Genomic DNA, 144,179 nt, shown 5'->3' on the forward strand with positions numbered 1-144,179 from the left:
CATAGCTACTGTCACTGTGGTAATGTGGATAGTGTGGGAAGGCGTGTGTATCCCACCCAGATACCTCAGCTGGGTGAGATAACTAAAATCCGGAAAGCTGCAGTGGTCTCAGCAAAGTATAGGTTGCTGAGACAGTTTTGTATACATTTTCTTCTGGGCTGGATTTTACTTGGATTGGCGGATAGGTTTGGTAGTGGGATCTGCCAGTCCACACCCTTCAGGCACAGTTATTCCCTTTCACCTGAGGTGATCGCAGGTGAAGCCTTCTCTAATCAAGGAGGCATAAACCAACCCTCCGTGTGTTAGTCAGGGGGAAGGAAAGGCTGAGAGAGAAAGGCTGAGGAAGCCTGAGTTTGGGGGACCTAGTGACGCCTGCGGAGAGAGGGTCGCACGGCCAGAGTCAGGCGGACTTCTGGGCCACAATCCCCCAAAGGTACTGATGTTGTGGTATTTACAGCCTAGAGGCTGCTGGACTGTTTGGGCTGAGAAAGCCGCATCTGATCACGTGTGTGAACTGTGTTCTTTAGAGGTGAGTCAGGGAATGAATTATGTATTAGGTAGTGCCTAGACGGGAAGGAGTTATTTTGGTTGCTGTATTGTGCTAAAGTGCTAGAAAATGAAGCATTCTTTGGACTTCAATCCGGCTGTCTGCTTGAATTCTGTGATTGAGACCCCCTGAGAGAGAAAGCGATCCCTTACACTACTGTGAAGGGGCACATATCTGGGCATATCTACTGTGAAGGGGGCGCCTATCTGGGTATAACTGCTGTGAAGGGGGAATCTCTGGGCATAACTACTGTGAAATGGGCACAGATCTAGGCATAACTGCTGTGAAGGGGGCATCTCTGGGCATAACTACTGTGAAATGGGCACAGATCTTGGCATAACTGCTGGGGCGCAGCGTTTGGACGTCAATCCGGTTGTCTGCTTGAATTCTGTGATTGAGACCCCCTGAGAGAGAGCGATTCCTTACACTACTGTGAAGGGGGCACATATCTGTCATAGCTACTGTGAAGAGGGAACATATTTGGGCATAACTGCTGTGAAGGGGGCACATATCTGGGCATAGCTACTGTGAAGGGGGCACATATCTGGGCATAACTGCTGTGAAGGGGGCATCCCTGGGCATAACTACTTTGAAATGGGCACAGATCTGAGCATAACTGCTGTGAAGGGGGCATCTCTGGGCATAACTGCTGAGGCGCATATCTGGGCATAATTTCTGTGAAGGGGGCACATCGGCATAAGTGCTGTGAAGGGGGCACATATCTGGGCATAACTGCTGTGAAGTGGGCATCTCTGGGCATAACTACTGTGAAGGTGGCACATCTGAGCATAGTTACTGTGAAGGGGACACAGTGTGGGCATTACTCCTATGTGCAGGTACAAAGGGGGAATAATTACTATGTGGGGGCATTAAGGGGACTGGTTGTGTAAAGTTATGCTTTGTGCAGAATTAGAGGCGTGACCTAGTATGAAAAAAATCTATATACATATTGTAAACATATTGACCCATATTAACAAGATGTTTTTTATTTGCACGTATATGTTTATATTTGTATGTGTGGTTTGGGGGAGGGGGGCCCAGGTACATTCCTTGCACAGGGGCCCTCTGCTGTCTGTGTCCGCCCCTGATAGGAGCATACTGTAAATAGCCACAGCTAGAGGGAGCACACTGAATACATTCCCCACTAGAGGAAGCACACTGTATACATCCACCACTAGAGGAAGAACACTGTATACATCCACCACTAGAGGGAGAACACTGTATACATCCACCACTAGAGGGAGAACACTGTATACATCCACCACTAGAGGGAGAACACTGTATACATCCACCACTAGAGGAAGAACACTGTATACATCCACCACTAGAGGAAGCACACTGTATACATCCACCACTAGAGGAAGCACACTGTATGCATCCACCACTAGAGGAAGCACACTGTATGCATCCACCACTAGAGGAAGCACACTGTATGCATCCACCACTAGAGGAAGCACACTGTATGCATCCACCACTAGAGGAAGCACACTGTATGCATCCACCACTAGAGGAAGCACACTGTATGCATCCACCACTAGAGGAAGCACACTGTATGCATCCACCACTAGAGGAAGCACACTGTATGCATCCACCACTAGAGGAAGCACACTGTATGCATCCACCACTAGAGGGAGAACACTGTATGCATCCACCACTAGAGGGAGAACACTGTATGCATCCACCACTAGAGGGAGAACACTGTATGCATCCACCACTAGAGGGAGAACACTGTATGCATCCACCACTAGAGGGAGAACACTGTATGCATCCACCACTAGAGGGAGAACACTGTATGCATCCACCACTAGAGGGAGAACACTGTATGCATCCACCACTAGAGGGAGAACACTGTATACATCCACCACTAGAGGGAGAACACTGTATACATCCACCACTAGAGGGAGAACACTGTATACATCAACCACTAGAGGGAGAACACTGTATACATTAGGGTGTTTCATTTTTCCAAAGATGTGATTTTCATATGACTTTGCTTACGCCCGAGTCTCAGTGATGTAAAAGATATATATGCCAAATTTCAAGAAGATTGGATAATATTTAGGGGTTGCACACATTGATCATTTTTATTACTACTCTCACTCCTGTACCTAGGAGGTTGGTCTAAAAACGACTTCAGTTTCAGGATCCTAGGGGCTCTGCATCAAGCAAGGTGGATAGCAAAGGCAATATATGCACTTAAAATTGTCCTCTTCACTAAACAGTTGAATATTCCTCAACGAGAATTGAAAGGAATGAAACGGGTTGAACATTTTGTCAACCTCATATATGTTCGCTTTTCGCACAAGGAAATTGTAAGTCGATGGGCTCCAAAGAATGATTTGGCTATGCTATGGCTTCTGAGCACTTACCCAGATGCAGATGTAAAAAAAAAGTACTCTCACAGTTGCTAAGAGACACCTTTGGTACCTGTCAGAAAAAAACGTAGGATTGGCTTTTTTGGACAAATGTATTACTCAGGCTGTTAAGGAAAATATGACTAAAAATTTTGAAACCAAACCTGCAAAGAAAAAGGAAATGAAACGATTAGAGGGTAAAAACCTAGTTTTTGAAGGAAAACACCTGAGCCATTTTGTTACTAATAAAAATAAAGACGTTCTTTGAATTGTTTGGGATCCACGACGTGACAGAATACTGCAGTGATTCTCTAAGAAGCCATGTGAACGCTCTTAAGGTGGTCAATGATACCGCAGAAAGAGGAATTGCTCTGATAAAAAAGTTTAACGAATCGGTCAGGGACAAACAACAAAAACAATTCTTGTTGAGGGTAGTCGAGCATCACAGAAAAGTCGTCACCAAGCTAACAAAAGAAGGGATTGCATCGTTCAAAGTTGATTAATATAACACATGTTTTGCCTATCATATTAACTATTAATCTTAGTGTCTAGTTTTAATATTATTTTAAGTTTGTGATTTCTAGTTTTCCCAATAAAAGTAATTTACATTGAAAAATAAATTTTTGCCTACTTTTACAAAACTGATCAAAGTGTGCAACCTCAAAATATTATCCAATCTTCTTGAAATTTGGCATATATATTTTTTTACATCACTGAAACTCGGGGCATAAGCAAAGTCTACAAAAAGATTTATGTTTTTTTTTTTCCATTACAAAATGAAACACTCTAGTATACATCCACCACTAGAGGAAGCACACTGTATACATCCACCACTAGAGGGAGAACACTTTGTGCACAGATCGTCTTGTGCGAGTATAATAATGAAAACATGACATGAAAAAGGCACCTAGGTACAGTGATGGATTCTGATCCATCAAATGAATGATTGACTAGACAGCCACAGTAAGAAGCGCCATGATATTAGGGAATGTGAGGACAGGTTGTAATTTGTAGCAAGAAGAAAAATGATTGTTCCACCACAAGGAGCAACACAGTAACAATGCAGTTACATGACAAGAATCTGCATAACTAATCATATGCTATATAGTTGCAAGTCCAATTTATGTATGAGATAACCAAGATTGTCTATAAAATGATGGTAGTCTCACGTTCGAGGCTCTAGTGGATGGTGAGATATGGAGTCTGAAAGTCAAAAGTTCAAACATTGTTACCTTTTGCTCGTCATTGTATATTGGAGGTTAATTCAGGTTAGTGTTGCTGCAAATAACACAAGACTTGCTTTGTCTCTCATCTATGACGTTACACTTTGTTTATGCACATAAATTACTGTTCTAAAATCCGAAGCTGAACTTAGCTTATATTTATATGTGCATAAACGAAGTGTAACGTCATAGACGCAAGATGAAGCAAGTCTTGCATTATTTGCCACAGGTTTTGCTATACATTTTAGCACACTACAGAGTAGATATTGTAAAGGAAGTTTGCAAATAAACCAATTCACTCAAGCCTACTCCTCAACATTGAAATTGCAGCACTAAGAATGAAAAGTCGTGGAATTATGGAAATCACTGGATTGATAGATATGTTAATGATCGATATTTCAATTTATTCAGTATTGAATATGAGCACTAGTGATCGAGCATGCTCGGCCGAACACCTGTTCGGCTCGAGCATCTCGATGCTCTGCATATGGCGGTACTCGTCCGAGTACCGCATGTGCTCGAGTCTCCTCCCTGCGCGTTTCTTGCCGGCTACGCAGCCAATAAACTGTCACGGCTGAGGATGGGAAAAACCCTCAGCCGTGCGCTGCCAAGAGATGTTAGTCGCTGCTCGGCCAGGACAACAGAATAAGGGAGCAGGTCACCTCCTAACGCATCCCTAATCTGACCCTGACTCCTAGCTGCATGAGCCGACCTTGATGGTAGGAGGGCTCATGCTCCGGAACCTCGGATCCCTACTGACCCTCCGCAGATCCCTGAACTAGGAGCTGGGTAGACCACCTGTTCCTCCTGGATGCGGAGAAACAGGAGTCTAAACTGGCCGAGCTGCAAGGGGATATAAAGATAAACAGACTATGGATATGGCAGGAGAGTGAAAGACTTCCACCCCTACCTGCCACAGACACACTGACTGGATCCCTGGACACAAGTGCTGAAGTCCACACACAGACAAAAGGACACAGCACACATAAACACACAGGAAGCCAGAACCATAGCTGCACTAATAACAGACACCACATAAACTTAACATCACATCACATAACAACATTTACTTATGACCACAAGGGTGGCCCTCACCGGCAGATGGTATAAGGGACCAGGAGGGTGCCTCCAGCTTACAAAGAAGGCTGGAGTACCCCTCAGACATCAGGTCTCAACTGAGGCTAAATAGCCCAAAGTGGCCACACCCACACAGACACACCCAGTGTTCACACACGGAAGGGAATTAACCCTTCTCAGACCAGGGATGGGAAGACAGCCACTTAAAGGAGAAAGTGCACACATAACTAAAACCCTGTGCACACCAGACATACAAAAGACACACCTAACAAAGATAGGTTGCCAGGTGCAACCGCATGCAGATTGCAGCAAGCTGCCAAGCACAAACATGTTGCCAGCGGCAACCACATGTGAGGCAACAATCCAGCCGCCCTCACCATGTGATTGACAAAAACCAAAACCGCAGGCAACCGCATGCGGATCAGGAGTCACGACCATAACCATGGTCGTGACATAAACCTGCAGGTAAGTACTAGGGCAGTACTTACCTGCATGTTTATTTCACGACTGGCATTACAGCGATTGGCTGGCCGGAATGCGTCATCGGGTGCTATATAGCACCCAATGACGCATGTTCGGCTCATTTGTAGTCAGGGAGAGCTGAGAATAGGAGAGGACAGAGAGTGTAGGGAGTGTAATTGAATATTTTTTTGGTACCAAAACGTTTCAGAGACCCAAAAGTCCTTGTAAGGACTATTGTGTGTGACAGTAGCAATATATGTTTGTAGCGCAACCTGCAATAAATAGCTCAGTGTTAGGGAGAGCTGTGCATAGGAAGGGACAGACAGTGTAAGGAGTGTAATAGGAAGATTTTTATACCAAAAACTTTTCAGAGACCCAAAAGTCCTTTTAAGGACTATTGTGTGTGACAGCAGCAATATATATTTTTAGCGCATCCTGCGCTAAATACCGTGTAATAGGCCGCTGCGGACAGTTAAATTATTCGCGCCACATCTGTGTAAAGTGTGCGCATCCCTAAAATATCTGTGACATACATTGTACTTTTTCCGTAGATGGTTTCCGCTTCTGACAGTGACCTTACCAGGGCCACATCTGCAGTGTAATGTGTGCGCTTCAAAAATGTATCTGTGACATACAATGTAATTTTTAAGTAGACGGTGTCTGCTTCTGACAGTGACCTTACCAGGGCCACAGCTGCAGTGTAATGTATGCGCTTCAAAAATGTATCTGTGACATACAGTGTACTTTGTCAGCTTTGAAACCATACTCCCCCCGGAACCCATAGACTTTGGTTTCCCGAAAGCAGCTCGGTGGGTCATGGGAATAACGCCGCCGGATCACCGATCGTCATCGTTTATGGTCGGAACTACGACGGTATCTGATCGTCTTCGAACTTCCGACTTTCGTTTTTGATTAGTGAAAACATTATTGGCAAATGCTTTCGCTTTGGTTCGTCTTGCACTGGTCCAAGAATTTCACCTCTAGTGGCGCAATACGGATGCCCCCAGCCGTCCCTCTTAATCATGGCCCTAGTTCCGAAAACCAACAAAATAGAACCAGAGTCCTATTCCATTATTCCTAGCTGAAGTATTCAGACTCGGTCTGCTTTGAACACCTTAAATTTTTTCAGTGGTCAGCTCAGCAACAGGCCCGCAACCATAATGTTTTAGAGGATCAGCTCAGCAACAGGCCCTCGAATATAATTTTTTAGAGCGTCAGATCACCTGCAGGCCCTCGCATATAATGTTTTACAGGTTCAGTTCACCTGCAGGCCCTCACCTAATTATATCTAATAGGTAATTTGCGCGCATGCTGCCCTGCTTGGATGTGGTAGCCGTAGCCGCTTCGCAGGCTCCCTCTCCGGAATCGAACACTGATTCCCCTCTACCCGTGGTTGACGCTGAAAATAACATCGAAAGTTGATAGGGCAGATATCCGAACTGATCGTCGCCATCACGGGGACGTGCAATCGGCCGCAGGTTATCTAGAGTCACCAAAGCGGCAGCTGGCCCTTGGTCCAAATGTTTTTGAGGGTCACCAGCAGGCCATCAATCATAATTTTTCAAGGCTGTGTATGATGCCCTCCTTTATGTGTAATAAAGGGTATATTGGAGTGCATAGGCTCTACTCTTTTGCATTGTACAACAATGTGAATGAGGCCCTCCTTTATGTGATATACAGGTTGTATCGGAGTGCCTCTTCCTTGTAATTTTTGGCAGCACTTGCACTTTGTATACAAGTAAATATACAGGAAAGAATGTTTCCTAACAAATCGATTTTATCTTCGGTTTTGTGTGTATTATTGTCAGTCTGTAAAAGTGGTGTACTACTCAGACAACATCGTTCCCAGCATCGACCTGGGAGTCCAAGATGCACTCAGACATCCTCCCCATGCTGTTCACGAACCATTTCGATGGTGTTTCCATCAATTTCTGACCTTTTCCCTATGAACCAGGCACCCTCCTCTCTTCAGAGCAGGGGGTGCCTGGTTTAATGCTCGGGTTCTCCCATTGACTTCCATTATACTCAGGTGTTCGGTAGAGCACCCGAACATCCCGATGTGTTCAGCCCGAGCACTATGGTGCTCGATCAAGACTAATTAGCACCATACAAAGAAATACACCCACTCCTGTGTATTGGCTTGATATCAAGGATGTTATTAATGGTTATATGAGGAATGTTCTGCCACACTGAAAGTACTGGGGCATGCAAATTATCATGTCCTACTTCTGGCAGCTACTTTGCAATTGCCATTCAATGATGTCGTAGAAGTGCTTGATGGGAGACGCTGCAGGCCATGGTATCATGTTTAGGCCTTGCAGACTGCTCATAGTAGTACAAGCAATAATTGACCTGGCGTTGTACTTGTAGTGTAGAAAAACCATCCCTGGGACACTGTGGATATGTTCCCTTGTGAAGGCCTCTCTATGGTGTTGCCCACGTGGTCTCCAAAGCAAACTCCGGCTGTCATTGCATCTGAGACAAAGCCGGGATCCATCGATAAAGAAGATAGACCTCCCTTGCCATCTTGGTGTGCACCACGATAGCCTTTGACAGCATTGGCATGAAGTCAATGGAACACTTGTAGATGTATGTCTGGCTCATAGCCCAGTGTTGTGCAAACACCTTCTGATAGTTTGTGTAGACACTGTTCACAGCCCTAGGCTTGGAATGTGATGTGCAATTTCATTTGCATTTCAGAATGCAGACCTGTTTTTGCCATGTGGGAAGATAAGAATCTACCAACAATGTTTTTCATGTACCTGAAATACCTAAATCCAGTTATTTCCCATTTAGAACATAAGGTTAGCCATTTGGACACCTTCCAATCGTTAGAAACTTCTGACTAGAATCATAAATCAGGATACCATTTTTACAACCAAAAAGGATAATTTGACAAGAACGTGCAGCAATGCACAAGCTGAAAATAAATCCTGCTGTTTTGCACAAACAATTGTGTGTGAATGAAGGCATTTGTATTTTGTCTGATGCTGGATTTTATGAAACTCTTTTTGTTGATCCAGCTTAGAGATGAGCACACCATTTTGTAGCAAGCCAGGCTCATTACTAACTTTCCATAATTTCATCCGGCATCCAAGCCCAAAGCTTTTCAAGTTTGTTTTGGACAAATCCTCTTAAATGGTGCACAGCACCATTTACTGCATGATGGGGGTGGGGGCACTAGGGAGGAAGAAGAAAGTTCATGAGGCCCTAAGAAGAAGTTGGGTGGGGGGCTTGCCCTGATTGGCTCATCCAGGCTGTCTGTTGGCCTGGAAGCCAAACAGTGCATGCTGTAGTAGGCAAGGAGGTGCCCTTGCAGAATGAGCAGAACATCATTCTTTCTTGGGCTGTGAATGAGGGTGCATGGGTCTATGCAATGTCTAACAGAAAAAGATCTTAGAGACAGTTTAGAGTCACAATCAAGATTCTATTTTAGTGTCAGGGAGAGTGATGGGAAAAGCTAGAAAGAAGAATAATTGTCTAGGATACGGAAATGCAAAGAAAGCGGTCAGGCAGGGAGTGAGAAGTGAGGAGCTGAGGCTGGGTGTGCCTGGCAGTGCCTTCTAGCTGCAATTACTGCCTCATAACACAGCTGCCAGCACATCAAAAGCAGCTACTTTTATTTATTTATTAATTTTTTTGCCATTTTAACAGAAATACATTTTTGTGTGTCTTACAAAACAAAGTGTCTTGAGTGATAATGTGAAATACTGTGCGTAATAAAGTGAAATCTGTGTCGGTGCATCTCCAGGCAATTAAAAAAAAATTGTTTGGGGGGGCATTGGGAAAATGGCATATACATGTGTCTTGCAATACAAAGGGTAGCAGTTTACATCTTTAAGTGATAATATATATATTTTTTTTTTTGGGGGGTGTTGGGAAAATAGCAATATGTGTGTCTTACAATATAAAGGGTAGCCGTTTATAATAGCCTGAGTAGAAATGTGAAATACTAGGACAAAATCCATGTCAGTGCACCTCCAGACAGTTAAATGTATAGTTTTTTTTAAATTTATGTTTGAGAAAATTGCATATACGTACAAATAGTACAAAGGTTAGCAGACAGTTTATATCTCTGAGTGATAACATGAAATACTAGTTCGACATCCATGTAGGTGCATCTCCAGGCAGTTCAATTTTATAATATTTTTTTGTTTAAAGGGGTTGTCCGGGTTCAGAGCTGAACCCAGACATACCCATGATTTCACCGAGGCAGCCACCCTGATGTTGGCATCAGAGCTGTGCGCTACGATTGGCCAGCGCTGCAGCAAGGGACAACCCTAATACAAAAACTCTGCCCCGTACAAAAGAGGGAGCTGCACACACCGGAGCCTATACCGGGCGAACGGAGCGGCGCCCAGACATACTAGTAAGTGCAGGGGGACCCCTGGGCGCCGCTCTGCCCACAGATATAGTTCGTTTTTAGTTTTTAAACTACTGAAAGGTCCTCTTTAAGCTAGAGGGAAAAAGGTGGAAAAAGTTCTAAAATGATTTATCTTTGTCTCATTTTTTTACATTACAGAAACCTGACATTTTAACAGGGGTGTGTAGACTTTTTATATCCACTTTATGTCTTACAATACAAAGGCTAGCAGTTTATACCAGTCTGAGCGATAACATAAAATACTAGGCTGAAATCCGTGTAGTTGTATCTTCAGACAGTTCAAATTTTTATTTTTTGTTTAAGTTTGGGAAAATTGCATATAAGTGTGTCTTACAATACAAAGGGTAGTGTTTTTATTTCTCTGAGTGATAATATGAAATACTAGGCAGAAATCTGAGTAGGTGCATCTCCAGACCGTGGAAGTTTTGGTGTGGTGGAGGGGGGAGGAATAATTGCATAGTAGGTTGACAACTTGTGTTTTACACTACAGAAAACTTTTTCTGAATCTGCATATTTTAACGCACAAAAGACATTAGGCCCAAATCTGTTAGTGGCGTTGATACTGCATTATTTCTAACATCAATTGTCAGTAGCAGTGTCTTCAGGGTGTTTGTGGAAACAGAAGGACATTGTATTATGCCTCTGTGTTTAAGTTCCAGAAAGCAGATTTTCAAACCGTTTGATACTTTGTGTGACTGTTTACAGTTAGACCCAAAAATGTCAGGAATATGAAAGGGTTCTAAATGAAAGATTCAGAGCCAGAATGTGGGTAGTAGCAGCACTAGCTATCTGAACAGAAGTAGTAGTAGTATTAGTAGGCGCAACATTATCATTGAGGAGAAAGAGGATGAGATTGTGGACTAGATGGGTCACTCCTACTCTTAGTCACAGCAGGATGACGTGGTGGGGTTTTCTTGCCACTTCTTAGCAAAAATGAAGGTGCCCCACTAGGAAGGTGCAGTGAAGACAGAGCGGACGCCACTGAAAGCCTTCTCTGGGGCTGCAAGGGGGAGTGAAACTAAATATATTATCCCCCAAAAAGAATTGTGCTGATCTGATACTGTGCCAGGGTGCCCCCCACAGTAATAGTGCTCCCAAAGTCCTAAGAATTGTAATAATTCTCTGCCAGAATGCACTTAGTAGTAATAGTGCGCCTATAGTGTCCCCAACAGTAATAATGTCCCACTGTGTCATGGAAATAATAATGCTCCCATAGTGCCCATACTAGTATTCATGTTCCCCATAGTCCCCTAGTAGTAATAAAGCTCACCATAATGCCCTGGTAGTAATAATTCTCTTTATGTGTGACAGTAGAAAAATGCCCCCTTATAATGTGCTCCAGTACAAAATATGCCCACTTATGATTTGTGCCAGTGCAAATAATATCCCTTATAATGTGCGCTAGTACACAAAGTACCCCTTTGTGTGGCAGTAAAAAAAATACCTCCTCTTAGTACCCCCAGTAGAGCTAATGTCCCCATAGTGCCTTCATGTGTGCCAATGCCACCTAATGTGTGCCAGTACAAAAAAAAACCTTTCTTTGTGCCCCAGTTGAGCTCAGGTGACCAAAGTGCCCCTATAATTTGTGCAGTATAAAATACTCCTATATAATGCCCCCATAGTGCTTCTTTCCCCCCACTTCTCCATAGTGCCCCCATAATGTGTGCCAGTATATAGGGCCCTCAGTAGATGACCCCATGTAAAGACAGAACTGTTTTAAAAATATTGGTAGGCCCACTACAGAGATTTCAAGAGTGGGCCCCCCTTAGTCCTTCCACACCGTACTTATTGCCCCCACGCAATAGTATGCCCTCTTAGTGCCATCACATTGTAGAATGCTCCCTTAGTGCCGCCACACAGTAGTTATGCTCCCTTAGTACCCCTTCAACTGTGAGTATGCCACTTGCTCTCTCACAGTAGATATGCCTCCTTAGTGCCCCCTCAAAGTAGGTATGCCTCCCTACTGCCCCTTCAACAATGGGTTGGCTCCCCTTTAGTGCCCCTTCACAGTAGGTATGACCCTTAAAGGAGTTCTCCGGAAATTAGGTAAATTTAAATACTTAAATATAATTTTATAAAAAATATATTCCCCACATACCTTTCATTAGATATAATGGCTCGTTTTGTCTAGGGAGCAATCGTTAGGGAGAATAAAATGGCCGCCTTCATATTAGTCCAAACCTGTCCTAACCACATAGGAGGACAAGTTACTTTACAACACTGAGCTAAAGAGCTGCCTAAACCTAAGGGTGTTGTCCTGGCAGTTCCCTGGTATTCACCTTTTGACCCCTATACAGGGTTCTGGACCTTGGCTGCTGACCCACAGGGGTCAGAGACATCGGTATGAACCTCCAAGGATTCAGGCAAAATCCATATCGTATACACTGCATGGCGAACCCTCTAGAAAAAAAAACAAAAAAAACCATTCACCGTTTTTTGCCTCCCAAAAAATGGTAGAAAAAGCGATCAAAAAGTCATGTGTACCCCAAAATGGTACCAATATAAACTACGGCTCGTCCTGCAGAAAACAAGCGCGGACCGCGGCATAGAAGGGGTTAATCCGCCGGCATTGGCTTTTACAGCGATGCCGGCGGATACAGCAGGGGGACGGCTACCACGGACTGCCGGGCCCCTGCAGTGATCGCGTGCGAACGCTCCGGTGCCCGCACGATCACCATGACATACTATTACGTCAAATTGCGGGAACTCAGTGGTTCCCATGACGAAACAGTACGTCAAAGGTCGGGAAGGGGTTAAATAATTTGAGGTGTGTACTTTCTAAAATGTGTGATTTCTGGGTGGTTTCTATTTTGTATGCCTCTCATTGTGACTTCACAACTGAATTTGTCCTTTAAAAATTTTAAAAATAGCTTCCAAAATCCAAAACTTTCAAACGTCCTAAAAAATAAAATGAAATTTACAAAATGATGCTAACATAAAGTAGACTATTTTATGAAGCATCACTATAGAGTAAAGAAATTCAAACTTAAGTAAATTGCAAATTTTCGTATCGACCCACAGAATACAATTATTATACAATATATACCATATGGAGAACCCCATAAAAAATAAAAAAAACGTTGACAGAATTTTTGCCCACCTCACCTCATAAAAATGGTATAAAAAGCAATTAAAAAGTCATGTACTCCAAAATAGTACAAAAAAACCTACTGCTTGTCGCTCAGAAAAATGATGCTGACATAAAGTAGACTATTTTATGAGGCATCACTATAGAGTAAAGAAATTCAAACTTAAGTAAATTGCAAATTTTCCCAAATTTTTTAAAAATTTGGGATTCTTTTTATACAAAAAGGAAAAACATATTGACTCAAATTCACCATTAACATGCAGTACCATGTGTCACGGAAAAACATTCTCAGAATGTCTTGGATAGGTAAAAGCTGTTCTTACCACATAAAGTGACAAATGTCAGATTTGAAAAATGGGGCTTTGACATTTGGTCCAAACTGGCTTTTGCTGGGAGGGGCTAAAAGACAAGTATTCTTTAAAAGAAAAAGTAAATAAATGGTACTCACCTGCTAATTCACCTGTCGCTCCAATTCCAATGCTCCAGCGTTTTTTTTGTTACTTTCTACTGGTATGTGTGACTGCTGAAGCCAATCACCGGCTTGACTGGCACATCTTCACAAGTAGAAGGAAATCAAAGCAAGAGCATTTTTTTTTTTTTTTTAAGAGGTTTAGAGTTGCCATATTTTTCTTCTTACTCTCAGAATACCTATTTAATGAGTTGCAGAGGCCAGAAACTTGTTTTTAAAAGCATAGGATGGTGACTTGTGGGAATGTCAAGTGTAGCTTGATAAAACAAGTGAAAAAAACTCAAGAATGTTTAAATTCTGTGTAATTTTTGAAGCCACATATGTTTAAAGGGGTTGGCTACTTCTTAACAATAGTTTCTAAATGCTCTTAAACTCAGCTCAGTGACTCAAGGCCTCAGGTCACAAGGCCTGACCATGGGCTATGTAAATAATGCTGAGCTAAGGCCAACCTGTCCATGGCAACTTGTAACCTGATTACCTTGTGTGCTTTGTAAAGGGTAATGCTTATTGGGACTCATTTATCAAAAAAGTCTTAAAGCAATGCTGTCTTTGTTGCCTAGATTCATACTGTGGGTTCAATATGTTTTGATGAAAATATGAACATAAACGTCTACATGGACATCTTTGAGCAATGCAATGAACAGTTATCTAATCAGGAATCTTCTAAATTAATCGAACTTGTTACGATGTTTTGCCGATTAAACTCAGAAGAATCGTTCAAAATGTCTCCCACCATTTTACATATCAAATTCATTGCACTAGTGAGGGAAACAGGACAGATGATGACGGAGGAACACATGACCCTGCGCAAGGCCCTGGCTAGTGGGCTTATCTATAATGTCTTGCAAACAGTATCAGGAGGTGTGATATTGGCTTGTATATTGTTACAGTGGAGGTTTATGGCCCCCGCTGCCTTGAGCCCATGGGGGCCAGCTTACTGTGTGTGAAGTAGGGCGATTGATTTTGAGGGTTGTTATACTACTTTATTTTATTGCTCTCTTTTTTGTTTCTATATAAACAATAATTGATTTGCTATTAAATATGAACAAATTTCTTGAAATTAATTTTGGGTCTGATTCTAATGAATCAGCTAGCTACCAGATTTGAATAAATACAACTTGAATCAAAAGTTCTCAGATTGCTCTGTAAAGTTATATATGAGGTCTCTTAGTAGTGTATCAACCCCTATCAAGATAGCATTAGCAATATCAAAGTGACATATAAGGCTACTTTCACACTTGCGGCAGTGTGATCCGGCAAGCAGTTCCGTCGTCGGGACTGCCTGCCGGATCCGCCGATCTGGATGTGACTGAAAGCATTTGTGAGACGCATCCGGATGCGGATCCGTCTCACAAATGCATTGCAAGAACGGATCCGTCTCTCCGCTTGTCATGTGGACAGACGGATCCGTCTTGTATCTTTTTTCACATTTTTAACGGTCTGTGAAAGGACGGATCCAGCATTCCGGTATTTTGAATGCCAGATCTAGCATTCCGGCAAGTCTTCCGTTTTTTGCCGGATGCTACGGTTTTCTCTTTTGCCTGATCAGTCAAAATGACTGAACTGAAGACATCCTGAACTGATTCAGAATGCATGGGGATATGCCTGATCAGCTATTTTCCGGTATAGAGCCCCTGTGACTGAACTCTATGCCGGAAAAGAAAAACGCTAGTGTGAAAGTACCCTAAGGCTATAGGTAAATACATGATAGCTAGTGGTAACAAACAGCCTGTTTAAAAACACACACTGTACTGTTGAAATGTTTTATGCATTTTAAAGTTTTAATTAAAAAAAAAAAAAAACTATCCCTTAATGAGGGCATATGGATAGTCCATTACAACTGTGATGCTTACAAAATCATAAGCCACATTAGAAGAAAAAAATAAGTAATGTAGCTTTAAATATTGATATGCAATGCAAGCAGCCCCAATGGATGTGAATGGTTTACACACAGTACACTTACTAAATTGACCCTTGTTCTATCCTTAGCTAAAACTTATCTATCAATTAATTAATTCAATCAATCAAACTACCTATGTCTGTCTCTATAAGACCCTGAACTCACTGTATTGTTTGTGTATCTACAAACCGGATTCCAAAAAAGTTGGGACACTATAAAAATCGTGAATAAAAACTGAATGCAATGATGTGGAGGTGCCAACTTCTAATATTTTATTCAGAATAGAACATAAATCACGTAACAAAAGTTTAAACTGAGAAAATGTACCATTTTAAGGGAAAAATATGTTGAATCAGAATTTCATAGTGTCAACAAATCCCCAAAAAGTTGGGACAAGGCCATTTTCACCACAGTGTGGCATCTCCCCTTCTTCTTACAACACTCAACAGACGTCTGGGGACCGAGGAGACCAGTTTCTCAAGTTTAGAAATAGGAATGCTCTCCCATTCTTGTCTAATACAGGCCTCTAACTGTTCAATCGTCTTGGGCCTTCTTTGTTGCACCTTCCTCTTTATGATGCGCCAAATGTTCTCTATAGGTGAAAGATCTGGACTGCAGACTGGCCATTTCAGTACCCGGATCCTTCTCCTACGCAGCCATGATGTTGTGATTGATGCAGAATGTGGTCTGGCATTATCTTGTTGAAAAATGCAGGGTCTTCCCTGAAAGAGATGACGTCTGGATGGGAGCATATGTTGTTCTAGAACCTGAATATATTTTTCTGCATTGATGGTGCCTTTCCAGACATGCAAGCTGCCCATGCCACACGCACTTATGCAACCCCATAACATCAGAGATGCAGGCTTCTGAACTGAGCGTTGATAACAACTTGGGTTGTCCTTGTCCTCTTTGGTCCGGATGACATGGCATCCCAGATTTCCAAAAAGTACTTCGAATCGTGACTCGTCTGACCACAGAACAGTCTTCCATTTTGCCACACTCCATTTTAAATGATCCCTGGCCCAGTGAAAACACCTGAGCTTGTGGATCTTGCTTAGAAATGGCTTCTTCTTTGCACTGTAGAGTTTCAGCTGGCAACGGCGGATGGCACGGTGGATTGTGTTCACTAACAATGGTTTCTGGAAGTATTCCTGAGCCCATTCTGTGATTTCCTTTACAGTAGCATTCCTGTTTGTGGTGCAGTGTCGTTTAAGGGCCCGGAGATCACGGGCATCCAGTATGGTTTTACGGCCTTGACCCTTACGCACAGAGATTGTTCCAGATTCTCTGAATCTTCGGATGATGTTATGCACAGTTGATGATGATAGATGCAAAGTCTTTGCAATTTTTCGCTGGGTAACACCTTTCTGATATTGCTCCACTATCTTTCTGCGCAACATTGTGGGAATTGGTGATCCTCTACCCATCTTGGCTTCTGAGAGACACTGCCACTCTGAGAAGCTCTTTTTATACCCAATCATGTTGCCAATTGACCTAATTAGTGTTAATTGGTCTTCCAGCTCTTCGTTATGCTCAAATTTTTTTGGGATTTGTTGACACCGTGAAAATTGGAATCAACGTATTTTTCCTTTAAAATGATATATTTACTCGGATTAAACGTTTGATCTGTCATCTACGTTCTATTACAAATAAAATATTGACATTTGCCATCTCCACATCATTGCATTCAGTTTTTATTCACAATTTGTTTAGTGTCCCAACTTTTTTGGAATCCGGTTTGTAAATATAATGGTCTTTCTTTACTTGGTCTGTGACAGAGATGTCCTGCCACATCAATGTAAAAGCTGAGAATACACATGGTGTCTCTGCTTAGGACCTTACATAGTGCCTATGACATATCTATATCCTCCCTCCTGAATGGCTAAGGCTGTCTGCAAGCCATTATAGGCAAGCCTGCCAGCTAGGGCCCCACCTGGGGTAAGTGACCCTTCATCTTCACTTCATCTTTCCTGCCCTGCTATGTTGACTACTATACTGATATGTAAAATGATGAATGTCATTTTAAGTGATTTCCACAAACTGAATCTCAAAAACTTTGGCTTTGTTTGGAAGCCAAATATTTTTTGAAATTCTAAACTAATTTGATTCTTTTAGAAATTATTCGCTTATGTCTATTTGCTATCCTAAGGACAAATTTGGCTTATTTCTCAAGTCAATAGTTGCTATTGTTTTTGTTTTATATGCATGTAGTGTACCTCCGGCTTTTAAAAGACGCAATAGAATTTATTTAACGTATATTGAATATGAGTGTCTATGTAATAAGCAAAAGGAGGCATCTGATAAGAGAAATTATCTTGTATAGTTTTTCTAATTATATGCTGCCAATATTATACTGTCAATGTGGTATATACAGTCAGGTCCATAAATATTGGGACATCGACACAATTCTAAATTTTTTGGCTTTATACACCACTACAATGTATTTGAAATGAAACAAACAAGATGTGCTTTAACTGCAGACTGTCATCTTTAATTTGAGGGTATTTACATCCAAATCAGGTGAATGGTGTAGGAATTACAACAGTTTGCATATGTGCCTCCAACTTGTTAAGGGACCAAAAGTAATGGGACATAATAATAATCATAAATCAAACTTTCACTTTTTAATACTTGGTTGCAAATCCTTTGCAGTCAATTACAGCCTGAAGTCTGGAACGCATAGACATCACCAGACGCTGGGTTTCATCCCTGGTAATGCTCTGCCAGGCCTCTACTGCAACTGTCTTCAGTTCCTGCTTGTTCTTGGGGCATTTTCCCTTCAGTTTTGTCTTCAGCAAGTGAAATGCATGCTAAATCGGATTCAGGTCAGGTGATTGACTTGGCCATTGCATAACATTCCACTTCTTTCCCTTAAACTCTTTGGTTGCTTTTGCAGTATGCTTTGGGTCATTGTCCATCTGCATTGTGAAGCGCCGTCCAATGAGTACTGAAGCATTTGGCTGAATATGAGCAGATAATATTGCCCGAAACACTTCAGAATTCATACTGCTGCCTTTCTCAGCAGTCACATCATCAATAAATACAAGAGAACCATTTCCATTGGCAGCCATACATGCCCACGCCATGACACTACCACCATCATGCTTCACTGATGAGGTGGTATGGTTAGGATCATGAGCAGTTCCTTTCCTTCTCCATACTCTTCTCTTTCCATCACTCTGGTACAAGTTGATCTTGGTCTCATCTGTCCATAGGATGTTGTTCCAGTACTGTGAAGACTTTTTTAGATGTTGTTTGGCAAACTCTAATCTGGCCTTCCTGTTTTTGAGGCTCACCAATGGGTTACATCTTGTGGTGAACCCTCTGTATTCACTCTGGTGAAGTCTTCTCTTGATTGTTGACTTTGACACACATACACCTACCTCCTGGAGAGTGTTCTTGATCTGGCCAACTGTTGTGAAGGGTGTTTTCTTCACCAGGGAAAGAATTCTTCAGTCATCCACCATAGTTGTTTTCCGTGGTCTTCCGGGTCTTTTGGTGTTGCTGAGCTCCTCACCGGTGCGTTCCTTCTTTTTAAGAATGTTCCAAACAGTTGTTTTGGCCACGCCTAATGTTTTTGCTATCTCTCTGATGGGTTTGTTGTGTTTTTTCAGCCTAATGATGGCTTGCTTCACTGATATTAACAGCTCTTTGGATCTCATCTTGAGAGCTGACAGCAACAGATTCCAAAGGCAAATAGCACACTTGAAATGAACTCTGGACCTTGCATCTGCTCATTGTAATTGGGATAATGAGGGAATAACACACACCTGGCCATGGAACAGCTGAGAAGCCAATTGTCCCATTAGTTTTGACCCCTTAACAAGCGGGAGGCACATATGCAAACTGATGTAATTCCTACACCGTTCACCTGATTTGGATGTAAATACCCTCAAATTAACCCCTTAAGGACCGGGCTCATTTTCACCTTAAGGACCAGGCCATTTTTTGCAAATCTGACCAGTGTCACTTTAAGTGCTCATAACTTTAAAACGCTTTGACTTACCCAGGCCGTTCTGAGATTGTTTTTTCGTCACATATTGTACTTCATGACACTGCTAAAATTGGGTCAAAAAAGTTAATTTTTTTGCATAAAAAAATACAATTTTTACCGTAAATTTTGAAAAATTAGCAAATTTCAAATTTTCAGTTTCTCTACCTCTGTAATACATAGTAATACCCCCAAAAATTGTGATGACTTTACATTCCCCATATGTCTACTTCATGTTTGTAGCATTTTGGGAATGATATTTTATTTTTTGGGGATGTTACAAGGCTTAGAAGTTTAGAAGCAAATTTTGAAATTTTCAGAAATCTTCAAAATCCCACTTTTTATGGACCAGTTCAGGTTTGAAGTCATATTGTGAGGCTTAGATAATAGAAACCTCCCTTCAAAACTGTTTTTTCAAACTTTATTAACCCTTTAGGTCTTCCACAAGAGTTAATGGCAGATGGAGAAACAATTTTGAAATTTATATTTTTTGGAAAATTTTCCAATATAATCCATTTTTTCCAGGAGCAAAACAAAGGTTAACTGCCAAACAACACTCAAAATGGGTTGCCCTGATTCTGTAGTTTGCAAAAACACCCCATATGTGGTCGTAAACTACTGTTTGGCCGAACGGTAGCACATAGAAGGAGGGGAACACCATATGGGTTTTGGAAGGCAGATTTGGCAGGACTGGTTTTGTTTATACCATGTCCCATTTGAAGCCCCCTGTTGCACCCCTAGAATAGAAATTTCAAAAAAGTGACTCCATCTAAGAAAGTACACCCCTCAAGGTATTCAAAACTGGGTTTACAAACTTTGTTAACCCTTTAGGTGTTCCACAAGAGTTAATGGCAGATGGAGAAACAATTTTGAAATTTCTATTTTTTGGAAAATTTTACAATATAATCAATTTTTTCCAGGAGTAAAACAAGGGTTAACTGCCAAACAAAACTCAAAATGGGTTGCCCTGATTCTGTAGTTTGCAAAAACACCCCATATGTGGTTGTAAACTACTGTTTGGCCGAACGGTAGCACATAGAAGGAGGGGAACACCATATGGGTTTTGGAAGGCAGATTTGGCAGGACTGGTTTTGTTTATACCATGTCCCATTTGAAGCCCCCTGTTGCACCCCTAGAATAGAAATTTCAAAAAAGTGACTCCATCTAAGAAAGTACACCCCTCAAGGTATTCAAAACTGGGTTTACAAACTTTGTTAACCCTTTAGGTGTTCCACAAGAGTTAATGGCAGATGGAGAAACAATTTAGAAATTTCTATTTTTTGGAAAATTTTCCAATATAATCAATTTTTTCCAGGAGTAAAACAAGGGTTAACTGCCAAACAAAACTCAAAATGGGTTGCCATGATTCTGTAGTTTGCAAAAACACCCCATATGTGGTCGTAAACTACTATTTGGCTAAACGGCAGGACATAGAAGAAGGGGAACGTCATATGGTTTTTGGAAGGCAGATTTTGCTGGACTGGTTTATTGACACCATGTACCCTTTCAAGCCCCCTGATGCACCCCTAGAGTAGAAACTCCATAAAAGTGACTCCATCTAGGAAACTACGGGATAAGGTGGTTGTTGTTTTGGGACTATTTTTGGGGTAAATTAGATTTTTGGTTGCTCTATATTACTCTTTTTTGAGGCAATGTAACAAAAAAAATTAATTCTAAAATTGTTTCTACATTCACTATTTGGTTTTGTGGAACACCTAAAGGGTTAACATAGTTTGTAAAGTAACTTTTGAATACCTTCAGGGGTGTAGTTTCTTAGATGGGGTCACTTTTTTGGAGTTTCTAGTCTAGGCTACATCAGGGGGGGCTTCTAATGGGACATGGTGTCAAAAAAAAAACTGTCCATCAAAATCTGCCTTCCAGAAACCATATGGAGTTCCCTTCGTTCTATGCCCTGCCGTGCGGCTATATAACAATTTACGACCACATATGGGGTGTTTCTGCAAACTACAGAATCGGGGCAATAAATATTTAGTTTTGTTTGGCTGTTAACCCTTGCTTTATTACCGGCAAAATGGATTCAAATTGAAATTTTGCCCAAAAATGGGTGTTTTGGCACAGTTTTTATTTTATATTTTTAACACCGTTCATCCGAGGCGTTTGGTCAAAAGTTATTTTTATAGCGACGACTTTTACGCACGCGACGATGCCCAATATGTATGGCTCTCAGTCTTTGGAGACACTAAGCAGGCATCCTAAAACTGCGGCCCTCCAGATATTGTAAAACTACAATTCCCACCATGCCCTGCTGATGGCTGTAGGTTGTCTGGGCATGCTGGGAGTTATAGTTTTACAACATCTGGAGGGCCGCAGTTTGAGGATGCCTGCTCTAAAACTAATATTTTTTGGGGAAAGAAAAATTGTTTCCGTGTCTCCAAAGTCTGAGAGCCATAGTGTTTTATGTTCTCTAGTGGACTGTTGAGGATTATAAAAATTTAGTACTCCATGGAAGTGTGATACTCCCTGAAGCAATTGATAATGCAGAGGCCCGGATGATCGGGGCAAGTGTCACATTGAGTAGTGGTGTCCTTCCGTATCCCCCTCTTGTGACACACTCTGCACTTTTTTTGGGTTCGTCCCTTCTTTCCAGTATGGGGGACCACACCTGGAAAGTGTTGGCCAGGGACGATCCGGGCACCTCCAATTCCCGAGGTACTCCGGCCTGCTCTTTCCCGGTCCGAAAAGATCAGGTCCTTGAGGACTGCCTCATAGAACTGGAGGAATGTCCCTGTGCTGCCAGCGCTTCGGGATAGTACAAAAGAGTTGTACATGGCAACCTGTACCAAGTAGACCGCAACTTTTTTGTACCATGCCCGGGTTTTGCGCATGGCATTATATGGCGTGAGGACTTGATCAGAGAGATCAACTCCTCCCATATACCGATTGTAGTCGACGATACAATCGGGCTTGAGGACCGTTGCCGCGGTACCTCGCACAGGGACAGGGGTGGTGCCGTTACCGTGGATTGTGGACAGCATAAGGACATCCCTCTTGTCCTTATACCTGACCAGCAACAGGTTTCCACTGGTAAGTGCACGGGTCTCACCCCTGGGGATAGGTACCTGGAGGGGGTAGGCAGGGAGGCCGCGTTGATTTTTCCGCACGGTCCCACAAGCGAACGTGGATCTGGCGGCAAGGGACCTGAACAAGGGAATGCTGGTATAAAAGTTATCCACGTACAAGTGGTAACCATTATCCAGCAGTGGGTACATAAGGTCCCACACGAGTTTCCCGCTAAAACCCAGAGTGGGGGGACATTCTGGGGGTTCAATACGGGAATCTCGCCCCTCGTACACACGAAATTTGTAAGTGTACCCTGAGGCACTCTCACAAATTTTGTATAGCTTCACGCCATACCTCGCCCGCTTTGTGGGAATATATTGGCGGAAACTGAGTCTCCCCTTGAACGCAACGAGAGACTCATCAACCGCGACCTCCCTTCCAGGTACGTAGGCCTGTTGAAATGTGTCCCCAAAGTGATCGATGACCGGCCGTATCTTATACAGCCGGTCATAGGCAGGATCACCTCGGGGTGGACATGCTGCATTATCGGAATAATGCAGACATTTCCGGATGGCCTCAAACCGGTGACGTATCATGACCATACTGTACAGTGGGGTCTGGTATAGGACGTCCCCACTCCAGTATTGCCTGACACTGGGTTTTTGGACTAGACCCATATGCAGCACGAGGCCCCAAAATGTCCTCATTTCGGCTGCACTGACCGGCGTCCAGCCACCGGGTCTAGCCAAAACTGAGCCTGGGTTTTGAGCGACGAACTGTTGGGCGTACAGATTCGTCTGCTCCACCATCAAATTCACCAGTGAGTTACTGAAAAAAAAACTAAAATAGTCTATTTCAGTAAACCCCACTGTGGGAATCTGGATTCCAGGATTGCCAGCAAAATCCGGAATCTCAGGCTCAAAGTCCACTGGGGGACACCAGCTAAGTTCATCGGCAGAGGGCTCCGGTGGACTTATTTGGTGGGCCGGGAAACCAGTACGAACCCCAGGGTGGCTCGTACTAGGGTGGGCCACAGGATCCCTAGCATGTGGGGCCCCTGGCTCCGCCTGGCGGCGTCTCCGCCGCCTTGGTGGCTCATCGTCATCAGATGATGATGAGGAGGATGCGGATGATAAAAGGAATGTGGGGTCATCCTCATCCTCACTGGGGCTCTCAGAGTCGGAGGCAATCTGGGCGTATGCCTCCTCGGCCGAGAACATCCGGCGGGCCATGGGTGTGTGTGCGTGTAGGTGTGCGTGTGTGGCAAACTTTATTATATGTGCGTGTGTGTGGGGGCAACGGGTGTTCGCGTAGTAAAAAGTCCAGGCAAAAAAATGGGCAAGTGTTAGGAAAAAAAAAAGTTAAAACTTGCTGATCAGCGGTACAACGCTGATCAGCGGTCGGTGGGGTGGTGGGGTGGTGGGGCGGGCGATGCGCTAACAGTGGACGGACGCTAAAAAGTGCCGGCCAGTCAGCGCACGCAGAAAAAAAAAGTGGTGGTGAGGGGGGGAGGCCGGTGGGGGGTGAGGGGGGGCTTTTGGGGGTGGGGGGGGGCTGGTGGGGGGGGCAAGTGGCAGGGGGGATCTGGGTTAGGGTTAGATGGAAGTTTGGAAGTTTGGAATAAAAGTACTTTTTTTTTTTCTAACTTACTTTTCCCTTCTTTCCCTGCCTAACGGTGCCTCTCCCTCACTGACCCTAACCTACCTGGGTGGCGATGGGTGCAGGAGGGTGATGGATTCCGATTAGGGGGACACAGGAGCTGGTGCTGGACGATGCTGCACGGTCAGGGTGCTGGACAGGAAGAGGAGGGGAGAGAGGAGCGCAGGAAGTTTGAATCTTGCGCCTCTCTCCCCTGCACCAATCAGCACCCTGGACAGCGGCATTCAGCACCAGGGCCAGCACCGCCTCTCCAAATCCTCGGACTGCGATAGGTGGTGTATAATTACGCCACCGATCGCAGTCTTTTTCCGGTTCATCGGGTCACAGGACACCCGAATGGACCGGAAACGCAGAAAACCGCAGGTCTGAATTGACCTGCGGTTTTCTGCGATCGCCGATACGGGGGGTCAAATGACCCCCCCCTGCATTGTTACGGGATGCCGGCTGAATGATTTCAGCCGAAATCCCGTTCCGATTAACCCCTGCGGCGCCGGAGTTCCGATTTTAAGTCAGGACGTACCGGTACGTCCTCGGTCCTTAAGGACTCGGGAAATAGGGCGTACCGGTACGTCCTAGGTCCTTAAGGGGTTAAAGCTGACAGTCTGCAGTTAAAGCACATCTTGTTTGTTTCATTTCAAATTCATTGTGGTGGTGTATAGAGCCAAAAATGTTAGAATTGTGTTGATGTCCCAATATTTATGGACCTGACTGCATGTTATCTTTGACTTACCAAAAAAGTTTTCACACAATCTTGTTGAATAAGAAAGGAATTCATGGTATGACATCCATTGCAGACCCCCTGAATCAAGGAGGCAGCTAGGGTTGTACCCAGGTATGAAATTAAAGTTGGCCCCAAAAATGGCTTCTAAGCCCCAGGTTTTCTTTGCTTCTCTTTACAGAGGATTGTCTGAGATAATTCAAAATCTCAGATAACCTCTAGAATAGCTGAAAAGGAACAACTGATACACACTTGCTTCTCTAGTGCAGTTCTCTGGGGCGCTGGTCTGGTCCTCCTTGTTTGGCTTATTTACCCACAGCAGTAGTGCCACTGCAGCTATCCACTGTCTTCAGCTGTCTGCAGCTGAATCCAGGTACATCACTGTACAGGTCACTGTGTCGTGACGTGCCAGGATATGGCACCTGACTTGGTAGTCCATGACAGTGACATGCACAGTGCCTGGATTCAGAAGGTCACCACTGCAGCTAATTACTGGAGAAACAGGGGAGTATCACTTATTTTTTATGATGATTATGTCATTGCGCCACTTGAGCCAGCCTCTGACAGGCTACAGGCACTAGGCCTGAAGCCTAACAGAGGAAATGGGGAAGGGAAACGGTGCTCCTCTGCCTCATCATCCAACTGTATTGCCGCCCTGTGGACAGCGATACAGCTCAATCTCTCATTTTCCTTCGCCCTGCTGCCGTGCTGCCTGAGGTGATCACCTCGCCTAGTTGGCAGTGCAGCCCTGGATGGATAGATAGATACGAGATAGATAGATGTAGATAGATAAATATTAGATAGATAGATAGATAGATATAGATGCCAAGTAGATAGATCTTCTGAGATTATTATTATTATTTTTTTTTTTTTGGGGGGGGGGGGTGTCATTCTTAATTGGTTGTTATGTATTGAATTTATCCACTAGATAATAAATGGTGATGTTTACATTCCTCTCTTTTAAAGGGGTTGTCCGGGTTCAGAGCTAAACCCAGACATACTAATAATTTCACCCAGGCAGCCCCCCCATTTCATGCTCCGATGTGCTCCAAGGGCAAGGGCTCTTTTATTTACAATAACACACTGCCGGGCGTCACCGTCTCACTGCTGGGCGGAAGCCTCCACCTGCCAGCCCTATGGAGAGCCTGGTTCATCACCGGAACTCCAGAAAATGCCTTTTCCCTGCGCGATTTAGTGCAGGGCAAAGGAGAGCATCGGAGCATTAACTGCTCCGATGCTCAAGTCAGGGGGCCTGCCTGGGTGAAAATGGGGATATGTCCGGGTTCAGCTCTGAACCCGGACAACCCCTTTAAGTCTCTCAGACTTCAGCTCAGAGAGTTGGCATACTAGGTCCTGATGCTGTCCAGCATCATGACATAGTTGGTGGCGGTTCTCAACGTGCCGATCTGCTGATGAGGCGTAAGTCTGATATGTCTAAAGATGCCTTAGCAGCAAACTCTTCGGCTACTGGGAGAAGTCATCATGAAGCTCTAGCCTACATGGACAGACTGAGTAAGGACAAATCCTATTCACAAGTAAAATGGTAACAGAGTTTAGCACAATGCAGAGTTCTAAGAAAAGCTACTCCAGAATTGTTATTTCATGGGGAATACAAGTACACCATCTGAAAATGTGAAAAGAACACTTGGCTGTCAAGCCGAGCTTGACAAAGTATAATGGTGCTTGAAAGTTTCTGAACCATTCAGAATTGTCTATATTTCTGCATAAATTTGACCTAAAACTACAACAGATTTTCACACAAGTCCTAAAAGTAGATAATTATAACCAAATCTACCAAGAGAGTTAAAAATATTAGAGTTGGTTATTTATTTATTGAGGAAAATGATCCAATATCACGTCTGTGAGTGGCAAAGGTATGTGAACCTTTAGACTTAGCAGATAATTTAAAGGTGCAGTGAGAATTTTCAATCACAGGAATGACTGGCAACCTGTTTAATTCAAAGAACAGGGATCTATCAAAGTCTGATCTTCACATTTGTGAAAGCGTATCATGCACAAGGGAGATTTATGAGGACCTCAGAGTTATTTATGCTCATCAGGCTGGAAAGGTTACAAAACCATCTCTATAGAGATTTCTAATTTGGACCAATTCACAGTCAGACAGACTGTGTACAAATGGAGGAAATTCAAGACTATTATTAGCCAACCCGAGAGTGGTTGACAACTAAGATCACGCCAAGACCAAGGTATGTAATAGTCTGTAAGGTCACAAAGGAATCCAAGGTAACCTCTAAGAAATTAACCTCATTTATGGATAGATGAGACCAAAATAGAACTTTTAAATGAGAAGTGTTATATTTGGAGAAAGGAAAACACTGCATTCCAGCATAAAAACCTCATCCCATCTGTGAAACACAGTGGTGGTAGAATCATGGTTTGGGCCTGTTTTGCTGCATCTGGGACAGGACAGCTTGCCATCATTAATGGAACAATGAATTGTGAATTATACTAGCAAATTCTAAAGGAAAATGTTAGAAAATCTGTCCGTGAGCTGAATCTCAAGAGAATATGAGTAATACAGCAAGACAATGACCCTAAGCACACAAGTCGTTCTACCAAAGAATAGTTAAAAAAAAGAATAAAGTTCAAGTTTTGGAATGGCCAAGTCAAAGTCCTGACCTTAATCCAATAGAAATGTTGTGTAAAATCTGAAGCGAGTAGTTCATGGGAGGAAACCCACCAACATAACAGAGTTGAAGCTGTTTTGCATGGAGAACTCCTGCTATTAGGAATTCTGTGAAAATCTAATGTAGATTTAAGTCAGATTTATGCACACATACTATATAGAAAATTCAGAACGGTTCACAAACTTTGAAGCACCACTGTATTAACCTGCTAGTAGTGCTTGGTCAATGATTGCACAACCAAGGTAGTGCACCCTTTATTTTGGGTTGTACGGCAGGGTATATGTTGAGGCCGGGTCATATTAATACTGAGTGGCATCTCTCCTTGATGTGATACAGGCTGCCACTCTGGCATTGTATCGTTTATACAGATGATGGATATCCGCCTGTGGTGTGTCATTATAAGCTCTATCAGCTTGGACCCATAGTTCAGCCAAGGTGGTTGTTGTCTGCTGTGCATGAGAGATCCTTCACTCCATCCAGTCACAGACACTCTCAATGAGGGAGAAATCTGGTGGTCAAGATATCCAAGGGAGCTGCTGGATACCTTGAAGAGCATGCTGTGCAGAGCAGGCAGCAAGACTGGTTGGTGAATTTTGTGGGGCATCATTACCTACCATGGCCATTCCCATCTACCATTCGTGGAGGGAACACTGACCAGCCTTTGGTATGTCCAGGACACAGTGGAATGAGTCCTACTGCCTTTTTTGACTGCTAGGAGACGTGGTGTTCCAACAAAATAACACCAGCACAATGTGCTCTTCAGGGTATCCACCAGCTTCCCTGGCCAGCTTGATCATCAGATCTGTCCCCCATTCTGGGACTGGAAAGGGGGCATGGATCTCCTTATACACAGCAGCCAAAAACCACCTTGGCTGGACTATGGGTCCCAGTTGAAAGAGCTTGGAATCACATACCACAGGAGGATATCCAACATCTGCATGACCATTACTATGCCAGATCTCAGCAAGGGGAGATCCTACCCAGTATTAACCCCTTAAGGACCCTGCCATTTTCCACCTTAAGGACCAGGCCATTTTTAGTGAATCTGACATGTGTCACTTTATGTGGTAATAACTTTAAAAGGCTTTTTCTCGTCACATATTGTACTTCAAGACAATGGAAAAATGGAGTAAAAAATGGAAAAATTTACAAATTTCTATTTCTCTACTTTTATAATAGATAGTAATACCTCCAAAAATAGTTAGTACATTACATTACCCATATGTCTACTTCATGTTTGGATCATTTTGAAAATTACATTTAATTTTTTGGGCATGTTAGAAGGCTTAGAAGTTTAGAAGTAAATCTTAAAATTTTAAGAACATTTCCAAACCCCAATTTTTTCATGACCAGTTCAGTTATGAAGCCATTTTCTGGGGCTTACATATTAGAAACCACCCATAAATCACCCCATTTTAGAAACTACAGCCCTCAAGCTATTCAAAACGGATTTTAAAAATTTGGTTAACCCTTTAGGTGCCCCACCAGAATTAAATGAAAACTTATGTATGGGCGCACAGCAGGCTTCAGAGTGGAAGGAGCACCATATGAATTTTGGAGAGTGGATTTACCTGGAATGGTAATTGAGAGCCATGTCGCATATGAAGTTACCCTGAGGTGGCCCTAGAGGAGAAAACAACAAAAAGTGACCGGAAACTACACCCCTCAAGGAATATTTCAAGGTGTCTAGTGATCCCTTTGACCCATTAGGGATTAGGAAACGCTTGGCTGTGAAAATGAAAAATTAAAAGTTTTTGGGCAGAAAAAGTTGCTTTACACCCACATTTTACACTTTCACAAGGGAAAACAGGACAAAATGCACCCCACATTTTGTTCCGCATTTCCCCCCCGAATACGCCAACACCTGATATGTGCTCAAAAAATGATGTATGGCCGCACAACAGGCTTCAGAATGGAAGGAGCACCATATGGCGGTTAGGAGAGAGGATTTAGCCCGAATACGCCAACACCCCATATGTGCTAAAAAAAATGATGTATGGGCGCATGGCAGGGTTCAAAAGAGAAGTAGAGCCATAGATTTTGCAGAATTGGCTTTTGGGAGCTATGTCGCATACGAAGACACCCTGAGGTACCCCTAAAGTGGAGACCCCCCCAAAAGTGACCCCATTCTGGAAACTACACCCCTCAAGGAACATTTCAAGACTTTGTCCTCAAAGGCCCAAATCTTTCACTTTCATAAGAGGGAACTGGAGAAAATGCAGTCCCTAATTTATTAACCATTTTCTCATGATTACAGCAATACCCCATATGTGCTTGTATACTGCTATGTGCTTGCGTACTACAGGGGTCAGAAGGAACGGAGCACAAAATGGCTTCTGGAAGGCAGATTTCTCCGGAATAATTGACAGGCACCATCTTGCAATTGAACACACCCTGAGGTGGCTATAGAGTGGAAACACCCAAAACGTCACAACATTCCGGAAACTAAAACTACACCCCTCAAGGAATATTTCAAGGTATGTAGTGAGCACTTTGACCCATCAGGCGTTTCACAGAATTAGGAAACGCTTGGCTGTGAAAAAAAAAAAAATTCTTTACACCCACATTTTTCACTTTCACAAGGGGTAACAGGACAAAATGCACCCCACATTTTGTTCCCCATTTCCCCCCAAACACTCCAACACCCGATATGTGCTCAAAGAATGATGTATGGCCGCACAACAGGCTTCAGAGTGGAAGGAGCACCATATGGTGGTTAGGAGAGAGGATTTCGCTGGAATGGTAATTGGGAGCTATGTTGCATATGAAGACAACCTTAGGTGGCCCTACAGTGGAAACAAAAAGTTACCCCATTCCGGAAACTACACTCAAGTAATATTTCAAGGTGTGTAGTGAGCACTTTGACCCCTCAGGCGTTTTACAGAATTAGGAAATGCTTGGCTTTGAAAATAAAAAAAATGACATTTTTTCCCCAGAAAAAGTTGCTTTACATCAACATTTTTGACTTTCACAAGGGGTAACAGGTCAAAATGCAACCGACATTTTGTTCATCATTTCCCCCAAATACGCCAAAACCCCATATGTCCTCAAAAAATTATTTATGGGTGCATGGCAGGGCTCTAGAGTCAAACAGCTAAATATGGATTTTGCTGACCTGAATTGGCAGACATGGATTTTAGGTGCCATGTTGCATTAAATAGGGTCTATGTGGGCTCACTCTGGGGGGCTGCCTCCTCTGCTACCCTGGGGCGCCTTCTAGAGGGTCCCTCATCAACGGATGATGATGAGGGGGTAGAGGAGTAGAGGAAAGTGGCATCCTCTTCTCCCTCACTGGCAAACTCCGTATTGGAGGCAAGCATGGCGTATAACTCTTCAGCTGAGTATACTCGTTGGGATGGACGGGGGTGTGACGTGTGAAATGTGGAAACCTTTATTTAGTGTGAGAAGTGTTTATGTTGTGTGTAGCGGCTTGAAGAAAATGTAGAATTAAATTTAGAAGAAAAGTTGTAATAAACAAAAAGTTTTCTGCACAAAAAAAGTCTTCTGTAGATAAAAAGTATTTTCTGCAGAAAAAAAAAACTTGCAGTGCAAACTGAGCAGACGCGATTAGTATTAGACACTACTGATCGGTGCTCAGTGATTGCAAAATGCACGTACGCTGATGGTGCTTTCTTGCAAAAAATCTAAACTGACACTAACTGAAATTGATATAATAAATATATAAGAAATTCCACGGCAGATCCAGGGAGTAAAATCAAAGTGATAGCTTTATTCACCAGACCGCGACGTTTCGGTCCACTTGCTGGGACCTTTCTCAAGCAGTGACAAATATACTGGTGCAGTGTGCATATTTATACAGGTTCACATAATCAATCATTAATTAATCAAATTAATCAAATAAAATACAGAAAGTGTAAAAATATCACGTTAACACACTATTTCCATAAATTGCAATGTGATTCAATAAGTGCATGCTAAAGTGACATCAGTGCATATAATAAAAAATTCTTTAAAAAATATTTCCTTCGTGAATTCATATATTCATAAATAATAAGCATGATTGTAATATAACTCACACATGTAATGATGAAGTTCAAATACCTTAGTGCAGGTGTATTAAATAAAAATAATGGGGAAGGAAGCCATTGAGAAAGCGGGGATGTGGTCCTCGTGGATACCGGTGTATCAATTTGCGTAATGCGCATGTCAAAACTATTCCAACTTCTGGATCTCCGCATCATGTGATCGCGGTCACGTGATTGGGAATCTACATCACATGGCACATGACCTCACTCGCGATCTCGAGAGTCTCCGCTGTTCGATACATGCTGCGTTCCAAAAGGAAAGAAGACATGAACCGCAAGCCTCACCATGGAAATCAAGGGGCCGGTCAAGTTCATACACATATTATCCAAGTGAGACGTGCACTCCAGCATTACGCAGCACCAAGCCAAGGAGAAAATCGGTAAAGGCTATGTGAAAACATGCTTGCATTTAAAAAAACATCGGGAATATCGTAGAGTCGACACAATATATAGTTACTATTAAATGTCCTCCTGACCCAAAGTCATATATACACTCATTATAATATTATAAAAGTAAAGATGGGCACTCTAATATCCGGAACCACCGGGTGATAAGTTTATTCTGATAACGTCAATTGTATATAATAACAATTACATAAAATATACACGATAAATGAAATCTCTAAAATAGGCCTGATACCGCTAAAATTAATCTAATTATCTAATATATATAAATAGCCGCTGTTGAAAAACGATTAAAAAATAGGATTAGTAGTCTGCTGCTGAAAAAACAACCTCTGATTGTAATAGTAGAGTACTTTGGATAAATATACAATAGGCGTCTGCCGATGTTACTCTTAGGTGATGTGTCTCGCAAGAAAAAGAAAAAAAATATAAATAAATCGTGACAAATCTTAGAAATATAATAAAATCCAGAAAAAATGTTGGTGATCACTTGAAATTGTGCACAAAAGGAAAAGTCAATTTGAACTGTGAAGTGTTACTGTGTATCAAGTAGGTAGTATTCAACGTGAATATAATAATGGTTCCACAACAACAGCAGATGCCTCTGAATGTCAGTGTTTGCTCCAATAGTAATCACCTTCCGCAATCAACCATCGATATGAGCAATAGTAGCTAGTATAGCAACAAGTGAGTATCAATATTTGCGCCAGGGGTAGTCACTTTCCACAATCCACCATAAATTTAAGCGATAATAGCTGTTTGTAATTGTACTCACACTTGATGCTGTAGTCCGGTCTATAGCGTGGCTGTAAAAAGCGGCTTGCCTCCTATGTGGAATAAAGAGGTGCCTCGCTGGTCTATCTAGACGCTGTGGTCCACTCTCAATGTTGGCCGCAGTTGTCCAGAGCCGTCCTGGTTCACAGCTTTCGCTCTGTTTGAATCGTGGGCAGAGTCTCAGTACATCTGCGATGGGCGTTTTCTCCTTACTCCGGACAGACTTGATGCTATAGTCCGGTCTGTAGCGTGGCTGAAAAAGCGGCTTACCTCCTATATGGAATAAAGAGGTGCCTCGCTGGTCTATCTAGACGCTAAGGTCCACTCTCAATGTTGGCCGCAGTTGTCCAGAGCCGTCCTGGTTCACAGCTTTCGCTCTGTTTGAATCGTAGGCAGAGTCTCAGTACATCTGCGATGGGCGTTTTCTCCTTACTCCGGACAGCTGATTTAATTATTCCAGCTGGTTTTCTGCTGTCCGTGAGTAACCAGACTGTGGCCAGTAAATCTGGTATTTTTCCAATGAAAGCGCTTTTGTCTAGATAACAATCATAGTATTGAAAATCTAGTTCTGCCGGTTTTCTGCCAGGGTTAGTATCCTATCCATCCACGCCAGACGCGTTTCGAAGGTTGGGCTACCTTCTTCCTCAGTGGCTTTGATAGGAACTACCTGGATATCCGGTTTTTATACCTCTGGCTATCAGGGGAGTGCTTCATTAACCCTGAGATGGATCATAAGTATCCGGTGATCTTTTAATCATGTAGCTCTTCTACTACAGTTCTTGTGCAGTTTTATAGTAGATATAACTATCAAAAAAGTTCTCAATGGACCCTAAGATAACTCTTGTAGGTCTAATACTCATATAATCACATAGTCTTTCATCACAGTTCCCATAAATTTTTATTGGTGCGGTTTTTTACTGCGTTTTTTACTGCGTTTTTTTGGGGTGCGGTTTTCTACTACTAATCTTCAAATATTCTTTTCTGACCGCATTTATCTCGCTTTATCGAAGTTGTTTGTAATAAATTATTTTTGTGAAGGCTTGTTCTTACATTAGTCCATTTTCCTTTTTACAATACAAAATCATTTAGCGGCTTCTAAATAATTATTAGTGAATTTTAGATTTATATATCAATGATCATGCACACAGGATCCGTGTCATAGTCCATCATAACACTCCCCAATATGGATTCACATATCAATTTTCCATATCTAGTCTAGTGGATTACTCATGATACGTGGTGCATCTCATAGGATATATATATATATATATAACATTACACAAATATTTAAATACAGTTTAATATTTTATTAAATACTATAAAATTATACGATATAGAATGTAAAAATTTAAAAGTTGTAGTTTAAAATTATATTCAAGAGAGAGACATTCATATAAATAGGTTAGAGGACTCCCTAAAAGGAATTTGTATAGGGTAATCTCAATTGAAGAACTAGATAAAATCTATTGATTCCATATAGTGAATTTTAAAATAAGTTCTAATCTCATGGTAGTTCAGGGAATAGTGGGTAATTTCATGGCAGGTGGGTACTCATGATGTGTTAGGGCTGGAAGCCTCCAGATCAGGGGGGGTCACAGTGCTGATAGTCAGCCAGACTGGTACCCCTCGTGTTCTGAGGGCATCCAACCACTTAGAGGAATCCGAAGATCTCGAGCTCGGCATTTAGTCCGGCCGGTGCCAAGCTGCCGAACTCGAAAATTCTTCTTGACTCAGTCCTAGACCCCCCCTGATCTGGAGGCTTCCAGCCCTAACACATCATGAGTACCCACCTGCCATGAAATTACCCACTATTCCCTGAACTACCATGAGATTAGAACTTATTTTAAAATTCACTATATGGAATCAATAGATTTTATCTAGTTCTTCAATTGAGATTACCCTATACAAATTCCTTTTAGGGAGTCCTCTAACCTATTTATATGAATGTCTCTCTCTTGAATATAATTTTAAACTACAACTTTTAAATTTTTACATTCTATATCGTATAATTTTATAGTATTTAATAAAATATTAAACTGTATTTAAATATTTGTGTAATGTTATATATATATATATATATCCTATGAGATGCACCACGTATCATGAGTAATCCACTAGACTAGATATGGAAAATTGATATGTGAATCCATATTGGGGAGTGTTATGATGGACTATGACACGGATCCTGTGTGCATGATCATTGATATATAAATCTAAAATTCACTAATAATTATTTAGAAGCCGCTAAATGATTTTGTATTGTAAAAAGGAAAATGGACTAATGTAAGAACAAGCCTTCACAAAAATAATTTATTACAAACAACTTCGATAAAGCGAGATAAATGCGGTCAGAAAAGAATATTTGAAGATTAGTAGTAGAAAACCGCACCCCAAAAAAACGCAGTAAAAAACGCAGTAAAAAACCGCACCAATAAAAATTTATGGGAACTGTGATGAAAGACTATGTGATTATATGAGTATTAGACCTACAAGAGTTATCTTAGGGTCCATTGAGAACTTTTTTGATAGTTATATCTACTATAAAACTGCACAAGAACTGTAGTAGAAGAGCTACATGATTAAAAGATCACCGGATACTTATGATCCATCTCAGGGTTAATGAAGCACTCCCCTGATAGCCAGAGGTATAAAAACCGGATATCCAGGTAGTTCCTATCAAAGCCACTGAGGAAGAAGGTAGCCCAACCTTCGAAACGCGTCTGGCGTGGATGGATAGGATACTAACCCTGGCAGAAAACCGGCAGAACTAGATTTTCAATACTATGATTGTTATCTAGACAAAAGCGCTTTCATTGGAAAAATACCAGATTTACTGGCCACAGTCTGGTTACTCACGGACAGCAGAAAACCAGCTGGAATAATTAAATCAGCTGTCCGGAGTAAGGAGAAAACGCCCATCGCAGATGTACTGAGACTCTGCCTACGATTCAAACAGAGCGAAAGCTATGAACCAGGACGGCTCTGGACAACTGCGGCCAACATTGAGAGTGGACCTTAGCGTCTAGATAGACCAGCGAGGCACCTCTTTATTCCATATAGGAGGTAAGCCGCTTTTTCAGCCACGCTACAGACCGGACTATAGCATCAAGTCTGTCCGGAGTAAGGAGAAAACGCCCATCGCAGATGTACTGAGACTCTGCCCACGATTCAAACAGAGCGAAAGCTGTGAACCAGGACGGCTCTGGACAACTGCGGCCAACATTGAGAGTGGACCACAGCGTCTAGATAGACCAGCGAGGCACCTCTTTATTCCACATAGGAGGCAAGCCGCTTTTTACAGCCACGCTATAGACCGGACTACAGCATCAAGTGTGAGTACAATTACAAACAGCTATTATCGCTTAAATTTATGGTGGATTGTGGAAAGTGACTACCCCTGGCGCAAATATTGATACTCACTTGTTGCTATACTAGCTACTATTGCTCATATCGATGGTTGATTGCGGAAGGTGATTACTATTGGAGCAAACACTGACATTCAGAGGCATCTGCTGTTGTTGTGGAACCATTATTATATTCACGTTGAATACTACCTACTTGATACACAGTAACACTTCACAGTTCAAATTGACTTTTCCTTTTGTGCACAATTTCAAGTGATCACCAACATTTTTTCTGGATTTTATTATATTTCTAAGATTTGTCACGATTTATTTATATTTTTTTTCTTTTTCTTGCGAGACACATCACCTAAGAGTAACATCGGCAGACGCCTATTGTATATTTATCCAAAGTACTCTACTATTACAATCAGAGGTTGTTTTTTCAGCAGCAGACTACTAATCCTATTTTTTAATCGTTTTTCAACAGCGGCTATTTATATATATTAGATAATTAGATTAATTTTAGCGGTATCAGGCCTATTTTAGAGATTTCATTTATCGTGTATATTTTATGTAATTGTTATTATATACAATTGACGTTATCAGAATAAACTTATCACCCGGTGGTTCCGGATATTAGAGTGCCCATCTTTACTTTTATAATATTATACGGTGCTTGGAGTGCGACATCAGATAGGTGCACCTGACCGTCCCAAATCAGGAGGCAGAGCCGTCCTATATTTTGACCTCATATATACACTCGCCTAAAGAATTATTAGGAACACCATACTAATACGGTGTTGGACCCCCTTTTGCCTTCAGAACTGCCTTAATTCTACGTGGCATTGATTCAACAAGGTGCTGATAGCATTCTTTAGAAATGTTGGCCCATATTGATAGGATAGCATCTTGCAGTTGATGGAGATTTGAGGGATGCACATCCAGGGCACGAAGCTCCCGTTCCACCACATCCCAAAGATGCTCTATTGGGTTGAGATCTGGTGACTGTGGGGGCCATTTTAGTACAGTGATCTCATTGTCATGTTCAAGAAACCAATTTGAAATGATTCGAGCTTTGTGACATGGTGCATTATCCTGCTGGAAGTAGCCATCAGAGGATGGATACATGTTCTCATTCTGTTTACGCCAAATTCGGACCATTTGAATGTCTCAACAGAAATTGAGACTCATCAGACCAGGCAACATTTTTCCAGTCTTCAACAGTCCAATTTTGGTGAGCTCGTGCAAATTGTAGCCTCTTTTTCCTATTTGTAGTGGAGATGAGTGGTACCCGGTGGGGTCTTCTGCTGTTGTAGCCCATCCGCCTCAAGGTTGTGTGTGTTGTGGCTTCACAAATGCTTTGCTGCATACCTCGGTTGTAACGAGTGGTTATTTCAGTCAACGTTGCTCTTCTATCAGCTTGAATCAGTCGGCCCATTCTCCTCTGACCTCTAGCATCCACAAGGCATTTTTGCCCACAGGACTGCCGCATACTGGATATTTTTCCCTTTTCACACCATTCTTTGTAAACCCTAGAAATGGTTGTGCGTGAAAATCCCAGTAACTGAGCAGATTGTGAAATTCTCAGACCGGCCCGTCTGGCACCAACAACCATGCCACGCTCAAAATTGCTTAAATCACCTTTCTTTCCCATTCTGACATTCAGTTTGGAGTTCAGGAGATTGTCTTGACCAGGACCACACCCCTAAATGCATTGAAGCAACTGCCATGTGATTGGTTGACTAGATAATTGCATTAATGAGAAATAGAACAGGTGTTCCTAATAATTCTTTAGGTGAGTGTATATTTGTATAATGTGGAAGTACCACCTGAATCGGGAGCCAAGAACCAACCACTGGTAACACTGTATATCCAACTTGGACATGCAGTGCATCTTCAGGGGTCTACTGAATCCCTAATAGATATAGAATGGAAACAAATAATAAATGTGATGGCAACCCTGTGCATGCATTCCTGAGCGCACCGTTAGTCACCAATAACACAAAGTCCTCTAATCATATGGAGACTCCAAATAATGTGTCATGTGGGCGTCACACACGGCAACATATTGGAAATCCACCTCTGCCACTGGGTGTCCATTCCTAGATCCCCAGTGTAGCAATGTAAGATCAAATCTCCCTGATTGCGAGGACATAGACTCAATTACTAAATATAATATTGGTCAGGACGTGTAACTACACTGGGCGAACCCCAGTTATCTGGCCGACGTTACAGTACATAAGTGACCAAAAGCAAAGTCGCTTCACATATTTTATCCCCCCAAGCCAGGTGCAACATCTTGGCCCGAGTCACAATCTCACCTGGTCAGTATGTGGAAAACAATTTTTTGTTATTTCAACAGAGAAACAATCATAATGAATATTCTATGTTATTTCAATAGGAGAACAAATAAAAGTGCATCGTTCTTTATATATTATGTGTAATCTTATATGGAGAATCAGTATCCAGTAGGACCAATACTATTTACAGATGCCCAACTGGGCAATAGAACCTGTCTTGACCCAGGTACAAATTAATACTTCACTTTTATTATAATGCGCTAAAAATTGAACTGTACTAAGCATATGTGCAATTATACTCTTTATTTGAAATAGGACAAGACCAAGAAATTATAAGTTAAAAACACAATGCACCTCTACACTGCAAGTGGCATACAGTGCACAATGAAGGTGTGAGAGATGTGCACTATCTCCCACCTTGAATGGTTATGCACAATTTGCTGCTTGTAATTCTACCAAAAGTTGACACTACCACAGCACCAAATGTGGCTCACTTGTAACAGGCAATATAGTTGTAATGACAACTTAATAAACTAGTAGGGGAGTAGTGATTACTCCCTCTACATACAAAGGAATTTGCTGATAAGAGGAAGCAGCAACGTGATGAACCGTTACAGCCAACTCAGTGGCCAGCAAAAAACGCCCTGTTGATTTAACAATAAGGCCGACACAACGCTATCAGCGTCTGGCCGCTAGGTGCTGATACAGTGGGGAGGCGCAGAGCAATTTAAAAACTACAGCTGTCCCCCGACATGTTTCGCCAGACTTCTGGCTTCTTCAGGGGCAATGGACAGCAATGAGTGGCCGCAGCCACCTGGAGGTTTAAATAGTGTATGTGTAGGTATTGACACAATGAACTGCCTTTCGAGATGCGCAGGACATGCGCAGCAGCTGTTTACTGGGGAGTCCTGTGGGCATGCGCGGGTCATTCCGTATGGTAGTAGTGGATGACGAGGCCATTTGGTGACGTAAGTAGGCGTCGGCCTCTATGGGACTGTTTTTGCCCTCTGCGCAGCCGCTGTGGATGTAATACGTCACCGCTGACGGAGTCAGTGAAGTGATGCTGCAGGCTCCCCACTGGCTGATTCCTAGTACACGGCTCTCATTGGTCCCGCTCCGGTCATGAGCGGCGTGCTGGATAGGCAGTTCATTGTGTCAATACCTACACATACACTATTTAAACCTCCAGGTGGCTGCGGCCACTCATTGCTGTCCATTGCCCCTGAAGAAGCCAGAAGTCTGGCGAAACATGTCGGGGGACAGCTGTAGTTTTTAAATTGCTCTGCGCCTCCCCACTGTATCAGCACCTAGCGGCCAGACGCTGATAGCGTTGTGTCGGCCTTATTGTTAAATCAACAGGGCGTTTTTTGCTGGCCACTGAGTTGGCTGTAACGGTTCATCACGTTGCTGCTTCCTCTTATCAGCAAATTCCTTTGTATGTAGAGGGAGTAATCACTACTCCCCTACTAGTTTATTAAGTTGTCATTACAACTATATTGCCTGTTACAAGTGAGCCACATTTGGTGCTGTGGTAGTGTCAACTTTTGGTAGAATTACAAGCAGCAAATTGTGCATAACCATTCAAGGTGGGAGATAGTGCACATCTCTCACACCTTCATTGTGCACTGTATGCCACTTGCAGTGTAGAGGTGCATTGTGTTTTTAACTTATAATTTCTTGGTCTTGTCCTATTTCAAATAAAGAGTATAATTGCACATATGCTTAGTACAGTTCAATTTTTAGCGCATTATAATAAAAGTGAAGTATTAATTTGTACCTGGGTCAAGACAGGTTCTATTGCCCAGTTGGGCATCTGTAAATAGTATAGTTAAATAACCTTACCCAGGTCTGTCCCAAATTAAAATATAATACAGTAGGACCAATAACTCGCCGCTTCCTCTTCCAGAATGGTCTTGTCTTCCCCACTTTCTGCAAGAAATAGAAAAATACGTTTATAAAATCACCTTATTAATCACAAGGAGCACCAATACATATCCAGGATCAGAAGTAAAGTCAACCCAACAAATGCCCATTTAGGAGAATAACCAAGGCTTGTAGTCTACGTTCAGCCCATTGGGCCTCAGTGTATCTAATTTAGAGATCCAATGGATCTCCCGTTTTTTCAAAAGAAGATTCCTGTTCCCACCCCTTCGAGGGGTAGGGACGTGATCAATTAACATGCATCTTAATTCTCCCTCCTTGTGTCCCAAATCCACAAAATACTTAGGTACTGGAAGGTCCATACGTTTTTTGCGGATAGTATATCTGTGCTGATGGATTCTGGTTTTAAAATCAAGGGACAATTTGCATGGACACCATAATACATACACTATGAATGTTGACTCACAAGTAAGGAAATGTTTAAGAAAATGTTTTTTCTGTGTATTAGGATGTAGAAAATAACTTCCTTTGTGTATATAATGGCAGTTCACACAATTTAAACACGGGAAGCATCCCACTTTCTGACTTCGTAGAAAACATTGTCCGCGTATCTTCTGCGGACCTATTTGTGTACCAATTTGACTTTAAATTTTTTTGCCCTTTTGTATGACATTAGGAGGAGGGAACTTAAACTCTTCTATATCCCCATGTCCACTCCTCAAAATGGGCCAATGTTTGGAAATGATCTGCTTAATATGTATACTATCTTCCGTGTACGTTGCTACCAACGTAATTCTGTTTTGTTAGTTTTTTGTCTACTTTTTTCTTTAGGAGCTCAGTGCGTGATTTACTCTGCGCTGCATTCAAGTGTTCCTTTAATAAGGGTGGAGGGAACCCTCTGTCTTTAAAGACTTGTGTCATTTTGTTTAGTGTGGCATCTAATTCTTGATCCTTGCTCACTATGCGTTTTGCAAGAAAGTATTGACTTAATGGCAATGATTTTACCATAGCTCTCGGGTGGGCACTGTTGTAACACAACAGTGTATTCATATCTGTTGGTTTTGAGTAGACATTAGTAGATAAAATGTTATCTGTCACTGTTATGTGAGTATCCAGAAAGTGAATTTACTCTCTTGAATAATCTAAAGTAAATTTAATGTCCATGTCAATTGTGTTCAGGAACTGGAAAAATTCAAGCAAATGGTCCTCTGTGCCAGTCCAAATTAAGAAGACATGATCTATGTATCGCCACCACCTCAAAACATGTCGAAAGTGGGGCGATACATAGATGAATGTCTCCTCAAGGAAGGAGACCGCCATGTTGGCATAAGTGGGGGCCACATTGGACCCCATGGCGGTCCCCTTCCGCTGTAAATAAAAACAATCCCCAAACAAAAAATAATTGCATGTCAAAACTGTGTGAAGTAAACACAAGATAGAATCCTGGGGACAGGGACAGAGGGATCTGGAACAGCTGCAAATGAAAAAAATAAATAAAAAATCTGTGCAGCTATTCTACAGATGTTCTACTTCTTTCTTCTTTTCAGCAGCAAAGAGGTTAAATTCGCAGTGGTGGTACACCACAAGTCCCAGCAAGCCACAGCAGCACAGAACCTCTCTGCATGCACTCACGAGCTAGAATGGCTGCATGCAGGGAAGTTCAGCCTCTTCCTATGCAGCTATAGCGCTGCCATTGGCTGGAGCGTTGTTCCAGCCAATCGCAGCGCTGGCAGGGGACCCAAAACACTGGTGTCCCCTGCCTCACCTCGGATGTGGCTGGTGTTGACCAGTTCAGCACTGGCCACTGACCTCCTCCTGACCCACCCCGCAGCTTCTGACAACTTCCTGCGCTGCGATGTGCCGGTCTCATTGATCGGCCAATCGCAGCGCTTGGAGCTGCAGGGGGCGGATCGGCACATGCTGCCCTTACCTGGCATGTCTGCCTGCCCGACCTTCCCCCAGACCTCATGAAGTACATGTCCAGATATGACGTACATGTACTGTACGTCATGGGTCCTTAAGGGGTTAATGCAACCCTACCTCAAAATACACCCTGCTACAGAACCCAAAATAAAGGGTGCACCATCTTGGTTGTGTGATCGTTGACCAAGCACCACTAGCAGTTTATTGTATGTCAGTCTCAGTCTTTCTCTCAGTTTTCGCTCTGTTTGCTTCAGTGTTTTCTGTGAATGTGTGGAGTTTTTTTAGTTTTTTTTACTGCATGTTTTTCACATGTGTCAAAAAACCCTGAAAACTGGACAAACAGCATTCCCGAGCAGTTAGGAATGGACTGTCCCAATGTGCGTAATTTTTTTTCACAGACCCATTGTCTTGAACGGGGATGTCCTGTGTGAAAAAGGCAAATTATAGAACATGCTGAATTTCTTTTTCATGTGTAGCAATCTTGTTTGAGAAAGAAACACTTGGGCATAAACCCATTGACTTTAATGGTCAGTTTTTAGTTCGGGTGTTTTCAGCTTTAAACATGGATGGGACTTGTGAGTGAAAAGCTCTAATGTGCATGAGCCCTTAAGCAGCCATATCAGGAGAGGTGACAGGTCCTCTAACTGTTGTGTTTTCTGTCTGTGACAGCATCTGATCAGCTTTTAGTTACTGCGATGGCTAACCTCCCTCACTCCAGCTGTGGTAAAACTATGACTCCCAAGATGTATACTTGCTTGGCTGTTCTCAGAACTCCATAGAAATGAATGGAGCATGCTGGGAGTCGTAGTCTCACCACAGCTGGGGTGCCGGAGGCAGTGGCGTAGTGTGTGTGTGTGTGTGGGGGGGAGGCGTTGCCCCAGGCGCAAAATTGCAGGGGGTGCCAGGCAGCAGAATTTTCAATGTGGGCCATGGGAGCTTATGTCTCCTGTCCCCTCCGTTCAGCCTCATAGGCTTCAGGCTAGTGACCTGAAGCCTATGAGGCAGTAGAGCGGTGCAGGAGATCGCGATTACCTCACCGTAACCTCCTGCGCTGGGTCTCGCGAGATGACGTGATGACGCGGCGCAGGAGGTCACGGTGATGTGTTCGTGACCACCTGCGCCGGGACGCTTGAAGACAGGCCAGAAGCGGTGACGGAGTAAGGAAGAGAGGTAAGTATTTATTTATTGATATAGAATAAGTATGGTTTTAGACAGGCACTCTATATCTGGAGTCGTGCAGAGGTAATAATTGCAATTTATTAATTAAAATTAAAATAGTCAATCAAGCATAAAATGTAAAACATGTACATAACAGATAAAATTCACCCCAGATAATGGGACTAAAAGAAAAATAGTTTACTGAATCTAGTATAGAAGGTATGATCAGTTATTGGTGCACGTGGCCGTATCTCATGGATGCGCCCTATCGCATGAGATTGGGCCTAGATCCAATATATAAAAGTATAGTCCATATCCAATCTTTGGACAACAAATAATGAAGGTCTTTATGCTTTCCACCAGTTAGCAGACAGTATGTAGCATCCCGTTAGTATCCACGTAGATGGAGGCGTGGTCACAAAGGACCAGCGTTACCAGAATACACTGGTATTATAGTAGAATTGCACTTTTGGGTGTGTATAAGTGGCTATTAGTTCCATTATTATTTTATACTTTGCAGCACATGTGACATACAGGCTTATTTGAAGGCTGTATGTCTAGTGTCAGAGATCATAAAAGGTTATATCAAAATTCAGTAAATGCATATCCAGAGGGATATAATCGTAGCTCGATTAATATTGCAGCATAGTGGATCGATTTATATTGTACTATAGTAGATGTAATCATTTGGGGTACTGAGGCCGCTGATGAAGGGTTTCAGCACAATAGTTTATATATATATATATATGTCCCATTCATAAAAAATAGTGGCGGACCAACACTTCCCAGCGCTTGCAATGGCGTCCCACTATGCACGGATGTTTTGGCCGCTATTACCTGACCCGGTGTCTGTGTACGTACAGTGAGGAGCTGTAAAGACTCGGCGTCCCACGTGTCGTGTAGTAAGTCTGTGGTGATGCTTGCACGGACTTCGGGCGGGCAGGTATTTGATTTAATGGAATCGCTTCCCCTTAGTTCTGCAGAACTGGTTCTTCTCAAGATGGGGTATGTAGCTACTTTGATACACCAGACGCGTTTCGAGGTCCGACTCTGACCTCTTCATCAGTGGTTACCTGCATGTCCCCAATGTGTTCTTTTTATACCCTTATCAGGCTGGACATAAAACCCGGAGTGGGCATTGACTCTATCTTTGGGAGCATTCATTAGCATTCCCAGTTCCATTCTGTGAGAGATTATTCAAAGTTAGATAAAGTGCGGCATTAGTGGGGTCATAAAGCGTTATTCCATTGGTGGGCTGGGTCCAGGACCTGTGATAAATATTGTTCCTCTCTTTAGGGGCATCCAGCATTCAAAGTTCCATCTTGTATAACATTTTTAAGATGAAATCAGTTGCGGTATTTGTGCGGTAATAAAAACATTTTTTGAGCGATAATTAAAAAAAATTTCATTAGTCAGATGTCTCCCTATATCTCGTTAGGCTATCTCATAGTGTATATTGTGGAGGCCAAGAGTAGGAGAGGTATATACATAGTGTGTGAAACAACGAAAAGTATACAAATGCTTTTTATTTTTTTTATATAGATGTAAAAGGTCTTTTGTAGAGGAGTTATAACCATGAGAGGGGTGGATGTCTGATTAATAACAAACATACATATCTAAATGGCGGGCGGGGGGGGGCGCACTTGGGCAGGTCAGCCTCTGTTGGTGGTGGACCTTGTCCCAGCCCTGCTACCACCACCATGCTTCACTGATGAGGTGGTATGGTTAGGATCATGAGCAGTTCCTTTCCTTCTCCATACTCTTCTCTTCCCATCACTCTGGTACAAGTTGATCTTGGTCTCATCTGTCCATAGGATGTTGTTCCAGAACTGTGAAGGCTTTTTTAGATGTCGTTTGGCAAACTCTAATCTGGCCTTCGTGTTTTTGAGGCTCACCAATGGTTTACATCTTGTGGTGAACCCTCTGTATTTGCTCTGGTGAAGTCTTCTCTTGATTGTTGACTTTGACACACATACACCTACCTCCTAGAGAGTGTTATTGATCTGGCCAACTGTTGTGAAGGGTGTTTTCTTCACCAGGGAAAGAATTCTTCAGTCATCCACCACAGTTGTTTTCCGTGGTCTTCCGGGTATTTTGGTGTTGCTGAGCTCACCGCTGCGTTCCTTCTTTTTAAGAATATTCCAAACAGTTGTTTTGGCCACGCCTAATGTTTTTGCTATCTCTCTGATGGGTTTGTTGTGTTTTTTCAGCCTAATGATGGCTTGCTTCACTGATAGTGACAGCTCTTTGGATCTCATCTTGAGAGTTGACAGCAACAGATTCCAAATGCAAATAGCAGACTTGAAATTAACTCTGGACCTTTTATCTGCTCATTGTAATTGGGAAAATGAGGGAATAACACACACCTGGCCATGGAACAGCTGAGAAGCCAATTGTCCCATTACTTTTGGTCCCTTAACAAGTGGGAGGCACATATGCAAACTGTTGTAATTCCTACACCGTTCACCGGATTTGGATGTAAATACCCTCAAATTAAAGCTGACAGTCTGCAGTTAAAGCACATCTAGTTTGTTTCATTTCAAATCCATTGTGGTGGTGTATAGAGCCAAAAATGTTAGAATTGTGTCCATGTCCCAATATTTATGGACCTGACTGTATCTAATGTCCATCCAAATATCTGTTTCACGGTAGGGTAGGGGGGAGGGTGGATATAGAATTTGGCCCACACCGCCTCAGCCCAGCCCCAGACTTCAGGTCACACTGTGCGTGTTCTGAATTCTTGGGCCTCACACCCATCTACTACATTATCTGTACACCGAGAGTTAGCACCGTGTTATCGGTGATGTTACATAGGACTGCAGGTGATATCTACTACATTATCTGTAAAAGGGGCGTGGCCACAGGTTGGGGGGGGGCAATACTTGTCTTGCCCCAGGTGCTGGCAAGCCATGCTACGCCACTGGCCGGAGGTTAGCCATCTCTGGCTTAGTATTATCCGGTACCTCTGCACTGTGATATTTTGCACCAGTATCAAACTGTTTTGATCTGACTATTTGATGGTATTGGCACTTGTATAGTGGTAGAATGGTCCCTGACTGAAATAGTGATGCCCGTCCATGACTGGGTGGTTAGATCTTTCTATGTTCCACTTTTGTGTTGATGATGTGGTTTACCTATTTAAAGGGGTATTCCATAAGGGCGGGTTTCACCTCTTAGACCTGGTCCTATCTCCAGAACGGAGGCCAGGAATGGGATGTGGCCGCGCACATCAACAGCACTTCTGAAAATGAGGGACTGAAGATAAACCAGACCATAGTCTCATTTTTAGAGCCAGTCCCGGCAAATTGGTGGTGTCCTGGGCTGAAAATAGGTGGGTCTTATGTAAGCCATGCCCATAGGTGGGTTCGGGCGTTTCCAGGGCGGTGAATGGAGAGAGCCACACATACCTAGAAGTCGGACCTGCACCTATCAGACATTTATGGAACATTTAATTTATGGTATATTTTGTAGATAAACGTCCCAGACAGGAATACCCCTTTAAACATGTGGTGAGGGGGTGTGACCAATTAAACCAAAGTCAGGCACCCAGTACATGGAGAACTCCCAAGTGCTCCTCTTTTGGAGGGACAGTCCCTCTTTTTGACCCAAGTACCTCTTTGTTGCTCCATAAATGTCCCTCTTTTTGATGTGAGGTAAAGATATTTGCATTACTACATTTACAATATTGTCTGGTTCCTCTCTGTATATTTGAGCTTGTCTCATATATTATTTCATTATTTGATGCAGTTGGGATTTTAGAAATTTCTATATTCAGATTATTTTTGGATCTTTCACACAATGAACCCTAAGGCCCCTTTCACACGAGCGAGTTTTCCGCGCGGGTGCAATGCGTGACGTGAACGCATAGCACCCGCACTGAATCCTGACCCATTCATTTCAATGGGGCTGTGTACATGAGCGTTGTTTTTCACACATCAGTTCTGCGTTGCGTGAAAATCGCAGCATGTTCTATATTCTGCGTTTTTCACGCATAGGCTCCATAGAAGAGAATGGGGCTGCGTGAAAAACGCATTGCATCCGCAAGCAAGTGCAGGTGTGATGCGTTTTTCACTTATGGTTGCTAAGGCCCCTTTCACACGGGCGAGTATTCCGCGCGGATGCGATGCGTGAGTTGAACGCATTGCACCCGCACTGAATCCTGACCCATTCATTTCTATGGGGCTGTTCACATGAGCGGTGACTTTCACGCATCACTTGTGCGTTGCGTTAAAATCGCAGCATGCTCTATATTCTGCGTTTTTCACGCAATGCAGGCCCCATGGAAGTGAATGGGGTTGCGTGAAAATCGCAAGCATCCGCAAGCAAGTGCGGATGCGGTGCGATTTTCACGCATGGTTGCTAGGTGACAGTCTATTCACTGTATTATTTTCCCTTATAACATGGTTATAAGGGAAAATAATAGCATTCTGAATGCAGAATGCTTAGTAGGTGATCAATTGAGGGTTCAAAAAATAAAATAAAATTAACTCACCTTCTCCTCTTGTTCGCGTAGCTCCTGGTCTCTTCTTTACTTCTCAAAAGATGAACTACCGGCTAGGACCTGTGGTGACGTCAGATCACATGCTCCATCACCACGGTGATGTGCCATGTGATTGGAGCATGTGATCTGACGTCACCAAAGGTCCTTCAGCCCACAGCTCATCATTAAAGAAGTAAAGAAGAGACCGGGAACTACGCGAACAAGCGGAGAAGGTGAGTTAATTTTTTTTATTTTTTTTTAACCCTCAATGATCACCTACTAAGCATTCTGTATTAAGAATGCTATTATTTTCCCTTATAACCATGTTATAAGGGAAAATAATAAAATCTACACAACACCTAACCCAAACCCGAACTTCTGTGAAGAAGTTCGGGTTTGGGTACCAAACATAAGTGATTTTTCTCACGCGAGTGCAAAACGCATTACAATGTTTTGCACTCGCGAGGAAAAATTGCGGGTGTTCCCGCAACGCACCCGCACATTTTCCCGCAACGCCCCTGTGAAAGAGGCCTAAGAGATGTTGTTTGTAAACCTTCAGTTTTTTATCACGCGCGTGAAAAACGCTTCAAAACGCATTGCACCCGCGCGGAAAAAACTGAACAACTGAACGCAATTGCAGACAAAACTGAATAGTGAATTGTCCACCTACTAAGCATTCTGTATTCAGAATGCTATTATTTCCCCTTATAACCATGTTATAAGGGAAAATAATAGTGAATAGACTGTCACCTTGCAACCATGCGTGAAAATCGCACCGCATCCGCACTTGCTTGCGATTTTCACTTCTATGGGGCCTGCGTTGCGTGATAAACGCACAATATAGAGCATGCTGCGATTTTCACGCAACGCACAAGTGATGCGTGAAAATCACTGCTCATGTGCACAGCCCCATAGAAATGAATGGGTCCAGATTCAGTGCGGGTGCAATGCATTCACCTCCCGTATTGCACCCGCGCGGAAATCTTGCCCGTGTGAACTCAGCCTAAGGCCCCTTTCACACGAGCGAGTTTTCAGCGCGGGTGCAATGCGTGACGTGAATGCACTGCACCCGCACTGAATCCTGACCCATTCATTTCAATAGGTCTGTGTACATGAGCGTTTTTTTTTTTCACGCATCAGTTCTGCGTTGTGTGAAAAACGCAGCATGTTCTATATTCTGCGTATTTCACGCAGCTCTGGCCCCACAGAAGTGAATGGGGCTTCAGTGAAAAACGTATTGCATCCGGAAGCAAGTGCGGGTGCGATGCATTTTTTACCGATGGTTGTTAGATGTTGTTTGTAAACCTTCCGTTTTTTATCACACGTGTGAAAAAACGCATCAAAACGCATTGCACCCGCGTGGAAAAAACTGAATGCAATCGCAGACAAAACTGACTGAACTTGCTTGCAAAATGGTGCGAGTTTCACTGAACGCATGAACGAATGGGGCCTAAGTGTCCCTCTTTGACCGTCCAAAAAGTTGGGATGTATGTAAATGACTGGAGTACAGGGGGTCAGTAATCTCTGGCACTCCAGCTGTTCCGAAACTACCACTCCCAGCATGCTCCACTGACTTACATGAGACTTCTAAGAACAGCTGAGCAAGCATGCATGCTGGGAGTTGTAGTTTCACTGGCCAGAGGTTGCCGATCCCTGGTGTACTGCATACTACACTGCCTCGAATGGTCCCAGTGACGACCGGCACAGCTGTCAGGTGACAAAGCTGTCACATGACCAGACCCGACCGCAAGTATGAACAAAGCCTTATTATTGTCACAGAGCTGCTTGTCCTGAACTGTGGGCAGGCGGGCACTAGGGAAAGTCCGACTAGTTTCCGTGTTTGTATGAACGGCTGACTCCAGTCAGTGTGGAGTTCCTGTTTCTCGTCAGACCGGGCGCAGGGGGCGGGGCCTGGGCAGCTCTCCGGTCACCGGTGTGCACACTAATACATGGCCGGTCACTTGGGTGAAAGAACTTGGTGATAGCAGGAGACATGGCTGAGCCTGACATCTCCCCGGACCCCGAGCACAATGTCCAGGAGGAAGCCATGCTGCTGCCGGCCGGTGAAGTGGACCCCAACTCGGAGCGATGCCAGACCCTGAGGAAGCTCAGCCAGGTCAGGCTGTACAAGAAGAGGTGGTTCATCCTGATGGTGGTGGCTTTACTCAACTCCTCCAACGCCATGGTAAGTGCTGAGGGCAGGGGGGCGCAGTCATTGCCCACTTGTCGCACACTTCTTCATACTGTAGCTCTGCAGCAGCTAGTGACTTAGATAGTAGAATGCTCTGCTACTACCTGGAAACCATCAGTAAGCAGATTCTGGTATTTTACTGTATGTCTACACCAGTCATTATCTCCTCTGTGGAGATTTATTAAACTGGTGTAAAGTAGAACTGGCTGAGTTGCCCATAGCAACCAATCAGATTCCACCTTTCGTTTTCCAAAGGAGCTGTCAAAAATGAAAAGTGTAATCTGGTTGGCTGCTATGAGCAACTAAGCCAGGTCTACTTTATACTAGTTTGATAAATCTCCACCATTACCTTTTCACTCCTGATGGGCGTTGCAAAAGAATCTGCCGCTTACACCTCCACATGACAGAGATTTGCCCAAGGAATAGCCACATTTAAAGGGAGAATAATCCGAGGTGGCGTCCTTCACACGTCTGTGATGACATCCATTAAGAATCCGTGTTTGGTCCGTGTGTCACTCATATTCCACCTATTGCGAAGCTGAAAATTTGTTTCCAGGAGAATCACCAGGACAAATCATGTATAACATTCGTGTTGTGTCCGCGGTTTTCACAGACCCATAGTCTATAAAGTTTGCCAGGGATCCGTAAAGTGATGGCTAACTACGACTCCCAGCATGCTCAATTCATTTCTTTGGAGTTCTGAGAACTGCCAAGCAAGGGGGCATCTTGGGAGTCGTAGTTTTGCCACAGCTGGAGGTGATCCATCACAGATTCCTCCACAGTCCATAGAAAACCACTGATGTGTCCGTACACACATTAAAGTCAATGGATACATGTGTTATCCGTGTAGACCAGGGATCAACAACCTCCGGCACTCCAGCTGTTCTGAAACTACAACTCCCAGAATCCTCCTGTTACTTCTGTGGGAGTTACAAGAACAAGCAAATAAGTTAGCATGCTGGGAGTTGTAGTTTCTCAGCGGCTGGAGTGCCGAAGGTTGCTGATCCCTGGTGTAGACCATGGACAGCACACGTCCATGATTCACTGATGTGCGAAAGAGGCCTAAGGGCCAGGTCACACGAAACATGAAATAAAAAAAACACGCTTAAAAAATCAGTGCATAGCGTGAAAAATAGTGTTCACTTCAATACAAAGCTTAATTTTCAGCGTGAGGTCTTTAAAGGGACACTGACAGGGCCAATAAGCATATTGAGGTATATATATGGCAGTACAGGTCTTATAATGGGTATTACAATCATCTAAGTATCCCCCCTGTCCACATTATACATACAGTAAACTTAAGTTTTATAACCTGCTCCAACGGTCTTCAATCTGCCCAAGGGGCGGCGTTTCACCTCTCTTGCGCCCAGCCAGCCTCCCCCAACTGCCGCTTTGAAGCGCTGCCCAGCTCATGAATATTCAGTTTGCTGGGCGGCTTCTGCGGTCCCCGCTCTGAAGCGCTGCGCTTAACAGTGCCCTGCGCATGCGCCGGATCTTGTGAAGTCCGGTACAGTAAGCGCCGCCCAGCTCATCAATATTCACTTCGCTGGGCGGCGCTTACTGTCCCCGACTTCACAAGATCCGGCGCATGCGCAGGGCACTGTTAAGCGCAGCGCTTCAGAGCGGGGACCGCAGAAGCCGCCCAGCAAACTGAATATTCATGAGCTGGGCGGCGCTTCAAAGCGGCAGTTGGGGGAGGCTGGCTGGGCGCAAGAGAGGTGAAACGCCGCCCCTTGGGCAGATTGAAGACCGTTGGAGCAGGTTATAAAACTTAAGTTTACTGTATGTATAATGTGGACAGGGGGGATACTTAGATGATTGTAATACCCATTATAAGACCTGTACTGCCATATATATACCTCAATATGCTTATTGGCCCTGTCAGTGTCCCTTTAAAGGACATTTGCGCAAAAAATGCGCTGAAAACGCACAAAAAGACACACAGGCTTTCATGGAGCTGTCTTTTTCTGCGTCCTATTCATTTCAATGAGAGATTTAGCGCTGATTCTGCCCCAGGATAGGGCACACTGCTTCCTATTGAAATGAAAGGGAGGCTGTTTTGAGGCGTTTTTGGAGCTGATTTTGAGGCGGAAACACTCCAAAATCAGAGGCAAAAAACTCAGTGTGATCCGGCCCTAAGTGTCATCAGTCACTTATGTATTTCTGCCATGTAGGTTTGAAATCTGCATTGGAAAATTCCTTCCCCATATGAACAGCAGCACAGTGAAAATAATGGGGGACGGATTTCGTAAACCATGTGAAAATTCCGCTGTGTGAATACACCCTTGTGTTTTTTGTTTTTGCTGTGATTTTAGAATTGCGAAAACTGCAAATACTGGCTATAAAGCCTAGCTATTGTTCTAGCAAAGATTCTGTCTGCTGTCTTTGTCCTGCGTGTTGGCACTTCCATAGGCACCCAGCACCCTGGTCATATAAGTTAGGCTCCTTTCACACGGGCGAGTTTTCCATGAGGTGAACGCATTGCACCCGCACTGAATCCGGACCCATTCACTCCAATGGGGCTGTGGAAATGAGCGGTGATTTTCACGCATCACTTGTGCGTTGTGTGAAAATCGCAGCATGCTCTATATTGTGCGTTTTACACACAACGCAGGCCCCATAGAAGTGAATGGGGATGCGTAAAAATTGCAAGCATGCGGATGCGGTGCGATTTTCACGCATGGTTGCTAGGAGATGATAGGGATGAAAGCAACCCTGGTCCCCATTAAAGTCTATTCCCTGTATTATTTTCCCTTATAACATGGTTATAAAAGAAAATAATAGCATTCTTAATACAGAATGCATAGTAAAACATCGCTGGAGGGGTTAAAAAATAATAATAATATCTTACTCACCTCATCCGCTTGATCGTGCAGCCGGCATGTCTCCTTTCTTCATCTTTCAGGACCTGCAAAAGGACCTTTGATGACCTAAGGTGAGCGCGGTGACGTCAGCGCAGGTCCTGCTGAATGAAGATAGAAGATTTCTATCTTCATTCAGCAGGACCTGCGCTGACGTGGTGAGCGCGATTACGTCCTCAAAGGTCCTTTTGCAGGTCCTGAAAGATGAAGAAAGAAGACTATGCCGGCTGCGCGATCAAGTGGATGAGGTGAGTAAATTTTTTTTTAATTTTAACCCCTCAATCGACATTTTAGTAAGCATTCTGTATGAAGAATGCTATTATTTTCCTTTATAATAACCATGTTATAAGGGAAAATAATAAAATCTACAGAACACCGAAACCAAACCGGAACTTCAGTGAAGAAGTCTGAGTTCGGGTCTGGGTACCACAGTCAGTTTTTTTTATCACGCGCGTGCAAAACGCATTGCACCCGCGCGATAAAAACTGAACATCGGAACGCAATCGCAGTCAAAACTGACTGCAATTGTGTACCTACTCGCGCGGGTTTCCCGCAATGCAGGCGCGACGCATCCGGAGCAAATCCGGGACGCCCGTGTGAAAGAGGCCTTATAAATGAATTGCTATCAGCCTTCATTGAAGGTTCAGATGGGTGTTCCCTCCTGCACAGTCTGACACTATCCAATCAGTGCAGCCAGTGTCAGTCTGTGCAGGTACACCCCCCCAACTGGTAACACCCATCAAGGTCTCTTCATACAGCTGATTGTATAGGCCGTCAGTATAAAACACTCGGAAAACCCCTTTAATACGTCGAGTGAAGATGAGGATCGTTACATGTGTTTAATGGGTTTTCCACGCCCTTTAATTAAAAAAATGTTAATTGACTTTTTCAGTGGCTTTTGTGTCATGATATCACGCGCAAGTTTAGATCTGCTACATCTGTATGTTCTGTACTAGGGAAGTGTCCTGGTTCTGCGACTCTTACTGTCGAGGTCAGCTGTAGAACAAAAAAAGGAAAAACGAAAATCTGTCTTCCGTGTAAATGAAAGTGAAAGAGCATGTTGTGCCTGCGCAAGTGAAAACTTGTCCCCAAGCCTGCTGCCGTGCTCGGATATGCCCAAACCTAACCTGCAGCTCCTAGCTGGCAATCACTACACCCCTTTTTTGGAAACTGGTGTAAAATGTCCGTTACAACTAAAAGTAGTCGCAATGGTATCTAAAAAGCCACAAAACCCAGTTCTGTGAGTCTTTAAAGCCAAATCCATGGCATAGGGGAATGCTAAATCTCCCCTTAAGGCTGATACACACAAACGTGTTTTCTTTCTGTGTCCGTTCCATTTTTTTTTTGCGGACCGCATGCGGAACCGTTCATTTCAGTGGGTCCGAAAAAAAAAAAAAAAAGTTACCACGTGTGCATTCCGTTTCCGTATGTCTGTTCCGCAAAAAAGTAGAACATGTCCTATTATTGTCCGCATTACGGACAAGGATAGGACTGTTCTATTAAGGGTCAGCTGTTCCGTACGGCACAATATGGAATGCACACGGACGTCATCCGTATTTTTTGCGGATGCGTGTTCTGTGGACTGCAAAATACATACAGTCATGTGCATGAGCCCTGAGTCTGTGTTCACATTGCAAAAAAAGCTGTGTATTTTACATAACATAATGCACACTCAAAACACCTCCAACAACTTCCTATTGAGTTCAATGGGAAAAACGCTTTGTAGAGCACAAGGGCCCTTTTTTATGCAGCTGATTTCGAAACGCTTAAAAAGTGAGAGCACACTGGGAATAAGTGGCGTGCCGCCTGTTTGGGGCAGGAAACGGTCGGATTGACAATAGGTCTAATCGGTGTGTGGATCAGCAGAAATCTAAGGGTCCTCCTCTGAATTCTGCAGCACAAAATACACATTGGACTTTCATATGTTATACCTGAGAAATCTGATTCTACATAGTTTCTTTTAAAGAGCATCAGTCAGCAGGATCAACCCTATTAAACCAGGCATACTACCTGGTAAGGTTGATCCTGCTTGCTTAAATGTTTTTATTGATGACCTATCATCAGGATGGGTCATCAATATCAGATCGGTGGGGGACCCCCGCCGATCAGCTGTATGAAGAGGGGGCTGCACTTTTTGTAATTACACTTGCTCATCGCTGCGATGTCAACGGTAAGTGGAGTAATTACGACAAGAAGCTGTCCCATTCACTTGAATAGGGCATAATAAATTCTCGGCCCATGTAGAGGGCTCCTTTATATCAGTCTGTTGTACAAATATGTTTCTAGAGGTTTTCTTTTATGGTTTTGCGGATTATGGAGACCTCTTATCTTAGGAAGAGTTATCTAGCTAAACCTCTGTAACCCTTTTATGTTTCAGTTGTGGATCAGCTTTGCTCCTGTAGCCGACCTGACTGCCAGGCACCTGAAGTCCTCTCTGGACACTGTCAACTACTTGTCCCTTGTGTACCTGGTTGTCTCCATACCAGTTGGCTTTCTTGCATCCTGGCTGCTGGACACACTCGGCCTAAACTATGCAGTAAGTCCATTTTAACTATTGTATCCCTCACAAACTTTTTAGTGGTTTGTGATTAGTGTTAAAGTGTACCTGTCATGATTCGATTTTTTAAAGTCAGCCTTGATGTGAGTTTGTTGAAGATGTGGCAAATTTATCAAAAGTAGCACAATGGGGGAAATTTATCAAAACTGGTGCCCAGGAAAACTGGCTTAGATACCCATACCAACTAGTGATGAGCAAAGCGAGCTTTGGATCCTAGATCCAAAGTCGCTTTGCTCAAAACTTCACATTAAAGGGTTTCTATCACTTCGTATGCCATAATTAGCTCTCAGACACTAGCGATCCGCTAGTGTCTGCTCTGGCCAACCATCCTAATATAAGAGCTTTTTGGGCAGCCGTTTTGCTAAAAAAATAACTTTTATAAATATGCTAATGAGCCTCTAGGTGCTATGTGGGCGTCATTAGCACCTAGAGGCTCCGTCTACCTTCATACACAGCCACCGCCCAGCGCGTCCCTCCAGCCTGCCCATCTCCTGATGAATGCGATCCTCCGTGTGACGCAACGGACGAATTCTCGTCCCTGCTCAGACATCTCCACTGCGCCTGTTCCTTGGAGCACTATGACATCATCGGCGCAGGCGCAGTGGAGATGTCTGAGCAGGGAAGCGGTCAGACATTCTCTGCGCATGCGCCGAATACAGCCGCGCACGGCGCATGCGCGAGAATTCGTCCGTTGCGTCACACGGAGGATCGCATTCATCAGGAGATGGGCAGGCTGCCCAAAAAGCAAAACGGCTGCCCAAAAAGCTCTTATATTAGGATGGTTGGCCAGAGCAGACACTAGCGGATCGCTAGTGTCTGAGAGCTAATTATGGCATACGAAGTGATAGAAACCCTTTAAGGGCCGTATGAACGGGTCCACATCCGTTCCGCAATTTTTCGGAACGGGTGCAGACCCATTCATTTAAATGGCGCCACAAAAGATGCGGACAGCACATTGTGTGCTGTCCCCACCCCCTGGTTCCTTTCTGCGAAAAAGATAGAGCATGTCCTATTTGCATTTTCTATTATGGTTGCACTCATGTGCGGTCTGTAAATTGCGGAACGCACACTTCTGGTATCTGTGTATTTCGGATCTGCAAAACACTACGGCCGTCTGAATGAGGCCTAATGCTGTTTGGAGATTCGCCTCCGTACAGCATTAAAATGTATGGCCTCCGATGAGGTGAAGTCCTGCAAGACTTTGTTGAATGACTTTGGTATTTGAGTTTTAATACACTATACGAGTGTATTACTGTACAGCAGCAGTGGCATGAAGCACACGGCGTCATAGCAACCAATGACACCGTGCGCTCCTGCTCTCAACAGGAATGCAGCCCGGCACACCACGGACCGCTCTCGGCCGCGGAACACGGTCGTGTGCATTCGGCCTAATGCTGAGACTCAGCTAGGCAAGCACAGGTTTCAGTCCCTGAGCCTCTATTCGATGATGCTGGGCTGAGTTCAGAGCAAGCGCGCAGCCCTACATAGAACAGAAACTCGGCGGTCTGAACCTTGCGCTTGCCGTGCAGTGTGTATCATGATGTTCCCCTGTGTTCTTCTGCAGGGGGTGCTCAGAGCGCTTCAGCACACAACTGACAATGTAAAGCTGAGTCACAGAGCACACACTTGGCTAGGAATGGCCGCTGCTAAATAGGGTTGCCATATCTCCCAACAAAAAATACAGACCAAGTGTAGACGGGTAAAAAGGGGGTGGTTTGGGGAGTGGCTTAACATGGGGTGTTAAGGCTATTTAGCCTGACTACCTACATGATGGTGAGAAAAACATTTTACTACAGTAAATGTTTATTACTAAATTATTGGCCGTTTAGGGCTCATGCACATGACCGTATGTTGGGTCCACACCTGATCCGCATTTTTTGCGGATTGGATGCGGACCCATTCATTTCAATGAGGTCACACCATGTGCTGTCCTCATCCTCACGTCCATTCCGAGGCCCCACAAGAAAGATAGCTTTGCACACAAGGATAGGCCTGGCGTGAAATAAAAAATGACAGCATGTGCACAGTCGGAATCTGCGTTTTGCAGACTGTAAAAAGGATGCGGTCATGTTCACGAGCCCTTATAAAGGAGTTGGAGCCGAACTGTGATAAAATACAGGAGTCGGAATTGGAACTTTGGCTTACCGATCCCACAGTCCTGGTATGATCCAGAGCTAACATAGAAGCTGTAACAAGTCAGACACCAATGCTACTGAGAGGAAAATCTGTAAAAATAAAGACAAAAATAAGACTTTGAGCTGCCTGTAACGAAAGGAATCCTTTGTGCTCCAGTCCACATGCAGTCACAGACACACCTGAAATGTAGCAGCAATTTCAACAGATTAGGGCGCAGTCAACAGTCTAAGGGCACTAGACACATGGCCGCGCTGCGTTCAAGTACCACACGGCTGTGACAGCAGCCACAGTGGGCTCTAATTTAACTAATGAGACTGCATTTCAACTTCTGACACTAAGGCCCCTTTCACACGAGCGAGAATTCCGCGCGGGTGCAATGCGTGATGCGAACATATTGCTCCCGCACGGAATAAGGACCCATTTATTTCAATGGGTCTGTGTACATGAGCGTTGGTTTTCAGGCATCACTTTTGCGTTGCGTGAAAATCACAGCATGTTCTATATTCTGCAATTTTTCACGCAACGCTGGCCCCATAGAAGTGAATGGAGCTGCGTAAAAATCGCATCGCATCCGCAAGCAAGTGCGGATGCGATGCGATTTTCACAGATGGTTGCTAAGAGATGTTGTTTGTAAACATTCCGTTTTTTATCACGCACGTGCAATACGCAGTAATTCGCATTGCACCCGCGCAATAAAAACTGAACAACTGAACCCAATCGCAAATAAAACTGAATGGCTTTGTTTGCGAAATCGCGCAGTTTTCACTGAACGCATCCGGACATAATCTAGACACGCTCGTCTGCAAGGGGCCTAAAGCCTAGATACAACATGTATATGAGGCATCACTATGAACTAGCACAAGGCCTACAAAAAAAACAAATACTCAAGGCCCAATATAGTATAAACCTACAGTTGCAGGAAAAAGTATGTGAACCCTTTGGAATGATATGGATTTCTGCACAAATTGGTCATAAAATGTGATCTGATCTTCATCTAAGTCACAACAATAGACAATCACAGTCTGCTTAAACTAATAACACACAAAGAATTAAATGTTACCATGTTTTTATTGAACACACCATGTAAACATTCACAGTGCAGGTGGAAAAAGTATGTGAACCCTTGGATTTAATAACTGGTTGAACTTCCTTTGGCAGCAATAACTTCAACCAAACGTTTCCTGTAGTTGCAGATCAGACGTGCACAACGGTCAGGAGTAATTCTTGACCATTCCACTTTACAGAACTGTTTCAGTTCAGCAATATTCTTGTGATGTCTGGTGTGAATCGCTTTCTTGAGGTCATGCCGCAGCATCTCAATCGGGTTGAGGTCAGGACTCTGACTGGGCCACTCCAGAAGGCGTATTTTCTTCTGTTTAAGCCATTCTGTTGTTGATTTACTTCTATTCTTTGGGTCGTTGTCCTGTAGCAACACCCATCTTCTGTTGAGCTTCAGCTGGTGGACAGGTGGCCTTAAGTTCTCCTGCAAAATGTCTTGAGAAACTTGGGAATTCATTTTTCCTTCGATGATAGCAATCCGTCCAGGCCCTGACGCAGCAAAGCAGCCCCAAACCATGATGCCCCCACCACCATACTTCATAGTTGGGATGAGGTTTTGATGTTGGTGTGCTGTGCCTCTTTTTCTCCACACATAGTGTTGTGTGTTTCTTCCAAATAACTCAACTTTGGTTTCATCTGTCCACAGAATATTTTGCCAGTACTGCTGTGGAACATCCAGGTGCTCTTGTGCAAACTGTAAACGTGCAGCAATGTTTTTTGGACAGCAGTGGCTTCCTCTGTGGTATCCTCCCATGAAATCCATTCTTGTTTAGTGTTTTACGTATCGTAAATTCGCTAACAGGGATGTTATCATATGCCAGAGACTTTTGTAAGTCTTTATCTGACACTCTAGGATTCTTCTTCACCTCATTGAGCAGTCTGTGCTGTGCTCTTGCAGTCATATTTACAGGACGGCCACTCCTAGGGAGAGTAGCAGCAGTGCTGAACTTTCTCCATTCATAGACAATTTGTCTTACAGTGGACTGATGAACAGGAAGGCTTTTGGAGATACTTTTATAACCCTTTCCAGCTTTATGCAAGTCAACAATTCTTAATCGTAGGTCTTCTGAGAGCTATTTTGTTGTGAGGCATCATTCACATCAGGCAATGCTTCTTGTGAAAAGCAAACCCAGAACTGGTGTGTGTTTTTATAGGGCAGGGCAGCTGTAACCAACACCTCCAATCTCATCTCATTGACTGGACTCCAGTTGGCTAACACCTCACTCCAATTAGCTCCTGGAGATGTCATTAGTCTAGGGGTTCACATACTTTTTCCACCTGCACTGTGAATGTTTACATGGTGTGTTCAATAAAAACATGGTAACATTTAATTCTTTGTGTGTTATTAGCTTAAGCAGACTGTGATTGTCTATTGTTGTGACTTAGATGAAGATCAGATCACATTTTATGACCAATTTGTGCAGAAATCCATATCATTCCAAAGGGTTCACATACTTTTTCTTGCAACTGTATAGGTGAACATTTATCGATGTCTTTACGCCACAATAATGGTGTAAAAAAGTCACAAATATAATGCAAATTAATAACGAAGTGGCGCAAAAGATTAATATCGATGGAAAGAACCTTCCTGTGGTACATTGGTGTAAAACCCTCCCTACACTGGCACTGCCACCACTGTCGCCATCACTCAGTCTAGTAATCTCTTGGTGCAGCACTGTCCTGATGCCGTTCCTGCACTGCAAGTCATAGTGTGCACTATACAATACATTGTCAGGGCCCAGGGCAGCACCAGTGTCAGAGAGGAGGCCTGTGAGTAATGGCAGCCATGCGTACGGCTCCCTGAGCTTCTTGTACTAATGGAAGCACTCATTAGTAACAATTACAAGGTTAAGGCTGCTTTCACACCTGCTTAGCCGGATAGGGCTGTGCAAAGCCGGATTCCCATTGACTACAATGGGATCCGACCTGTTTCCAGCATGATTCTTGGGTTTCGGCTATGCATGCTATAGTCAATGAGGTCTGGTGGTAATTGGCAGTATTCGGCTAGGCCTCTGCCGGAACAGCCTGCTGGATTTAAAAACACAGATGTAAAACTAGCCTTAGAAATTGCACTCCCTCTTACCTCTACAGAGGTGATTCCTTAGGTGGTCAACCACCCCGACCTTGGTATGCTTCCAACAGTTTGCAGAAGGTCTTTCCTGTTCCAGCATGACTGCGCCCTGGGGCACAAAGTACCAAAGGCTTGGTTTGGTGTGTAGGAATGCCAGTGGACAGAACACTGACCCCAACACCATGAAACACCCGTAGGATGAATTGGAAACCAACTGAGCTGTACCTTCTCACCCAACATCAGTGCCTGACGTTAAAAATGTGTTTTCAGTTTGGGGTACTTTCACACTTGCGGCAGAGGATTCCGGCAGGCAGTTCAGTCTGCAAATCCTGACGCAAACGGATGGTATTTGTCAGACGGATCCGGATGCGGATCCGCCTGACAAATGCATTGAAATACCGCATCCGTCTCTCCAGTGTCATCTGGAAAAACGTTTGTTTATTTTTTCTTTTGCATTTTTAAAGGTCTGCGCAGGGACTGAACTGATGCATCCTGATTCATACTGAACGGAATTCCCTCCATTCAGAATGCATTAGGATAAAACTGATCAGTTTTTTTTTCCGGTATTGAGCCCCTGTGACGGAACTCAACACCAGAAAAGAAAAACGCTAGTGTGAAAGTACCCTTAAAGAGAAAAAATTACCACACACTCCAAAAATCTTGCCAAAAGCCTTCCCAGAAGAGCGGCGGTTGTACTAGGCCGAACCTTATAAGAACACCCATGATATTGAAATTGGATGTCTAAAAAGCTCCTAAGGGTGATGGTCAGGTGTCTACATACATTTGGCCATATATGGGGTCATTTATGAAGACCAGCATTTTAGATGCCGGTCTTAATAACCGCTGAGATGGCGGTGGATCCGCTGAAGTTATGTAGAGGCGCCGGCCTCTACTTAACTTAGACGCATCCACTACACATCTAAATTTACACCAGCTCCCGTGCTGGCGTAGAATTAGACCATTTATCTACGCCTAAAACAGGTGTTGAAAATGATAAATGAGACGGGCTGACTGCCCCGCCCCCTTCCCCACCAACACCCCTCCCCCTTTTTTAGATCTGGCTTGATCAGGGAAAAATCGCATAGTCAGCCACAAGTTCTTTTTGTGACCAAATCTGCAACAGATGTCTGCCAAAAATTGGCGTATATCTGATGAATGACCCCCATTGTGTAGGCTGAGAACTTAATATTCTGTCTGCCTGCATCTGCCACTAGAGGGAGTATGGGAGCTTACTGCATATTGTGTGTGGTATAATAGTTTGCGGGAGGTATGCTGTACACTCCTTCTAGTGGTGGCTGCAGGTAGCCAGAACGTAGAGCACATTGGCCCATAGTTACTAAAGTCAGTGTACCTACACACTATCATAATCTGTGCCAAAATGTGGCACAAACTGGCGCATCTATTTTTGACTGGTGTAATGACTACAGCTGATGAGTGCACAGTCAGTCTGGTGTACACGCTGCTGCCAGTCTCCAGTATTGTCAGTCTCGTGTTGAATATTTTTCCCTACCCATGTTGTCAATTGGAAAATAATAATGTTTTTTTTTCTGTCTCGTTCTCTGTTTTTCAAGCCTGATAATCAGTGGTGTCCTACAGGCAGTTATTTCTTTATTGCTGGTAACATGACAACACCTACCAGCTTGTGTCTGTGGATGGTAATGGAGCCTGCAATATCCAACCTGTAACGGAACGTGTCATTCTTCTTCTTGCAGATAATCATCAGTTCCTGGCTGAACATGATTGGCAGCATAGTGCGTTCTGCCAGTGATATCTCAATGTTGAATACTGGCAAAAGTACCTTGGTTTACCTCTTTGTGGGGCAGAGTATTTGTGCTGTAGCGCAGCCTCTCGTGCTCTTTGTTCCTGCTAAACTAGCTGCCGTGTGGTTTCCAGAACACCAACGTGCCACCGCAAATATGATTGCATCAATGTGTAAGTAATGGCTGTCCTACGGGTGCGTTGTGTATGTTGTCACATACAGTATACATCTTTTCTGGTGTTTTTGTATTTCACTAAAAGGTTGTCTTTACCATTTTGTTTTACTATATTCAGCAAATCCATTTGGCATATTACTAGCAAACATATTATCTCCAGCGATTGCATCTGAAGACAAGTACTTTCCAATATTAGTAAGTATGCGTCTGCTTAGTCAGTGCTACAAACACTAGGAGAACATCTACCTGGAAATGAACCTTTGTATGATTCTGCTTTACAGCATGTCGTCTATGGCATTCCTGCCGTACTTGCTTGCATATTAGCAACTGCAGGGGTTAATGAAAAAGCCCCATTGACACCGCCTTCAGTCAGTGCAATTCATTCCACTTCCGAGCCCTTCTTTGCTGGTTTAAAACAGGTAAGCTCCATAATTTCCTTTCTTCTGTCTAAAGGATGCTTTAGGTAAAAAAACTTTCGTTTTTTAAATCCACTTTTGGAACCATGAGTGCCTTTAAAAAAGAGGAGCAGCGGTATCTGTCTTTAAAGGGGTTGTGGAGGATTTTACTACTGATGGCCTATCATCAGGATCAGTCATCAATATCTGATCGGTGGGAGTTCAACACCCTGCACCCTCACTGATCAGCTGATTTGGGGTAGTTCCGTCCACTGCCAGAGCTACTGCCATAACAGCCGATCGGTGGGAAGTGCAAGTGTTGGATCCCACTTTTTTTTTTAAACTCTTTTTATTGAAGTTTAACAAGAGGCATGAGACATAACATTGCAAAACTGTCACATCCCACGCAGGGGAGTTCCAAGCTTCATAGCATGCTATACAATAACATATGAATGATAGGTGGGTACATAATACATGAATCCATCACAACAAAAGTTACAGTGAGGCCTGTTTCAGGGCATGATATTCGAAGAGCATCCGGAGCATGAGAATCCACATTTCAGTGAAATACTACGGTCTGAGCTCCCCCGACACAGAGTGCATATGTAGAGGGTGTAAGGTCTGAGGAGAAGAGCACCACTCCCCCCATACTTTTTGGAACTTCTGCGGGCACTTCCTATGTATATAAACCACTTTTTCCATGGACATAGCATGGTTGACCAGTGCTTTCCACTGATTAATTGTAGGAATCGTGTCAGCCATCCACCTCAAAGCTACCGCTTTCCTAGCTAGAAACAGGGCCTCCCCCAGAAACACTCTTTGATGGTGCGTCCACTGCTCCTCATCCAACACTCCAAGGATACAAATTTTGGGGCATACTGGTATCGGGGCAGGAACCATTGCCGACAAGACATCTACCACACTCCTCCAAAAGGTCTGCAAATGACCACAATCCCATATCGGATGCCAGAAGTCAGCCCCTGCTTTATGACACCTGTGACATCCACTGTGAGACAATCTTCCCATTTTGTACAGTCTGATTGGAGATAGGTAGCTTCTGTGCAATGTAAACAATTGAGTCAGCCTATTATTGATCGATGGGGAGACCCTAGTAGGAGTCAACAAAGCCTCCTCCCAGTCCTCCGCAGTAAGTGTAGGTATGGAGGCTTTCCACCTCTCCTCCACCTCAAGGGGCTGGAGTAGCATACGGCCTCCTAGTAAATGTGTATATAGCACAGATATGATCCCCCTGGGCCCTTGGGATCTCAGTACACCTATCAAGGGATATTTGGAGATGCTACGGCCCGCACCACGGAACTGGGCCTCGAGGGCATGTCTCAATTGGAGATAGCGGTAGAAGAGAGTGTGAGGAGACCCAAACTTCTCCTGGATCTGCTGAAAAGAGCGCAGTACTCCTCCCTCGTAAAGATCCTCCAGGGAGGTAACCCCGCTTCGCCTCCAGACAGCAGAGCCCTCCAAATCTGCCAGGTGTGAAAACATGGGATTATCCCAAAGTGGAGCGGCATCGGGCACATCTTTATAGGAATTCAATTTGGCAGCTTTCCATACATGGTTAGCCAGTTTGTGAATAAGGTGTAACCTCCCAGGTACTAAACCCAAAGATTCTAACACCGGCCATAAGGTGGTCAAATGAAGGTACTCTTTTAGCCAATACTCCGGTCCCGGTAAGTCTCCCCGTGCTACCCATGAAGCTACATACTTCAACTAACCAGCAATGTAATACAAGAAAGTCAGGCAGGGCCGCCCCCCCTTGAAGCTTAGATCTTTGTAGTACACTAAGGGAAAGCTTCCTTCTAGCCCTACCCCAAACAAAAGCAGCTGTTAATGAATGCAAGCGGTCGAAAAAGGCTTTGGGTACTGGAGCACATGCATGTGACAGGAGATAAAGACCCTTCGGAAGTAGTATCATCTTGACTAAGTTTAATCTTCCCATTACTGATAGCAGCAATTACTTCCAAGTTTTAAACTTTTCTATAAACAGAAACTCTAAGGGGTCTATATTTCTAGCCAGCGACGTGGAGGGATCCCTGGTGATTACAACACCTAGGTATTTAAAATTATCCACCACAGGCAGATTGTGAAATCTTGACGGCCAGTCATGTGACCATAGAGGCATAATAGCAGATTTCGTCCAGTTTATGTGTAAGCCCGAATAAGTGCCAAACTTCTCTATGTTGGATCCCACTTTACCAGATATTGATGGACTATCCCGAGGAAGGGGCGTCAATAGTAAAATTCTGGAGTACCTCCTTTAATACTTTCTCTACTTTTATGATCCACTTTGGGGTTTGGCTTCAAAAACGCCTCAAAATGCCTGAATGTGTGACAGTGCACTTAGATGGCGGCTGATAAAACATTGCTTAGATTGCATACGGTTATATCTGCTTTTCAGCTGAGAGCAGGAATAGCTGTGTTGTCTTGACTTTCACACTTGCGTTCAGAGCGGATCCGTCTGGGGTCTGCACAGACGGATCCGCTCCTATAATGCAGACGTTTGGATCCGTTCAGAACGGATCCGTCTGCATTATAGTTTAAAAAAAATTCTAAGTGTGAAAGTAGTTCAGACGGATCCGTCCAGACTTTACATTGAAAGTCAATGGGGGACGGATCCGTTTGAAAATTGAGCCATACTGTGTCAACTTCAAACGGATCCGTCCCCATTGACTTACATTGTAAGTCTGGACGGATCCGTTTGCCTCCGCACGGCCAGGCGGACACCCGAACGCTGCAAGCAGCGTTCAGGTGTCCGCTTGCTGAGCGGAGCGGAGGCTGAACGCTGCCAGACTGATGCATTCTGAGCGGATCCGCATCCACTCAGAATGCATTAGGGCAGTACGGATGCGTTCGGGGCCGCTTGTGAGAGCCTTCAAACGGAGCTCACAAGCGGAGCCCCGAACGCTAGTGTGAAAGTAGCCTAAGCCAAAATGTTTTCTTTCACTGACAGCAATCCGTGTTTTGCGGATCCGCAATTTGCGTACTGCAAAACACACAACGGTCATGTGCATAAGGCCTTATTCACACAGTGTTCGGTCAGTGATTTCCATCAGTGATTGTGAGCCAAAACCAGGTGCGGCTCTAAACACAGAACAGGTGCAGATCTTTCCCTTGTACCTTATCTCTGTGGAGGCTCCAATCCTTGTCTTTCCTCACAATCACTGATGGAAATCACTGACCAAACACTGACATGTGAATGAGGCTTTAAACTGATTTGAGTTGGGCCTCATGCACACAACCGTTTTTTTTTTTAAGGTCCGCAAAAAGGGGGTCTGTAGGTCCGTGACCGTTTTTTTGTCCGTTGGGTCTTCCTTGATTTTTGGAGGATCCACGGACATGCAAGTCAATGGGGACGAATCCGTTTGACGTTGACACAATATGGTGCAATTGCAAACGAATCCGTCCCCCATTGACTTTCAATGTAAAGTCAGGAGTCCCTTTTATACCATCGGATCAGAGTTTTCTCCAATCCGATGGTATATTTTAACTTGAAGCGTCCCCATCACCATGGGAACGCCTCTGTGTTAGAATATACCATCGGATTTGAGTTAGATCGTGAAACTCAGATCCGACAGTATATTCTAACACAGAGGTGTTCCCATGGTGATGGGGACGCTTGAGGTTAGAATATACTAAAAGAACTGTGTACATGACTGCCCTCTGCTCCCCCCCCCCTGTATTTAACTCATTGGTGGCCAGTGCGGCCGGCCCCCCCTCCCTCCCCTGTAGTACTGCAGATTCATTGGTGGCCGGCCCCCCCCTCCCTCCCCCTCCTAATTAAAATCTCCCCCCCTATCATTGGTGGCAGCGGAGAGTACCGATCGGAGTCCCAGTTTAATCGCTGGGGCTCCGATCGGTAACCATGGCAACCAGGACGCTACTGCAGTCTGTGACCGGCTGGGCGCTCCTCCTACTGGTAAGTGACAGGTCTGTGCTATAAGCAATGCGCCGCACAGACCTTTCACTTACCAGTAGGAGGAGCGCCCGGCCGGTCACAGACATCGCAGCTAAGTATAATGCTTCTAAAAATTGCTAAGTAACCATGGCAACCAGGACTGCAGTAGCGTCCTGGTTGCCATGGTTACCGATCGGAGCCCCAGCGATTAAACTGGGACTCCGATCGGTACTCTCTGCTGCCACCAATGATAGGGGGGGGAGATTTTAATTAGGAGGGGGAGGGAGGGGGGGGGGCCCACTGGCCACCAATGAATCTACAGTACTACAGGGGAGGGAGGGGGGGCCGGCCTCACTGGCCACCAATGTGTTAACTACAGGGGAGGGAGGTGGGGCCGGCCGCACTAGTCACCAATGTGTTAAATACAAGGGAGGGAGGGGGGGCCCACTGGCCACCAATGAATTTAAAACTGGGGAGGGAGGGGGGTGTGCCCCCTCCTGCCTGGCAGCACATGATCTCTTACAGTGGGCTATGATACGCACAATTAACCCCTCAGGTGCAGCACCTGAGGGGTTAATTGTGCGGATCACAGCCCCCTGTAAGAGATCGGGTGCTGCCAGGCAGCAGGGGGCAGTCATGTACACAGTTCAAAGTATATTCTAACTAGAAGCGTCCCCATCATTATGGAAACGCCTCTGTGTTAGAATATACTGTCGGATCTGAGTTTTCACGAAGTGAAAACTCAGTTCTGAAAAAGCTTTTATGCAGACGGATCTGCGGATCCGTCTGTGTGAAAGTAGCCTACGGCCAGGGACCACGGACACGGATGCCAATCTTGTGTGCATCCGTGTTTTTTCACGGACCCATTGACTTGAATGGGTCCGTGAACCGTTGTCCGTCAAAAAAATAGGACAGGTCATATTTTTTTGACGGACAGGAAACACGGATGCGGCTGCAAAACGGTGCATTTTCAGATTTTTCCACGGACCCATTGATGGTCAATGGGTCCGCGAAAAAAAAACGGACAACGGCCACGGATGCACACAACGGTCATGTGCATGAGGCCTAATGCTGATTGATTAGGTGACAGCATTTGTTTTCCAGTGGTGCCAGATTTTATAATGAATTGCACAAACCGGTAAAATAAAGGTGAAATTAAAATGAGTGCATATGATATACAGTTGTGTAGGACGCATTGTACTGTAAATGCTATACACTATGTTAACTGTCTTCTTATCTCTTACAGCTTATGAAAAATAAATCTTATATTATACTAATGATTTGCTTTGGAAGTGGTCTTGGCATTTTCACCGCTTTTTCTACCTTTCTGGAACAAATATTATGCTTCAATGACTATTCCAATGTAAGCATATCACTCATTTTCTTCATATTAAATCTCACCTCATAGTACTATGAGAGAGTTTTTACGCCCTTCAAAATGTCACCTTTCATTTATCCTGTTCTTTCTAATTTTTACGCCAGTCAAATTTAATGCTACTTATGTCCTGATCATACTGCAAGGCATAAAGAGAAAAGAAAGTTTTAGTAAAAACCACATGCAAATGAATAGCCAAGTCCTGACTCTGGTTGTAAACCTTCCCGTACTCCTATTCTGTTCATTTGTTTGGCGGCAAGTACATGGATCTATTCAAGCCCGATGAGGGTGAATGAAACTGATTTTCAGTCACAACAAAAGCTACTATGTGCAGGGGCGGACTGGGAACATATAGTGGCCCTGGAAAAACAAATAAACGTGTCCTCATGTTGTAGGAGAGTCCAAATTGACAGAAGGCGGACCAACAGAAGTAGGCAATGCAAGCAATACCGTAATGCAGGACGAAATACCGCCCCAGCAGAACCAAATACCACAGTGCAGAAGAAAATACTGCCTTGGCAGAAGCAGATACCACAGTGCAGCACAATATACCACCCTAGCAGAAGCAGATACCACAGTGCAGCACAATATACCACCCCAGCAGAAGCAGATACCACAGTGCAGCACAATATGCCACCCTTGCAGAAGCAGATACCACAGTGCAGCACAATATACCACCCTAGCAGAAGCAGATACCACAGTGCAGCACAATATACCACCCTAGCAGAAGCAGATACCACAGTGCAGCACAATATACCACCCTTGCAGAAGCAGATACCACAGTGCAGCACAATATACCACCCCAGCAGAAGCAGATACCACAGTGCAGCACAATATACCACCCTAGCAGAAGCAGATACCACAGTGCAGCACAATATACCACCCCAGCAGAAGCAGATACCACAGTGCAGCACAATATACCACCCCAGCAGAAGCAGATACCACAGTGCAGCACAATATACCACACTTGCAGAAGCAGATACCACAGTGCAGCACAATATACCACAGTGCAGCACAATATACCACAGTGCAGCACAATATACCACAGTGCAGCACAATATACCACCCTAGCAGAAGCAGATAACACAGTGCAGCACAATATACCACCCTAGCAGAAGCAGATAACACAGTGCAGCACAATATACCACACTTGCAGAAGCAGATACCACAGTGCAGCACAATATACCACAGTGCAGCACAATATACCACAGTGCAGCACAATATACCACCCTAGCAGAAGCAGATAACACAGTGCAGCACAATATACCACCCTAGCAGAAGCAGATAACACAGTGCAGCACAATATACCACCCTAGCAGAACCAGATAACACAGTGCAGCACAATATACCACCCTAAGATGGCAATATAATAAAATTCAGGAGGGCACCTGCGGCCACTGGCCAGGTGCATAAGTGCCTGATGCTCCTATATTAATTAATGCTGAGAGTACCAGAAATTTATGTACCCAACTGGCGGCCAAGAGGAGGGATTAAGTGGCCCCCTGGGAAATTTCCCTGTAGGGTCTATGGCCAATCTGCCCATGGCTGTGTAAAGACACTCTGAGGGTACCTGCACACTAGTGAAGATTTCAAAACAGAAAATCTCCATGGCTTTTCATGCGTATTTCTATGCATTTCCGCACCAGATCTGCACCAAAAACCACGTTACTTGCATTTTTTGGTGCAGCTTTGATGTGGTTTTGCCACATATCTCACCCATCTATTGAAAAGGGAGAAATCCGCACCAATCTGCTCATGCTAAAGGGCCCTAACACCCATCATAACTTGTTTTTCTCAGCCCAAACTTATATTATATATCCCTTTGGCTAAATGCACACAACCGTATACATTCTGCGGTCCCCAAACCATAGATCTGCAAAATACAGAAACCATCTGAGTACATGCTGCAAATTTCTCCCTCTCATCACTAGAACTGGCTATTGTCCGCAAAACAGACAAGAATAGGACGTTCATATTTTGTGAAATGGCCACGTGCACGTAAACAGCTAACAGATTATATCCGTGTGCTGTCCACATTTTTTTGCAGACCTATAGAAATGAATGGGTTCAAGTGCAATCCGCAAAAAATGTAATTGTCTGAGCAGTCATTTCCTGCCTGTCGAGGGGGACCAGGAAGTACACACCAGCTGAGGACCGTGAGGTGTTAGAAAGGGAGTCTAAGTCTTAGCATTGAGCAGTGGTTCTTCACTGTAACACCACGTTCTGTCAGGTCACAAAGTGTACAACATGAGCCCTCTCGGTTAGACGCCAGCTTTTTTAAAGGTTTACACTCTTCTAAGGAAAAGGAGTTATAGACTGCATCACAGGAGCCCTTTCAGAGTTGCCACCTGGCTAAGAGGGATCCGAACTCTAGTAGAGTATCATGAATTTTATTAAATGGGTTGTACAGGCATAGCCTCCCACAAATCTGACATCATGTGTGGAGAGTCAACTGCATGCTGGGGAGAACAGCTGCTGAGACAACTGTCAAATGGCCAGCAAGTATCAGTCATGGGCATGGAAACCCGCAACGGCATATTGGGCAGGACACGTGCTGAGGCAACTGTCCAACCCCTGGCAAGTATTGTGCATGGGTCTTGTTAATAAGAATAGGATACTTGCTGAGTGCTGTACAGTTACAATCTCTCCATGCCTGATGTCAGATTGGGAAGGGAGTCAAGAGAGTATGTTGAAAACCAACATTCAGGGTCTATTCACACATTTTCTTATGATGTCTCAAAAATGAGGCAACATGCACACGACCGTACGTGTTTTGCGGTCCGCAAATAAAAAAAACGTATGCCATCCGTTTTTTTTTTTTTTTGCGGATCCATTGTAACAATTCCTAAAATGGACAAGAATAGGACATGTTCTCTTTTTTTTGCGGGGCTACGGAACGGACATACTGATGCGGACAGCACACTATTCATAGGCTAGGTGAACATCAGAGCTATGATTTAGGCATTCTGTATTCAAGCCTCTTTGGCATAGGAACTACCGGCACCCGATACAATGATGGGGTCCATGAATACCAACATTTCATGTCTTTATTTTCCTGGATTCTGCGGCAGAGGCTCCTACCGGAGCTGCAGTTCCTGATCAGCGGAGGTACCGTTCTCGGCTAATCAGCATCCTCCTTATTGTTTAGAAGTATTGCTTAGAAGTGGCTGGTCAAGGTGGTAGCACCCTGATCAGCAGACCCCTTATATATGAGTGTATTACACACTACTGAGGTTTCTTATGTTTGTTCTTCTGTACAATATTTTTATTTATCTTAAAAAGGTTAATTCGGTCTTTATTTTTCCAGTTTATTTCAGGTTTATGTGGAGCACTTTTCATTGTATTTGGGGCTATTGGGGCCTTACTATTTGGGCTGTATGTTGACCGGACAAAGAAGTTTACAGAGATTGTGAAAATATGTTTTGCTTTGACAGCTTTAACTATAACAGCCTTCGCAGTGGTGAGTAAGTAATAATATAAATGGAGAAAAGGGACTTAAAGGGGGTCTTAGGATGTTATTTGAAATGGCCACAAGCAACTCATCCTAAAATGTGACTATGACCGGTTGCATCCACGTGCAGAGTTGCCTAGGCGGTGGAGCCGCAATACTGCTGTCTGGCACCTGCATATACACTACATAGGTGATCTTTAATGTTTTTGCCTATTAAACTAAGCAGAGTGGCATGTAAGGCTTGCAATGAAATCATTAACTTTTCTTTAGTAACACGTTGCTGCATTTAGCAGAAAAAGCACCGTGTTCAAATATACAAATGAGATGTCCAGTGCACCAAGGATAGGCACTAGCCCTACACTGCATCCCAACTTCTGTACCTCTTCACAGTAAGTTACCCCTTTCTCTTGTTCATTGGCATGATGAGGTGCCTGTGAACTGCCTGGCTCTCTTGTCTTGTGCCTGCGCAGTGTGCCAAAATTTCAGTGCATTCAGTATAGTTCTTCTCCCCAAGGCATAAACAAGATGCTGTACTGAGCATGCACCGAAATTCTGGTGCAAGGCGTAGGCATGAGTTTATAGGGGCAGATAAGAGCAGTATACAGACCCCTGGCCATCAATCAATAAGTGAAAATACGAGCTTATGTTAAAGAGGGACTGAATTTGGATGCACCGAGGGGCTAGTGCACAAAACATCTCCTCTGCGGCAGCCTATATCTCTCCTAACAAAAGGATTGGGCAATGGAATCCAACTTGCCCAATCCTTATCTTCCCCCGACATCCGTGGTCGGTGGAGAGTTGGGAGGCCGCCATACACATTAGATATACGTCTAGTCTGTATGGCCAGCTATAGTCTAATTTGGTTACCGAGATCTGTATGAAATTAGGATTCATCCAGACAATAAACTGTCTCAACAGTGTTCAAATATGCCATAGCCATAATTTTCCTATGTTCTATCTTAGGCTCCTGATGGATACATATCTTAACAGTGTATTTCTTTAACAATTAGGCATCTCATTTGAAGAAAGTCGCCCCTCTGTTGGTGGTGATTTGTTCTGTGCTGGGGTTTTTTGGGTTTGCAATTTATCCAATTGCTATGGAACTAGCCGTGGAATGTTCATACCCAGTTGGTGAAGGAAGCTCAACAGGCTTGGCTTTTATATCTGGGTAAGTAGAAGTGTTCATGCTAGATCTATGTACAACCCTATACAGTAGCAGAAGGATTATTATGGCAGTATAAGCTGGTGATGCTACTGGTCTGATCATCAATTCAGAACATTAACGATACCAATATTGCTAACTATTTATTAAAAGTAAGTTCTGGAGTCAACAAATGGCCTGGTTAGGTGCAGGGGGTGATTAGATCACCATCTGATTATTGTTTTATCCCTATAGTAGACAAAAAGGCTTCCTGTCACGGCCTCTGTTGTGTGAGCCATGACACAGTTGCCGTGCATGCTGTTGCCTGTGGCAACTTGTAGTTGTTGCAGCATGTAGGTGGCTCCTCCTTTCCCCTGGGTCCTTCCCTGGTGCCGGAGGGGTTAATTATCTGGCTGGTGTGGATTTAGGTGTGTCTTGGGTGTGGACTCTTGGCTCTTTATATGTTGTGTTGTGAGCAAGAGGTCAGCTGCCTTCCAGCCTTTGTGTAAGTTGGAGTGCTGCTCCTATCCTGGATATACCATCTGTCCAGTGGGAGGGCCTCCTAGCTAGACATCAATGTCTTTTTGAGGTCTCCCCTATGTTACCTATGTCTTTACCTTCCCTTGTATCTATATTTGGTGTGGGTTATGTGCGGGGTCTGTTGTATGTCTAGTTGTCGTTACATGTCTGGCATGTGTTGTCTGTCTTCCAGCATGTTTGCTAGACCTTTTCCCCTGTGAGTCGCATTACCTCCAGAAGGGGGTGTCAGGGCTCCCTGGAGAGGGAATCACAAGTCGGTGAGCATCTCTGCCTGGGGCCGCCATGCTTTCTGTCTGCATGGGTGTCCGGTTGTCGTTGTGGCCATGGCAGGTAAGTGCGTGTTGTTTTTGGGCTCTTACCTGCCGTTTCAGTGGCTGTTCACTGACTGTCCTTTTCCTTGCAGCTAGGCCGGTGGAGACTCCTGTTCATCCGTGTCTGGGATGAACAGGTAGTCTCCTGCTCCTAACCTTATTTCAGGGATCCTCAGGGCTACTCGGGATCCCAGGTTCCTGTGTATGAGCCCACCTACCATCTGGGTATGCTCATACGGTTAGGAGTCAGAGCCAGGATTAGGGCGGCTCTAGGAGGGGACCTGCCTCCTTTTTCTGGTGTTCGGCCTAGCTGCTTCCCTGTTTTCCTTCTCTATAAGAAAAAGTTTCCCCCCACTCCCCACCGTGACACTTCCTGTATGTGACAAAGAGTACATATCCTCACTGATGGGTAATGGGGTGATAACATAAAGAAATGTTTATGTATCACACCTCTGGGGTCACTGTGAGTTCTGTACATGGGACAAGGTGATAGCGACAGGCTACCCCTTCTTTTTTTAAGCTCTCCTACAGCTTTGATCCTGGTATCATCTGAAAGCTAAGATTCTGGTTAAAAAAAAGCTATAGCCCTTGTATCTAGCCTTCATGGTAACAAACAACCAACAAACCATACAGTGGATATAAAAAGTCTACACACCCCTGTTAAAATGTCAGGTTTCTGTGATGTAAAAAAATTAGACAAAGATAAATCATTTCAGAACTTTTTCCACCTTTAATGTGACCTATAAACTGTACCACTCAATTAAAAAACAAACTGAAATCTTTTAGGTGGAGGGAACGGAAAAAAAAAATATGTGGTTGCATAAATGTGCACACCCTCTTATAACTGGGGATGTAGGAGTCAGCATACACCTGCCATCATTTAAAGTGTCTCTGATTAACCCCAAATAAAGTTCAGCTGCTCTAGTTGGTCTTTCCTGAAATTTTCTTAGTCGCATCCCACAGCAAATGCCATGGTCCACAGAGAGCTTCCAAAGCATCAGAGGGATCTCATTGTTAAAAGCTATCAGTCAGGAGAAGGGTAAAAAAGAATTTCCAAGGCATTAGATATACCATGGAACACAGTGGAGAAAATATGGCACAACAGTGACATTACCAAGAACTGGACGTCCCTCCAAAATTGATGAAAAGACAAGAAGAAAACTAGTCTGGGAGGCTACCAAGAGGCCTACAGCAAAATTAAGGCCCCTTTCACACGGGCGTCATGTTTTTGGCCCGGATAAGATGCGGGTGCGTTGCGGGAAAATGCGCGATTTTTCCGCGCTTGGGTCAGGTGTTGTGTAGATTATAAGGGAAAATAATAGCATTCTTAATACAGAATGCATAGTACAATAGGGCTGGAGGGGTTAAATAAAAAATAAATAAAATTTAACTCCCCTTAATCCACTTGCTCGCGCAGCCCGACTTCTTTTCTGTCTTCATCTTTGCTGTGCACAGGAAAAGGACCTGTGGTGACGTCACTGCGCTCATCACATGGTCCGTCACATGATCCATCAGCTTAAATTTATTTTTTTATTTTTTTTAACCCCTCCAGCCCTATTGTACTATGCATTCTGTATTAAGAATGCTACTATTTTCCCTTATAACCATGTTATAAGGGAAAATAATAATGATCATGTCCCCATCCCGATCATCTCCTAGCAACCGTGTGTGAAAATCACACCGCATCCACACTTGCTTCCGGATGCTTGCGATTTTCACGCAGCCCCATTCACTTCTATGGGGCCTGCATTGCGTGAAAAAACGCACAAAATAGAGCAAGATATTCGTTTATTAAATCGTAGTTGCAAAGGTATAAGGATTGCCATGAGAAGAATATAAACACTGGAGCTTGATATTATATCTTAGCTTTCAAATGATATCAGGATCATAGCTAGATTGCAATACTCCAGGTGCAGCACTTGTTCCAGGTCAAACAGTTCCTGGTTTTATGTGTATGTGTGTAGAGGAGGGGTGAAGGAGGAAGCTGCAAGTGAAAACATTTAGAGAGATCAAAGCTCCTAGGAGAAGGGAGTTTAGAATAAGGGACTAACACGTTCTTTTAATGCTGTAAACAGATGCACTACTGGATCATATTGCTTGGAGAGAAATTTGAGATATTGCTCCTGAAAGAAAAAGCAGTATACACTAGGGTTGCATGGGTATCGAATTATCAATACCCAATTGATACTTTTGTACCGGTATCGATTCAATAGTGGGATTTGCCTTTTACCGGTATAGAACATGGCGCATGCTGCTCTCAACACATGCCATGTTTCCTCAGCAGCACAGTGGAGAAGGAGTAACTCTCTCCCTCCCCACTGTGCTGCTGCTGCCACCAGTGACAGGAGAGAGGGGCGGGGCAGTGGCCTCTGCACCACCAATGAAGATAACTTACATTTAATACAAATACAGAAGGTGGAATCACATAGCCTATGGGGACTGATCTGAGTCTGATGGGGGACTGATTTGAGGCTAATGGAGGTTGGGTGGTCTGATCGGAGGCTGATGGAGCTTGGGGGTCTGATTTCTGGTCTGATGAAAAAAATGTTTTCTTATTTTCCTCCTCCAAATCCTAGGTGCGTCTTATAGTCTGGTGCGTCTTATAATCCGAAAAATATGGTAGACTGCAAATAATTGGTATAGCTGTTACTTATCCTGCACAGTAAACACTATAAGAAATACGCAGAATTGCTAGTTATGGTCACTTCACCTTCTTTGAAATTTGCATAAAAGTGATCAAAAACTCATATGTACCTCAAAATAGTACCAATAAGAACTACAGGTTGTTCTGCAAAAACGTTCCTTTCCTTCTGCACCCTGCCGTGTGCCCGTACAGCAGTTTACGACCACATATGGGGTGTTTCTGTAAACTACAGAATCGGGGTAATAAATATTGAGTTTTGTTAGGCTGTTAACCCTTACTTCGGAAAAAGTGGATTAAAATGGAAAATCTGCCAAAAAAGTGAAATTCTGAAATTTCATCTACATATTCCATAAATTCTTGTGGAACACCTAAAGGTTTAAAAAAGTTTGTAAAATCAGTTTTGAATACCTTTTAAAGAGGACCTTTCACTAGAATAAAACATCTAAACTAACTATACAGACATGGAGAGCGGCGCCCAGGGATCCCCCTGCACTTACTGTTATACCTGGGCGCCGCTCCGTTCTCCCGGTATAGGCTCCGGTATCTTCATAGTTAGGCTCCACCCAGGGGAGCCTGCCGGTGTCTCATTCTCCCATGCTGTAGCGCTGGCCAATCGCAGCGCTCAGCTCATAGCCTGAGAGGCTTTTTTTTCTCTCAGGCTATGAGCTGAGCGCTGCGATTGGCCAGCGCTACAGCATGGGAGAAGGAGACCTCGGCAGGTTCCCGTGGGTGGAGCCTAACTATGAAGATACCGGAGGCTATAACGGGAGAACGGAGCGGCGCCCAGGGATAACAGTAAGTGCAGGGAGATCCCTGGGCGCCGCTCTCCATGTCTGTATAGTTAGTTTAGATGTTTTATTCTAGTGAAAGGTCCTCTTTAAGGGGTGTAGTTTCTAAGATTGGGTCATTTTTGGGTGGTTTCTATTATGTAAGCCTCAGACCTGAAGTGGTCCTTAAAGTAGGTTTTGGAAATTTTCTGAAAATGTCAATGCTTGCAATTTTCACGCAACCCCATTCACTTCTATGGGGCCTGCGTTGCGTGAAAAACGCAGAATATAGAGCATGCTGCGATTTTCATGCAACGCATAAGTGATGCGTGAAAATCACCGCTCATGTGAACAGCCCCATAGAAATGAATGGGTCGGGATTCAGTGCGGGTGCAATACGTTCACCTACCGCATTGCACCCGCACGGAAATCTCGCCCGTGTGAACGCAGCCTAAGTCAAAGCGTTTTAAAGTTATCAGCACTTAAAGTGACACTGGTCAGATTTGCAAAATGGCCTGGTCCTTAAGGTGAAATAAGGCTGTGTCCTGAAGGGGTTAAGTAATAAAAAATAAAAAAAATAGAAAAAAAAAATTATAAAATAGACATTTGGTATTGCCGTGTCCGTAACGACCAGCTCTATAAATATATCACATGATCCACAGTGTCCGATAAACACCATAAAAAAAAAGGCATATGTCCCTCAAAATGGTACCAATAAAACAGTCACCTCATTCCGAAAAAAATTATCCCCTACATAAGAAAATCGCTCAAAAAATAAAAAAAAACTATAGCTCTCAGAACATGGAGACATTAAAACATCATTTTTTTGTTTCAATGCTATTATGTTAAAGTGAAATAAATAAAAAATATATACATATTAGGTATCGCCACGTCCGTAACAACCAGCTCTATAAAAATATCACATGCCCTAACCCCTCAGATGAACACCGTAAAAAAAAAAAAAAAAAAAAAGTGCCAAAAAAAAGCAATTTTTTTGTCACCTAACCACATAAATTGCAACACCAAGCAATCAAAAAGGCGTATGCCCCCCAAAATAGTAGCAATCAAACAGTCACTTCATCCTGCAAAAAATGAGATCCTAACTAAGACAATTGGTCAAAAAATAAAAAAGCTATGGCTCTCAGACTACAGAGACACTAAAACATCATTTTTTGGTGTTTTAGTGTAAAACTTAAATAAATAAGAAAAAGTATACATATTAGGTATTTCCATGTCCGTAACGATCTGCTCTATAAAAATACCACATGACCTAACCCCTCAGCTGAACGCTTTAAAAATAAATAAGTAAAAACTGTGCTAAAACAACCAATTTTTTGGTCACCTTGCCCCATAAAGTGAAATAATGAATGATCAAAAAATCATATGTACCCAAAAATGGTACCAATAAAAACAAACTCTTACTGCAAAAAAAAAAGTCCCTGCACCAGACGATTGGCAGAAAAATAAAAAAATATGGCGTTCAGAAAATGGAGACACGAAAACATAATATTTTTTTTCAAAAATGCTTTATTTTGTAAAACTCAAACAAAGAAAGTAGATATATTTGATATCATTGCGTCCGTAACTACTTGGTCTATAAAAATAGCACATGATCTACCCTGTCAGATAAATGTTGTAAAAAATAAAAACAGCCAAAACAGCAATTTTTTGGTTACCTTGCCTCACAAAATATGTAATATAGAGCAATTAAAAATTATATGTACCCCAAAATAGTACCAATAACTGTCACCTTATCCCATAGTTTTCAAAATGGGTTCACTTTTTGGGAGTTTCTACTGTAAGGGTGGCTTCAAATGGGACATGGCATCTAAAAACCAGTTTAGGAAAATCTGCCTTCCAAAAACATACGGCGCTCCTTTTCTTCTGTGCCCTGCCGTGTGTCCTTTCATCAGTTTACGACCACATTCAGGGTGTTTCTGTAAACCACAGAATCAGGGTAATAAATATTGAGTTTGGCTGTTAACCCTCGATGTGTTAAAAAGAAAAATGGATTAAAATGGAAAATCTGCCAAAAATGTGAAATTTAGAAATGTCATTTCCATTTTCCTTTAATTCTTGTGTTCCACAAGAATTAAAGGAAAATGGAAATGACATTTCTAAATGTCCACCTAAAGGGTTAACAATGTTTGTAAAATCAGTTTGAGTTAGGCTACTTTCACACTTGCGTTTGGAGCGGATCCGTCTGGTGTCTGCACAGTATATTCTAACACAGAGGCGTTCCCATGGTGATGGGGACGCTTCAAGTTAGAATATACTAAAAGAACTGTGTACATGACTGCCCCCTGCTGCCTGGCAGCACCCGATCTCTTACAGGGGGCTGTGATCCGCACAATTATTGTGCGAATCATAGCCCCCTGTAAGAGATCAGGTGCTGCCAGGCAGGAGGGGGCAGACCCCCTCCCTCCCCTGTATTAAATGTGACCAGTGCGGCCCCCCTCCCTCTATATTCAGTGGTGGCCAGTGCGGATTCCCAGTATTAAATATGACCAGTGCGGCCCCCTCCCTCTATATTCATTGGTGGCCAGTGCGGATTCCCAGTATTAAATATGACCAGTGCGGCCTCCCCTCTTCGCCCCCCCTAATTAAAATCCCCCCCCCCCCCCCATCATTGGTGGCAGCGGAGAGTTCCGATCGGAGTCCCAGTTTAATCGTTGGTGCTCCGATCGGTTACCATGGCAGCCAAGACGCTATTGCAGTCTTGGCTGCCATGGTTACTTAGCAATAAATAGAAGCATTATACTTACCTGCGAGCTGCGATGTCTGTGACCGGCCGGGAGCTCCTCCTACTGGTAAGTGACAGGTCTGTGCTATAAGCAATGCGCCGCACAGACCTTTCACTTACCAGTAGGAGGAGCTCCCGGCCGGTCACAGACATCGCAGCTCGCAGGTAAGTATAATGCTTCTATTTATTGCTAAGTAACCATGGCAGCCAAGACTGCAATAGCGTCTTGGCTGCCATGGTAACCGATCGGAGCCCCAGCGATTAAACTGGGACTCCGATCGGAACTCTCCGCTGCCACCAATGATGGGGGGGGGTGATTTTAATTAGGGGGGGGAAGAGGGGAGGCCGCACTGGTCACATTTATTACTGGGAATCCGCACTGGCCACCAATGAATATAGAGGGAGGGGGGCCGCACTGGTCACAATTAATACTCGGGAGGGAGGGGGGGCCGCACTGGCCACCAATGAATATAGAAGGAGGGGGGCGCACTGGTCACAATACTGGGGAGGGAGGGGGGGCCGCACTGGCCAACCATGAATATAGAGGGAGGGGGGCCGCACTGGTCACATTTAATACTGGGGAGGGAGGGAGGGGGGCCGCACTGGCAGGGGGGAGGGGGGGGACCTGCCAGGCAGCAGGGGGCAGTCATGTACACAGTTCTCAGTATATTCTAACTTGAAGCGTCCCCATCACCATGGGAACGCCTCTGTGTTAGAATATACTGTCGGATTTGAGTTTCACGATCTAACTCAAATCCGATGGTATATTCTAACATAGAGGCGTTCCCATGGTGATGGGACCCTTCAAGTTAAAATATACCATCGGATTGGAGAAAACTCAGATCTGATGGTATATTAATAGGGGACTCCTGACTTTACATTGCAAGTCAATGGGGGACGGATCCGTTTGAAATTGCACCATATTGTGTCAACGTCAAACGGATCCGTCCCCATTGACTTGCATTGTAAGTCTGGACGGATCCGTTTGGCTCCGCACGGCCAGGCGGACACAAAAGCGCTGCAAGCTGCGTTTGGGTGTCCGCCTGCTGAGCGGAACGGAGGCCAAACGGTGCCAAACTGATGCATTCTGAGCGGATCCGCATCCACTCAGAATGCATTGGGGCTGGACGGATCAGTTCGGGGCCGCTTGTGAGAGCCTTCAAACGGAGCTCACAAGCGGAACCCCGAACGCAAGTGTGAAAGTAGCCTAACTTGAGGGGTGTAGTTTCTACAATTGGGTCATTTATGGGGGGTTTCCACTTTGTAAGCCCCACAAAGTGACTTTAGACCTGAACTGGTCCTTAAAAAGTGGGTTTTGGAAATTTTCTTAAAAATGTTAAGAATTGCTTCTACAATTCTAAGCCTTCTAACGTCCTAAAAAAATTAAATATTTTATGAGGTATCGCTTTCTGTTTTGAAAGCAGAGAAAAAAATTTTTTGAAAATTGCAAATTTTTCAAATCTTTTGGTAAATTTGGGATTATTTTATAAATAAAGTTGAAATATATCGACTCAAATTTACCATTGTCATGAAGTACAATGTGTCACGAGAAAACAGTCTCAGAATGGCTTGGATAAGTAAAAGCGTTCTAAAGTTATTACCACATAACGTGTGACACATGTCAGATTTGCAAAATTAGGCTCTGTCAGGAAGGGGGAAATGGCCCGGATGTGAAGTGGTTAAGGTGAAAAGTGGCTCGGTACTGAAGGGGTTAAGTTCAAATAGCAAAATTCATGTTTATTAGAGAATAGTCCTAAAGAGTGTATCATGTTTTGGAAGACCTGTCCTGCATTAAACTGACAATCTATTGATTTGAATGAACAAATGTAATGCCTCATTTCTCCTGTCCCAGCACAAGAGTGAAATTGAACACTTTGTCCCCTTTAAGAAGAGCGAGTGTCAAGCTCCGAACTCGCAGCGCAGCACCTGTACTGAACATCCAGCACTGCCGGGGTCGCATAGCATTATATTAATTTATGATGCTATATATCCCTTAGTTGTCTGGAATGTATTGGATAACACTGACATAATGCTGTCAGTGTTATCCAATACATTCCAGAACTGTAAGGGTTACATAGCATCATAAATCTGTATACTGCTATGTGACCCCTGCAGTGCTGGGAGGTCAGGACGGGAGCTGCATTGCGAGTCAGGAGCGTGACAATCACTTGTCTGAAAGGGGCCTTACTGCCAGGTTTCCCTACATATAACAGCTGACGCTGGGGGTCCCAGCAAGAAGACAATTTGTGGTCTGCTAATTGTCAACGGAAAAGTCAAGTAGGGATTGTCTAAAACAGACAGGCCATTTAAACATGCATCAATTGAAATATGTAACATATTAAAGAAATTCAATTTTTTTTTTCCAATAGTCCTAATCTTTTATTTTTGTACCATACATATGTATGTCACATCATAACTTACCCACACAGCATAGCAGAAGGTCACTGGGTCCCCAGCTGTGGGCTGCATAAACTCCTACAATTCACGTCACAGCTGTTGCTGCTGTCCATGGACAGATCCGATTCTGCACTTGTGCTAAACAGTAAATGTTCAGTGCGAGCACAGAAGAGGGTCTGTCCAGGGACAGCACAGAAAACAGGGACATATGTGACTCTTGTTACCACCGCACCGTAGGGTACTCAGTGACAGAATTGTAGGAGTTTATATAGCCCACCAATGTCGACCTAGGGGCCTTCTGTGGTGTGATGGGGTAAGTTCACACTAAAATAGATTAGGAGCTGTTGAAAAGTGTTTTTTATGAATAATCCAACCCCTTTTACATGTAAACTTTCTTTTTTTTTAATCTCCAGTCAGATCCAAGGATTAATATTCATGGTGTTATTCCAGTCACTTACCAAACCTTATGCTGCTTCTTCACTATCCTCATGTGGTATGAACCAGATTGAAATATACGACTGGTCAGGTATGTAGCTTCCTGCTTTCTATGTCACATAGAAAATAGTACATATCTACTTTTTATTGACTGTTAATTGATTTTTATTACAATAACATATGAGTTGGCTATGCAGACAGTCAGCAAAAAGCACATACAAGAATAACAAAACATAGGACAGGACAAATCGGTGGAAGGCTAATATTCAAGGCTTACTATATGGCATAAATATTGGCATACTATCAAAATCCAGTAGACATTGGTTAAGGCCTTGTTCACATCAGCGTTCAGCCTTTCCGAACGGAAAGGACGGATTCGGCACATAACTGAGCCGAACGGAGCCTACAGACCCCATAGACTATAATGGGGTCCGTTTTGTCACCGCTCCAAAATCATCTTCTGAGCTGAAACCTAACGGACCCCATTATAGTCTATGGGGGGGTCTATGAGGTCCGTAGGCTCCGCTCGGCTCAGTTATGAGCCGAATCTGTCCTTTCCGTTCTCCTGCTCCTATAACGGAGCAGGAGAACGGAAAGGCTGAACGCTGATGTGAACAAGGCCTAAGAAAACAACATTGCTTACCGGTAATCGTTTTTCTCGATACCCATGACAGCACCCTGTGTGACTCAGGACCTCCCATCAGGACAGGAAACCTGAGAAGATAAAAAGGACACACCTCCACCCAACACCAGTGGAAGAAATAAATTGTTCTCCGGAGAGAAGTGACAAAGGGTTAAAGACTTTTTTTTTTTTTTTTTATATCTATATTACTTCATATAGACCTGGCAAAAAGCCATAAATATATATATATCTACTTGGGGAGGGAAATATCGGGTGCCGTCATGGGTATCGAGAAAAACGATTACTGGTAAGCAATGTTGTTTTCCCCTCACCCATGACGGCACCCTGTGCGAGATAAACTATAAGTAGAACCTGGGGGGGGGGGGCACAGCCTGAAGGACTTTTTCCCCAAAAAAGGCATCAGAATGGAGCTGTAATCTGTAATGTTTAAGAAAGGTATGCGGGGAGCTCCAGGTAGCCGCCCTGCAAATCTGGGCTAAAGATACATCAGCTCTCTCAGCCCACGAAGTAGACACCGCCCTAGTAGAATGGGCCCCAAAACCTGAAGGATGGGGGAGACCCAGGGAAATATAAGCTCTAGCTATGGTCTTCTTCACCCATCTAGCAATAACCCCGCGGGATGCTTTTTCCCCTTATTTCCTCCTAAAAACTGGACCAGGAGGTTCTCGTCCTTTCTCCGAGGAGCCGTGACATCTAAGTAGACTAACAAGCATCTCTTGACATCCAGGCAATGAAACTTTTCCTCCAAGCTATTGGAGGGGTTATGAAAAAAAGAAGGCAACACAATGTCTTGGCTCCTATGAAAATCAGAGACAACCTTGGGAAGAAAAGAAGGCAGGGGCCTGATAACCATCTGGTCATCCTGGATGATCGTATAGGGCGGATATGCCGAGAAGGCCTGGATCTCCGAGATCCTCCTAGCAGAGGTAATAGCCAGGAGGAAAGCCATTTTAATGGATAAGATGTCAATTGGGGCCTCTAGTAAGGGCTCAAAGGGTCTATCGGTTAGGGCCGTCAAGACCCTATTCAGGTCCCAAGGAGGGGAAAGCGGTCTAACGGAAGGACAGATTCTGGCAGCGGCAGAAAGGAAACGCTTGACCCACGGGTGGATTGCTAATTGGAAGTCAAAAAAGTAGCTCAAGGCCGACACCTGGACTTTTAAGGTGGAGGCCTTGAGCCCTTTGTCTAACCCTGCTTGTAAAAAGTCTAAAACCTTAGGGATTTCTGGAGGACTAAATGGATCAGGGCTAGAACCTAGAAAGGAAGAAAAGACATTCCACACCCTATTATACTTCCTAGCTGTTGCAGTTTTTTTGCTACCTAGAAGGGTGGAAACAACTTTGCTAGAAAGCCCTCTCTTCAACCAGATGTCCCTGTCAATCTCCATACTGCCAATTGAAGAATCCCCGGATTGGGATGCCATACGGGCCCCTGGGAGAGTAGATCCTCCCTTGGAGGGATCACCCAGGGAGGGCTTCTGGCTAGACTTAAGAGGGTGGGGTACCAGACTCTCTTGGGCCACTTTGGGGCTATCATGATTATGGTGGCTCCCTCCCTCCGCACTTTTTTCAGAACCTGCAGAATTAGGGAAATAGGTGGGAAGGCATAGCCGAGTTCCTGGCTCCAATCCTGAGCCAGACTGTCTACCGCTGTAGGATTCTCTGTGTAATTTAGGGAGAAGAATCTCTTTGTCTTCCTGTTTTTCCGGGTGGCAAAGAGGTCTATAGTTGGGGTCCCAAACATTGTTACAATCTGGGAAAAAACCTCCTCGTTCAGACTCCACTCTGCCTGACTGAGCTCTACTCGGCTTAGGGCTCTTTCACACTTGCGTTCTTGTCTTCCGGCATAGAGTTCCGTCGTCGGGGCTCTATGCCGGAAGAATCCTGATCAGGATTATCCTAATGCATTCTGAATGGAGAGAAATCCGTTCAGGATGCATCAGGATGTCTTCAGTTCCGGAACGGAACGTTTTTTGGCCGGAGAAAATACCGCAGCATGCTGCGCTTTTTGCTCCGGCCAAAAATCCGGAACACTTGCCGCAAGGCCGGATCCGGAATTAATGCCCATTGAAAGGCATTGATCCGGATGCGGCCTTAAGCTAAACGTCGTTTCGGCGCATTGCCGGAGCCAACATTTAGCTTTTTCAGAGTGGTTACCATGGCTGCCGGGACGCTAAAGTCCTGGCAGCCATGGTAAAGTGTAGCGGGGAGCGGGGGAGCAGTATACTTACCGTCCGTGCGGCTCCCTGGGCGCTCCAGAGTGACGTCAGGGCGCCCCAAGCGCATGGATCATGTGATCACATGGATCACGTCATCCATGCGCATGGGGCGCTCTGACATCATTCTGGAGCGCCCCGGGAGCCGCACGGACTGTAAGTATACTGCTCCCCCGCTCCCCACTACTACTATGGCAACCAGGACTTTAATAGCGTCCTGGCTGCCATAGTAATACTGAACGCATTTGGAAGACGGTTCCGTCTTCAAATGCTTTCAGTACACTTGCGTTTTTCCGGATCCGGAGTGTAATTCCGGCAAGTGGAGTACACGCCGGATCCGGACAACGCAAGTGTGAAAGAGGCCTTAGAAAGTCGGCCACCGTGTTCTCTTTCCCTTTCAAATGTATTGCGGATAAGACCAGGTTCCTGTCTTCCGCTATTTTGAAAATTTCCTGGCAGAGGAAGATTAGGGATGGTACTTTTGTTCCGCCCTGATGATTTATATAGGCCACTGTCGTTGAATTGTCCGAGTAAAAGACCAACTTTCTGTTGGAGACATCTGGAACTGCCACCTTTAGTACTCTTTCTACTGCCTTGAGCTCCTTGTAATTTGACGTGCAGTCCCGGGTTTTTAAATCCCATCTTCCCTGCCAGTATTTTCACTCTGAATGAGCTCCCCAGCCCCACGGACTGGCGTCTGTTGTTATCAGCATGGGTTCCATGAAGGACCAAGGCATTCCTACCGAGAGGTTCTTCTCGGACGTCCACCACAGAAGGGAGTACCTTGCTCTGGAGGAGAGATGAAATTTTTCCTCTAGTGTTTGTTGAAGACCATTCCAAATCTTCAAGATATCCAACTGTAACGGTCTTGTGTGGATCTGAGCGAATGGTACGGCTGGAATTGTAGCCGTCAGGTGCCCCAGTACTGCCATCGCCTCTCTGATGGAACATTGGAAGGACCGGAAAAGGAACCAAACATGCTCTATTGTTGAGGACACTTTCTTCTGAGGGAGGAAAGTCTTCTGAGCCGTGGAATCTAGCTGCATTCCTAAAAAGGTGCAAATTTGAGAAGGGGTTAGACAAGATTTCTCCTGATTCATCTTCCACCCCAGATCCTTCAACAGAGAGCTCTGTTTGTAACTGCTCCCTTGTTTGGGCTACGAACAAAAAATCGTCCAGATATGGTACTACTACTATCCCAGATGATCGAAGGAATGCCACCATCTCCGTCACGACCTTGGTGAAAATTCTCGGGGCTTGAGAGACCCCAAACGGCAGTGCCCTGTATTGCAGGTGTAGAAGTTGGCCCCTTACTTGAACAGCCGTCCTTAAATGCTTTTGGGAGGAAGAGTGTCTATACTTGCCATCCAGCAACCTTGGTATAACAGGTCTAAAGTCGTCTTTATAGTTTCCATCCGGAATTTCTTGTATCTCAGGAATTTGTTTAGCCGTTTTAGGTTCAGAATCATCCGAAAGGAACCGTTGTGTTTCTTTATTAAAAAGAGTGGGGAGTAGAACCCCCTGCCCTCCTCCTTCTTTGGGACCTGGCAAACCACTCCTTTGTCCAACAATAACTGAACCTCTTTCTCCAGAACTGTGGATTTTAGAGGATCCTTTGGAGTTGGAGTGTGGGTGAAAAAGACTTGGGGATAGGAGCAGAACTCCAACCTGAATCCCTCCGCTATCCCCCCAAAACCCACTTGTTTTGGGTGACGTTCGCCCAAGCCGGGAGAAAGGCAGAGAGTCTTCCCCCAACCTGGAGTGTGGCGTCATTGCTTGTCTTTTGGTTTGTTATCCTGGGATTTAAACAGGAAGCCGCTAGTTTTTCTTGGAAATCTATCCCTTTCCTTCCTATCGTAGGGCTTACCCCTCTGTCTTCTAAAGCCCTGCTGGGGTTTACGAAAAAAGGGGGGCTTCTGAGGGACAGGAAACCCTTTTTTCTTGTCGGATGCCTTCTCCAAGATGTCATCCAGGGAGGACCCAAACAATCTATCACCCTCACACGGAAGGGCACAGAGTCTGGCCTTAGACCCCTGGTCACCCTTCCATGACCTAAGCCAAATGGCTCTTCTAGCCGCATTCGTCATAGCTGAGGATTTGGCAGCAAAGCGCATAACATCCGTAGAAGCATCCGTTAAAAAATCCGCCGCTTTAGCAAAGGTGGGAAGAGAAGCTAAGATTTCCTCCCTGGGCTTTTTTTCTTTAAGATGTGTCTCTAGCTGTTCAATCCACAATCTTAAGGACCGGGATACCCAAGTGGCTGCAACTGCGGGTCTAAGACAAGTAGCGGAAGTTTCCCATGCCCGTTTTAGGTATATGTCTGCTTTCTTATCTAATGGGTCCGACAGGCAACCCAGATCATCAAAGGGGAGGGCAGATCTCTTAGCTATCTTAGCGACTGGAGTATCTACCGTAGGGGCCCTATCCCAGCTGGAGGAAACTTTCTCTTCATAAGGATATTTCCTTTTCACCGAGGAGGGTAAGAAAAACTTTCTATCAGGATTTTTCCATTCTCTATTGATGATTGCTTGCATGTTATCATGAATAGGGAAGACCCAATGTTTTTTAGGGCCTAATGCCTGAAAGGCCTGGTCAGCAACTGATCTGGTCTGCTTAACGTCTTCTAACTGCATGGTTGCTCTGACCGCTTTTAATAACGGTTGCTTATCCTCTGGGGAAAAGAAGGATCTCCCTGAATAATCTTCATCCGAAGAGTCCGAATCACTAGTCAATAGTTGTCCGGATTCTCCACCATCGTCGGAAGAGTCCAACTCAATACTGTCGTACCCTGTATCCCTCCCCGGTTTATCTGGGGACCTGGCACGGCTCTTACTAAATGCTTTAAAGGATGCCTTAATAATAGACTTCATGGATTTAGTAAGGGTCTGGGATTGCTCTGCTACCAGTTTATCTATACACACTGAGCATAACGCCTTCTGATAAGATGCAGATAGGGACATTTTACATTCCGCACATTCCTTGTGTCTTGTCTTGGAAGACGATTTTTTAGGTGGCTTAGGGATCTAAAGACAATCATAAGAAACACCACATTAGAAATAAAAAGGAACGCTCTCACCCTTGAAGCTTTTTCCTTTTCCCCCATCCTCAGACCGGTACCGGACTTGCAGGCCTCAAGGGTTCCTGGGGTTCAGCCCGTCCCTCTGTAGGCTCCGACATGATTGCACCAGGATCGCTACACAGCACATCCAAATTGTGCCCCAGCTGGCTGCCTGAACCTGCCGCCGTATTTGTATTTTTAAAAGACGCGCTCCGGCCTCTACTTCCGGGTCCTGCCGAGCGAAGCCCCGCCCCCCCATCTCAAGGAGACTGCCCCACGCATGCGCATAATCGCACGGACGCGCGGGCGCCATCTTGGAATCGGGGAGAGAGGAAAGCATGGGGAGCCGCCTGAACACTGCCACAGCGGCTCCCCGCAGGGCCGGAGAGAGGGCAGGCGCAGGCAGACTTATGGGGAGCGGCTTCCGGCACGACCACAGAACTACCGCTCCCCAGGGATAGGACTTCCCACGGCACACAGCCACAGACCTTCCCCAGCTCCGGTGTCTTGGAGGTACGTCTTCAGCAGTGCTGCTTCTCAGGATCTCCCATCCGGAGGACAGGAAACCTGAACTGGTGTTGGGTGGAGGTGTGTCCTTTTTTATCTTCTCAGGTTTCCTGTCCTGATGGGAGGTCCTGAGTCGCACAGGGTGCCGTCATGGGTGAGGGGAAAGCAAGATTGTTTACATAGAATATGCAATTCACAAAATCTGGGCAGAGTAAGTATTCAGTTATTCCCCGTGGCCCTCTAATTCTCCAGGGCTTCATATGCATTGCCCCTTGGATACCAACGGTTGACCTAAATTTCCCTTCAGTTGTTCTGCTCGGTACCTGTCAGAGGAAAAGTCCTCATTAGCTGTTCTACTTTAGCTGCATTCAGAAAACGAACAACAAAATATACACATTTCCTGTAGAATTGTTTGGCGAGTTTTTCTTTAGAACATTCAGTATCAGAACGTTCTACATTGAGCAAGTATTCCATTTGTTCAAGTACTGACAGCAAAATGGGCACCTTTGGTTGAAGCCTTCTCTGCAAAATACACCTCTTGGTAACCAAGCAAATAGTATGACATCATTTACAAAGAGAAACGGGATGCATTCCCTGCTCCCCATCCCCCTCAAGCCTGTTCACTGTGTGCTGTTTGCCGTGTTCCATGCGTATTGTCCACAGACACTTGTGGAGGTGAACTGTACCTCTGTGAGTTGCATCTCTCCCCTTTCTGTATCTGCATAGAATCTGTTCACTGTTTACCATTGTTGCCATGTTGGCTAGTTGCCGGATACTTGTGGATGTGTAGCTAAGGTCATTTCTCAGTATGGCAATGCACATTTGCTTTGGTCTGTGCATACTGGCAGCGTGGTTGTGAATTACACCGCAGTGATGTGTATCTCTCTCCAGTCTGTCAACCAATATTAACCGGACAGAATAATATCAAAAACATCGGACCCCCAAGGAGTCATGATAATCACCAAAAAAATGAATAAAACTAACTTACATATGTATGAAGATCCAAAAAACTTTATTGTAAGTATATATAAACATATAAACAATACATACATATATAATAAAACAGGCAGCACAAGGCGGGACACACAGATGAGTAGCAGGACCCAAGGAGAGGCCGGGAGATCAGTGCACGAAATAACAGGGAAAAAAGAATGCTAGCTGAAAGAGCATACCTCAAAACCTCATAGCAGCAACGCCCCAAACAAAGTGCAAAGGAGGCGATTGTGGAGATTGAGGTTGGAATGAAAAGGACAAAGTATAAACATACCCTGGATGGTGCAAAGATCTCTCGGCCGACTCCTGACCCAACGCCGTTTCGCCAGTAAATCTGGCTTCTTCCGGGGATACGGAAACACATAAAAACATCTCCCCTATATAGTGCCCACACAGGTGTGTAGAGGAAAATTAAAATTGCAGGACCTGAATGACATCAGCACCAATGGAATTGGAGCCCCAGTACCTAAGGGCCAATCAATAGAACCAAAAGCACCTAATGGAGGCAGGACTAAGATGACAGAGCGAGCATGTGAGCAAGCACATGACCGCAGTGTCAGAGGTGCATCATACGACACACTCTGACCATCCCAGGAAAACCAATCAGTAGCCCATGTAGTCATACGGAGGAGGAGCCGAGGGCAGTGCAGTAGGTGCGGCCAAACATCTGAATGACAGCAGCATCAACAGAACATGAGGCCTCAGACTCCAAGGGCGGAGGACTAGTTATGCGGCGATCACATGACAGCACGCGACCGCAATGTCACGAGCGTCGCTGAGGCAACGCCCCCACTGCAGCACCACAAGCAGTGGTGGACGCCCCACCCCAGCAACGCAGGCAAGCCTTAGTGACGGAGCGGTCATGCGATGCGCCACATGACCGCGGCGGCACATTTGAGGCTGCTCCCACGCCCACGCTCAGAGCGGATCCGTCTAGTGGATGCACAGACGGATCCGCTCCCACAATGCAGACATAGGGATCCGCTCAAAGACAGATCCGTCTGCACCATGGTTCAGAGGAGTTCAAAGTGTGCAAATTTACCCAAACGGACCCGTCCAGACCCCACACCGAAAAGCCAGCGGGAGACGGACCCGCTCGAAATCGTGCCACATTGTGTCAACTTCAAACGGATCCGCGCCCACCGACCCACACTGCACGCCCGGACGGATCCGTCTGGCTCCGCGCAACCAGGCGGACACCCGAACGCTGGAAATTGCGCCTGGGCGTCCGCCTGCCGAGCGGAATGGAGGCCAGTCGGAGCCAAACCGCTGCACTCCGAGCGGATCCGTATCCACCCAGAAGGTCCTTGGAGGGTTAAAGGAGTATTCCGATAAAGTAACTTAATTTTTTAAAAACTGCATTAAGGCTGCAAACTGTGACCCAACTATAACCCATACCTATACATATAACCAGAGTTTCAAATTACCTTGCTGTCTATTTGTCTAGCTTCTGTGTGAGCCTGCAACACACAGAGTATCATGGCGCCTGATCTTCCCTCACAAAACTACAATCCCCACAATCCCTAGCTCTCCTGCTGAGTGTTGATATTTGGCTGCCTGATATTACAGTCCAGTCACGCCCCCTCTACTCAGTAATCACCAGCACACTGAGCATGCTCGACCTAACAAAGGCTCAGAACTACAGGTCGATGCCATGGTAATTTATAAGGAAACACAGTGGGTAATGAGGAAAAAAACTACTTTTATAATTACTGAACGGTAAATCTGTGAAATTTACATTATATTAGGTAATTATTGATGATCAATTAGTCTAAAACAGAAGTTATATTTATGGTAACTGGAATACCCCTTTAACCACCTCCCGACCGCCTAACGCACGGATGCGTCCGGAAGGTGGTTGATTCATTCCTCCTGGACGCATCCGTGCGTCATCTCGCGAGACGCGAGATTTCCTGTGAACGCGCGCACACAGGCGCGCGCGCTCACAGGAACGGAAGGTAAGAGAGTTGATCTCCAGCCTGCCAGCGGCGATCGTTCGCTGGCAGGCTGGAGATGTGTTTTTTTTAACCCCTAACAGGTATATTAGACGCTGTTTTGATAACAGCGTCTAATATACCTGCTACCTGGTCCTCTGGTGGTCCCCTTTGTTTGGATCGACCACCAGAGGACACAGGTAGCTCAGTAAAGTCCCACCAAGCACCACTACACTACACTACACCCCCCCCCCGTCACTTATTAACCCCTTATTAGCCCCTGATCACCCCATATAGACTCCCTGATCACCCCCCTGTCATTGATTACCCCCCTGTCATTGATCAACCCCCTGTAAAGCTCCATTCAGACGTCCGCATGATTTTTACGGATCCACTGATAGATGGATCGGATCCGCAAAACGCATCCGGACGTCTGAATGAAGCCTTACAGGGGCATGATCAATGACTGTGGTGATCACCCCATATAGACTCCCTGATCACCCCCCTGTCATTGATTACACCCCTGTCATTGATCACCCCCCTGTAAAGCTCCATTCAGATGTCCGCATGATTTTTACGGATGCACTGATAGATGGATCGGATCCGCAAAACGCATCCGGACGTCTGAATGAAGCCTTACAGGGGCATGATCAATGACTGTGGTGATCACCCCATATAGACTCCCTGATCACCCCCCTGTCATTGATTACACCCCTGTCATTGATCACCCCCCTGTAAAGCTCCATTCAGATGTCCGCATGATTTTTACGGATGCATTGATAGATGGATCGGATCCGCAAAACGCATCCGGACGTCTGAATGAAGCCTTACAGGGGCATGATCAATGACTGTGGTGATCACCCCATATAGACTCCCTGATCACCCCCCTGTAAAGCTCCATTCAGATGTCCGCATGATTTTTACGGATGCACTGATAGATGGATCGGATCCGCAAAACGCATCTGGATGTCTGAATGAAGCCTTACAGGGGCGTGATCAATGACTGTGGTGATCACCCCATATAGACTCCCTGATCACCCCCCTGTCATTGATTACCCCCCTGTCATTGATTATCCCCCTGTAAAGCTCCATTCAGACGTCCGCATGATTTTTACGGATCCACTGATAGATGGATCGGATCCGCAAAACGCATCCGGACGTCTGAATGAAGCCTTACAGGGGCATGATCAATGACTGTGGTTATCACCCCATATAGACTCCCTGATCACCCCCCTGTCATTGATTACCCCCCTGTAAAGCTCCATTCAGATGTCCGCATGATTTTTACGGATGCACTGATAGATGGATCGGATCCGCAAAACGCATCCGGACGTCTGAATGAAGCCTTACAGGGGCATGATCAATGACTGTGGTTATCACCCCATATAGACTCCCTGATCACCCCCCTGTAAAGCTCCATTCAGATGTCCGCATGATTTTTACGGATGCACTGATAGATGGATCGGATCCGCAAAACGCATACGGACGTCTGAATGAAGCCTTACACGGGCGTGATCAATGACTGTGGTTATCACCCCATATAGACTCCCTGATTACCCCCCTGTCATTGATTACCCCCCTGTCATTGATCACCCCCCTGTCATTGATCACCCCCCTGTCATTGATCACCACCCCTGTCATTGATCACCCCCCCTGTCATTGATCACCCCCCTGTCATTGATCATCCCTCTGTAAGGCTCCATTCAGACATTTTTTTGGCCCAAGTTAGCGGAATTTTTTTTTTTTTCCTTACAAAGTCTCATATTCCACTAACTTGTGTCAAAAAATAAAATCTCACATGAACTCACCATACCCCTCACGGAATCCAAATGCGTAAAATTTTTTAGACATTTATATTCCAGATTCTTCTCACGCTTTAGGGCCCCTAGAATGCCAGGGCAGTATAAATACCCCACATGTGACCCCATTTCGGAAAGAAGACACCCCCAGGTATTCCGTGAGGGGCATATTGAGTCCATGAAAGATTGAAATTTTTGTCCCAAGTTAGCGGAACGGGAGACTTTGTGAGAAAAAAATTAAAAATATCAATTTCCGCTAACTTGTGCCAAAAAAAAAAAATTTCTATGAACTCGCCATGCCCCTCATTGAATACCTTGGGGTGTCTTCTTTCCAAAATGGGGTCACATGTGGGGTATTTATACTGCCCTGGCATTCTAGGGGCCCCAAAGCGTGAGAAGAAGTCTGGTATCCAAATGTCTAAAAATGCCCTCCTAAAAGGAATTTGGGCACCTTTGCGCATCTAGGCTGCAAAAAAGTGTCACACATCTGGTATCGCCGTACTCAGGAGAAGTTGGGGAATGTGTTTTGGGGTGTCATTTTACATATACCCATGCTGGGTGAGAGAAATATCTTGGTCAAATGCCAACTTTGTATAAAAAAATGGGAAAAGTTGTCTTTTGCCAAGATATTTCTCTCACCCAGCAAGGGTATATGTAAAATGACACCCCAAAACACATTCCCCAACTTCTCCTGAATACGGCGATACCACATGTGTGACACTTTTTTGCAGCCTAGGTGGGCAAAGGGGCCCATATTCCAAAGAGCACCTTTAGGATTTCACAGGTCATTTACCTACTTACCACACATTAGGGCCCCTGGAAAATGCCAGGGCAGTATAACTACCCCACAAGTGACCCCATTTTGGAAAGAAGACACCCCAAGGTATTCCGTGAGGGGCATGGCGAGTTCCTAGAATTTTTTATTTTTTGTCACAAGTTAGTGGAAAATGCTGATTTTTTTTTTTTTTTTTTTTCATACAAAGTCTCATATTCCACTAACTTGTGACAAAAAATAAAAACTTCCATGAACTCACTATGCCCATCAGCGAATACCTTGGGGTCTCTTCTTTCCAAAATGGGGTCACTTGTGGGGTAGTTATACTGCCGTGGCATTTTAGGGGCCCAAATGTGTGGTAAGGAGTTTGAAATCAAATTCTGTAAAAAATGACCTGTGAAATCCGAAAGGTGCTCTTTGGAATATGGGCCCCTTTGCCCACCTAGGCTGCAAAAAAGTGTCACACATCTGGTATCTCCGTACTCAGGAGAAGTTGGGGAATGTGTTTTGGGGTGTCATTTTACATATACCCATGCTGGGTGAAAGAAATATCTTGGCAAAAGACAACTTTTCCCATTTTTTTTATACAAAGTTGGCATTTGACCAAGATATTTATCTCACCCAGCATGGGTATATGTAAAAAGACACCCCAAAACACATTCCTCAACTTCTCCTGAATACAGAGATACCAGATGTGTGACACTTTTTTGCAGCCTAGGTGGGCAAAGGGGCCCATATTCCAAAGAGCACCTTTCGGATTTCACAGGTCATTTTTTACAGAATTTGATTTCAAACTCCTTACCACACATTTGGGCCCCTAGAATGCCAGGGCAGTATAACTACCCCACAAGTGACCCCATTTTGGAAAGAAGAGACCCCAAGGTATTCGCTGATGGGCATAGTGAGTTCATGGAAGTTTTTATTTTTTGTCACAAGTTAGTGGAATATGAGACTTTGTATGAAAAAAATAAAAATAAAAAAAATCATCATTTTCCACTAACTTGTGACAAAAAATAAAAAATTCTAGGAACTTGCCATGCCCCTCACGGAATACCTTGGGGTGTCTTCTTTCCAAAATGGGGTCACTTGTGGGGTAGTTATACTGCCCTGGCATTATAGTGGCCCAAATGTGTGGTAAGGAGTTTGAAATCAAATTCAGTAAAAAATGACCTGTGAAATCCGAAAGGTGCTCTTTGGAATATGGGCCCCTTTGCCCACCTAGGCTGCAAAAAAGTGTCACACATCTGGTATCTCCGTACTCAGGAGAAGGTGGGGAATGTGTTTTGGGGTGTCATTTTATATATACCCATGCTGGGTGAGAGAAATATCTTGGCAAAAGACAACTTTTCCCATTTTTTTATACAAAGTTGTCATTTGACCAAGATATTTATCTCACCCAGCATGGGTATATGTAAAAAGACACCCCAAAACACATTCCTCAACTTCTCCTGAGTACGGGGATACCAGATGTGTGACACTTTTTTGCAGCCTAGGTGGGCAAAGGGGCCCATATTCCAAAGAGCACCTTTCGGATTTCACAGGTCATTTTTTACTGAATTTGATTTCAAACTCCTTACCACACATTTGGGCCCCTAGAATGCCAGGGCAGTATAACTACCCCACAAGTGACCCCATTTTGGAAAGAAGAGACCCCAAGGTATTCGCTGATGGGCATAGTGAGTTCATAGAAGTTTTTATTTTTTGTCACAAGTTAGTGGAATATGAGACTTTGTAAGAAAAAAAAAAAAAAAAAAAAAAATCATCATTTTCCGCTAACTTGTGACAAAAAATAAAAAGTTCTATGAACTCACTATGCCCATCAGCGAATACCTTAGGGTGTGTACTTTCAGAAATGGGGTCATTTGTGGGGTGTTTGTACTGTCTGGGCATTGTAGAACCTCAGGAAACATGACAGGTGCTCAGAAAGTCAGAGCTGCTTCAAAAAGCGGAAATTCACATTTTTGTACCATAGTTTGTAAACGCTATAACTTTTACCCAAACCATTTTTTTTTTACCCAAACATTTTTTTTTTATCAAAGACATGTAGAACTATAAATTTAGAGCAAAATTTCTATATGGATCTCGTTTTTTTTGCAAAATTTTACAACTGAAAGTGAAAAATGTCATTTTTTTGCAAAAAAATCGTTAAATTTCGATTAATAACAAAAAAAGTAAAAATGTCAGCAGCAATGAAATACCACCAAATGAAAGCTCTATTAGTGAGAAGAAAAGGAGGTAAAATTCATTTGGGTGGTAAGTTGCATGACCGAGCAATAAACGGTGAAAGTAGTGTAGGTCAGAAGTGTAAAAAGTGGCCTGGTCTTTCAGGGTGTTTAAGCACTGGGGGCTGAGGTGGTTAAAGAAGCACTCCCACAAACATTTTTATTCTCTGACCTGTTACAAAAGGTGCAGGATATTAAACTGTAGTGAAGATAATCTTCTTACCAGTGACTGTATTTGTGAGCTATCCCCTCCCTTCTGCTTCTCAGCTGTGTCATGTGACCAGCAATCAGACTTTCCAAATAACACAGCATCTTATGTGTGGACAGGAGCTCTGTTTCTCTATGTATTCCTATGGGAGCCTCAATGTCAGTCTCCTAAGAATGAATAGAGAAGTAACTGACTTCCTGTGCGGTGTCAGTTGGAAAGTCAGAGTGTTGGTGACATGAAACAGCTAAGGATCAAAAGGGAGGGGATAGCTCACAAATAGTGTTGAGCGAACAGTTCGAGCATAGTTCGGGTCCGTACCGAATTTTGGGGTGTTCGTGACACGGACCCGAACCCGAACTTTTTCGTAAAAGTTCGGGTTCGGGTTCGTCGTTCGGCATGTATTTTGGCGCATTTTGAAAGGCTGCAAAGCAGCCAATCAACATGCATCATACTACTTGCCCTAAGATGCCATCGCAGCCATGCCTACTATTGGCAAGGCTGTGATTGGCCAAGTGCAGCATGTGACTCAGCCTCTTATAAGCTTGTGCGCACGTCGGGACGTGCTCACTCCCGATGTGAATAGAACAGGGTTAGACGCAGCTGATGCTAGGGCGAGAATAGGCAGGGATAATTGAATAACTGGAAGCAAATTTCTCTCCTCCACCTGTGATTCATCTGAACAACTGCAGCTGAGCTGCTTTTTTTGATAGGGATTGGCTATTTTTAGAGTGGCCAGAGTGATTTTTCCATCCACATGTACCCGGGCTGACCGCCGGCCGCCATTTTGCGACTTGTAGTGCTGCAGCAGAAGCTGCCACAGTGTGCATTCCAAAGCTCCAAACAAGTCAGACATCTACACCTGGGATTCAGACCAATAGCGATTTAGCAGCACAGTCCAAGGCTATTTTTTTTAAAGGTTGTGCAGACCATTTTGTGGCACATGTTACTGGGCTGATAGGCGGCGGCTATCTTGGGACTAGTGCTGCAGCACAATCTCTCCCAACGTCCATTAATCACTTGTAATAGTGGTCTGTGCCATAGAAATCCTACATCAGGGACTTGGGTGTGCTTGTGTCACCCCTACTAATACCAGTCCACCTGTAATCCATACAGTGAAAAGCCATAAAGTATTCCAGTGAGGGAATTTTTATTTTATTTAAAAAAGGCCAAGTTAGTTTATCTGGCGTTCAATATACTAGATACAGTTAGGCCTGCGTTTCATACATCTGGAATTAGCAAACTAATGTGCTGGGGTTGGGAAAACATATATGTACCCATACTAGAATCTGTCAAAGAAAGCGGTACTCACATATAACAGTCATTCCATCTGTAATCCATACAGTCAAAAGACTGAAAGTATTCCAGTGAGGGAATTTTTTTTATTTAAAAAAGGCCAAGTTAGTTTATCTGGCGTTCAATATACTAGATACAGTTAGGCCTGCGTTTCATACATCTGGAATTAGCAAACTAATTTGCTGGGGTTGGGAAAACATATATGTACCCATACTAGAATCTGTCAAAGAAAGCGGTACTCACATATAACAGTCATTCCATCTGTAATCCATACAGTCAAAAGACTGAAAGTATTCCAGTGAGGGAATTTTTTTTATTTAAAAAAGGCCAAGTTAGTTTATCTGGCGTTCAATATACTAGATACAGTTAGGCCTGCGTTTCATACATCTGGAATTAGCAAACTAATTTGCTGGGGTTGGGAAAACATATATGTACCCATACTAGAATCTGTCAAAGAAAGCGGTACTCACATATAACAGTCATTCCATCTGTAATCCATACAGTCAAAAGACTAAAAGTATTCCAGTGAGGGGATTTTGCTTATAAAAAATAATATATTTCATTGTGGTGCGAGTTGAATCGCAACAATGAAGAAAAATACTATTAAGGGACGAGGACGCGGTCGTGGTGGTGTCCGTGGAGCCTCTGTTGCTGGTAGAGGACGTGGCCGTTCGGCCCCAGGCGCACACAGTAGGGAACGAACTCCCTCAACTAGCCGGCAGAATGTACCGCAATATCTCGTGGGGCCCAATGCCGCTCTTAGGATGGTAAGGCCTGAGCAGGTACAGTCATTAATCGATTGGGTGGCCGACAGTGCTTCCAGCACGTTCACCACATGGTCTTCCACCCAGTCTTCTGCGGAAAGCGCACAGGTGGCACCTGAAAACCAAGCCCATCAGTCTGTCACATCACCCCCAAGCATATCAGGGAAACGGTCTGAGCCACAAGTTATGCAGCAGTCTCTTCTTCTGTTTGAAGACTCTGCTTCCAGGGTTTCCCAGGGGCGTCCACCTAGCCCTTCCCCAGTGGAGGAAGACATACCATGCACTGACGCACAACCACTTATGTCTCCAGATGAAGAGGACATGGGAATACCACCACAGCAGAGTCACCGACTCTCTGATGATGACGAAACACAGGTGCCCACTGCCGCGTCTTTTTGCAGTGGGCAGACTGAACAGGAGGAGGTCAGGGAGGGAGACTGGGTGGAAGACGATGCAGAGGACGATGAGGTCTTAGACCCCACATGGACTGAAGGTCGTGGCGATGACTTTCACAGTTCAGAGGAAGAGGTAGTGGTGAGACCGAGACAACAGCGAAGCCAAAGAGGGAGCAGGGGGCCAAAGCAGACGAGCCGCCGCCCCCAGAGTTCGCCTGCTACTGGACATCGCCAACAGGGACCCAGCCCCACAAAGGCAGCTTCAAAGAGTTCCCTGGCATGGCACTTCTTTAAACAATGTCCTACCGACAAGACCCGAGTGACTTGCACGCTCTGCCATCAGAGCCTGAGGCGAGGCATTAACGTTCTGAACCTCAGCACAACCTGCATGACCAGGCATCTACATGCAAAGCATGAACTGCAGTGGGGTACACACCTTAAAAACCAGGCACTCGCTGAGGCTCCCCCTGCTCCCTCTACCGCTGCTGCCTCGGCTTCCGCCTCGAGAGGAATGTTGCCACCTGCCGAGCAGCAAACAGAGGATGTGCCACCGACACCACCACCACCGCCACCGTCAACTAGCGTCTCCACTATATCACACAGCAGCGTTCAGCTCTCAATATCTCAAACCTTAGAGAGGAAGCGCAAATTCCCCCCGAGTCACCCTCGAGCCCTTGGCCTGAACGCCAGCATTTCTAAACTGCTGGCCTTTGAAATGCTGTCATTCCGGCTGGTGGACACAGACAGCTTCAAACAGCTGATGGCCATGGCTGTCCCGCAGTATGTGGTTCCCAGCCGCCACTACTTCTCCAAGACAGCCGTGCCTTCCCTGCACATGCAAGTGTCCGATAAAATCAAGTGTGCACTGCGCAACGCCATTTGTGGCAAGGTCCACCTAACCACAGATACGTGGACCAGTAAGCACGGCCAGGGACGCTATATCTCACTAACTGCACACTGGATGAATGTAGTGGCGGCTGGGCCCCCGGCGGACAGTTCCTTGGCGCACGTCCTTCCGCCCCCTAGGATCGCAGGGCATCATTCTCTGCCTCCTGTAGCCTCCTCCTCCTACTCGGCTTCCTCCTCCACTGCTTCCACCAGCTCATCCGGTCAGCCACACACCTTCACCACCAACTTCAGCACAGCCCGGGGTAAACGTCAGCAGGCCATTCTGAAACTCATATGTTTGGGGGACAGGCCCCACACCGCACAGGAGTTGTGGCGGGGTATTGAACAACAGACCGACGAGTGGTTTCTGCCGGTGGGCCTCAAGCCAGGCCTGGTGGTATGCGATAATGGGCGAAATCTCGTGGCAGCTCTGGGACTAGCCGGTTTGACGCACATCCCTTGCCTGGCGCATGTGCTGAACTTGGTGGTGCAGAGGTTCATTCACCACTACCCCAACATGTCAGAGCTGCTGCATAAAGTGCGGGCCGTCTATGCGCGCTTCCGCCGTTCACATCCTGCCGCTGCTCGCCTGTCTGCGCTACAGCGGAACTTCGGCCTTCCCGCTCACCGCCTCATATGCGACGTGCCCACCCGGTGGAACTCCACCTTGCACATGCTGGAGAGACTGTGCGAGCAGCAGCAGGCCATAGTGGAGTTTCAGCTGCAGCACGCTCGCGTCAGTCGTACTGCCGAACAGCACCACTTCACCACCAATGATTGGGCCTCCATGCGAGACCTGTGTGCCCTGCTGCGCTGTTTCGAGTACTCCACCAACATGGCCAGTGGCGATGACACTGTTATCAGCGTTACAATACCACTTCTATGTCTCCTTGAGAAAACACTTAGGGCAATGATGTTAGACGAGGTGGCCCAGGTGGAGGAGGAGGAGGAGGAGGATGAGGGCTCGTTTCTAACACTTTCGGGCCAGTCTGTTCGAAGTGGCTCAGAGGGAGGTTTGTTTAAGCAGCAGAGGACAGGTTCACAAGTCGCCAGCCAAGGCACTGTACTGGAGGACGAGGAGGATGAGGAGGAGGAGGAGGAGGAGGTGGACGAGGATGACGCAAGTTCACAGCGGGGTGGCAGCCCAGGCCCATCACTGGTGCGTGGCTGGGGGGATACGGTGGACGATGACGATACGCCTCCCACAGAGGACAGCTTGTCCTTACCCATGGGTAGCCTGGCCCACATGCTCCAATGCCTGCGCAACGACAGCAGAGTTGCCCACGTTTTAACGTGTGCAGACTACTGGGTGGCCACCCTGCTGGATCCCCGGTATAAAGACAATGTGCCCACTTTAATTCCTGAACTGGAGCGCGACCGTAAGATGCGCGAGTACAAGCGCACGCTGATAGAGGCGCTCTTGAGAGCATTCCCACATGTCACAGGGGAACAGGTGGAAGGTGAAGGCAGAGGAGTGGCAAGAGGTCGCCAACGCAGCTGTGTCACGGCCAGCTCATCTGAGGGCAGGGTTAGCATGGCAGAAATGTGGAAAAGTTTTGTCTCCACGCCACAGCTATCTGCACCGACACCTGATACGGAACGTGTTAGCAGGAGGCAGCATTTCACTAACATGGTTGAACAGTATGTCTGCACACCCCTCCACATCCTGACGGATGGTTCGGCCCCATTCAACTACTGGGTTTCGAAATTGTCCACGTGGCCAGAGTTAGCATGTTATGCCTTGGAGGTGCTTTCCTGCCCGGCGGCCAGCGTTTTATCTGAACGCGTATTCAGCACGGCAGGGGGCGTCATTACTGACAAGCGCAGCCGCCTGTCCACAGCCAACGTGGACAAGCTGACCTTCATAAAGATGAACCAGGCATGGATCCCACAGGACCTGTCCCTCCCTTGTGCAGAGTAGTCCTTATTAACTGCCTAAAACATGTCTTGTTGTGCTACGGGCCACTTCTTTATTTCATACAAATTTTATGAAACCCACAGTTGAATGAAACTCTTCTCTGTCTGGGCGCCGGGGCCTAACCAGATGAAAGTGGCCGGTTAAACTAACGGGTGACATGAAGCCATAACCTCTGCCATGCTACCTCTGTCTTCTGTCTGGGTGCTGAGGCCTAAGTCAAATAAAGCGGTCTTCTGCTGTGCTGGGGGATATGAAGCTAATCTCTGACCTCTCTCCTCTGTCTGGGTCCAAAGGCCTAAATCACTGAAAGAGGCCTTCTCCTGTGGTGTGTGATATGATGCCAGAATATGTGCTGTGGGGCCTCTCTCCTCTTCCTGGGTGCAGGGGTCAAATAAACTAACATGTGGCCTACTCCTGTGGTGGTTGATATGATGCCTGATTCTCTGATGTGGAACCTCTCTCCTCTGTTTGGGTGAAGGGGTCAAAGTAACTAAATGGTGGCTTCTCCTGTGGTGGCTGATATGATGCCAGAATATGTGCTGTGGTGCCTCTCTCCTCTTCCTGGGTGCAGGGGTCAAAGTAACTAAATGGTGGCTTCTCCTGTGGTGGCTGATATGATGCCAGAATATGTGCTGTGGGGCCTCTCTCCTCTTCCTGGGTGCAGGGGTCAAAGTAACTCAATGGTGGCTTCTCCTGTGGTGGTTAGTATGATGCCAGAATATGTGCTGTGGTGCCTCTCTCCTCTTCCTGGGTGCGGGGGTCAAAGTAACTCAATGGTGGCTTCTCCTGTGGTGGCTGATATGATGCCAGAATATGTGCTGTGGGGCCTCTCTCCTCTTCCTGGGTGCAGGGGTCAAAGTAACTCAATGGTGGCTTCTCCTGTGCTGATTGATATAAAGCTGATGGTTGTGCCATCTGACATGGTTGCCAGGGTCTGATTCAATGGGGGCCTACTCCTGTGGTGGGTGATCTAAATGCCTGATTCTCTGCTGTGAAACCTCTCTCCTCCGTCTGGGTGTAGGGGTCAAAGTCTTTCAAAGTCGCCTTCTCCTGTGCTGATTGATATGAAGCTGATGGTTGTGCCATCTGACATGGTTGCCGGGGTCCCATTAAATTGTGGCCTACTCCTGTGGTGGTTGATATGATGCCTGATTCTCTGATGTGGAACCTCTCTCCTCTGTTTGGGTGAAGGGGTCAAAGTAACTAAATGGTGGCTTCTCCTGTGGTGGCTGATATGATGCCAGAATATGTGCTGTGGGGCCTCTCTCCTCTTCCTGGGTGCAGGGGTCAAAGTAACTCAATGGTGGCTTCTCCTGTGGTGGCTGATATGATGCCAGAATATGTGCTGTGGGGCCTCTCTCCTCTTCCTGGGTGCAGGGGTCAAAGTAACTCAATGGTGGCTTCTCCTGTGGTGGCTGATATGATGCCAGAATATGTGCTGTGGGGCCTCTCTCCTCTTCCTGGGTGCAGGGGTCAAAGTAACTCAATGGTGGCTTCTCCTGTGGTGGTTAGTATGATGCCAGAATATGTGCTGTGGGGCCTCTCTCCTCTTCCTGGGTGCAGGGGTCAAAGTAACTAAATGGTGGCTTCTCCTGTGGTGGCTGATATGATGCCAGAATATGTGCTGTGGGGCCTCTCTCCTCTTCCTGGGTGCAGGGGTCAAAGTAACTCAATGGTGGCTTCTCCTGTGGTGGTTAGTATGATGCCAGAATATGTGCTGTGGTGCCTCTCTCCTCTTCCTGGGTGCGGGGGTCAAAGTAACTCAATGGTGGCTTCTCCTGTGGTGGCTGATATGATGCCAGAATATGTGCTGTGGGGCCTCTCTCCTCTTCCTGGGTGCAGGGGTCAAAGTAACTCAATGGTGGCTTCTCCTGTGGTGGTTAGTATGATGCCAGAATATGTGCTGTGGTGCCTCTCTCCTCTTCCTGGGTGCGGGGGTCAAAGTAACTCAATGGTGGCTTCTCCTGTGGTGGCTGATATGATGCCAGAATATGTGCTGTGGGGCCTCTCTCCTCTTCCTGGGTGCAGGGGTCAAAGTAACTCAATGGTGGCTTCTCCTGTGGTGGTTAGTATGATGCCAGAATATGTGCTGTGGGGCCTCTCTCCTCTTCCTGGGTGCAGGGGTCAAAGTAACTAAATGGTGGCTTCTCCTGTGGTGGCTGATATGATGCCAGAATATGTGCTGTGGGGCCTCTCTCCTCTTCCTGGGTGCAGGGGTCAAAGTAACTCAATGGTGGCTTCTCCTGTGGTGGCTGATATGATGCCAGAATATGTGCTGTGGTGCCTCTCTCCTCTTCCTGGGTGCGGGGGTCAAAGTAACTCAATGGTGGCTTCTCCTGTGGTGGCTGATATGATGCCAGAATATGTGCTGTGGTGCCTCTCTCCTCTTCCTGGGTGCAGGGGTCAAAGTAACTAAATGGTGGCTTCTCCTGTGGTGGTTGATATGATGCCTGATTCTCTGCTGTGAAACCTCTCTCCTCCATCTGGGTGTAGGGGTCAAAGTCTTTCAAAGTCGCCTTCTCCTGTGCTGATTGATATAAAGCTGATGGTTGTGCCATCTGACATGGTTGCCAGGGTCTGATTCAATGGGGGCCTACTCCTGTGGTGGGTGATCTAAATGCCTGATTCTCTGCTGTGTAACCTCTCTCCTCCGTCTGGGTGTAGGGGTCAAAGTAACTAAATGGTGGCCTACTCCTGTGGTGGGTGATATGATGCCTGGTTCTCTGCTGTGGGACCTCTCTCCTTTGTCTGGGTGCTGTGGTCAAAATAATAGTAAGTGACCTTCTCCATTGGTGGGTGACTTGAAGCCTGATTCTGTGCTATGGGACCTCACTCCAATTAATATTGTTTAATTTTTATTTATTTTATGTTAACTTATCATTTCCCTATCTACATTTGTTTGCAGGGGATTTAACTACATTTTGCTGCCTTTTGCAGCCCTCTAGCCCTTTCCGGGTGTGTTTTACAGCCTTTTTAGTGCCCAAAAGTTCGGGTCCCCATTGACTTCTATGGGGTTCGGGTTCGGGATGAAGTTCGGGTCGAGTTCGGATCCCGAACCTGAACATTTTTCGAAAGTTCGGCCGAACTCGTCGAACCCGAACATCCAGGTGTTCGCTCAACTCTACTCACAAATACAGTTACTGGTGAAATTATTACATTCACTACAGATTACATTTATGTACCTTTCTAACAGGTCTGAAAATAAAAAAAATTGTGGGAGTGCTATTTTAATCCCCGTCTGTGTCTGAACCTGTTGTCATGTGCTTGTTCGATCTGCTTTTTAGTTCTTGAGTTGAGTGTCAATTTGGTATTTAGTTCTTTCTGAAGTGTGTGTCCATAGTCTGGCTGTGCAATAATGTTTGCAACATTATCTGTTGGGCCCGTTTGCTTCTGTCTGCCTTGTTCCTAAAGCTGATGCCTTAAGTCTTTGTGTTCCTGCCATGTATGTCTGGGTTCCAGAAATCATCTCTGAGGCTAGTTTCACACCAGCGGCAGGGGACTCCGGCAGGCTGTTCCGGCGGGTGAACAGCCTGTCGGATCCATCCTGCCGCTAGTTCACGTGTGCCCCTGGCGGGGCGGAGTTCCGGCGGCGGCACGGCAGTGCACGGCGAGAGGCAGCCGGATTAAATGTACAGCATGCAGGGACGGAACGGCAGTCCGGGGGCACACGTGAACTCGCGGCAGGACGGATCCAACAGGCTGTTCACCTGCCAGAACAGCCTGTCGGAGTCCCCTGCCGTTAATGTGAAAGTACCCTTAGTCTGTATGTGCTACTATCCAATAAGTTCAGGTTCCTGCAGCTACTGCCATGTGTGTACTGGTCCCTGCAGTTATTACTGATGGACTTTTCTGACAGAACTGCAATTTTTGTCCACCTACCTCCCAAAAAATGAAATAAAAAGAGATTTAAAAAGCCAAATCTACCCCAAAATTGTAACAATAAAAACTACAGTTGGTTCACAGCGCAGTAAAAAAAAAAAGTTACTGCTCTTGAAATCCATTTTTGCAAATTCCATGTTACAAAATCCAGATGAAGCTCCTTGCCTTCTGAGCCCTTCTGTGCCCCCATACAACAGTGTATAACCAAATTTCTTGTATTTCCGTACTCTGGAAAATCGCATAATAGATTTGGTGCTTTTTCTCCCTTTAACCCTTGCAAAAATAAAAATTTGGGGCTAAATCAATGTACTATTAGAGAAAATTAAATTTTCCATTTTCACGGTCCAATGTTAATAAAGTCTATGAAACACCTGTGGGATCAAAGCCATCACTACACCCTTAGCTGATTTCCTTTGGGGTGTCGTTTAAAAAAAAAAAAAAGTTTTTGGGGGTTTCCACTGTTCTGGTACCTCAGAGGTGTTGCAAGTTCGACATGGTCCCCAATCCCATTCCAGTAAAATCTTGGTTTCAAAAGCCAAATGGCTTTCCTTTACTTCTGCTGTGTGACCATACAGCAGTTTACGACCACATATAAGAAAACATTTATACTGCTTTTTCTCCTGATAACCCTTATAACAATGAAACATTTTCAGCTAAAACTAGATATTATTGTTAACTTAATTTGTTATATTCATGCCCTGTTTGCAATAAATTCTATGAAACACCCGTAGGGTCAAAATGCTCATTGCTCCCCTATGTTAATTCCTTGAGAGGTGTAGTTTCCAAAATGGGGTCTTTTGGAGTTTTACATTTTAGCACCTCAAAGCCTCTGCGACCTGAAATGGTGCCTGAAATCTCCCTAAAAAAATGAGGGCCCCAAAATCCACAAGATAACTTTTCAGTTCTGAGGCCAGTATTTGAGTCAAGTAGCACACTATCAGCACATAAAATGATACGTGTCAGATTTGAAAAGTGAGGCTGCGTCAAAATAGGGTTTGTCCTTAACCTCTTCAGGACACATGTCGTACCGGTACGTCATGTTTTCCGGTGATCGGAACCCGGTGCCTGCTCAAATCATTGAGCAGGCACCTTGGCTAGATGCGCCGGGGGGTCCTGTGACCCCCCTATGTCGGCGATCGCAGGCAAACCGCAGGTCAATTCAGACCTGCGGTTTCGGAAGTTTGTGACCGCGGAGATCAGAAACTTCAAATAAGCTATATTTTAATGTTTAACCCCCCCCCTGCTGCCCTCTTTGTTATCTGCAGCGGGGGGGAGTGCGGCAGGGAGGACGGGCGGTGCTTGGGGGGGGGGCAGGCATGCGATCATCCGCCCGCCCCCTCTCTCAGGATAGCCGAGCAGTTTGCAGAGTGTCAGCACATTGCTGACACTCTGCTCGAAACGCCTGACATCTGTGCTGGCACAGATGCGATGCGTTTAACCCCTTCCATGCCGCGGTCCGTAGGGACCGCTGTATGGAAAAGGTTAAGAGGGAGGGAGCTCCCTCCCTCTCCCATCGGGGGCTGCTGTGCCCTTTCAGCCCCCGATGGGAGAGGGAGGGGGGCCCCCCTCCCTCCCCATCACCCACTGCTCTGCTGTGGCAGCGAGTGATGGGTACCATGGCAACCGGACGCCTTCACAGGCGTCCGGCTGTCCATGGTACTGATCAGAGGCTGTCCATGGTGCTGATTAGACTTCTGCTAAAGGCAGAAGTCTAATCAGACTTTGTAAAATGAAAATACAGTACAGTACACTTTATAGTGTACTGTATTATACAGACATCAGACCCACTGGATCTTCAAGAACCAAGTAGTCTGGGTCAAAAAAAGTAAAAATCAAAAAACACATTTATCACTGATTAAAAATGAAAAAAATAAAATTCCCTACACATGTTTGATATCACCGCGTCCGTAACGACCTGATCTATAAAACGGTCATGTTACTTTACCCGAACGGTGAACGCCATAAAAATAAAAAATAAACTATGATGAAATTGAAATTTTGCGCACCTTACTTCCCAAAAAAGGTAATAAAAGTGATCAAAAAAGTTGTATGTACGCCAAAATAGTACCAATCAAACAGTCACCTCATCCTGCAAAAAATGAGACCCTACCTAAGATAATCGCCCAAAAACTGAAAAAACTATGGCTCTCAGAATATGGAGACACTAAAACATGATTTTTTTGTTTTTGTTTCAAAAATTTAATAATTGTGTAAAACTTATCTAATATGTATACTTTTTATTTATTTATGTATCGCCGCGTCCGTAATAACCTGCTCTATAAAAATATCACATGACCTAACCCCTCAGGTGAATACCTTACATCACAAAAAGTGTAATAGCAAGCGATCAAAAAGTCATACGCACCCCAAAATAGTGCCAATAAAACCGTCATCTCATCCCGCAAAAATCATACCCTACCCAAGATATTTGCCCAAAAACTGAAAAAACTATGGCTCTCAGACTATGGAGACACTAAAACATAATTTTTTTTGTTTAAAAAATGAAATCATTGTGTAAAACTTACATAAATAAAAAAATTGTATACATATTAGGTATCACAGTGTCCGTGAGAACCTGCTCTGTAAAAATATTACATGATCTAACCTGTCATATGAATGTTGAAAATAACAAAAAATAAAAACGGTGCCAAAACAGCTATTTCTTGTTACCTTGCCTCACAAAAAGTGTAATATAGAGCAACCAAAAATCATATGTACCCTAAACTAGTACCAAAAATACTGCCACCCTATCCCGTAGTTTCTAAAATGGGGTCACCTTTTGGAGTTTCTACTCTAGGGGTGCATCAGGGGGGCTTCAAATGGGACATGGTGTAAAAAAAAAAAAAACGGTCCAGCAAAATCTGCCTTCCAAAACCGTATGGCATTCCTTTCCTTCTGCACCCTGCTATGTGCCCGTACAGCGGTTTACGACCACATATGGGGTGTTTCTGTAAACTACAGACTCAGAGCCATAAATATTGAGTTTTGTTTGGCTGTTAACCCTTGCTTTGTAACTGGAAAAAAATTATTAAAATGGAAAATCTGCCAAAAAAGTGACATTTTGAAATTGTATCTCTATTTTCCATTAAATCTTGTGGAACACCTAAAGGGTTAACAAAGTTTGTAAAATCAGTTTTGAATACCTTGAGGGGTGTAGTTTCTAGAATGGGGTAATTTTTGGGTGGTTTCTATTATGTAAGCCTCACAAAGTGACATCAGACCTGAACTGGTCCCTAAAAAGTGGGTTTGCTTCTAAACTTCTAAGCCTTGTAACATCCACAAAAAATTAAATATCATTCCCACATGAAGTAGACATATGGGGAATGTAAAGTAATAACTATTTTTGTAGGTATTACTATGTATTATAGAAGTAGAGAAATTGAAACTTGGAAATTTCAAATTTTTAATAATTTTTTGGTAAATTTGGAATTTTTTTATAAATAAAAAAGATTTTTTTTTACTTCATTTTACCAGTGTCATGAAGTACAATATGTGACGAAAAAACAATAAGAATGGCGTGGATAAGTCAAAGTGTTTAAGTCATCACCACTTAAAGTGACACTGGTCAGATTTGCAAAAAATGGCCTGGTCCTTAAGGTGACATAAGGCTGTGGTCCAAAGGGGTCATGTACAGCTTGGGGGGCTGTTTTTTATGATTGCATTTTACACATTTTGGGCTAAAATCATTTCTTGAACTGATCTTTATTAAAATTATTGTCAAATGCCTTTTCGTTATTTATGGTGACCACCTTTTATGCCTTTTCGTTATTTATGGCTATCACCTTTCTAATACATAAATTATCTTTTAGGCTAGGGCTACACAACAATATGTGTCGCGGAAAAGTTGCGCAACATTTTTTACAATGATAGTCAATAGTGTTGCACTGGGAAATGCTGCGATTGCGACACAACGGTCGCAAAAAATCCATCCAAGTTTGATTTTTGTGCGACTGTTGCAGCATGTCACAGTGCAGCACCATTGACTATCATTATAATAAATGTTGCAATGTAGTTGTACCCTTTTTGTCACATAAGACGTGTAGCCCTAGCCTTACTGTTCAGCAGTCCTGAAAACACAGGCTGAAGGATTTCTGAAGGACAGCTTTTCTCCACACCACGAAGATAAGCAGAGTTAATTCCACTTGCTGCTCTAGGTCTTACATCTAATCCTTGTTCCAACTCATGCATGAAGATTATTTTTTAATGGAAAGAATCGTTCTTCCTTCTGTATCAGGGAAGAAAGTGGTCAGTCAGAAACTCCACATACTTTGCAGAGGTCATCTTTACACCTTCGGGGACCCTAAAGGGGCCGATCATGACTCCACCACCGCCTTGCTGACATCGCAGCCTTGTTGGAACAGGGTGGCCGTTCACCAACCATCCACTACTCCATCCATCTGGACCATCCAGGGTTGCACGGCACTCATCAGTGAACAGGACTGTTTGAAAATTAGTCTTCATGTATTTTTCCGCCCAATGCAGCAGTTTCTGCTTGTGAGCATTGGTTAGTGGTGGCCGAATAGAAGGTTTATGCACAGTTGCAAGCCTCTGGAGGACTCTACACCTTGATATCCACCAGCAGCTTCAAATATCTGTTTGCTGCTATGTAATGGTATTTTAGCAGCTGCTCTCTTGATCCGATGCGTAGATCTGGCAGAAACCCTCCTCATTATGCCTTTATCTGCACGAACCCGTCTGTGCTCTGAATCAGCCACAAATCTCTTAATAGTGCGATGATCACGCTTACGTTTTTGTGAAATATCTAATGTTTTCATACCTCGTCCAAGGCATTGAACTATTTAACTCTTTTCGGCAGCAGAGAGATTATTTTTCTTCCCCATATTGCTTGAAAATGGTGCTCTACTTAATAATGTGGAACAACCTCCTTTAGTAGTTTTTCCTTAAATTGGGCTCACCTGACAATCTAATTATCACAGGTGTCCGAGATTGTTTCCAGTGATCAAAAGAGCCCTGAGACACAATGCCATCCATGAGTTAAACTGAAAAACAAAATATTTAATCTTTGTGACACTTAAATAGAATTTGCATAATTATTTGGAACAGGGTGTATAAAATCTTATTCCATACAGCACAGCAAAATCAGTCGCCTGACCCTGGGTTTCGTCTGTTTCCAACTTGGGCATAATACTAATCTACATATTAGATAAGCCTTGATTTTTAAAAAAATTGTCTAAAAAGGGAAGGATACAGTAATCATGAAGAGACTAGGGCTGCAGCTAACGATTATTTGAATAATCGATTAGTTGTCTATAATTTCATTGATTTAATCAGGAAAAAACACCAAAATGGGGATCTGTGGATGACACTATTATGGAGGATCTGTGGATGATGCTGTTATGGGGGATCTGTGGATGGCGCTGTTATGGGGGGATCTCTGGGTGGCACTGTTATGGGGGGATCTCTGGGTGGCACTGTTATGGGGGGATCTCTGGGTGGCACTGTTATGGGGGGATCTCTGGGTGGCACTGTTATGGGGGGATCTCTGGATGACACTGTTATGGGGGGATCTGTGGATGGCACTGTTATGGGAGGGGGATCTGTGGATGGCAGTGGTACTGTTATGGGGAGGGGGATCTGTGGATGGCAGTGGTACTGTTATGGGGAGGGGGATCTGTGGATGGCAGTGGTACTGTTATGGGGAGGGGGATCTGTGGATGGCAGTGGTACTGTTATGGGGAGGGGGATCTGTGGATGGCAGTGGTACTGTTATGGGGAGGGGGATCTGTGGATGGCAGTGGTACTGTTATGGGGAGGGGATCTGTGGATGGCACTATTATGGGGAGGGGATCTGTGGATGGCACTATTATGGGGAGGGGGATCTGTGGATGGCACTGTTATGGGAGGGGGATCTGTGGATGGCACTGTTATGGGAGGGGGATCTGTGGATGGCACTATATAGCATCTTATGCTATATGTATCATCCACAGATCTCCCGCATAACAGTGTCTGCCAATACACCGGCCCCGCTGCTCACAGCAGTATAATATCTAAAAAGTATTCCTTAACTGGCAGTAACTTTACTTGAACTTTAAATCAGCGCTATGATCTTTATTACCTTACAAATACAATGAAGCGCCGGTAACAGGCAGAGCGGGCAGCGGCGTAACGTCACTCACTCACGTGACGTGCTTGCTCCGCCCACTTTATGAATGAAGCGGGCGCGTCACGTGAGTGAATGACTTGACGCCACCGCCGGCTCTGCCTGTTACCGGAGCTTCATTGTAAGGTAATAAAGATGCGCTTATTTAAAATTCAAGTAAAAGTTACTGCCGGTTAAGGACCCGCAGGCATAGCGCCTGACCGCCCGCTTCCGCCCCCGCCCGCATAGCAACGAATCGGCCGATTATCGATAACTTCGATTAATCGTTGCAGCCCTAGTAGAGACACAATCCCCAATGATATTAATACTATTCCTGCAGGACAGAGTGAATTGGCCAAAGAATATTTCAAATTTCATAAGGGCTTCCGGGTCCTTGCCTGTATGCCGTAAACATTAGTCAGTGGGTCTGCACCGCAATGCGGGATGCACATGGCCGATGCCCATGTTTTTCACACTCTTAAAAAAACTGTACAAACCAGTATAAATTAGCTAATAATGGCCTTGGCCTTGTCAGTGCTCGGGCACACTGTTTATCAATAGAAGATCCATGATGATGGGTTGATCACATACATCTCCATCTGCAGCCATGTTATGTATGTTAGTGCTACCCGGACCTGACATGAGGAGCATACCTCAAACTTAAAAGAGGTTGTATGGTTCCAAAATCAAAATTCTATGTGCTCCTAACACCCCTCACCATGCATACATATGCCCCCAATACCTGTTTTTCATGTGTGCTTTCTTTCCCCTGTGTGGGTTTCAGAGTATCCTGGCAGATCTGTTTACTTTCCTAGGTTCCTGTTTTCTTGAATAGGTAACTTTATTGATAAAGCCTGGCTGCACTGCAGAGTGATGAGTCAAAGGCTGACCCCGCCCCCCACTGTTCAGTCTGCAGGAGTTACTCCCACTACATGTGGCCATGTTACTACATCCTTACATGAATCCTGCTAGTCTATTTCTCACTCAGGGGCTAAATTACATTACTGACAGTCCGAAGGCTCTTCCCTCACCATCTCCAGACAGCTTGAATCAGCAAACACATCAAATCATGTGCATCTAAGGGCTCATTCACACGGCCGTATGAATGGATCCTCACCCGTTCCGCAATTGCCGGACAAGAATAGGCATTTTATATTATGTTTGCGGCCATGTGCGGTCCGCCTGCTGTGTGCGATACTGCCTGCTGAGCTGTGTATCTAATCCTTTCTTGTATAATACTGCCTGCTGACCTTGTGCACACAACCAAATCCGTTTTTTCAGACCCATTGACTTTTATTGGTTCCAGGTCTGCATTTTGAGGACCAGAATAGGACATGATCTCTTGTAGAAGTGGCATACAGATGTGGAAAACACATGGATGTTATCCGTGTACTTTCCACATCTGTATGTCAGTTCTGAAAAACCTAGAACATGTCCTATTCTGGTCCTCAAAATGCAGGCCTCAAACACATAGAAGTTAATGGCTCAGCAAGAAAATGCGTGTCGCACATAGACAGTATCCTAATTTAGTAGATGTGCAACTAGTAGACTGCAAAACGGATACGGTCGTGTGCATGAGGCCTAATCCTATCTTTTTTAGGCCTACGTGCTGCAGTGTTTATCTTGGCCTATCACGTGTGATACAACCATGATCATCCCGGGAAACATGGTCCGTGTGCAGGCCGCATCTCCCAGGCCGACCACACTTTCCTGACCTGAACTGACTGCATCACAGTAATTTATGATATAGCAGTCTCTATCTGATCGGGGGGTATGTACACATGATAAGGTAAGTACAGTACAGTGCTTCTTTCCCCAGTCAGATACACATGGTTGTATCAGTATCATGCATTACTGTCATACAGTCAGTGCGGGTCAGGGAAGCCTCGGTCGGCCTAGAAAATGTGGCCGACATATGGACTGTGATTCCTGGGCCGATCATCTTCTGCATAAGCCCTATAAGGCCCCTTTCACACGGGCGAGTTTTCCCGCGCGGGTGCAATGCGTGAGGTGAACACATTGCACCCGCACTGAATCGGGACCCATTCATTTCTATGAAGCTGTGTACATGAGCGGTGATTTTTCACGGATCACTTGTGCGTTGCGTGAAAATCGCAGCATGCTCTATATTGTGCGTTTTTCACACAACGCAGGCCCCATAGAAGTGAATGGGGCAGCTTGAAAATCGCAAGCATCCGCAAGCAAGTGCGGATGCGGTGCGATTTTCACGCATGGTTTCTAGGTGACGATTGGGATGGGGACCCGATCATTATTATTTTCCCTTATAACATGGTTATAAGGGAAAATAATAGCATTCTTAATACAGAATGCTAAGTAAATTAGGGATGGAGGGGTTAAAAAAAATGTAAAATAATTAAACTCACCTCATCCACTTGTTCGCGCAGCCCGGCTTGTCTTCTTTCTTCTTTGATGACCTGGGAGGAAAAGGACCTTTGGTGATGTCATGTTATAAGGGAAAATATTAAAATCTACAGAATACCTAAACCAAACCCGAACTTCTGTGAAGTCCGGGTTTGGGTCTGGGTACCACATTCAGTTTTTTTCTGACGCGCGTGCGAAATGCATTGCACTCGCGCTGAAAAAACTGAATAACGCAACCGCATACAAAACTTACCCCACTCGCAGGCAAAATCGCACGATTTTGGCGCAACGCACCCGCATCCTATACGGCCCTCATACGCGACGCCCGTGTGAAAGAGGCCTAACTCGTACTGATCCCGATAACTGTGACATTCACATCACGCCCCTAAAGTGACATCCACAGTTCCCCCAACTGCCATCCAGTGACCCCCATGTGCATCCACAGTACCCTCAGTGACATGCACAGCGCTTACATCGCCTGTACACTGATTTTACAGCTGATGGTCCCTGCACATGCACAGTAGTGTGCAGGTGTCGGGACCAAGGAAGGCCGGCAAGAGGCTGTGACGTCAGTGATGATACGTCGTCTCCTGCTTCGGAGAGGAAAAGGAGATGACCGCGTGGGACCGGAACATGTGGAATTGCTCCAGGAGTGGTCACGTGACCGTGAAGAGGATCATGAGAACGGCTGCGCTACAGAGGGTGTGTATTAGTATAATAACCTTCCCTCCACAGGTTATTTGGAAGGAGAAATTTCAAGTAGGGGCTGGAGAATCCTTTTAAGGTAAGCTGTGTGCACTGCTTCTGGCTAAATCAAAGGCAAATACATTAGTATTAGTCAGATCCTAGGCTACCATCAGTTGTAGAATTTTATGACATGTCAGTCAGGAGTGTCAAAATGGGAACAACCCTGTAACTCTGGTACTGTCATATTTTATTTCCATCAAACATTGGCTTGGTTATTAATAACGTTTTGTTTTTTTTTGTGTTTTTTTTAACAGTTGCAACTTTGGTGATGGCCGGGATTTGCAGCATTGGAGCCTGTATATTTATCATCTTTTTTCATACGGATTATAAAAGATTGAAAGCAGAAGTAGCGGCTGAAAAAGAAAAACACGAAGGTTAACTTGACCAAGCATAACCTGCTAGATGTTTTTATATAGACTGCAAAGCTAATGCGTGCAAACCGAGAGATTGGTTAGGTACTGACTGTTGACACTTTAGTGGATCTTGGTACTGAGTTTATTGGGTTTTAGAGTCGATGTACTTCTACACAATTTCATTTCATAATGCTGTAAGTAGCAAATTTCTAAATAAATTATTTTAAAGTACATGCCTGCATCCACCTAAAAAATTGCTGTAAAGTTACAGTATGGTCACTAGGGGTATCACATCCACCTAAGTTGCAGTCCACTGCCTGTTGTCAGGCAAGATTCATCCCTGGTAACAGACTCAGAAAACGGCTGAAAGGAAGTAGAGGAGTGTAAAAACTAGCTGAGATCGTGAGCCTGATAAAACAACTGCTTCTGAACATCACAGGAGCCTCCCGCTTTTCTGTAAGTGTGATTTAACCCTCCTTTTCAGTTTTCTGAGCTCCCTAGAAGAAAACAAACACAGTGGGAAGTAATGGAAAGGACATCATAGCAGTACAGTGCTTGCAGTCTTCAAGATAAGGGATACACCCCCTGCATCTGAGTGAAATGGATCTAGCTGTGCAGCTGAAACAGGAAATAATATGGCTGAAAAAAACATTAGGGAAGCCCAAATCTAACTGTTCCTTCTCAGTAATGATTGTACAAAGAAGCACAGCCCTAAGGCAAACTCACGCTTTAAGGGTCCTTATGCACATAAATGTGTCCTTGATGTCTTTTACAGCAAAAAAATAAATTAAATAAAATGTGCCAGAATAAGTGCAAGTGGTATTCTTGCCACTTGCGTTTTTTTGTCACATTTTTGTGTCTTCCCACTAACATTTTCTTCATGGCAGTTTTACCTATAGAGAAGGTTTCCTATAGACCTTCAGCGAACATCTGGAGCTGACGTTTTTACCTCAAAAATAAAATCATAAAATGCCAGTAAAAAACTGAAAGTACCTTTACGTGGGTCAGCTACTTATTTTAGGCAACTACATTTTAGGAAATAGTTCTTGTGGGGGGAAAAGAATATTAGCTCTGATTTATCAAGATCAACGCGTGCAACAGCATGTCGGAAAGTGCATGTGCCAGACTGAAAACTACTCCATCTCATAGCTAGCATATAGTTCAGTCATCATTTACACCAGTTTCTGGCATAAATGATAATTGTGCCTGAGCTGATTGCCCCGCCCACACAGTACCCTCACCACGCACGCTTTCCAGAAACTGGCGAGGGCAGTGTAAAAATGCTAGTTGCAACTAAACCTAGTCACAATAGCATTTAAAAAGTGGCAAAAATGGGTTTTGCAACTTTTTAAATCCAAATCCATGGCATAGGGGGATAATAAATCTCCCCCACTGTGCGCACTTGGCATCAGACACAAGTTTTATGTACCCCAACTGGAAAAGAATGCCAGTCAGTGTCTGATGTATACAACATGTGGTTTTTAATTCAGGTGATCATTTGTCCCCTCCACTCCCCAGATTTCAGTTGGTTATAATGTCTGCATTATGTTGTGTGACCTGTTTTTCCAGCATCAACTGGAACTGTATTAGGAATATTTTAATGATTTTGCAATGTACATAGGGTAATATTATGTTCACATGTGGCAACTTGCTGCAGCAATCTGTGTATCTGTTCCCCTTATTTGAATAGGGTTTGTAGATTTCCGTGCACATACTGCATTAAAGGAGTTGTCTCACTTCAGCAAATGGCATTCATCATGTGGAGAAAGTTAATACAAGACACTTACTTACTTGCCTCCTTTGCTGGCTGGATTCATTTTTTTCACACATTGCTCGTTTCCAGGGATTATAACCACCCTGCCATCCAGCAGTGGTGGCCGTGCTTGCACACTGTAGGGAAAGGCACCGCCCTACGCAGGTTCCTGGCCACCAGAGAGGCCCTCTTCCTATACTGTGTCAGAATCGCCACCTCTTCTGGATTGCAGGGTGGTCTGTAACCATGGATACGAGCAGTGTGTAAGGTGATGGAAAAATAACACTACATTAGGAGGCAATATGGACAATAACACTACATTAGTAAGTGCCTTGTATTAACTTTCTCTACATGATAAATGCTATTTGCTGAAGTGAGACAACCCCTTTAACAACCGGCAACAAACCTTCCATGTGTGAACTTGTCCTATCAAAACCAACATTTTGAGAACACAATTGCTAACAGTTGAACTTGACACTGAAAATATGGTGAAGAGTTAAACACTGAAAACAGCTTACTGGATGAATTAGTAATAAAAAAAGGAAAGAGGACTGACACATGAAAAGATTCAGATGTAATGATGTCTTAATAAAAACTAGGATCAGAAGGAGATGGCGTCAATATTGTCTTGCCTCCATTATTTATTTTTATGTCCTATGCTGCCAGATTGTTCAGTTACAGTTTTAGGGCCCACTCACACAGCATCTTTTGCCTCTGAAATTTTGGCGCAGATTCCAGTAGGGTTGTCAGGATACCAAATTTTTTATTCAATTTTGTTACCATAAAAAAGTATTCGGATAGTCAATGCTAGGAGAATAAAATTAAGCACCAAAAAAGCCTTTATGGAACATCCGGCCCATAACAGAACAGTCCTATCCTATTTTTTGGGGGGACAAGGTGACAAAAAAAAAAAGGCGAATTGCATGTTTTTTATTTATTTTTTCTGTTACGGCGTTCACCGCAAAAGAGATATATTTTTTTATATTTAACCACCTCCGGACCGCTGTACGCACAGACGCGTCCTGGAGGTGGTTGATTCATTCCGAGTGGACGCATATACGCGTCATCTCGCGAGACTTCCTGTGAACGCGCGCACACAGGCGCGCGCGCTCACAGGAACGGAAGGTAAGAGAGTTGATCTCCAGCCTGCCAGCGGCGATCGTTCGCTGGCAGGCTGGAGATGTGTTTTTTTTAACCCCTAACAGGTATATTAGACGCTGTTTTGATAACAGCGTCTAATATACCTGCTACCTGGTCCTCTGGTGGTCCCCTTTGTTTGGATCGACCACCAGAGGACACAGGTAGCTCAGTAAAGTAGCACCAAGCACCACTACACTACACTACACCCCCCCCCCCCCGTCACTTATTAACCCCTTATTAGCCCCTGATCACCCCATATAGACTCCCTGATCACCCCCCTGTCATTGATTACCCCCCTGTCATTGATCAACCCCCTGTAAAGCTCCATTCAGATGTCCGCATGATTTTTACGGATCCACTGATAGATGGATCGGATCCGCAAAACGCATCCGGACGTCTGAATGAAGCCTTACAGGGGCATGATCAATGACTGTGGTTATCACCCCATATAGACTCCCTGATCACCCCCCTGTCATTGATCACCCCCCTGTCATTGATTACCCCCCTGTAAAGCTCCATTCAGACGTCCGCATGATTTTTACGGATCCACTGATAGATGGATCGGATCCGCAAAACGCATCCGGACGTCTGAATGAAGCCTTACAGGGGCATGATCAATGACTGTGGTGATCACCCCATATAGACTCCCTGATCACCCCCCTGTCATTGATTACACCCCTGTCATTGATCACCCCCCTGTAAAGCTCCATTCAGATGTCCGCATGATTTTTACGGATGCACTGATAGATGGATCGGATCCGCAAAACGCATCCGGACGTCTGAATGAAGCCTTACAGGGGCATGATCAATGACTGTGGTGATCACCCCATATAGACTCCCTGATCACCCCCCTGTAAAGCTCCATTCAGATGTCCGCATGATTTTTACGGATGCACTGATAGATGGATCGGATCCGCAAAACGCATCCGGACGTCTGAATGAAGCCTTACAGGGGCATGATCAATGACTGTGGTTATCACCCCATATAGACTCCCTGATCACCCCCCTGTCATTGATTACCCCCCTGTAAAGCTCCATTCAGATGTCCGCATGATTTTTACGGATGCACTGATAGATGGATCGGATCCGCAAAACGCATCCGGACGTCTGAATGAAGCCTTACAGGGGCGTGATCAATGACTGTGGTGATCACCCCATATAGACTCCCTGATCACCCCCCTGTCATTGATTACACCCCTGTCATTGATCACCCCCCTGTAAAGCTCCATTCAGATGTCCGCATGATTTTTACGGATGCACTGATAGATGGATCGGATCCGCAAAACGCATCCGGACGTCTGAATGAAGCCTTACAGGGGCATGATCAATGACTGTGGTGATCACCCCATATAGACTCCCTGATCACCCCCCTGTCATTGATTACCCCCCTGTCATTGATTACCCCCCTGTAAAGCTCCATTCAGACGTCCGCATGATTTTTACGGATCCACTGATAGATGGATCGGATCCGCAAAGCGCATCCGGGCGTCTGAATGAAGCCTTACAGGGGCATGATCAATGACTGTGGTTATCACCCCATATAGACTCCCTGATCACCCCCCTGTCATTGATTACCCCCCTGTAAAGCTCCATTCAGATGTCCGCATGATTTTTACGGATGCACTGATAGATGGATCGGATCCGCAAAACGCATACGGACGTCTGAATGAAGCCTTACACGGGCGTGATCAATGACTGTGGTTATCACCCCATATAGACTCCCTGATCACCCCCCTGTCATTGATCACCCCCCCTGTCATTGATCACCACCCCTGTCATTGATCACCCCCCCTGTCATTGATTACCCCCCTGTCATTGATCACCCTCTGTAAGGCTCCATTCAGACATTTTTTTGGCCCAAGTTAGCGGAATTTTTATTTATTTTTCTTACAAAGTCTCATATTCCACTAACTTGTGTCAAAAAATAAAATCTCACATGAACTCACCATACCCCTCACGGAATCCAAATGCGTAAAATTTTTTAGACATTTATATTCCAGACTTCTTCTCACGCTTTAGGGCCCCTAGAATGCCAGGGCAGTATAAATACCCCACATGTGACCCCATTTCGGAAAGAAGACACCCCCAGGTATTCCGTGAGGGGCATATTGAGTCCATGAAAGATTGAAATTTTTGTCCCAAGTTAGCGGAACGGGAGACTTTGTGAGAAAAAAATAAAAAATATCAATTTCCGCTAACTTGTGCCAAAAAAAAATAATTTATATGAACTCGCCATGCCCCTCATTGAATACCTTGGGGTGTCTTCTTTCCAAAATGGGGTCACATGTGGGGTATTTATACTGCCCTGGCATTCTAGGGGCCCCAAAGCGTGAGAAGAAGTCTGGTATCCAAATGTCTAAAAATGCCCTCCTAAAAGGAATTTGGGCACCTTTGCGCATCTAGGCTGCAAAAAAGTGTCACACATCTGGTATCGCCGTACTCAGGAGAAGTTGGGGAATGTGTTTTGGGGTGTCATTTTACATATACCCATGCTGGGTGAGAGAAATATCTTGGTCAAATGCCAACTTTGTATAAAAAAATGGGAAAAGTTGTCTTTTGCCAAGATATTTCTCTCACCCAGCAAGGGTATATGTAAAATGACACCCCAAAACACATTCCCCAACTTCTCCTGAATACGGCGATACCACATGTGTGACACTTTTTTGCAGCCTAGGTGGGCAAAGGGGCCCATATTCCAAAGAGCACCTTTAGGATTTCACAGGTCATTTACCTACTTAACACACATTTGGGCCCCTGGAAAATGCCAGGGCAGTATAACTACCCCACAAGTGACCCCATTTTGGAAAGAAGACACCCCAAGGTATTCCGTGAGGGGCATGGCGAGTTCCTAGAATTTTTTATTTTTTGTCACAAGTTAGTGGAAAATGCTGATTTTTTTTTTTTTTTTTTTTTTTTTTTTTATACAAAGTCTCATATTCCACTAACTTGTGACAAAAAATAAAAACTTCCATGAACTCACTATGCCCATCAGCGAATACCTTGGGGTCTCTTCTTTCCAAAATGGGGTCACTTGTGGGGTAGTTATACTGCCCTGGCATTCTAGGGGCCCAAATGTGTGGTAAGGAGTTTGAAATCAAATTCTGTAAAAAATGACCTGTGAAATCCGAAAGGTGCTCTTTGGAATATGGGCCCCTTTGCCCACCTAGGCTGCAAAAAAGTGTCACACATCTGGTATTGCCGTACTCAGGAGAAGGTGGGGAATGTGTTTTGGGGTGTCATTTTACATATACCCATGCTGGGTGAGAGAAATATCTTGGCAAACGACAACTTTTCCCATTTTTTTATACAAAGTTGGCATTTGACCAAGATATTTATCTCACCCAGCATGGGTATATGTAAAGACACCCCAAAACACATTCCTCAACTTCTCCTGAATACAGAGATACCAGATGTGTGACACTTTTTTGCAGCCTAGGTGGGCAAAGGGGCCCATATTCCAAAGAGCACCTTTCGGATTTCACAGGTCAATTTTTACAGAATTTGATTTCAAACTCCTTACCACACATTTGGGCCCCTAGAATGCCAGGGCAGTATAACTACCCCACAAGTGACCCCATTTAGGAAAGAAGAGACCCCAAGGTATTCGCTGATGGGCATAGTGAGTTCATGGAAGTTTTTATTTTTTGTCACAAGTTAGTGGAATATGAGACTTTGTATGAAAAAAAAAATCAAAAAAAAAATCATCATTTTCCACTAACTTGTGACAAAAAATAAAAACTTCCATGAACTCACTATGCCCATAAGCAAATACCTTGGGGTGTCTTCTTTCCAAAATGGGGTCACTTGTGGGGTAGTTATACTGCCCTGGCATTCTAGGGGCCCAAATGTGTGGTAAGGAGTTTGAAATCAAATTCTGTAAAAAATGACTTGTGAAATCCGAAAGGTGCTCTTTGGAATATGGGCCCCTTTGCCCACCTAGGCTGCAAAAAAGTGTCACACATCTGGTATCTCCGTACTCAGGAGAAGTTGGGGAATGTGTTTTGGGGTGTCATTTTACATATACCCATGCTGGGTGAGAGAAATATCTTGGCAAAAGACAACTTTTCCCATTTTTTTATACAAAGTTGTCATTTGACCAAGATATTTATCTCACCCAGCATGGGTATATGTAAAAAGACACCCCAAAACACATTCCTCAACTTCTCCTGAGTACGGGGATACCAGATGTGTGACACTTTTTTGCAGCCTAGGTGGGCAAAGGGGCCCATATTCCAAAGAGCACCTTTCGGATTTCACAGGTCATTTTTTACTGAATTTGATTTCAAACTCCTTACCACACATTTGGGCCCCTAGAATGCCAGGGCAGTATAACTACCCCACAAGTGACCCCATTTTGGAAAGAAGAGACCCCAAGGTATTCGCTGATGGGCATAGTGAGTTCATAGAACTTTTAATTTTTTGTCACAAGTTAGTGGAATATGAGACTTTGTAAGAAAAAAAAATAAAAAATAAAAATCATCATTTTCCGCTAACTTGTGACAAAAAATAAAAAGTTCTATGAACTCACTATGCCCATCAGCGAATACCTTAGGGTGTCTACTTTCAGAAATGGGGTCATTTGTGGGGTGTTTGTACTGTCTGGGCATTGTAGAATCTCAGGAAACATGACAGGTGCTCAGAAAGTCAGAGCTGCTTCAAAAAGCGGAAATTCACATTTTTGTACCATAGTTTGTAAACGCTATAACTTTTACCCAAACCATTTTTTTTTTATCAAAGACATGTAGAACAATAAATTTAGAGCAAAATTTCTATATGGATCTCGTTTTTTTTTGCAAAATTTTACAACTGAAAGTGAAAAATGTCATTTTTTTGCAAAAAAATCGTTAAATTTCGATTAATAACAAAAAAAGTAAAATTGTCAGCAGCAATGAAATACCACCAAATGAAAGCTCTATTAGTGAGAAGAAAAGGAGGTAAAATTCATTTGGGTGGTAAGTTGCATGACCGAGCAATAAACGGTGAAAGTAGTGTAGGTCAGAAGTGTAAAAAGTGGCCTGGTCTTTCAGGGTGTTTAAGCACTGGGGGCTGAGGTGGTTAAATAGTTCAAACTTTTTTTGGGATGTGGGGGATACCTAATATGTTTTTTTTTTTATAGTTTATATATTTTATATGTAAAATTGGGAAAGGGGGTGATTTAATATTTTAGTTTAATTATAATTTTTATATTTTTTTACTTTTTAATAACTATTAGCCCCATTAGGGGGCTAGAATCCTAGTCCTATTCACCCTAATAGAGCTCTATTAGGGTGAATAGGATTTTACACTATCCCTGCTTCCCTGTGCACACAGTAGCAGGGAGCTTTCCATAGCTGCCATGGTAACCGATCGGAACCCCGCCATTTTACTGCTGGGGCTGCCACTGCCACCAATGAGAATATTGAGGGGGGGGAGGCGGGTGGATGGGTCCCTGTGGCCACTGCGCCATCAATGAAGATAATACTGGGGGGGGGGCACTGCATCAACAATGACTATAATACTGGGGTGGGGGGAGGTCACTCCGCCACCAATGATTAAAATATTGAAGTAGCGCAGCCTAGTATCGGAAAAAAAGCAAATCCCGGTATCTGATCGATCCGGGTACAAAAGTATTGATTGGGTATTGAAAGTTAGATACCCGATGCAACCCTAGATTCCAGTGGGGTAAAGCCATGACCGAACCAAGAAGAGACATGTCCCTTATTGATATGATTAGGGGTGAGCGAATTGTGCTTCGGATCCATTGTTTTAATGCTGTACGGAGACCATTAAAATGTATGGGCTGCGCGGACACATTTTAAAACACCAATCAAAAGTCTGCTTCAGTTGTTTTAAAATGTTTTTAAAGGTGTAGAATCCAATGCTGAAAATTCTTCACTGAAGTCTCGTGAGACTTTGGACTTAAAGTGTAACTGTCATATTTTTTTTATTTGCTAGTTTATTACAGCTAGGAATGTATGCCTGCGTTAGTCTGTCAAGATCTGTAATTACCGTATATTAACAGCTTTCATTAAAGGGGTTGTCTCAATTCAGCAAGTGGCATTTATTATGTAGAGGAAGTTAATAAAAACCATGGAAACGAGCAGTGTATAATGTGATGGAAAACTGAATCCAGCCAGCAGAGGAAGCAATATGGAGAACAACAATACATTAGTAAGTGCCTTGTAATAACGTTCTCTACATGATAAATCCCACTTGCTGAAGTGAGACAACCCCTTTAATGTAATCTGTCCCTTTCCACTGGTCCCTTAAAAGACTGTTGCTAGGGCTTGTCTGTCTCCAGCTCAGTGTAAACAGAAGACAGAGGGGCGGTCCTTTACACTGCATGCCTGCATTAGGCTTCAGAGTGAGGAGGCGTGTCTGTCGGTAATCCAATCTGATTGGCTGGCAGGAAGCTGCTGGCTACAGCAAGTGTGTATGTGAAGTGAGGGAAGGCAGTTTTGGCCTCAGAGAACTGGCAGAGGAGCCATCTTGAGAAGATCCTCATATTGTAGGGGTTAAAACAGCGGTAACGAAGGTAAAAACTCAAGGAAAACAGTGGTAAGTGAAGAAACTAAAGATTTATTTATGCATAATGCCGTAGTAGCAGTAACATATGCTTAAATAGATTTTTTAATGAAAACATGACAGTTACACTTTAACAAATTTTACCTCTGTGCAGTGCATACATTTTAATGCTATTAAAACGAAGCTGGGGAACGAATAGACTTCGAATCTTGGATCTAAAGCGCAATTCGCTCACCCCTAGACGTTATGTCAGACTCCGCCTGAAGCCACTCCCTTTGTCCACTCGCAGTTTAGCTCCATTCAATGGGGCTAAACTGAGAGCGGGTCTGCAGAATTCAGTCAAAAACCGCAGCAGTTTACGTGGTAGATTTTGCAAGGGCAAAATCCATTATTTGAATGGGCCCTTTTTTCCACTGCAAATTACATCCTGTGGACAAAACAATATTAAAACCAAATTGTGCTGTACCCCATTTTACAGTTGTCACTAAGGGGGCTTAAACCTGCTAATGCAACTTTTTTACAGCATTGCTTTAGAAACCTGGCACACATTCTTTGATGGTGTAACTGGTGCTCAGCTGTTCAAAGAGCTCCTAAGGGAGACCCTAATAAGTTGTCGGTATACTAATGACCGGTATTGACCGTATTTTTTTGCGGTCCGCAAAACAGGGTTCCGTTTTCCCGTGATCCGTGACCGTGTTTTCGCCCGTGGGTCTTCCTTGATTTTTGGAGGATCCACGGACATGAAAAATGAAAAAAAAAATCTAAGTCAAGTTTGCCATTGAAATGATAGGAAAAAACGGACACGGATCACGGACACGGATCATGGACGCGGATGACAATCTTGTGTGCATCCGTGATTTTTCACGGACCCATTGACTTGAATGGTTCCGCGAACCGTTGACCGTGAAAAAAATAGGACAGGTCATATTTTTTTTACGGCCAGGAAACACGGATCACGGATGCGGCTGCCAAACGGTGCATTTTTTGATTTTTCCACGGACCCATTGAAAGTCAATGGAGCCACGAAAAAAAAAAACGGAAAACAGAACCACGGACGCGGATGCACACAACGATTGTGTGCATGAGGCCTTTGGCACATAACTTATAGGAACGGAGCCGTTGACGGTAATTAGATCAGTTTCCCATTGTTTTTTTTTTTCTCCGCTATTTTTGATGAACTGAAGGAAGCTCCAAATGTAGCTTCCAAAGCAGTTGTGACTGCACCCTTAGGCCTCATGCACACGACCGTATTTTTTTGCGGTCCGCAAAACAGGGTTCCGTTTTCCCGTGATCCGTGACCGTTTTTTCGTCCGTGGGTCTTCCTTGATTTTTGGAGGATCCACGGACATGAAAAAAAAGTCGTTTTGGTGTCCGCCTGGCCGTGCGGAGCCAAACGGATCCGTCCTGAATTACAATGCAAGTCAATGGGGACGGATCCGTTTGACGTTGACACAATATGGTGCCATTTCAAACGGATCCGTCCCCATTGACTTTCAATGTAAAGTCTGGAGTCCCTTTTATACCATCAGATCGGAGTTTTCTCCAATCCGATGGTATATTTTAACTTGAAGCGTCCCCATCACCATGGGAACGCCTCTATGTTAGAATATACTGTCGGATATGAGTTAGATCGTGAAACCTCATTTCCGACAGTATATTCTAACACAGAGGCGTTCCCATGGTGATGGGGACGCTTCTAGTTAGAATATACTACAAAATGTGTACATGACTGCCCCCTGCTGCCTAGCAGCATCCGATCTCTTACAGGGGGCCGTGATCAGCACAATTAACCCCTCAGGTGCCGCACCTGAAGGGGTTAATTGTACTATCATATCCACCTGTAAGAGATCAGGGCTGCCAGGCAGCAGGGGGCAGACCCCCCCCCCCCCTCCCCAGTTTGAATATCATTGGCGGCCAGTGCGGCCCGCCCCCCCCCCCTTCCTCCCTCTATTGTAATAATTTGTTGGTGGCACAGTGTGCGCCCCCCCCCCCTTCCTCCCTCTATTGTAATAAATCGTTGGTGGCACAGTGTGCGCCCCCCTCCTTCCTCCCTCTATTGTAATAAATCGTTGGTGGCACAGTGTGCGCCCCCCATCGCCCCCCCCCTCCCTCTATAGCATTAACAACATTGGTGGCCAGTGTGCGGCTTCCCCCCCCGATCATTGGTGGCAGCGGGTTACTAGCAATAGTACAATAGTAAAAGATTCATACTTACCTGGGAGCTGCGATGTTCGTGTCCGGCCGGGAGCTCCTCCTACTTGTAAGTGACAGTTCATTTAGCAATGCGCCGCACAGACCTGTCACTTACCAGTAGGTGGAGCTCCCGGCCGGACACGAACATCGCAGCAGCAGGTAAGTATGAATCTTCTACTATTGTACGATTGCTAAGTAACCATGGCAACCAGGACTGTAGTAGCGTCCTGGTTGCCATGGTTACCGATCGGAGCCCCAGCGATTAAACTGGGACTCCGATCGGAACTCCGCTGCCACCAATGATGGGGGGGGGGAGGGGGGGGAGATGGGAGGCCGCACACTGGCCACCAATGTTGTTAATGCTATAGAGGGAGGGGGGGGGCCGATGGGGGGCGCACACTGTGCCACTAACAAATTATTACAATAGAGGGAGGGAGGGGGGGGCGCACACTGTGCCACCAACGAATTATTACAATAGAGGGAGGGGGGGGCCGCACTGGCCACCAACCTATTATTACAATAGAGGGGGGGGGCCGCACTGGCCACCAATGATATTCAAACTGGGGAGGGGGGGGAGGGGCTGCCCCCTGCTGCCTGGCAGCCCTGATCTCTTACAGGGGGCCGTGATCAGCACAATTAACCCCTTCAGGTGCGGCACCTGAAGGGGTTAATTGTGCTGATCACGGCCCCCTGTAAGAGATCGGGTGCTGCCAGGCAGCAGGGGGCAGTCTTGTACACAGTTTGTAGTGTATTCTTACTAGAAGCGTCCCCATCACCATGGGAACGCTTCTGTGTTAGAATATACTGTCGGTTCTGAGTTTTCACGAAGTGAAAACTCAGCTTTGAAAAAGCTTTTATGCAGACGGATCTTCGGATCCGTCTGTATAAAAACTAACCTACGGCCACGGATCACGGACACGGATGCCAATCTTGTGTGCATCCGTGTTCTTTCACGGACCCATTGACTTGAATGGGTCCGTGAACCGTTGGCCGTGAAAAAAATAGGACAGGTCATATTTTTTTCACGGCCAGGAAACACGGATCACGGATGCGGCTGCAAAACGGTGCATTTTCCGATTTTTCCACGGACCCATTGAAAGTCAATGGGTCCGCGAAAAAAAACGGAAAACGGCACAACGGCCACGGGTGCACACAACGGTCGTGTGCATGAGGCCTTACTGGTATCACTGCATTTGTAATGACCCACACTATAAAATTACCACATTATTATCCTACACAGTGAATGCTGTAAAAATATAAAAAGTGAAAATTACTGTATTCTTTTGATCATCTTCTACCAAAAAAGGATAGGTCAGAGGGGGCCTGACCATCAGCTGTATGAAAAGAAGGCGCGTGATGTCTTCTGTCTCTTTTCCTGCTAGCTGTCAACATAGCAACGGCGAGTAGGAAGAAAGACAGGAGACGGCACATGCACACAATGCGTGCCTTCTTTTCATACAGCTGATCGGCGGGGGTGCTGATCTGATATTGATGACCTATCCTGAGTATAGGTCATCAATATTAAAACCCCTTTAACAGCATTTAGAAAGCATTAGGCCCCTTTCACACGGGCGATAATTCCGTGTGGGCGCAATGCGTGAAGTGAACGCCTTGCACCCACACTGAATCCGGACCCATTCTCTTCAATGGGACTGTTCAGATGAGCGGTGATTTTCACGCATCACTTGTGCGTTGCGTGAAATCGCAGCATGTTCTATATTCTGCGTCATTCACGCAACTCAGGCCCCATAGAAATGAATGGAGATGCGTGAAAATCGCATAGCATCCGCAAGCAAGTGCGGATGCAATGCGATTTTCACGCATGGTTGCTAGGAGATGATGTTAGTAAATTGATAAAAGTCAATTTACTGTATTATTGTCTCGTATAACATGGTTATAAAGGAAAATAATAGCATTCTTAATACAGAATGCTTACTAAAATGTGGATTGAGGGGTTAAAAAATAAAAAAGTCACCTCATCCTGTTTTTCGCGCAGCTGGCATAGTCTTCTTTCTTCATCTTTCAGGACCTGCAAAAGGACCTTTGATGACGTAATCTTCTATCTTCATTCAGCAGGACCTGCGCTGACGTCACCGCGCTCACCACGCGGTGACGTCAGCGGTCCTTTTGCATTTGCATTTTTTTATTTATTAAGAATGCTATTATTTTCACTTATAACCATGTTATAAGGGAAAATTAATAGAACACCTAACTCAAACCTGAACTTCAGTGAAAAAGTCCGGGTTCGGGTCTGGGTACCACATTCAGTTTTTTGCATTGCACTTGCGTGGAAAAAACTGAACATCGGAACGCAATTGCAGTCAAAACTGACTGCAATTGCGTGCCTACTCGTGCGGTTTTCCCGCAATGCACACGCGACGCATCCGGAGCAAATCCAGGACGCCCATGTGAAAGAGGCCTTAAGAAAATTACTTTATGGCACCACATGGACCACAGACACAATAGTCAGGAGGGGACCTTACTTGACTTTTATGGGAGTGTTTTCTAGGCATGCTCTGTGACCTGTGCAGAGGTCCTTGTACCCAGAAAGAATAGATAAGCTCTGACAATCACCTACTGTGAATGGTGGATCCTGTCTTATCTATCATTCTAATCCTTACTGTAATTATATCACCTCTGTGTATAGATAAGCAGGTAACTACAGTAAAGTGGATCAAGAAGTGGTGCCTATCATTAGGCTTAGTGGCGAGTGCGCAAACTGCATGATTTTATGGTTTTTGCTTAAATATAGATAGTGACATGGAAAATTAAAAAGAACCACCAGAAATTCTTTAAAAATATGTTAAACATAAAAATGCGATTTTGACAGGTAATTTTCTGAAAATCCAGACCATTATTATAAACATTTGTTTACACTCATTAAAAAAAATGCATGTTAGGCTCCACTCACACGTCCGCAATTTTGTTCCGCATTTTGCAGAACGGAATTGCGGACCCATTCATATCTATGGGGCAGCACGATGTGCTGCACGGATCCGGAATTGCGGATCCGCACTTCCGGGTCCGCAATTCCGATCCCAAAAAATATAGAACATGTCCTATTCTTGTCCGCAATTGCGGACAAGATTAGTCATTTTCTATTAAGTGCCGGCGATGTGCGGTCCACAAAATGCGGAACGCACATCGCCGATGTCTGTGTTTTGGGGATCCGTGGATCCGCAAAACACACACGGACGTGCGAATGGACCCTAAGTGTAGTCCGACCTACTGAAATGCCTTTTTGTGTCCACTCAGTAAATGTGCTGAAGTGGACACACACGTTCAGTTTTGCTCCTTCGGGTATGTGGCGGCATCCCTGGTGGGAGGAGCTGGCTGCTACTGTACTCAGGTGGACACAGAAAGGCTGTTCAATAGAAACAGCAGGTGATGCTATTCTAAAATTTTGGCTATAAGTGCTGAATATACAGTCATGGCCGTAAATGTTGGCACCCCTGAAATTTTTCAAGAAAATGAAGTATTTCTCACAGAAAAGTATTGCAGTAACACATGTTTTGCTATACACATGTTTATTCCCTTTGTGTGTATTGGAACAAAACCAAAAAAGGGAGGAAAAAAAGCAAATTGGACATAATGTCACACTAAACTCCAAAAATGGGCTGGACAAAATTATTGGCGCCCTTAACTTAATATTAGGTTGCACACCCTTTGGAAAAAAATAACTGAAATCAGTCGCTTCCTATAACCATCAATAAGCTTCTGACACCTCTCAACCAGAATTTTGGACCACTCTTCCTTAGCAAACTGCTCCAGGTTTCTCTTATTGGAAGGGTGCCTTTACCCAACAGCAATTTTAAGATCTCTCGACAGGTCTTCAATGGGATTTAGATCTGGACTCATTGCTGGCCACTTCAGAACTCTCCAGCTCTTTGTTGCCATCCATTTCTGGGTGCTTTTTGACGTATGTTTGGGGTCATTGTCCGGCTGGAAGACCCAACATCTCGGACGCAAACCCAGCTTTCTGACACTGGGCTCCGTTGGTAATCCTCAGATTTCATGATGCCTTGCACACATTCAAGGCACCCAGTGCCAGAGGCAGCAAAACAACCCCCAAAACATCAATGAACCTATACCATATTTCACTGTAGATACTGTGTTCTTTTCTTTGTAGGCCTCATTCCGTTTTCAGGAAACAGTAGAATGATGCGCTTTACCAAAAAGCTCTATCTTGGTCTCATCGGTCAAGGAGACAATTTCCCAGAAGGATTTTGGCTTACTCAAGTTCATTTTTGCAAAATGTAGTCTTGCTTTTTTATGACTCTGTCAGCAGTGGGGTCCTCCTGGGTCTTCTGCCATAGCGTTTCATTTAATTTAAAGGGATCCTGTCATCAACTTTATGCTGCCCATACTAACAGCAGCATAAAGTAGATACCGGTGAGTTTATTTCAGCGGTCTGTTATTTATAAGTTAAAAGTAAGGGGTTGCTGAGAACCAACATCACAATCATTGCAGATTGGGCCTGGAAAAGAGTCACGGCCACCTGAGAAGAGTCATGGTTATTCATGAATTCCTGCTCTCCCTGCCCACCTGCTGATGAATGACAGGTTTCTACCTAGTTTTCTCCCTTTCTCTCTAGGAGAGAACTGCCAATCATCAGCAGATGGGTGAGAGTGCAGAAGATTATGAATAACCATGACTCTTAAGTAGATTTGACTCTTTTCAAGGCCTAGGCTGTAATGATTATGATGCTGGTTCTTGGCAACCACTTACTTTTAGCTCATGAGTGACACACCGCTGAGATCAGCATTTCTGTCACTATTTTATGCTGCCCTCAGTGAGGTCAGCATAAAGTTGATGACCAGTTCCCTTTAAATGTCGACGGATAGTTCGAGCTGACAATGATGCTCCCTGAGCCTGCAGGACAGCTTGAATATCTTTGGAACTTGTTTGGGGCTGCTTATCCACCATCCAGTCTATCCTGCGTTGACACCTTTCATAAATTTTTCTCTTCCGTCCACGCCCAGGGAGATTAGCTACAGTGCCATGGGTTGCAAACTTCTTGATAATGTTGCGCACTGTAGACAAAGGCAAATCTAGATCTTTGGAGATGGACTTGTAACCTTGAGATTGTTAATATTTTTCCACAATTTTGGTTCTCAAGTCCTCAGACAGTTCTCTTCTCCTCTTTCTGTTGTCCATGCTTAGTGTGGCACACACAGACACACAATGCAAAGACTAAGTGAAGTTCTCTCCTTTTTATCTGCTTTCATGTGTGATTTTTATATTGCCCACACCTGTTACTTGCCCCAGGTGAGTTTAACCTCTTGCGGACACAGGACATACCTGTACGCCCTGATGTCCGAGTCGTACAGGTACGCCCTGTGTATTTCCGATCACCCCCGTGTGGCGGGCGGTGATCGGAACAGAGTGCCTGCTGAAATCAGGCACTCTGTGACCCCCCCCCCCTATCGGCAATCACTGCAAACCGCAGGTCAATTCAGACCTGCGGTTTGCAGTGCTTTTGGAAGTTTCTGGTCCCCACAGTCCGTGACTGCGGGGATCAGAAACTTCAAAATAACCTAACTTTTCATTTTTAAACCCCCCCCCCCCACCTGCAGCCCTCATTGTTATCTGCCAGCGGGCTGTGCTGGGGGGGCGTGCGGGTGCGCGATCATCTGCCTGCCCCCTCTCTCAGGATGGCCAAGCGGTTAGCAGAGTGTCAGCACATTGCTTAGAACGGCTGACAGATGTCAGCTATTTAACCCCTTCCATGCCGCAGTCCATAGGGACCGCGGTATGGATGGGGTTAACAGGAAGGCAGCTCCCTCCCTATCCCATCGGGGGCTGCTGTGCCGTTTCAGCCCCCGATTCTTAACGGGATCACAGAGGGAGGGGGGCCCCCTCCCTCCCCATCACCCGCTGCTCTGTTGTGGCAGCGAGTGATGGTCAACATGGCAACCAGACGCCTTCACAGACTTCTGGATTGCCATGGTAAGGCTAACTCTGATCAGACTAAGTGTAAAGTGAAAATACAGTACAGTACACTATATAGTGTACCGTATTGTATTATACAGACATCAGACCCACTGGATCTTCAAGAACCAAGTTGGTCTGGGTAAAAAAAAAAAAGAAGAAAAATGTAAAAAAAAACATTTATCACTGATTAAAACTAAAAAAAAACAAAATGCACTACACATTAGGTATCGCTGCGTCAGTAATAACCTGCTCTATAAAAATATCACATGACCTAACCCCTCAGGTGAATACCGTAAAAAAAAAAAATACTGTAAAAAAAGCCATTTTTTGTCACCTTACATCACAAAAAGTGTAATAGCAAGCGATCAAAAAGTCATACGCACACCAAAATAGTGCCAATCATACCGTCATCTCATCCCGAAAAAAATGAGCCACTACACAAGACAGTCGCCCAAAAAATAAATAAAACTATGGCTTTCAGAATGTGGAGACACTAATGAATCATTATTTTTTTCAAAAACGCTTTGTTATGTAAAACTGAAACAAACAACCAAAAAATAATTGCTATTGTCGCGTCTGTGACAACCTGCTCTATAAAAAGACCACATGATTTAACCTGTCAGATGAATGTTGTAAATAACAAAAAATAAAAATGGTGCCAAAACAGCTATTTCTTGTAACCTTGCCTCACAAAAAGTGTAATATAGAGCAACCAAAAATCATATGTACCCTAAAATAGTACCAGCAAAACTGCCACCCTATCCCTTAGTTTCCAAACAGGGGTCACTTTTTTGGATTTTCTACTCTAGGGCTGCATCAGCGGGGCTTCAAATGGGACATCAATCTGCCTTCCAAAAACCGTATGGCATTCCTTTCCTTCTGCGCCCTGCCGTGTGCCCGTACAGCAGTTTACGACCACATATGGGGTGTTTCTGTAAACTACAGAATCAGGGCAATAAATATTGAGTTTTGTTTGGCTGTTAACCCTTGCTTTGTAACTGGAAAAAATGGATTCAAAATGGAAAATGGGTTAACAACGTTTGTAAAATCAGTTTTGAATACCTTGAGGGGTGTAGTTTATAAAATGGGGTCATTTTTGGGTGGTTTCTATTATGTAAGCCTCACAAAGTGACTTCAGACCTGAACTGGTCCTGAAAAAGTGGGTTTTAGAAATTTTCAGAAAAATTTCAAGATTTGCTTCTAAACTTCTAAGCCTTGTAACGTCCCCAAAAAATAAAATGGCATTCACAAAATGATCCAAACAGGAAGTAGACATGGGGAATGTAAATTAATAACTATTTTTGGATTATTTTTACGATGTATTATAGAAAAATTGAAATTTGGAAATTAGCAAATTTTTCCTAATTTTTGGTAAATTTGTAATTTTTTTTATAAATAAAATTTTTTTTTTTTTTACTCCATTTTACCACTGTCATGAAGTACAATATGTGACGAAAAACAATCTTAGAATGGCCTGGATAAGTAAAAGCATTTTAAAGTTATTCACACAAAGTGACACTGGTCAGATTAGCTAAAAATTGCCTGGTCCTTAAGGTGAAAAATGGCAGGGTCCTTAAGGTGAAAATGAGCCCGGTCCTTAAGGGGTTAAAGGAGCATCACATGCTTGAAACAATCTTATTTATCCACAATTTTGAAAGGGTGCCAATCATTTTGTCCAGCCTATTTCTGGAGTTTGGTGTGAATTATTTTTTTCCTCCCTTTTTTGGTTTTGTTCCAATACACACAAAGGGAATAAACATGTGTATAGCAAAACATATGTTACTGCAATACTTTTCTGTGAAAAATACTTCATTTTCTTGAAAAATTTCAGGGGTGCCAACATTTACGGCCATGACTGTAAATAACATGATTATATACACTAATACAGTGATGCCCAACCTGCGGCCCGCGAAGCCGTGTCATGCGGCCTGCGCAGTGACCGGACTTTATCAGCGCAGGGTGCGCTGCGGCACAGGCAGCAAAGCGATGCTGCCTGTGCCTGCAATCTCCCCGCCCAGCCCCGCTTCCTAGCTAATTTATTCACTGCACTTGCCTCTGTGAAATTGAAGAGAAGCGCCGTAATCTCGGACAGGCGCACTGGCAGAGGCATCGAAGTGCGCATGCACAGTCTTCCTGGCCTCTATCAGTGCGCCTGTGCGAGATTACGGCGCTTCTCTTCAATTTCACAGAGGCAAGTGCAGTGAATAAATTAGCTAGGAAGTGGCGCTGGGTGGGGGGGGGATATCTGTGGACGACACTGGAGCGATAGAGCGCCCTGCTGTAGGAGAAGCCGGCGGGAGATGAAAGGAGGAGGGGCCAGCTCCTGGTGGGGTCGGGCACATGGCGGTGGAGGATCTGACTGAAGCCTAAAGACCAGACATCAAGGTAGACCTGCAGAAGAAGGTGACAGCGCAGTATGTGATGTATACGTGTGTAATGTATGTAGTGCAGTGTGTGATCATCACAGTAATAATGCCAAGATATGTGCCCTCTTCACAGACTTAATTCTCACACATGCCTCCTCACAGTAATAATGCCAAGATATGTGCCCTCTTCACAGATGTAATGCTCACACATGCCCCCTCACAGTAGTTATGCCCGGATATGTGCCCCCTCACAGTAGTTATGCCCAGATATGTGCCCCCTCACAGTAGTTATGCCAGATATGTGCCCTCTTTACAGTAGTAATGCTCACTCGTGCCCCCTCACAGTAGTTATGCCCTGATATGTACCCTCCTCACAGCTCACAGTAGTTATACCCTGATACGTGCCCTCCTCACAGTAGTTATACCCTGATATGTGCCCTCCTCACAGTAGTTATTCCCAGATATGTGTCCCCTCACAGTAGTTATGCCAGATATGTGCCCTCTTCACAGTAGTAATGCTCACACGTGCCCCCTCACAGCGTTTGCATTTATTTCTGGCAAAGCTACCTGGTTCCGGCCCACAAAATTTATACTAAGTCTAGTGCGGCCCTCAGACGAAAAATAGTTGGGCACCACTGTTTAAAACGAATGTCCGACATTCGGGCATTAAATATATCACATAGACAATACTCACCGCAAGGAGTTCTTTTTTCCATTTCTCGCCGTACCAAAACTGGTCTTCACTCTATTTTTTTACCCAGCTTTCCCCTTCAACCAAAATGTGTAGTCAGATGTCTGAAGGCTTACGAACTAATGACTGAACCTTACCGTTCTTCTTCTTGTCAACTCCTGCTTTCCTTTTGGCACCTGTATTTGCCAGTATCCTCAGCCACTGTGGCCAGATGGGTTAAACAAACCATGTCACTAGCTGGCATTGACATTTCTATATTTGGAGCGCAATGACAACTAAAGCAGCCCAATCAGGAGGTTCTTTAACCGAAATACCTAAGACAGCAGACTGGTCGTCTGACACTACTTTTCAATCTTTCTATTATAGACCTCAACCACACATTTCTATGTCGGTGATATCATAATAATATTTAACTTGTCTTATATATTGTCTTGTAGCTTTAAAATTGCAATGATACGAGCCTCCCGTCTGCCATAAAATTAGTGATTTTCCTAGTTTTATGACGGAAAATATAGATTTTATAAAGATGATACTCGCCTCCCAATTACCCCACCCTACACTTATTTTTTATATCATTACAGGATACTAAAGATTTACATTTCAAAGGAGATTCCTGTTTATTTCCTATGGTCGACCGATCGTCTTCTCTCATTTCATGGTTTCCAGTTCCTAAAGTTCCCCTCAATTGGATTATTATCTTCAAGTTTTTTGTGTTCTTTCTGATTCGCTTGTCGAAAGAGGAGGAGCTACACAGCGCAGCAGTTTATATAGACTAAGGATCAAGATGTAATTGGATACCTCAGCTCCTCATTTAAATATCTGTTGCTATGCAGAATATGATATATACACATACTTTTTTTTTCTCCTAAAGTATCTTATTATATATGTACGTTATATATTGCTATTTGAGCATTAAAGAAGGTTAATGCAATGATACTCGCCACCCGTCTTTATAAAATCAATATTTTCCGTCATAAAAGACTAGGAAAATCACTAATTTTTACATTTATATCTGCAGCCCTGTGAACACCCATTGGTACAGGGGGAGGAGTTACCAGTGACTGACAGCTATCTCTGTACGCACACATACACACAATGCTATAAATTACTAAGACTGCTGTCAGATTGCATTGCATTCTTGGTGACAGGTCCACTTTAATGCTGGACAGATATCTTTGCGGAAGAACATTGGACTGAAGTGGATTAAGGTAAAGGAAAAATGAGGATAAAACTAAAAAGGGACTTGCTGGACATGCCGGCTTACAAAACATTTTTTTTTTTTTAAGCAATATGCATGGACATGTCTGGCTATCTGGACAAATAGAATGAAATGTATTAGTGCAGTGGTGCCCAACTATTTTTCGTCTGAGGGCCGCACTAGACTTGGTATAAATTTCGCAGGCCGGAACCAGGTAGCTTTGCCAGAAAGAAATGCAAACGCTGTGAGGGAGCACGTGTGAGCATTACTACTGTGAAGAGGGCACATATCTGGCATAACTACTGTGAGGAGGGCACATATCAGGGCAAAACTACTGTGAGGGGGCATGAGTGAGCATTACTACTGTGAAGAGGGCACATTTCTGGCATAACTACTGTGAGGGGGCACATATCTGGGCATAACTACTGTGAGGGGGCACTCCTCACAGTAGTTATGCCCTGTGAGGGGGCACATATCTGGGCATAACTACTGTGAGGAGGGCACATATCTGGGCATAACTACTGTGAGGAGGACACATATCAGGGCATAACTACTGTGAGGAGGGCACATATCAGGGCATAACTACTGTGAGGAGGGCACATATCAGGGCATAACTACTGTGAGGAGGGCACATATCTGGGCATAACTACTGTGAGGGGGCATGTGTGAGCATTACATCTGTGAAGAGGGCACATATCTTGGCATTATTACTGTGAGGGGGCACATATCTGGGCATAACTACTGTGAGGGGGCATGTGTGAGCATTAAGTCTGTGAAGAGGGCACATATCTTGGCATTATTACTGTGAGGGGGCATGTGATGTATACATGTGTGTAATGTATGTAGTGCAGTATGTGATGATCACACTGCACTACATACATTACACATATGTATACATCACATACTGCGCTGTCACCTTCTTCTGCAGGTCTACCTTGATGTCTGGTCTTTAGGCTTCAGTCAGATCCTCCACCGCCATGCTTGCGCCGTGTGCCCAACACCACCAGGAGCTGGCCCCTCCTCCTTCCATCTCCCGCTGGCTTCTCCTACAGCAGGGCGCTCTATCGCTCCAGTGCCCGCCCAATCTTAACAATCAGGGGCGTAGCTAGAAATGACTGGGCCCCATAGCAAAAAAAATTATGGTCCCCCCTCCAGGATCTCCCACCCCCCACATACCTATCGGCCCTCCCACCCCTTCCAGAGCTCCCACCCAAACACCCCTCCAGGACCTCCCACCCCAACATCCCCCTAAGTGTCCTCCACAGATCCCCCCTTCAGTGTCCTCCACAGATCCCCCCCTTCAGTGTCCTCCACAGATCCCCCCCCCTTCAGTGTCCTCCACAGATCCCCCCCCTTCAGTGTCCTCCACAGATCCCCCCCCCCTTCAGTGTCCTCCACAGATCCCCCCCCCTTCAGTGTCCTCCACAGATCCCCCCCCAGTGTCGTCCACAGATATCCCCCTGCCCAGCCCCGCCTCCTAGCTAATTTATTCACTGCACTTGCCTCTGTGAAATTGAAGAGAAGCGCTGTAATCTCGCAGAGACCAGGAAGACTGTGCATGCGCACTTGGATGCCTCTGCCAGTGCGCCTGTGCGAGATTACAGCGCTTCTCTTCAATTTCACAGAGGCAAGTGCAGTGAATAAATTATCTAGGAGGCGGGGCTGGGAGATTGCAGGCACAGGCAGCATCGCTTTGCTGCCTGTGCTGTTCGCAGCGCGCCCTGCGCTGATAAAGTCCGGTCACTGCGCGGGCTGCATTTGGCCCGCGGGCCGTAGGTTAGACTAGAGGTACTTGTCAGGGATGTCCACTCTACCTATTATTTTTTTATATTTATATTGAGCCCTTGGCTGCTAGTGTTAGGCAAGATGCGAAAATTAAGGGCTTAGGAGCAGAGGATTGTATCTCCCTATATGCGGATGATGTGTTATTTTTTATTGATCATACTAATATTACTTTGACAAGAATTATCCGAACAGTTAGCTCCTTTGGTGAAGTCTCGGGCTTTGACATTAACTGGTCAAAGACTACCCTTGTTACTGGATAATTTTTAACTTTCTAGTTAAGGGTCCCTGAGAGTGCTAAAGGCTTCTAACTTAGTTGAATATCTGGGTGTAGTGATATCCCCCAAGGTTAAGGACTATATAGAGCTGAATCTGGTCCCACTGTTTACAAAACTGAGATATAAGATCATGACATTGCTCAGACTACCCCTGTCTAGAACAGATAGAATTTCCTTAGTGAAGAAGGTAGTTTTACGACAACTCCTTTATGTTCTAAGGAACTCCCCAATTTGGATTGAGGATAAGTTCTTTAAGTTAATTGAGAGAATTATTAACGATTTACTTTGGGGAAGAAAGCGGGTTAGGCTAAAACTGGAATATCTCTATAAACTGATGGAGCAGGGAGGGTTAAACCTTCCCTACTTTAAGGGTTATCTCAGAGCTGCGCAGCTATGGCTGTGATGTGAATGGGAAAAAAGTTCCCTTTGTAAGACCTTGGTGAGACAATCTCCATATCCTATATAATAAAAGCCCTGTGTACGTGCGCGTACGAGCCGATTTGTTAAGTGCGCATGCGCAGCGCGCTGGCCAATCGGCACGCACGTACGGACACCGCCTGCAGCGCCCATACATGTGCGTCCGGCAGCAGTCTCTGTGAGTGGAGGTGAGAGGCCACATCCATCCCTATGTGCCATCCACTGTCATCCCGAGCTGCAGGCAGCTGACGAGGGGAAACTTCCCTGCCCCCTCCCTCCCCCTATTACTCTGACTACATCTGTACACTCCGGCCATGACATTAGAGAGAGTTAGGGAGGGGGCTACAGGGAATATATTGTAGAGATAGAGGGGGATACAGGAGGAAATACATTGTACTGTATACATATTACACTCCAACCTCCATCATATACTCCAACCCCCATCATTGTACACATATTACACTCCAACCCCCATCATTACACTACAGCCCTCATTGGAGTGTAATATGTGTGTAATGATGGGGGTTGGAGTGTATAATGATGCTGATGCCACGCATGCCCCCTATAACAAACGGCACACAGACGCAGGGCACTCGCACAGGGATTTTATATGATGGGGGCTGGAGTGTAATCCTACATCATAAAATCCCTGTGTGAGTGCCCTGTGTCCGTGTGCCGTTTGTTATACTGGGCATGCGTGGCGCGGGGACCTATCAGCACACAGCGCTCCACACACCGCCGGCACCTGCGCCCAGCTCCGCCGTGACTCTCCCCCCCCCCCCCCTCCAGCTTCATCTGCAGACGCCTTACACCCCAGGATCCCCATCATTACACACATATTACACAGCAACCCTCATCATTACACACATATTACACTCCAATCCCCATCATTACACACATATTACTCTCCAATCCCCATCATTACACACATATTACACTCCAACCCCCATCATTTCACACATATTACACTCCAACCCCCATCATTACACACATATTACACTTCAACCCCCATCATTACACTACAATGAGGGCTGTAGTGTAATGATGGGGGTTGGAGTGTAATATGTGTACAATGATGGGGGTTGGAGTGTAATACGTGTGTAATGCTCTCTGCCTGTGATAGCTTCCCTCACTTGCTACTGTGCGGCCATTTCCTGACTTTGGTGGGCGGGGTTAGGGTGAGATAGGAGCGAGTAGGATGCGGCCACTGCGGGGACTAACATGTGCCCCCTGTGCGAACAGATACCCGGGGTCCAGAATCAGAGGTCCCCATCCCCAGTGCTCCCAGCTTTGTCCTCCCAGGCTCTTTGGGAGTTCTATGAACTCCAGGATGCAATGCTGCAGCAGGTACGGGCCACTCTCTGCCCGGTGCGCAGGTGTGGGCAGTGCGTAAGGGTGTCTGTGTAGGATACGTTGTGGCAGGCGGCGGTTGTTCGGCCCAGATCCCGGGGTGTCAGTCAGCTGCAGAGGAAGCCGGAGGGGTAGGAGGAGGCATGGTGGAGCTGGGCACAGCAGCGGGCCGATGCGCAGGGGTGGGCGGTGCGTGCGGAGTACCGTGTGTTGATTGGCCGCCGTGCATGCGCACAACTAATCGTCGCACACGCACACAGGGACTTTATTATAGAGGATATATATCTACTATAATAAAAGCCCTGTGTGCATGCTCACGGCTGCGTGTCCGTGCGTGTGTGGCGATAATTGAACTGTGCACGTGCCGACAATCACCACCGCCCCACACGTAACCGCGCTGTCCACACCAGCACGCACCGACCAATCATCACACGACGCTCCGCACGCACCTGGGTGCCGGCCAGGCAAATCGCCCCTGCTCGCAGGTTATGGTGTGCTCTCCACGTCGGAGCGCCGCCATTACTGTTCGTGCATCACACAGCCGCACAGTCCCAGCACTCTCAGCCACAGACAGCAGTCTCAGCCATCAGTCAGTGCCACCAGCCACAGCCTCCAGTCACAGTGCCATCAGTCACAGGCACCAGTCACAGTGCCAGCAGTCTCAGCCATCAGTCAGTGACACAGCAACCAGTAACAGTGCCAGCAGTCTCAGTCACCAGTCAGTGCCAGCAGTCTCAGCCACATCGCTGCCAGCAGTCTCAGCCACCGGTTGCTGCCAGCAGTCTCAGCCACCGGTTGCTGCCAGCAGTTATAGCACCACCAGTCAGTGCCAGCCGTCTCAGTGCCATTTAAGGCCTCTTTCACACGACCGTATGGCTTTTTCAGTATTTTGCGGTCCGTTTTTCACGGATCCGTTGTTCCATTTGTTTTGTTTCCGTTGCGTTTCTCCGTATGGCATATACAGTAATTACATAGAAAAAATTGGGCTGGGCATAACATTTTCAATGCATGGTTCCGCAAAAACGGAACGGATACGGAACACATACGAAGTACATTCCGTATGTGTTCTTTTTTTTGCGGACCCATTGACTTGAATGGAGCCACGGAACGTTTTTTACGGGCAATAATAGGACATGTTCTATGTTTCAACGGAAAAACGGAAATGCAGAATGCATACGGAGTACATTCCGTTTTTTTTTGCGGAACTATTGGAATGAATGACTGTATACGGAACGCAAAAAACAGCCTGCAAATGGAAAAAAAAAAAAACGGTTGTGTGAAAGAGGCCTAATATAGACTGTTCCTACTGTTCTAGCGCCCGTTATTGTAACGGGCTTAATGTCTAGTGAGAATATATTTACTGTTAGAATCTGGGCGACTAACTAATAAGGGACAAGATTATAGGATAGCTAGAAAACTATTCTCTAGGTCAGTGATGGCGAACCTATGGCACGGGTGCCAGAGGCGGCACTCAGAGCCCTTTCTCTGGGCACCCGCGCCTTGGAAAAAGTCTATGGCGTACCAATATGCTTTAGACTTTTCCTGTTATTCATCAGCACAGGACGCACTATGAACAGCACAGGCAGCACACTGAATGTAGGCTATTAAGCTATTATAGCTAAATGATAAAGTACATGGAAGATATACTATATTGGTATTCAGGTTAAATTGCCGTGTTGGCACTTTGCGATAAATAAGTGAATATTTGGTTGCAGTTTGGGCACTCGGTCTCTAAAAGGTTCACCATCACTGCTCTAGGTCGTGGGCCATGATTAGAGGATGGCTGGGGATAAAGGGTTCTCTTATATATACGCCTCTTTGGTATAATCTTTATTTACAGGACCTTTCTAAATAACCGGGGATCTGTTTTGCAAAAAAAATAAAAAATGATTTTATATGTTTCACAGCTAGTGAGGAATGGAGAAACTGAAGGAGGTGATCCCGTTCACGCCGCAGTGTTGGATTTTAAGTGATTTTTCCAAAGTGAAATGTCCTAAGAATAAAAAGATACTCCTAACGAGAATATTGTTCCTGTCTAGACTGCTGATTACGTGGGAGTGTTTTTCACGAAATAACATAAAAGTTTAATTCATGGTTAAACTTAGTTAATAAGGTGAAAAGATATGAAAGTATCCTCTATAGGCAAAGGAGTAGTGTGGAAAAATGGAGTGAGGTTTGGTCCAGCTGAAGGTTTTAAGGAATTATTCCCCAAGATCCTTCTTTCATCCGAGACGCATCGCAAAGGGAGGGAAGGGAGGGAGAAAAAGAAAATACTGATATGATTTTGTATTAAGGTAATAGGAAAATGTGTTGATGGGTTTATTCTATTAGTAACTTGATGAATTATGAGATATGTTATGTGGTCTATATATTTCTTATGTATGTATATTATTTCTTGTGTTTTGCAAAAAAAAAAAAACAACTTAACTGCTGGTTTCACATCTAAACTGCTGCGTATTGATGTATAATGTCCTGCATTAGTGCTGCTGCTTATGGAGTAGTGCTACAGATGAGCTGATTTCAGCTAGTCACTGTCCACTAGCTCAGAAAAAATAGAATTGTAGACAGATTGCAGACGGAAAACCTGCTAAAAATGTCTGATACAAATCATATAATGATCAGGAATAGTGTAATTCTTCATGTCCCTGTATACCTACATGCATTTGATTCTGAACACTTACCTAAAATAACAGTTACACTTACAACCCTAATGTATAGGAAACAGTATAC

The 144,179-nt window shown here is 44.6% G+C and overlaps 1 protein-coding gene across 1 annotated transcript; it reads left to right on the forward strand.

The window, feature by feature from the left end:
* Positions 1 to 49,574: 49,574 nt before the first annotated feature.
* SLC49A3 (solute carrier family 49 member 3) lies at positions 49,575 to 116,338 on the forward strand. The gene is made up of 10 exons (XM_040417385.1): positions 49,575 to 50,037; positions 55,282 to 55,440; positions 62,440 to 62,659; positions 62,780 to 62,856; positions 62,943 to 63,080; positions 68,213 to 68,329; positions 71,649 to 71,801; positions 72,803 to 72,960; positions 82,749 to 82,861; positions 115,745 to 116,338. The coding sequence occupies exons 1-10, from the start codon at positions 49,846 to 49,848 to the stop codon at positions 115,867 to 115,869; spliced, it is 1,452 nt and encodes a 483-aa protein (XP_040273319.1). The 5' UTR covers positions 49,575 to 49,845; the 3' UTR covers positions 115,870 to 116,338.
* The last annotated feature ends 27,841 nt before the right edge of the window (positions 116,339 to 144,179 follow it).

Source organism: Bufo bufo, chromosome 2 (assembly GCF_905171765.1).
Source record: "Bufo bufo chromosome 2, aBufBuf1.1, whole genome shotgun sequence".
NCBI classification, from domain to species: Eukaryota; Metazoa; Chordata; class Amphibia; order Anura; family Bufonidae; genus Bufo; species Bufo bufo.

Bases quoted from the DNA above. Each gene is read 5' to 3' on its own strand.
- SLC49A3 (XM_040417385.1), top strand. From the start codon at position 49,846: ATGGCTGAGCCTGACATCTCCCCGGACCCCGAGCACAATGTCCAGGAG. The intron at 71,802-72,802 runs GTGAGTAAGTAA...TTTAACAATTAG, and splicing joins CTATAACAGCCTTCGCAGTG to GCATCTCATTTGAAGAAAGT. The intron at 72,961-82,748 runs GTAAGTAGAAGT...TTTAATCTCCAG, and splicing joins GGCTTGGCTTTTATATCTGG to TCAGATCCAAGGATTAATAT.